This window comes from Sesamum indicum, linkage group LG9 (assembly GCF_026168435.1).
Source record: "Sesamum indicum cultivar Baizhima isolate 11 linkage group LG9, ASM2616843v1, whole genome shotgun sequence".
Classification (NCBI taxonomy): domain Eukaryota; kingdom Viridiplantae; phylum Streptophyta; class Magnoliopsida; order Lamiales; family Pedaliaceae; genus Sesamum; species Sesamum indicum.
In genome coordinates, this window is record NC_142665.1 from 5,280,026 (window position 1) to 5,385,000 (window position 104,975).

Here is a 104,975-nt window from a genome sequence, read left to right on the forward strand (position 1 = left end):
CTTTGGATCGGAGATTGGATTTAATAACATTTATTGAGTTTGGGTATGAGTATTTGAATTAGTCTGTGGGTCTAGGTAGGATCTTATTCTAGCTTATCTAATGATCAAATACACAGCTTATATACAAAGTAGTTATTTGCTACGACTTTTTATTATTAACCATGACAATTAGTCATAGTTAAATGTTATAATTATTATAGTAATACCTTTCTTTAACCACCTTATTTTCGAGTTATTTTAAGTTCTTAGTTTTACGGACTTCCTCCAACCACACTATCCGGAAATACCAACAACTTGGAATACTCGAGAATAAGGCGGTCAAAGAAATTTATGAATTTATGAAGGCTTAATTTTATTTTTAAAAGCATTGTTGAGTCTGATCATGAACATGAAAAAAAAGATAGTTGAACTATATGTTTTCTTTGAAAGGGCAAAATGGTCATTAATTAGATTTAAGGACTGAAACTGTTAATATTTTAAAAATTGACGGACTAATATAGAATTCCAATATGTTTAGGGACTGAAAATGAATCAGTGACAATATATGAGGAGTAAAAACTGTAATTATCCCAATTTTTTACTTGGTTTGTATTGTTATATTGATGATATGACTTGATTTTTGTTATTGTGGAAATAATTAGCCTCAAAAGTATATATATATACACATACATAAACAGCCCTATATGCATGTATGCATGCATACAAATAAATGCAATCTACATATATATTAGGGTAAACTACAATAATTCTTTCTTAAATTTATCATAATTATGAATACCCCTCGTTGTTTAACAAATTACAAGTACATCCCTAATATTTAAAGAAATTATGTAATCGTTGGATGAAAGTATGAAACTATCAAATTTGCACTTATTGTATTTTTTTAAGTTAAAAACTTATAAAAAAATCGAACAAGGTGAATGAAAAAAAAATTATCCACTTAATCCAAAAAAAATAAAAAAATTTAAAAAATAAATAAAATTATAATTTTTAATTCACAAGAGCATTTTGGTCAGTTCATCATAGAAAAGGAATAATACCTAACAGATTGAGCTAATTGTTAAACGGCCGTTAAAATCAAAAAGTATTAATAATTTTTCAAACAACGAATGTGTATTCGTAATTATGCGAAACCTCCGGGTAGGTCGTGTAATTTACCCTATATATCAATCATACAAGTTAAAGACATGCATGTACAACATTCAGACATGTATAAATTTAAAAAAATAAAATATAAGTACATATATTTTATCAGTAATTTATCTAGTGTTTTAATTTGTATGTACATTATATCATATATATAAAATAACCTGGTGCGTATACACAAAACAAAATACGAAATGAAATACCAATTTAGAGTAGAGTATACGACCGCAAGCAACTCTGAAGCAGCAGAAGAGAATAAAAGCTTATATGGATTTCATGGAAGGAAATGTGACTGATCATTTTCACAAATGGTAGTAAAATGCATTCTAATGGGATATAAGTTACCATCAAGCTTATAATATGTAAAATGGTTCGTCATAAACGCAATCAAGATTCCGTCACAACGACCAAACGATGCATACATCTCAGAGATAATGGGGGGAGAATGGGAGGGATGAGAACTCAACTGCTGCGAGAGTTGAGCTTCCTACAAAGAAGAAACTAAACAGTTAATTAATAACAAAGCAGAGAGTTTGTATCAGGTTATAACCGGCGCATTCGTCCTATTTCTGTGGCTTCTTCCACAGGACCCCAAACCTTCTCAGCATGTTAGCATTCTTCTTCTTCATTAAATCTTCATCAAGGTCATCTGCATAAGGCGAGCTTATCTTTCCTGTTCGAGGGCTGTAGTTGCTGTCCATTGATCCTGTTCTCTCCATGAGATGCCCGTTGTTTCCTGCTGAAAGCATAGCTGCTGCAGCCTCTGCAGCCTTCCTCCACTGGTCCGACTGCACTTTTAGCCTCCTTAACTCAGCTTCCATCTCTGCATTTGCTGCTTGTGCCGCCTCTAACTGCTCCGCCACCCTTGCTGCCTTTCTGTTACTCTTGTCGACTTCCTCCGTCATGTAACCAATCTTCATAAGAGCCTCTCGCTCTGCAGCCCTTGCTGATTCAATGTCGGACACAATTTCATCACTTACTTTGCCCTTGATCATTTCTTTTATCTCCAACTTCAGTTTTTCATTTTCCTCTGATATGTGTTGCCACTCTGTCTCTTTGTCCATCAAACGGACTTTCAGATTTTCTATCTCTGCGTTTGATTTCTGGAGCTTCTTTTCCAGTTCATGTTCCCCCTGGCCCGATAGAGTATTTTCCAGCTTCACGGTAAGGCCCTCATTCTCTTCACAGATACCTTGTAGTTCAGTTTCCTTATCCATTAGGTTTGCCTTCAACTCCTCAATTTCGTACTTAGATTTCCGTAGCTCGGACTCCAGCTCGGCCTCTCGCTGACCTGATGCAGATTTTATCTTCTCTACCATTTCAAGAGCATTTCTTATCTGTTCTGCGCTTTGAGCTTGCTCTTCATTGTATCTTATCTCAGCAGCTTCTAGAGCAGATCTTAGTTGTTCAACTTCAACTTTCACAGAATTAACCTCCATTTCTAAGGACTCCTGAGTTCTCTGCTTAAGGTCGTCACCTTCACTTAGAGAATCTTTGCTGCCACCAGTATGAATGTCAGCCTTGAGTTTGCTTACAAGCTCTTCCAGAAAGTTAACTCGAGCCCTCGACTGGTCCAGCTCAGAAGCTACTGAATTGTATGCTTCCGTGGCTTTTAATCCATCCGACCTAAGCATTTCGACCATCTTTTTCGCTGCTTCCAGTTGAACAAGTGTTTCTCCAACTAGGGCCTGGGCCTGAGTTTCTGATTCTTTGCTGTCTCTGAGCTGGTTTTTCATGTCTTCCACAAGCATAAGGGTGTTTGACAAGTTCTCTCTCAATTTATGGAGCTCGTTTTGTTCAGCTTCCGAATTCTTGGAATGGGTAGCTTCAGATTCAGCTACTATCTCAAGCTGGGTTTTGAGTTGTTTGATCTCATCTAATGCAGATGCTAATGCAGCTGAATCACTAGAGTGCTGCTTCTGGATAGCCTCAAGTTCAGATTGCAATTTCTCGTCTCGTTCTTCGGTGATCTCACAGAGGACCTCCTTCGGAGCTGACTGCTCTAGAAGTTGTTTCTGCGACTCTTGAAGCTTCAAAGAGAGGGCCAAGAGCTGTTGGTTAGATTCCTCTGCATCTTTCTGGGCTTGCTTCTTCAGTTCTTCAGTTGAGCATAGTCGATCCTTCACAATTTTCAGATCATTCTCAAGCTGAGAAACCTGAGATTCTAATTCAGAAACTCTGCTTGGACGCCTTTTCTGGAAGTTGCAACGAGAAATTTACTTAGTAAATATGCGAGAATCAGTAGCGGGCTCACCAATCAAGCAACAAATTACAAAATTTATGCTAAAAAAAGATACTTTACTGTGATGCTAACTTTAAGAGATGTAGGAGATCACAGAAGAACTTCATATTACAGTGGCAACCGATACTTTAGACGTAAACAGATCAAAATTCCATCCTGGACTAGGACAGGCAAAAGACAGAAAAAGAAGAATTTTTCTTTATTGTACCTCAGAGGCTGGGCTTCTGGGAGACCTGTGATCAGCTACTTTAGGACTTTTCTCCTTTGGTGCTCGACTTACTTGGTTGGATGAAGATGCTGTATGGTCTGAATATCGCGGGCTTGTCTTGAGCTGGCGCACCACTCGAGGAGAAAATTTTTGGGATGCTTCCGAGGAAGCAGCTTGAGGGGAGTTCTTCTGCGTTGCCTCTGAGGAAATAGATCGAGGAGAGTTCTTTTGGGGCGCACCAGAGGAACTGGTTCTGCACTCATTGAAATTAAAGAATGCTTAAACAGTTGAAAATGTAGAAAAGTTCAGAGACTATCATAACTAAAGTAGGGCAGTAACCATGTACAAATCCCATGAAGCCTCTAAAGTTATACTAAGCAATCAACTTTGTCACTCATTTGGATGGATTACAAATGAGCCAAAAATGGTTATGCTACGAACGGCAAAGCGAATGTCAGAAAAATATAAGGCTACCGTTTTTGTCTACGGAACTACGAAACAATAACAAAATATCAATTTCACAGAACCACAACCCTTTCTAAACATAATAGAAGAACCATATAACTTCTTTGACTAGCTGTAGTTCCATAACAAAGGAAATGCAAATAATATCTTGATCAAAACTCATTATCAGTATGCATCATTATTCATGTTTGCAAGTATGATAAAACTGAGATCTCAGTCCCATAGCACAAATAAGCCAAGGAAGAACAGTGCTATGTACACTGAGATACTAGGCAGCATAACTAGAAAGAAAGCTTTTCGGAACAGCAGCTCTAGCAGCTCTAATATAGAACGAAATAATAAATTCCCACAATTATTGATGGATGCTGTAAAGAGAAACTAAAATAAACCTCCAACATTAATACTAGTTCCAGGGCGTGGGGCGTAGGTACAGGCAAGCGAGATCTGATTTCAATGGAAGAAAACGAAAATGGCCAGGTTTAAACTTTGAGACACAGAGCTCAATCAGTTTCTTGGAACAATCTTTTAGAGTAACCAGGAATCCCAGAGATAATGGAGCTTTCCGGGATTTAACAGACAAAAAGATCTTCAATGCATAGCCATAAGATTCACAACATATCAACCCAATATCTGACCCTTTCTCAAGAATTTATACTGACCGGACCTGTCTAATAAAATCCATAACTTGCCTGAAAGAAATTTAAGTGAAATTTATGAACATTCCCAGAAAGCTTGAACAATTCTACAGAACTAAGAAGGTTACCTTGCTTTAGGAGTCTGCATATCTTAACTACTGTCTGGCCACAAAGTAAATTATGGGTTGTGAAGATATGAGCTACTTAAATGCGTCCTGCTCCCCAGAAGACCTGCAACACTGCAGCAAAATAACACAAGCTAAGGGCCAGTGAAAAGATAAGAGAAACATGGTGGGAATCCAATGAAATTAAATGCACAAGGAGCGTCCAACAGGTCATTCAGGACAGGCATCATGATCAACTGTACCTAGTCATACAACCGATACCAAGACATTAAATCCAATCACGCAGATATAATAAGCAAAGAACATGATATATGTATACTCCCTCGTCCTAGTGTCTAATCAAGAATGAGTAAAATAAATATCTCCTTTCTGCGGAACTAAGTATCAAGAACTCCAGGCGTGGTTGATATAGAGTATAAATGAAGTCACGAGGTACTCACAGCTATATAAAGGGAGGACCATTTGAAAAATGATAGTTATCCCCCCCACCCCCACCCCCCAAGGCATGATTTTGGTCAAGGGGAAGCAAGTGGGGACAGCAAGAAAATGGCCAATCATCAAGGGGCAGTTTTGACAACTTAAAGAACCCTCCATTCTAGCCGAGATTTGTGGTGTTCTGGGAGTTTTTGGCTTAAAAAACTAAAGTTTGCAGAAGAATAACAAGAATGCAGCTGACAACAGTCAAATGCCACTTCCACTTGTGCAAACTAAGCAAGATTGACATTATTAAGAACAAAAGAAATGTTAATATTCGTACTAACTACTAAGTGAAGAGAAAACCAAACAAGAACACGTTACAACCCTTTGAAATGCAGATTCAGATATCCAACAAGGAACTAAACTTTGTCATTTCCACTCAGAGTTACACACACTGGAGCGTTCAAGAAGAAAGCAAGCATCTTGGCAAGAAATAATTGGCACAAACAACCAAAGGAAAGAAGACATACTACCAAAAGAGAGAACACAAAAAGAAAACTAAAAAGATGAAAAGGGAAGTCAGACTTTCTGAGATGTAGAATTTGCTTTCAAACAATGCCCATAAAGCGGCTGGTGCAGCTCAAGTGGTATCAGGCTATGAAGTAGACACTGTTGTCTAATGTCTTGTACAAGAAATAAAAAGTGAAAAGAAAAGAAGAACCATACAAGAATCAGAAAAGAAGTAAAACAAGATAACTATTATCATCAAATTCTACATCCGGTGAGCAGAATCCACCACCCCCACCCCCACCCCACCAACAAAAACAAAGGAAGATTTCTTCAGAAACACAATAATACTTCAAACCCACAGAATGTAACTCAAAATGCAGCTGCATTTCCTATTTACCCTCTCTTTTCAGTTGAGGTAAGCTTGAAAACATCAGTGTTTTGAAACATTTTTCGGTAGACCAAAGGGACTGAGGATGAAACACCCAAAATGGGAAGTTGTGCACTTAAATAGTTCGCTGGTTTCAAGAAGATAAAAGGGTAAACAAAGGAGAGAGCAGAAGATTAATGCAATGTGCGTGCTTCTTACCAATAAAAACCTTAAAGAAGAAAGACAGCACTTAATGTTGGAAGGGTGTACAAGAATTTTGAACCATTAAGAGAAGAGAAAAGAAGCAGCCATTGTTGGACTGGAAAAAGCTCTGCTTTCGAGGCCCAACTGCTACTCTTGATATTCTTTGCTGTGCGCCTGGTTTTTCAAGTAGTGGGTGAGTGTTTATTGATTAGATTGGTAAAGACAAAAGCATGGGGATAGACGACCGTGGAGACTTGTCCTTATACAAGAGCGTGGAGGGTAGGGAAAGGTTAATCAAACTGTTATCCTCTGTTATTTCATTTTGTGTGATGAGAATTTTTTTACATTGAATTTTTAAAATCTAATATAATTATAAACATTCATTATTATTTAAAAAATTATCAAAAAGAAGTTCGGATGATTTTATAAAGCTTTTTTTAAATAAATCTTTTGGCTAATAAAATTTTGCTTGATTGATAAGGTTAAGATCTCACGATCAAAAGATTGTGAGTTTGAGTCTCACAAATATAAGTGTATATTTATTGTTTATTTATCTCGTTAAACATACTTGTTGATTAAAATTATTACTGATATAATAATGCCTTTAATTCGAAGATATTAAATGATATAATTACATTATATTATAAAAAAACAAAATAGATGTTTGAGAGGGTCAAATCTCTCATTACTACTTCACTTTTATTTTACATCCCGTTTTAATCCAACCTCTCTCAAATGCGCTGTCTCATCGGAGTTCACTATTTTACTTGACATTAATTTTAACGGGACCTAATTAAAATAATGAATATTCCACTAATGAAGAACCAAAATGAAAAACCTCATGTACTTAAATAAATTATCAATTATTAAAAAAAATATATCATGTACTTCAATAATATGATATTTTGTAACTAAATTAAATATTAATAAAACAATTCTACCAAAATAGAATAAAATAGCCTTATACTTTTTTTTTGTTAATATATATAATATTATGACTTAATATATAAAAGAATAAATTCAATTCACTTCTTATTATAGTTTGTATAGCATTTTGGGTCCTATAAGAATAAAATTTAATAATGCAACATAAATGTAATTAACAACATGTTATTTTCAGGTAAAATTCAACTAAGTATATAAAGGACCCCGTAAGATGTTATACTAATAAAACATTGTGCTCGTATTAGAAATAAATGTGAAATAATATTTCAATTATGAATTTTAAATAAAAAATATTTAAAATCATAAATTGAAAGAAAGCCCCTCTGTAATTTTTTTAAAAAATAAAAAAACGTCAATTTTGATTCCATACTTTGTTCAACATTAACAACGAATTATACCATATAGCGAACTACTTTATATTGTAAATTTAAACCAACATAAAAACTTAGCAACAAATTATATTAATAATTATGATACTATTTTTATTAAATTAATATAAACAAAATGAGACACTTTAAATATATAGCGTTCAGGAAGGAAATTACTTAAAAATAATTTTTTCATAAAAAAGGCCCCTTTATGAGAAAAATTTTGACTAATTTAATTCTTCTATAATTTGATTTTAGGATTTTTTTTTTTTTTTGCTTTTTTCTTTGAATTTCATTCTTAAATATTTAAGTTTATATTAAAAATGTATTTATTTATATTTATATAGGAATAAGGATATTATTGTCCAATAGGAAGTCTTTGAAGGATTTAATAATAGAAGTGGCTTCAAATAATTTGAAATATATAATTATCAAGACAAGTGCAGCGGATTTGTTATTATAAATTTGAAATCCTTAGCTTCAAATACACCAATCCAAACAGAATATGAAATAAATTGTGAACTCCCTACTTTTTTCTAATAAACGTCTTATTTTTCAATCTTATAAGCTTATATTTTAAACCTTGTACTAATATTTTATAAGCCTTCGAAGATTTTATAATTTTTTTAAAAAAAAATTTATAACTCAATCAAACAACGTTTAAATAATATTTTTTTCCCAAACAATTTTACCTTCGATAATTCCATAATATATACTATTGAAAAAGAAGGAAGTGCCAATTTTCATACAACTAGACTTTATTTTTATAATTAAAAAAATACCATTCAATGGATCAAATAATTTTTATATGCAATAAGAAATTTTAATATACAAACATAAATTACATATATTAATAAAATTATGTGCATAAATATTAGGTGCCATCATAACCAATAATTCATAATGGAAGTCCAAAAAGGTATTAAAAGGCAGTTGCCAGCCAATTGCCAATTTCACCCAAAACTATTAAAAGCTTTTCCGCATAAATAGAGAAGGGGGGAAAAAAGAAAAGGAATAATTAAATAAATTTTGAAATATTTGTTTGGGACATAATGTCCGGAAAGTGGGACCTACTGTCTGCAGGATTCTCGTATTTGGTCACATGGGAATGGACGGTGTGATTTAAGTTATGGCCAATTCCGTCGATTTTAGGTCACTGTCAATTGTTTCTGTGATGGGCCCCACACTTGTTCTATTTCTTGTTTTATTTGCTTCAATTTTGTGAATGAAAATAGAGCCTACCTTTGTAATTTTCTTTTAGGACTGAAATTATTTATATGTCTATGAAATGAATATTTTGTGATCAATTAATACATTTCTTTTTATTTTTTTAAATTTTAGTAAGGTGGGTGTTGGCACTATTTAAAAAAAATTAAATGATATTTAAATATCATCATTAATTATATGTATTTACTGATAATAATTTTTATTTTCGCAAAATAATAAGTATGGTAACTCAGAGAATTGAACATTATCTAAATGAATCTGGTTAAAATGGATTGAATTCAAATGTATGGGTAAAACATGGATCGAGTTGCTTTGATTATGGTTTATTTATGAGAAATATGTTGCTTCGGTTTTGATTTGTTTCAATACAAAGGCTTATTTATTTATTGTATAGAATTCTTAAATTACCATAATTTTTATATGCTAGTTTTTAACAAGTTTATTCGATTGGTTATGATATCAAATATAATATAGATTGTCGTTCTTTAGTAATTATTTCTTTTTAAAAATGCTGCACCGATCGAACAAAGTATTAATAAAAGTGTTTTAATAATTAATGAATCGAGTTAACGAAACCTGCACTATCGCAAAAAATTGAGTTTGTGTTTGATTTTTATTTTTATAGAAATTTGGTATTAAATTTGATTTGGATTGTAATTCTATTTGCTATACCGTATAGAACATTAAGATATTATCTATATTTTCTATTTAATTTTTATGTATATTTTTTTATAGTTTTCAAAAATTTTATATTATTTTTGTGAGTTTATTTTATAAAAATAATATAATTATGATTTATACTATTTAATTAACTAATTTTTATTTTTTAACATGGTTCCGCAACGGTCGTTAGCCATTGTTTCTGCAAATAAGACCAAAATATTAGTTATAGCTAAAATCACGACAAATGTTTTGGCAATAACTAAAAGTCATAGCAATAAATTGATCAATCATGGTAGAAATTTAAATTTTTACATTAATTTTATTTAATTATAATTAATAATATTAATATATTATAATTTTTAACTCATGATGTAGCGAAAAATTTTATTTATTTATAGTGACGTGAGTATATCTAATCAATGAATTTGAAATGTTAATGCGAGGATTAATATGTATTAAAAGAAAAAAGGAAAAGGACGATATATGGGTCCTATTATTTATTTTTCGAAAAGTTGATGACTATTAATTACCATCAATTATAAAAGTTGGTGGAGTTAGTTGTGCATTGGAAGTGAGAATCTCACCTTTCACATTAAATAACACCACAATCCCTAAATCAAACTTCTCCTTGTAAATGTGTCTGTATATTTGAAATTGTGGTCCAAAACGCCTTAGGATGTGTTTTCATAACTCTAAGTTTCAATTTTTATATTATCTGAGAAGTTCAAAACACGTTCATTTTGGTCCAATTTAAGTAGAAATGACATATTGCATGCGCACACACACATATATATAGTTCAAATAAAATTAATAAATAATCAAATCTATTATTCTCATTTTTTATCTTACTTATTCCCGTTCCTGAAAAGTGGCTTATGACTATTATATTTGTCCCACTGGATTATTTAGTTTTTATCGAACACAGATATGCGTGTAGTACTTATTTTAACTATTGTACTACAAAACTCGAATTAAATTTTTAAGAAGGAATCTTGTGATTGTGACAGCTGTGATAAGACAAATCACCGTCAAGACCTCATTGAAAAGGTTTCAGTTATAGTCATTCGATACTTACGTTAGGTAAGCCGTAAGATAATTATATATAAAATGTTAGGATGATAAAAGTTGTACCTAAAGTATGTGAAGATTATTTATAAATTTTTTCTAACTGTACAATTTCAATTAAACCACAAATACCAAAGTGATCGAATAATTACGATGAGCTCATACATATTATAAGAGTTTAGGATGCATTATGGCAGAATTTGCACTTGAATGAATGAAACGAGTCAAAAATTTATCTGAATATTATTATAGTTATAGTGTAAGAAGATTTTGATACAACCTTCGTAAAATGCACCCCATATCACTGACATCGTTTGCATAAAAAAATTCATAAATAAAAAATACTCGAGGAAATAATACCCATAAAAAAATATACTCATATTATCACGTCTTTTCGTAGGTGAAAACAAACTAAAGCAATCCATTCGAATATTTCGATACCTATAAAAAAATAAATTCAAAATATTTGGTGAACAAAATATCATGTCGATGCAGCAACAAGAACAAAACAAAACAAAAAAGATATACGCTTTAAAGAGAGGCTATATATATATATATATGTATATATATTCTGACATTATTGAAATTGAATCTATTCCAAAGGGGCAAATATGTAATTTAATAGGAACAAGGTTTTGTTTGGCTTGCTCCCATTGACATTCTTGTGCTTTTCTGAAAATGAAAAAGGATGCTGGACTGCCAATTTGCATTGGTTAGAGTTCCAAGTATAGATCCTTTTTTCCGTTGTGGATTTGCTAGTTATCCAATCACATTTAATATGTGTAAATAATTTAAAATTTTATTATACTTATTTAATTATATTAAACATAGAATAAAGATAAAATTAAAAAATGATCAGAATTAATGTTATTTTTCTTAAATGCTTTTTTATTAATTTTGAATATGCACGAATATAATATTTTATATTGATAGAAAATTTTAAAGAGACAGATCATTTTTTCTGTAAAAATAATTATGCTTAAGGGTATTTTAGTTTATATACATCCTGAACTTAAAATGTGAATTCAACAATTTGAACTACATCAGAACGTACAAGATTTTATTTTCTAAGTTATTCGATAAGTTAATCTTAGCACATTATTCTTAAAACTTAATTATCGACATGGTTAGGGTTGTGGGATGAGGTTTGGATTTGGAATTAAGACTTTGCGTCTGAATCCTAGTTTTTGGTATCAGATGGCAGGTTTCTCTTCGATTTATTTGTGCCCACAAAGGTCGTTCAGAACGATATTGGATGCGTTTTTGGTGTAGTTCTCAAATGTCTAAATCAGTGAAATCGTTACGATGTAAAATTTGATAGTATTAATAGCAATAAAATTAATACTTGAGGGCTTGCATTTATAGAAATGATCAAATTGCATAATTCATCATAAATTGTTTTTCCACTCCTCATCAGACGACAATGGAGAACTAGTACATTATATGTTCACATATCATATTCAATCAAATTCAAATCAGATTTGACCAATCCTATGATATTAAAGGGCTATTGGGTCATTTTAAAAAAGGGTGTAATTGCCACATCCAGTTGATTTAGTTTTGTACCTTTTTTTTAATTTTATAATTCATAAATTAGATTAATTACTCAGAATAAAATAAGAATCTTTTCACTTTATTTAATTAATGTTTTACATTTAGTAAAACGATTTCTTTTTTATAAATTGATTGTTTCCAACTATTTGAATGCATTATTATTAACTATAAATGGTTCATTTTAAGAAAAGTGAAAATCGCCCCGTCCTTTTTATGCATTTTTCCTGATTTTTTTTTTTTTGGTGTATTTGTTATGAAACAAATAGGTATATCGTTAGAAGTCTTATAGACATGCATTTAAATAAAAAAAATTATCTAGAGATTAATATTGTAATATAAGTTTATGCTAAATACTTAATAATCAATAATAATTAGTGATGACAAATAGGATGTGTAGATAAGTGATCCGCGTTGGATTTGTATCAGGTTTGGATCCACATTGTTGGATTCAAATTCGAGGAGAGATTTTTATTACATGGATATGTTGGGTCCAGATTGGCTCTTGATTCTTGTACAAGAATCATCCCGAACCCATCTCAAATAATATTCATAAACACACTTTATTTACTTACAGATTCTATTGTTTTTAATTTAATACATTTGTACGCAAATAAATTATTTTTTAAACGTAAGAATAATTTATTTGGCATCTACAAAAAAAGAAGGGGGAAGTAATCTAAGACTTTATGAAGCGTATTTATTTGATTCGGATCTCCATTGTTTCATGATCGGATCCGGGTTCATTTATTTCAACTTGCAATCAAACTCTCATTCATGTTCTCTGCCTCCACAATCATAAATTTATAAAAATAAACGTCCATACTGAACTGAACATGCGAAATATGGGCTTGACCCGCAAAATAACCTGTTGCTTGCTTGCATTCTGCAAATTTATTAACTGTGAAATATGGGCTTGACCCGCTTTGCTTTCGGGCATTTGACATGATCCTTATCATCTTTAATATCCTGTTTTGGTTATGAAAATATTGGGTGGCTTCCATGGCAGTGGGTTCGGGTTAGATTCTAATCCAAATTTGGATATTCCCGTTTTGAAGTCATAATTGGAACTTACGACGGCTCTTCAAGTTTGGTGTTTTGGACCCGGATTCAAGGCGAACCGAATTCTTTTAGCACTTTTTCATTTATAGTTTTAATTGTTTATATAAGTAATATATATTTTAAAAATTTTAATGATTAAAACCCTAAAATATGTATAAACAAATTTATGAAATAAACTTTAATATTTCAATAATATTATTGTTTCATATTTATAAAGTTAGAAAGTATTAGTTTTTTAAAAATATTTTTTAAATTTTGAAAAGTTTTAAACTAGGTGTAGGGAATTTAAGGGGTCAATCCGTCGAGTCTTGATTCAGGTCAAATTGAATTTCAATTTCAATAAATTCTTAATGGTCAGATCTTGATTTTTGGTAAACTCGTCACAAACTTGACTCATTGCCATCTATAATCATGGGTCAGGACATATTTTCGAGATCACAACTCGCTTACAAATGTATTTAGAATTTACGTACTAACTCAATTTTCAAGAAATTAAACATAAAATGATTGAAAGTGACATATATGAAACACTAGCAAGTTCAGTTTAGGTATCTCTTAAAGGCCCAGTAGTGAAGAGTCCACCTCTTTAATTGGTAGTATTTAGGGGATGTTAGAGTGAATTTGTAAACTTCTTTAAAATATGTAATAAAATATTTGAATGTTTATCAAACATTATAAGTTATCTGATAAATGTTATAGAAAAATACTAAAAATTTTAAAAGTAAAATATTAGGATTTATCATTTAAAAAAAGAAAAAAAACTAAGAAGAGTGCCTAATTTGTTTTCAACACCTTAACAAATTCTTTCAAATGAATTACAATATTGTCTAATTTCATCACAAACAATCTTCTAATTTTTTTTTACATAATATTATCACTATTAAGATTCTGAAAAATTATTAGCATGATAAAATTAATATTTTTATCATTTAATACATATAATCAGCGATGACAATAATATTATTATTTAAAATTTATTTTTTCTATCGCCCCATTCCTTCTTTTTTTTTTTTTACGGATTTATTTCTTTCTTCCCCTTCACACCATAATTATTTCTTTTCATAATTTTTTTCTTCAATTCACATCATTCTTTTTTATATGCCCGTAGAAATTGCGTATAACTACAACTAATAATTAAAAAGTAAGAATGCATGTCATACCCGGGATGACATCAAACATTTGTATAACACCCAAAAGTAGGATAAAAGATTATTAGTCCCAAGCAACTTACACACACATGCACATATAATTCTCTCACCGAACAAACAAACCTTAGCAAGAAAGAACACACAAAACCAAAACCATGAGAACGAGCAACCACCTGATCGGCTTCCTCAACTTCCTAACGTTCCTCCTGTCCATCCCCGTCCTCGGTGGTGGGATATGGCTGAGCAGCCGGGCCACCACCACCGACTGCATGAAGTTCCTCCAGTGGCCCCTCATCATCATCGGCGTCTCCATAATGGTGGTGTCACTGGCGGGATTCGTGGGTGCGTGCTACCGCAACACCTTCCTCATGTACGTTTACCTGTGGGTCATGTTCATCATCATCGCCACACTCGTGGGCTTCGTCATCTTCGCCTACTCAGTGACGGAGAGGGGGTCCGGGCGGGCAGTGATGAACCGGGTGTACCTGGAGTACTCGCTGCAGGACTACTCGGGGTGGCTGGCTGAGCGCGTGGCAGGTCCCAGGTATTGGAGCAAGATCAGTTCTTGCATTAGGGACTCGCATGTGTGTGGGAAGCTGGGCAGGAGTATTGCGGGCGCTCCGGAGTCCGCCGAGTCGTTTTACCTCAGGAAACTCACTCCTGTTGAGGTCAGCTAACAATTCTTATTTATTCTTTTCGACTCTATTTCAATTGATTCATTGCAAATTAAAGATTAAAATTCTTAATAATTTATTTCAATAATTTTATGTAATAAATTTTTTTAAATTCGATCCCATTTGTTCGTGTTTTCATTTATAATTTTTAATTTTTAAAATAATAATTAAAGTAAAAATATATTTATTTATATTCTTATTAAAAGTATATTGATTTAACACCATATTTCAATCTAAAGTATAATTCCTGTAACTAATTCAAACATATTCTCATTTTGTACAAAAATCTATACGAAGAGTTAAAAATAAATATTCTCTATTAAAAACGGAAAATTGAAAATAGAAATGCAAATAAATTCTTTTAAAATACTTAAATTAAGTTAATTTAAACCGAATTACAATCATCTTTCTACCAATTTTTGCAAGCAAATTATTATTAGAACAAAAAGTGTTTATGTAGCTTTTTTTGTTTTTATTTTTCCAAATGCTCGAGCTTCAATTTTTTTTGTCATTATTGTTTTCAAACACTTAAAACTTTCAGTTACTGTTTAACTTACAAAAGTAAAAAGTTGCAAACGTCCCTTAATTAGCTCATCTTACAAATGCTTTTCAATTCAGATCAAACTTGATTTTTTCCCGTTTCGGATAAAAAATATATGTAAAATTAACCCCTTAAATCTTACATTGTATCTTTCATTTAAATTCTTATATAAACATCACATATGTATAGAAAATTAATACCGAGTCTATATTTCAATATGTATGGTATGTTGCATTATTATTGTGCAACATAGATTAAATCATCAAATTAAAATATAATGATCAAGAAAATACTTCATTTGGAGCTATGTTTATTTTTTTTGGGTCTCTTTAAACTTAGATGCATATTTTTCATAAAAAGTATTTTATCGATCTGAAAATATTTTAATATACATGATTTAAAACATTAAGATATAATAATAGATACAAGCTGCTTTATCTATCGACGTGACATCTTTGTCTTGTCGTTTAATGAAGTAAAAATGCAACCACTTTACAAAATACTTTATTTTCTTTTGATCCGAATAAGTAAGAGATTTTTCCAATAAATTGACAGGAGAAAATAATGCTTCTCCCTTCATTTCTATCTGGTCGAGTTTTTTATTTCAAATTTTAATTATAAATACACATCGATTTATTAAAATTGCGTCGCTTATTTTATTTTAAAAAAAAAAGATTTTGTACACATACCATATATTTTAAATAAAACAAAAGATGTAGTAAGATTTGAAATAAAAAAAATTCAGTCCAAAATGTAGTATTTTAATTCAGACTAAATTCAATCAAGTTGAACCAATTATACAGAATGTGTAATATACTTACTGTAGAATTTGTAACAGTTAAAAAAAAATGACTAATTACACGATAAATATAATACACATATCGCATTATTGATTTGATTCAACTAAATTAGATTCGGGTTAAAACTTCCATATGTCCTTTTCTTTTTCCCTTTTGCCTTTTGGTCTCTTTTGTTAGGAATATCCTCCTTTTTGAGCTTTTACTTAGCTTTATTCCCAGGTCCACTTGGTCTCTTTCCCTTTGCTGGACTTCATCAGTTTTAGTATGCTTTCTTTTCATTTCTTGGGGCTTATCCATTATTGGACCATACTCTATAGGCATGCACAATTTAAAATTTTTTTTTATTTTACTATATAAAAGTAAAAGGTTAAAATAACTAATTGATTAAAGCGATATTTTTATAAATCTTATTTCTTAATTTTAGATGTACATGAATAGAATATTATTAATAGAAAATTTTAAACAAATAATTATTTTATCCAAAAATATATAATATACTTGAGGGTATTATAGTTAGTGCAACATTTTATTCAATCAAAAATAGTTACTTTAACCTCTCATACTTAATAAATAGTATAATATTTATATGTGTGTAATTTTGTTTAAGTTCGTCTGTGCCTGAATGGGAGTATATATATGACATGACATTATCCGTTTGAGTAAAATTTATATTAGCCTATGTAATACCCAAAATGTTCAAATAGGTTCCTATGATAAAAAAAGAAAAAGAATACCATAAAACCCCTTGAAATTTCTAATCCTTTGGTGAGTTATTTCTATTTTTTTTGCTCAAAAAATCATAACATGCACCCCCATCTTTTATTATTTTTTTCTCCGCCGTTCGATCACCTCTCACTGCAAGGATTATGTGGTATTTTTTTATCACAAAAATTTATTTAAATATTTTAAATATCACAGGGGATAATATGAATTTTACCCTTATACGGTTATTAACAACAATGAATTGAAGTAGATATGATTACGAAAACTATAAATAAGAAGTACTTATTTAGCTCTTACGATGCATGAGCTAGAGTACTCCAAAACTAGGGTTGCAAGGTTAGTTTTATAGCAATTGAATCCGCTCGAGTGTGGGGTTTAGAGTAACCAAAATATGTTAGAAGTATTAAAAACTAAATGCCTTTTATTTTTTTTTAATAATTTAAACTTTTAAATGATATAGTCATTTTATACTGTACAAGAATCAAACCAAACACGAGTTCCAGACTCGTATCTCTGCCACCCATATATGAAAAAGAAAAAGAGTTTTTTGTATAAGCCTTGATGGAAAAAAGACAAAAAAAATTAACACCGGGACATGAGAAGGCTTATCATAGGTATTAAAAATTAAATAATTTTTGCTCTAATTGTTTAAGTTTTTAAATGAGGTGGTTGTTGCTAACAAAGTAAAGCCATAATATAGTCGGGATGTTGCAAGCCCCCCACATCATGCGGCTACACTTACATCAACGAGACGGTGTGGACGTCGGGAGGGGGACTGACGGGGAGCGATCCCGACTGCACGCGATGGAGCAACGATCAGGAACAGCTCTGTTACAGCTGCGATTCATGTAAAGCGGGGGTGCTGGCGAGCCTGAAGAAGAGCTGGAGGAAGGTGTCTGTGATCAACATAGTGATATTGATCATTCTTGTTGTGCTGTATGTGGTTGCCTGCGCTGCATTTAGGCACAACAAACAGCTCGACAACGACGAAGCCTACGGTGAGACTCGAATGGAGAAGGCCAGGCCCAGCGCCCTATGGTGAGACTCAGACGACGCTCCTGGTTCAAGAATGATCATTTGTAGTTTGGATCGTGTATGCATCCTAATTTTATGTTTAAATTTTTAAGTGATGGTGTATTTCATGTTACGGATGCTTGGCTGTGTATAAATAATTAAGAGATTTGAGTACTATCCGTCCTGTTTATTTCAACTGAGGTCCGGTGGATAATTATGTTTCAGGTTTTTCATGGCCACCTTTCCCCGTTAACTTTAATATTCAATTTTAAAGATTGGATCAAAATCGTAACATTTTAAAAAAATTAGAGATCAAAATCGTGTTTCAAAATACATTTAGAGACCAAAAATGTAATTTACTCCATAAAAATTGGTAAGACCAATAATTGGTCAACGGGAGGTGGTCCAATTGTAGTCCTTCAACGCATAGTAATTAAGGTTGATATAAGAAATAATTCAAAAATGTTAGATGGGACGAGAATATACCTAATATTTGGTACTATTATTTATAAAAATAACCAAATTGTAGTCTGGAACAAGTACATCATCGTGTTGGGTTTGAATCAGATGGTGGATCGAGTAAATAGTAGGCGAATGCTGGAGTAGCAATTTTGATGATCTATGGAGGCATTCCAGTCGTTTTACGTGGTTAGTGTATAGTTCCCACATTATTATTATTTTCTCTAAGATCATTTGGAGAGAATTAGTGGTTAATAATGCCAAGTATGAGACAACGTATGAAATTGGTAAGAAGATTTGGATAATTAAGAAACATAAATGGCTTTGACTGGTGCATTACCTATGATTAAACAAGGAGTAAGATCACTCAGAATGTGTCTTTTTTGGGCGGTTTAGTTTGTTTGTTAAAGCTTACTAAAACAGTAAATAACAATTTTTCCAATAATAATACTAAAAAAAAACCACCAGATTTGGTGTAATGTAATCTACATGTCTGCATTACTTGGTCGTGACTGCAAATCAAATTTAATACCTCAACAACGAATACATCCAATAGTTGAATGATTGTTACATCCTCATTTTTCAGATAATAATTGGAGAAATGATTCATGCAACAAAACCACGTATATGAAGTTTATGCCATGAATTTACATTGGTGTTGGAATTTGGAATCTTTTAAGTAGGTTGTAGTGATGAACCCATCTTTGTCAAAATCTGCTCTCCTCAAAGAAGAGTAACTCGGAACAATCCCATAAACATGGAGATTTTCATATAAGCTTACGAGACAGTACAAAAGGTGCAAAGGAATTCAACCCTCTGCATATGTTGTTGATCTTAGCCTACAACCTCCTATGCTCTCACCCTTAGCTGTCTGTTTCTGCAAACGACGACTCCTACGCAGAAACTTTTTTAACATCAGCAACTGGGAATAGTTCTGATTTCATCCAACTCCTCATTGTCTTCTATCGCACAAGGCCGGCCAAGTTTCTGCATTGCAAAAGAGTACAAAATTCTTAGCAGTTGTCGCAATGTAAGATACAATTGTTCACGAAAAGATTTGCTTTAAATGCATTCATGGATAAATGGTGTATTGTAGGTCATCCAAGCAAGTAATGAATATCTCATGAATCATCTGTCCATAATCAACTTCATACAGGAGGAAAACTAGAAATTTGCATCGTCGGATTCCAGATGCATCATCTCAAACCACTATGTAGTTTATTTTAGGGATAATTACAGCACGCCTGCCATTATCCCATTACTTTATCACATCGAAAAGGCGAATATAAATCCCTAGTAAACTGTTGCAGAATCAAATGACATACAAGGGGACAAGATCTGTTTCAGGTCAGTTACTGTGCATTATTTTCCTGTAATGCATTAAATAGTACTACTGGGCTATATGCAAAAATCTAGTATTTTGAGTAATACTAGAGTGTGGTTTAAGTTTGAATTCCTTTTACCTTGTTTAATGACGAGTCACTTTGTTTCTCTAGCTCACGCATCTTGTCCATACTCAGTCCAAACCATTCGTCGATCCAGCCGAAACAATTTCGATGGCTTTCAAGGAAAAGTGCCCTTTCACCCTGCAATATAGTTATATCCCGATATTTAGAATAAAACCTTTTAAAATAAGTGCAAACTAATGTTAAGCATTGCATGGCTGAGGAGACGAGATTAAATCCAAAGACTATAAAAAATATTTGGTTCGAGTGCATTCAGAAAATGTGGTTGCTCAAAGTAGACGGCTACCCTTGTATTGATACCCTTCATAACTTTTTTATCCTCTGCAGCGAGAAGTGCGTACATACTTCCACTTTTACGTGTTTTGTTGAGGAAGTAATCTTTTTCTCTATATCTTACAAAATTATCTTACTTCCACTAAGAAAATGCGACCTAAAGAAAATATGAAAATGTGACAGGAAACATAGGACTAGTGAAAGCTTGTACTTTTTGTAAAAAGACAAGCACAATATTTTAGATATTTCTAGTAGATATCAAATGCGTAACAACTCAAAGCAAATTATACCGCAACTAAAGCTTGTTCAAGTCTACTGCCAAAGCCCCAGTATGGAGCATCTATTGTCACCAACTTGTAAGCCGTTGAAACTGGATCGCATTGGCCCTGCATGTACCGAAGAACACCAAGTCAACGAACCTCAACCCAATACTATGATTTAGAACATGTTGCCAATTATTCTGCAAAAGCTATAAAAATCCATATCTTCATGATACATTACAAGGCAAAAGAACTGTAATTCTGTTCCATAAAATTTGTTTCTAGTACATAGCTTCATCCTTTACACCTCATGGCCAGTTTTGAGGGAGGACAGACTCTCCAGTCTAAAAATGTTACTTCAGAAGCATTCAAAAGAATGTTTTGAGCACATCAGAAAGCTCGGCCCTGGCTCATTTTTACACAGTTGTCTTATGACCATCCCCATCTTTCTTAAATTTCTTATACTGCTACTTCCTTGATGTCCTTAAGTTAATTCTTTATCTTTTTCTTTGAACATAGTATAAAGTCCCTTTTTGTTTAGGAAAAGCCAAAAGATACAAGTACAACTAGTGTTGCTGCCACAAACATTGAAGACAACTCACTTGCAAATTTTTCCAAATGGTGAAAGACTTAATCACAAGAACAGACGTGTCATGTTTATAGTTTGTACAGTCTCGGATACCTTTCCTTTTATTCTCGATTTATTGCCAGTGGACTCATCTTTCGATTCATTCTACATAATATATAAATGACGAGACACCAACCTGCCATCCATCTGTCAATGGACCTCGGCCTGTTCTAGCTGATTGGAACTGAGACAAATCAATATTGCTACTCCCAATAATATAACTCCAATAATCATTTACAGTTGAAGCAATATCAATCGTTTCCACTTGTCTAACTGCTAACTGCTCTTCGGTGAGGCCATGTACCTAATGTTCATTGTCCAAAGAAAAAATAAAAGGAAAGAGAGATTAAAAATTCTCTTTGTCAGCAATAAGATAAAAGTTATGTCAAAAACTATCATGAGATCGTATATACTAGATGATCACATCAAATTCCATGTAAAGTTATTCGAGTAACATCTGAACTTACATTTTCAGATTGACCATTGTCATCCTTGTGAACAGTGTCAATAGTAAGAATAAACCTTGTGAAATACGGGCACTGAAAACATATTAAGAACCAAAACCTTCTATCAGAAATTTAACCTGGATGGCCAATCATCACAAGAAAATTGTAACAGCTTCAGGTAATTACCTTGACAACTGTTTGAGGTGATGCAGAATTCAGACCGGTGATTATAGAGAAAGAGAAAGAAAAACTTAGATCAAAAGAAAACCAAGCAAAAAAAACAGCTTTTTGGCAATAATCTGATTAAACAAAGAGGAAAACGAACCTGATTTACATTTTGGATATGCATTCCAAGCTTCTTCTTGCATCACAAGAGCATCGGCTGGGGCAAATTTAGTCAACCATGTTGGTGCCTTGCTGGAACCGGGATGAACAAACCAAAAATTTATTAGGACAACGATCACCATGGTACTGCCTTACTGATTGACAACAATAACGAATAACAAAGAAAGCTTATGCTTATTGCAAAAGGCTACTTCAGCAGACAAACACACAAACAGCTACCACTGGAGAAGGAAAAAGGCGCTATAAAGATGACATCAATAGTAAAGACCACTTTTTCAAAGTCAACCAAATTACCCAATCCAAACCATTTTTCAAAGTCAACCAAATTAACCAATCCAAACTCCATCAAGTATCATCTTGCTCAAAGATTACCTCTGCAACCGATATATTTTCAATGTGTATTGGCCTTTTCCATAGACATCGTCTTCGAAAGGCCTGTTCTCCACTATCTCCACCCCTTCTGTCCCTGTGGTGCTCTGTTGCTGCATTTTCATTATCATATACATCTGAGCTATTTGAAACTGCAACAAAAACAGGGAAACCACACTTTCATTGCCAAACGGCATTGCAAAAATCATTTCAACAAAACTATAAACCACATACACATCTGAGTTTTATTACCTCTTCCACCGATAACGGCATAACAATCCGACTTTAGAACCACCCCGGTTGGGCAAAGTATACAGGTCAAGGAAAAGAAAAACGTATACATCCAAAGAACATCCCATTAAGATCCCAGAATTCCTCATTTGTTTTTCCAAAAAATTCATAACTTGGTCTGTTCAGCAAATATACCATCAACCTTTACGGATTAAAAAATCGATGAAAATCACCATACATTTAAAGGGTGCAATGCAAAAATTACAATCAAGAGGAATCAAATAAATGAATATCCCATGAAATTTGGCAAGCAATCAATGGAACAGTAACACAAGACTTCTCCAAAAGAAGATCCCATTGCATGTTCGAATTGCGAATTATAATACGATGAAAGACACACAAACAGGGTCGTAAAATCGAAATACAATAAACACTAGATCAAACACAAGTACTAGAAAAGAAATTGTGGTTTCGCAAAGCAATAAAGGATACAACTCTTTCATCTGAACCATTTTTCTTGGTTCTGGGGATTCTTGCCGGTTATAGCCACAAATACGTCCAAATCAAGAAAGAAAAATCAGCAGCACCGCAAGGAGAATAAAGAATTCAAGAATTGGAAAGGGGAGGATTCTTCTTCATGTGGGCAGAAAGAACAATGCAAGAAGAGAAATGACGAATAATAAATGTAGAAATTCCTGACGTTTGAGGGGGTGGAGGAACGTGTCGCGTCTGTTGGTTCTCTATTACTTTTCCTTTTCTTGGGAAAAGTCCAAGTGTGAGGCTTCTCAACGTTGGATGGCGGTCGAACCATTTGCTTTATATTCTTCACAATTTCCATCTCTTTGTTTCCTTTGCCTTCCGACTTCCCTTCTACCATGTTTTTTTTTTAATTTTTCCTCCCCCCCCCCCCCCCAAAATTACAGCAATCTCTCCTCAAATTCAACATAATTATGTTTATTATTTAAAAATTTATAAATATACTTCTCAAATTAAAATAATTATATAGCCATTAGACGATAAAGTGGATACTACTATTTTACTCTTGTTGAAATTTAAAAAAAAAATAGTATAGGTAAAATAAATAATTCATAGAAGATATTAATACATAAGGGTATTCTAATTTTTTTAAAAATATATAAAATTTTAATTTATAATTCAAAATAACATTATGATCAATTTATCATAAAAATTGAATTGAATAAAATTCTACTAAAAAACTAATGGGTATAAAAATAAGTTGACCATTTTTCAGATTGCCATTTGGGCCAACTATAGGTAAGTCATGCATATTCATATAAGATTTAATATAAGTTCATAATCTTATTTTATTCAAAATCCCAAAAAAATAACAGTTTATAAAATGTGTGAACTTATAATATTTTTTTAGGTAAATTTTGCCAATTTTCATGTCAATATTGGAGCCCAAATTTGGCAGTGAATGTGGCCCATTTGTATCAATCTGATAACAAATTTTGTTGCCACACACACACACACGAACAAGAAGCAGCCCAAAACGAACTTTTTGGATCTTGTGACATTACAATTATAAACAAAGTGTTGATTACATTTAAATTTTCCATAAAAATACTAAATTATATTTTTTCTTAAAAAAAATTAAAATTATGCTTACATCCCCTCTAAAAATTCTCAATTTACATCTGACTTCATTTGTTAGTATTTAGACAAAAAATACTGAAAAATTTACATAGTTTTTAAATTTTGCCCTAATTTAGGATTCCTATTTATATATTTGTACTTATAAAGGAATAAATATAATATATATATATATTGAAGTTAACATCATTATTTTTTTTTATAATTACAAAATTATTATTAAAAAATATTAAATAAAGAGTAAAATTAAAATTTTGTGCATTTTTTTTAACGGTAATATTTTTCATTCAAATCTTAACAAAAGGAGGTCAAGATCATAGTGAATTTTAGAAGGGGGTTATAAGTATAATTTCAAAAATGCTCTAGGAGAACGTGTAATTTTATATTTTTAGAAGGAGTTTAAATATAATTAACTATATAAACAAATAAAAGAAATTATATCAGTGTTGTTTATGGTTACTAGAATAATAGATTCTTGTCTAAATACGTCGTGAGTACATTTAATGTAATTAAAAATTAGGGATAATTATACTTTATGTGATTTGAAAAATTACATTTAGTACTTCCGTCCAACAAATAAATCGATTGTTGGTCACACATCACAAAATTTATTAATATTAATAAAAAAAATGAATATTATTTTTCAATGCTAATTTATTACTACCAAATTAATATATCTTTTTACGTGCATTAACGCTGGTAAAAGTATATATAGATACCATTGAGTTATATTTAAGTTCTTTTAGGGCCCATTTGTCCTCTTAGTAAAAATTCTTGCTTGCTTTTGGGATTCTTCCTATCTCTTTCTATTTTCGTTAAAATCCAGTCCACCTATACGAACCCCAATTTGTTCTTTCTTTTTTGCTTTTATTATTTCCTTATTCAATTATTTTTGGTGGTTGCACCAAATAAAGTTTGATTTGAAAAATATAATGATGTGGTAAAGTACAATATAATAATATCAAAATATGATGTAGGCAAACATTTCATATTGATTACAAACGAGAAGCTTGAGTTGCTAATAAGCTCCAAGGCCTCATGTCTCAAGTAAGGCGTATTTTCAGAATAAATTTTTAAGACTATTATAAAATCAAAATAAACAACACTTTACACAACAGGACACCGATAATAATATATGATTTTACTTTTTAGATCCATTAAGTACTTGAACGACATAACACGAGCGAAAAGCATAACATTTAGTTTTTCCTGTGTAATTATGACATAAAATAAAGTATTATATTACAATGTAATTTAATTAATTAATCAGTCGTACTTGATTAATAGAGTAATTACGATATAATTATAATTATTCATATAATGATTATTTGAGATTAAAAATTCTGCGAGCTTATAAGAATTTACTAACATCATGAAGGGGTATTCTGCAATACTTAATACAAGTGCTTATCAATTTTTTATTGAAAATAAATTGAAAAATAGTGTTTGTTATAACTATTTAATATTTAAATTAAGATGATTAGGTCAAAAGTTAAAAGTTTTCCCTGCCAATTTTTAAAGTTTATTGGTAAAACTGAACATAGAGAGCTCTTTTTCCTAACATTCAAACGTTACATTCTTTTTTTCATTTTTCAATTTAAAATTTAAATATTATTAACTTTTACTATAATTAAACTTATAATTTTTTTTTACAACTTATTTTTATCATAAAAGCAGAAGCTATTACAAACAGAAGCTGAGTCTTTGTTTGCCAGCTTACATGATAATCTTGATATTAACTTAAAGAACCTAAATAATATATACCCATAATGTTAATTACACTTAAATTCCTTTTGAAAATGTGAATTGCACTCTCTCCATTTTTTTTTTTAAAGTTACATAGAAAATTCTTCGTTTACACCCTTGACCCCATTCCTTCAAGGTTTAGATAAAAAATATTGACGTCAACAATAAAAATTATGTAAATTTTCAATTTTGCCCCTCATTCATTCTCATATATATTTTTTGTGTACTTATAAAGATATAAATGTAATATATACGTATATATATGTACAGAGAATGAGGTTAACATATATTTTTTCTCTTTTAAGTGCAAAATTATTACATGAAAATGTTCAATGAGAGGTAAAATTAGAAATTTATGTAATTTTTTTTGCTAGCCCCAATATTTTTCATCCAAACCTAAACGAAAGAGGGTCGAGTGTAATCAGTGAAATTTTAAGGAGGTGTAAGTATAATTTAAAATTTATTTAAAAAAATATAATTTCACATTTTTAAAAAAGAATTTAAGTATAATTAATCGTACATATATATGCCAATTTTTATGGTAAACATTCTTACATGGTAGTATTGCAGTGGTCAGGATAAACCTAACTCAACTAGCCATCAAGACTTTGGACAAACTAATTAGAAAAGACCATTAGCTATTGATTATCAAGATATATACATATATATATATATATGCTTTGATGTTTCAAACTTAAAACTAATTGGCATATGTTGTCTACTAATATTCAATAAAAGAAAAAAAAAATAAAAAATAATAGTCATGAATTGTAATTTCTTCATATTTGTTTAATTTTTTTTCGGTAAAGGTAATTTTCATTAAGTAAAAAAAGTACAATAATACAATACAACTTGTTTAATCTAAGAGGTTTCCTCGACAGGCCAAAGAATCCACCATAAGCGGTAAAGCGTACAAGTGCTAATAGCAGTAGGTAATTCTACACTAAGAATCATCTACTGTACATCTCGAACTATCAGCGCACCCAACAATGCGTGTATTTCTATGTACTCCATCAAATCGCCTAATGTTGTACTTACGCCAGATATGGTACACACACGAGGCCAAAAGAGCACAATAGACCGTAGAAATATAGTGTTTGCCTCTTCATCTGCTAGCAACTCATAAGACGTCAGTAACCCAAGCTTGATTTGGCCAATCGAATCGAAATGTGCGTCAAATCATCCTCAAGCAACCACGCGAATAAGTGCAGTGAAAAAAAAGATGATCATGGATCTCATCAGCACCATCAAAACAAAGTACGTAGGAACTATTAAGATGAGTCAACCATGGCTTATCCATACTTCTTTAATTACTAGTACTTAAGTTGATGATAATGCAAGAAAAGGATAAGGTTAGAATGAAATTATTAATTAGGTGTTTTTTGCTACTAATTAATTCTTAATTAGCTAGGGATAATTTAATTGTATATTAAATATTTTAATATAAATTATATGAAGCAATATGTAAATATATATTATGTCACGTCAATAGAATAAAAAAAATTGTTGGGTGGGGAGCCTATAACATTATTACAAAAATAATACACAAAGATATACAAGATATTAATAAGAAATTACATCAACATAAAGCAGCGGAAATAATCGATCAAACGAAGGCTCAGAGAGCCAGATCTATTTCTTAGGCTTTACTCACGATCACTAAGATCGGCAGCCTTAAGATAAAACCCACGGTTGCACACGGTTTTGGCACAAAGCCCTTGCCACAAAGGCTATAACCTTCGATCACACAGATCTTCTTAGCACATGGTCACTAAGACCTTCAATCTCTCTATTTCACAAAGATTTACATTGAGCTTATCGAAATAGTTCAGTGTTATAAAATAGGAGAATGAGTCTCCTATTTATAGGGCCGAGAGAAGAGATGGAGATGGAAGATAGGGATCACCTTCCATAAACCATCAGCTTGGTTTTGGAAGGAGACCATCGTTGCAATAGGAAAGTGAATCACAGAGAGGGAATAGAGAGATGTGAGATATGAGAGAATATGAGGGTTAGGTAGAAAATAAGTAACCAATCCGGGTCGGGTCGGTTTGTGGGTCGGTTTGTGGGTCGTGAGCTTGGACCAAACCGTAGCCATCCAAGTGGGTGTATTGGGCCTCCCTATTTTTGGTCATGGGCTATAAATTTTCCAACAAAAATTAATAAATACTTACGAACATAAATTTCTTGAAGAGACAACAATGTGGCATCAAATAAAGGATGTACGTATAACTACATCTTAAGATATAAAAGTACTTTAATTTTACAAAAAAATAAAATATATTTGTGTAATATGACATGTCAAAAGGGCATTGATCAGCGTAAGTTTGGGAAATCTAAACGATAAAATGGCTTTTTTTTTTTAAAGCGAAAGCGATGAAATATTTTTTTTTTAATATTATATATCAAATAACTACAATTCTTCAACACCTACTATTAAAATAAAATAATATCAATTATTAAATAGAGGAACGACCCATACATGGATGGAATTCGAAATGATGATGTTAGATTAAATGGCTCCAACTTGGTTGCAACTTGCAGTAGAAGGCGTGTGGACCTGTTTGTCTCATGTCAAATTCTTGCTCACTCAATGTGGACAACTATTGTCTATAACCAACACACATCCAATAGCTGTAGTGTAGTGTAGTGTAGTGTAGTGTAGTGAGAAAAGTAAGAAACAAGTTTGTTCTGCGGAGGTGATGTTTACGTATTTATATCAGAAGTAACAATTAAATATTTTTCTTTTAATTTTTTCAGTAATAAAAAATTGCACAGAAGAACAAATAATAAATAAATAAATTCATTTAATAAGTGAAATAAATACTCATACATTTAGCTAAATTTTTATACCCAAGATTTCATTATAAATTCCTTAATCTTTAGAATAAATTACAACAAAATTCTTTGGAATTAAATATAATTACATTAATATTTCGCGTCATTTGTAAAATTAAAATGTATCCTCTAAGAGTCTAAAGGGCATCGATGCAACTTATTTTAGGAGATGTAACGTAAAAATTTTCTCTTAAATAGATAGTATACTTATAATTATATAATTAGATCTAATTTTATAAATATCCATATAATTTATCCTAAATACTAATTGTGGATAGTAACAATTGCGGGATTGTAAATTACTAATATAAATATATTGACATCATTTAATTTTACATAAAAAAATTAGAGAGAAAGAAAATTAAGTAATAATTTTAATATTGTCACTACTTATAATTTCTATCATTTTACTGTAATATGAATTTTAAATAGAATTTTAAAAGTCAAACTTTACAGTTTATTTTGTTAAAATTTTCCATAAAAAAGTAATGGTTGAAGTTAGCAGTAACACATCATTACTTCAATTCTAGTAAGTATAGCACATTTTATTTATGTAAATAATTTTTAAAAATAAATGGAAATAATATTTATATAACTTGTAATGTTAATTTTTGTATAGAAAAAAAGTATCCTAAAAATACATATTAAGATAATAAGTTAATAGATTTGATTTATAAAAAAATATTGACAAACAAAAATAATTAATAATGTTGGAGAAATAAAAAGCATGCATGAGAAAAAAAAAACTATCGAAACATCGTTACGAAAAATTATGATAGTTAGAGATGTTAAATATTAATTAATTTAAATTTTAAAATTAAGTAAAACATTAAAATGATGCTTTCACATAATAATAAAATATGAATGAGAAGATATTATGAAAAAAGGCACCCACTTTAAGAAAAAAATAAATTTATTATAAATATCTAAAAATAAATATCATAAAACTTGGAATAAAGAATACACATGTACATTATTAATTATTCTAAAAGAAATAAAGGAGTGGTGAGAATGATTTCAATTGACATATGAAGAAGTATGCATTTGCTGTTATAATTAATTACTATAATTAAAAATAAAAAATTATGACATTGCTAATAAATTATAATTATATTATGGCTACTAGTCGTCATTTTTAGGTTGGACCAAAACGATAATCACAATTAAACATTATAAAAAATATTTTTACTGCGATTAAAATCCTGAGAAATTTTGATTAATCATAGTTAAAATTTAAATTTTCATATCAATTTTTGTGGTTGAGGTGTTTGCAAATACAAAATTACACATTCTCCCAAAAAAAATTTATAATTATACTCAACCCCTCCAAAAATTCTATGTTTACACATGATCCCCTTCTGTTAGGGTTTGGATGAAAAATGCTGATGTCAATAATAAAAAATGCATAAATTTTTAATTTTATCCCATATTCAATACTTTTCTATAATATTTTTATACTTATAAGGTGATTAACACATATAAAGTAAATATTGTATAATTATAGAAAAGTATTGCTCCGAACTATAGCCACAGATGAATGAAAAGCCTAGTCATCTTGTGGTGTTTTTTTTACTTCTTACATATGAAGCGAGGTTCATTTACATCATTATTGCATCTATTTCTTGAAAATATCTTATTCAATCATTACATCTAGTGCTTCAAGAAATATATGCAATAATGATGTTCACCTCACCCCATATATAAGAAATATAAAATTACAAAAAATGACTAGTATTTCATTCATAAACAATTTTTTTATCCAATTACTATGATTCAGGAATACTATTTTATTATAATTATACCATTTTAACTTTATTTTATATATATATTACATTTACTCCCTTATAAGTATACAAATATTATATGAAAATGTTAAATAACGGATAAAATTCAAAATATATAATTTTTTGTTGAAACCAGTATTTTTCGTCAAAATTTTAATAGAATGAGATCGAGTATAAACATAGAATTTTTAAAAGGAGAAATATAATTTTATATTTTTTGAGGAGTTTAAATGCAATTAACTCTATTTTTTAACTTATGCTTTCACCCAATGAAAGAAAAGAAAGGGTAGTTACAAGGTAGGTGAAGTGATAATTAAGTTTGTGGACAAATCTATTCTTTTGCTACTATATATAAAGCCATTATAATTTGACCAATTAACTGCCGCAGATTGTCCCACTTTAATTTCTGTTTTCTGACAATTTAAAGTCCGAATATTTTTCAAGAGACCCACAACCACTATAAGAAAAAAAAAAAAAAATAGCAACAGAAAAAAAATCAAAATTGTTACTAATTATAAATATCTAGTATAAGAAATTAAAATTATTTTATCAGAATAATAATTATTATAAATTTAATAATTGTGATCATTTTGTGAATAATTAGTTATACATGAATAATGTCGACATGATGACAATAATTATATGTTGCCATTAACCTCTATTATAAATGTGTCACTAATTCTCTACAGTGATAAATTTAAAATTGTCAATTGATATTTTGTCACTACTATTATATTTTAAAATAAATTACATTTGATACCTCGTGAGGTCAGGCATAATTTCACAAACGCCCCTTACTCTTTGTAAAATTATAAATGCATTCCCTCCCATATTCTTTGCAAAATTATACGTACACCCGTTGAGGAGGTGTTAGTGTAATGTACCTCTAGGAGTGTGTATTAATTTTTGCTATCGAATAAAGAGTGTACTTATAACTATATTTACAGTTTTACAAAATATACTTATAATTTTACAAAGAACATATATACTCGTAATCTCAAAGAATATTATAGAATTTATCTAATAATTTATATTAGTGAACGTTGGGCACATGATGTTACAAAAGTGTCTCCAAGAATCATACAGCTCAGAACACAATTTATAAAGGGGGAAGGCACATGCAATACTGAATTAATTATTTATATATATATCATGAAAATTGAAATAGAGAAGGGACATTTGTGTTTGTATTTGAAGAGGTCCACACGCATGGGAATTGTCAAGCCACAAGTCAAACCACTTCGAGTATACGTACTTTTCTTTGTTCTTTATGTTAGAAATGTTTATAGATTTTTGGACTAACAAGCTATTCTATTTCCAAGTTGGGAGGTTGAATAATTGATCAAAAGTTTGGAAATAAAATTGGAGTTAGGTATGAAGAATAGTCTAAAAATGAATAATTACTATAAATAATGATATCGTGTATGTTGATGGTTAGATATAGATTTATGAATATACAACATATATATCATATGGTGCTGAATTATTAGTATTTTTTAATTAAAGAGATTATACGTTATTTCGTGACTTAAACTCATGAGTCATGATGACGATATTTTGTTTATGTTAATTTAAATGCACAAATTTAGAATTTTTGATTATTTATCCACATTTATAGATGAGAATGTGATTGAAAATAGTATCTAGATTAATTTCTCATTATCACTCAATAAAAATGTATACAATCAAAATAGCTCGTTTGAAGTGGATTATAAATCTTAAAAAAAAAAGATATAATCAAAATATATCAGAGTATGGACATTGAAAAGGACACCGATTTTCGTCTCTTGACGAACAAAAAATCCCAGAATCAAAGAGGATGTTAGATCCATGTGAAGTACAAGGTATATCAAGAGAAATACATTTGTAATTCAAACTGTACAGAGATTCATAAAGTCGGTAATCTACTGTTAATATCAATTTATTTTACGTACATATTATGTTATAATTTATCCGTAAAGAAAAAGGAAAACAAGGGATTTTTTTTTCTTTTAAGAAAGAAAACTCTTTCAATTTTATTTTAATCATAAAATCAGGACCAAACACGGCATAATTCCAGATGTAAGGTAAAAGAAAATGGGAGAAAATACATGTGGTGAACGAGGAGACCAACCCAGCTATTGTCCAAGTAATTAGGTCACTATCAAGAAACGGACACGTAATTGAATGGTCGTTAAGGAAGTAGGAAAACTGCACTTGTCTACATATTTGGCAGCACATTACCATTACCCATGCCAACATTCTCAATAAATTCTTATTAATTGCTTCAATCAATTCAACTTAATTATTATATGAATAAATCAAACCTACTATGATTAATTGGTTGTTATTGTAATAATATATATATATATATATATATGTGCACTACAAGTCCATAATTCTGCCTCAAACTCTTTTTTGAATATATGGATGCATTTAAAGCTGCATAATTTCAAATTTACGGCTGATTGTGATTCTGCACTCTTCAAAATCACCTCATTGTTCAAATTGTACGGTGAAACAGTCACAAAAATTGATGTGTTAGATAAAAACATTCTCTATATTTTATACCTATGAATGTACAGGAACAAAGATGAGAAATTAACAACTTTCACAAAATATTTTCTCACCAAATTAATAATTTCCAACGACAAATTTCATCAATGTGCCCATACTTTAAATCACTATCCCTCATCGCAAAAATAAATTTATTTCAAATTTGCTGAAAATACCACTTGGTCGTAATTAGAGGACGAAAATTGTAATTATCTCCATACGAAATGGTAAGTAGAATTGCAAATAATATAGAGTCAAATTGTCCTTATCCTTGATCATAAAACTCCACTTAGATCCAAAAGAGTTGGAGAAATTTCAGTGGTTGTGGAAAATTGAATGGGACCATAATTAAGATGAGCAGCGGAGTAGAAAATGTTGGCTTAGGTAGAAAAGCTTGTGGAAAAAATAGGGTTTATTGTGTATTTATACCTCTCATTTCTGCTTCTACTTCCCATTCTTAATTTGCTTTGTTTTTGACTTAAGTAAAGCAATACATATTAGTCTTTCTTTTTTCTATTTTTTCAAAAGTATAACGTGTCTTGACATTTACATTTCATTTTTTGTTCATTATTTAAGTAAAAGTCGTCAATTGGTATTTGGAAATTTTTTCGAATGACACGGTTGTTTCTAGAATGACGCTTTTATACTCGTACAAGCACTGATTACTGCATATAATATAATTTTTATTTTTTTATATTAATAATTTTCAAAGATTGGCAACCCGGATCTGGTACAAATTTACATCACATCAGGGTTTGATTGTCGTTGCTGCATGCTTAAGGTAAATGTTGAGTTCCGTCGAGTCAGTTTCGGCTAGAAAGTTCACACTATTTCTTAAAGGCAAATCTCACTTTAACATTCAAGATTTCTATCATTTTACTTCTTATTAATACTTAATCTGAGACCCATGTAGCAGTTTTGGGATGAAATTTCGTACGTTGCGGATGGCCGTCGCAAATTCGCCCTAACACCTCTTGCAAGTGATGACTGATTCCCTAACACCTCGACTGATACAAATTGACCCGGGCCCGAAACCCCCGGGTGGGAGAATTCAGTGTATGCCGTGCTCGAGATTAAAACTAAAATTGCAAATGTTTTAAAGTTATGAAATACAATGTGGTGAGTTCACAAATAAAATCAAAGTTGCAAAAAAATCAATTGGTGGGACGTAAAGTGCAATTTTCCCATTAAATTTTAAATAACTTAAAACAAAAAAGACAGGGCAAAAAAACTTTCAGAAACGACAAATCAAACAATATTTTGGAACTCTCTTAATAAAAAACAACATGCTTTTATTGCTAACACATTGAAATGCTCTAAAATGCCTTGTAATTTGAATGAATTGAACTTATAAAATAAAGTGAATAGTGAGATCTATTTATAGAAGTTGGAAAGGTATCATCCAATTGACATGTCCAATTAGAAAAGATGCCCTTAAAAGATTATAACCTTTCATTCGAATGAATGCATCATTTCACCCAAATTACATACCATTTCACTCAAATAAATGGGTGCATCGTTTTATCCAAAGGGTTATGCATTTAACTCAAATGGACGCATCTTTTCATCCAAAGGTTTTCAGCCAATGGACATATCATTTCAACTAAAGGACACACCTATTCGGTTGATTAGACATTGATTGGATGATGGTTGTGCGCCATCAACCATCATCTACGTATCATGAGCTTATCATGTATCGTATATTGTAACTAATAACTTGTTACGATTTAATCTAATAAAAACATATTTATTAAATAAATTTATTTTTTAATTTATCATTCACCATTTTCCAACAACTCCTACTGTACCCGAGATGACTACGCACTGAGTGATTATCAACAAATGAATTGGGATCTGAGGATGATTTATAATGCAACTGGATTGGAATATTTTTCTTCGTATGCCATGCCAAGCTTGTGCCTGATGAGGGTTCGAGCGTCTTTCCTACTAATGTAGGTGAGGTGGGCCCTAGTTCGTGCTATAGCAGGATAGTCTATGACTATGATTTGTCTCGGTTGTCAGATAAATTTTTTGATGTAATATATGCTGTTGACCAACTGTTGTAAAACGACAATAACAAATCCCAATTATCTGCTATTGCTAGGCTGGTGAATATCAAAATCGAGCAAAATATGCTCCAAAAATGCTATAATTAGGTGTCCTAGTTGGTTGATGACCTATAACCCCCACAATCACACATTTCCCGTCGATTACTACATTATGAAGAAGATGAGAAGGGAATTAGGTTTATCAGTCCAAAAAATTGAAGCATCCAAAAATAGTTGCATATTATATTGAAAAGACGATAATGAGCTAAAGTACTGTAAGTTTTGCGATGACGCGAGGTATTAATTGCCCCGGGCCCGAAACCCCCTGGGGGAGAATTCCGCATATGCTGTGCTCAAACTTAAAACTAGAATTATAAATGTTTTGAAGTTATGAGATCAATGTGGTGAGTTTAAAAATAATAAAATTAAATTTAAAAAAAAAAAGCAACTTGTGGCACGTAAAATACAATTTTTTCATTAAATTTCACATAACTTTAAACAAAAAAAAGAGGAAAAAAGAATTATATATTATATTTAATTTCTTCTAACATAACAGCTACCTGTTGTTAAATCATGCATGCTCGCAGGGCCAATACATTTTTGTCAAAGAAAGCGACTCGGCCCGCTCCTATGCCTATATATATTCTCACATTAAGCACCATGTTTGGTACAAAACCACACATCCACCCACTACTTTTTTACTTCAACAAACACTTCAAAAATTCTCTCTTATTGCTCAGAGATGGAGGGCAGTGACACAACCATAACTACTGTAACTTCACCTTCTTCCTCAGTATCTCCTCCTCCTCAGTCTCATGTGGTAATCAGCCCTTGTGCTGCTTGCAAGATTTTACGGCGACGATGCGTCGAAAAATGCGTTTTGGCTCCTTATTTTCCTCCCAATGATCCGCTCAAGTTCACTACTGCTCATCGTGTGTTTGGGGCCAGCAACATAATCAAGTTCTTGCAGGTACGTTTACTATTGTGTTCTATTCATGTGTAATTCTCCTTTCATGGTATTTGTGTTTGTCTCCCTTGTAGTCAATGTTGTCTTAATTTGTTAACATTTTTCTTTTGGACCAAGTATAGCCTTATGGAAATAGGACTAAATGTACTTTTCCCTTTATGAAAATACTAGCAGACATATAACTTCTCTAAATAAAAGAAAAGGGCACACCATTTTCTGAATTTTTATAAAAGAAGCTCACTGCTTCCCCGTGTTAGTGGTCGGGTTGCAGTTTTTCTTTTTTAAGGAGTTTTTTGTCTGTTGGTACTTCGATAGAAAAATTTGCATTTAACGCAAAATACAAGCCACCAACACATTTTTATTATTGGTATTGATAAGGGAACCTTTTTATTACTCCATTAAGTAGTAGTGTAAATGCAACCAGTCATTCAAAAATTTCACCTGTAAATGCACAGGGAGAGCGCACAAAAGTCTTGTATGACATACAATACTTTTCACATAGACAAATGATGAATTTTCGCACGCCCACAACACAAGTACACTAAAATTAATTCAAAACACGTCAATTCTATCATATAATCAATCCAATTTAAGTTAAAAGTCGTTTTCTCTCTAACAGTTTAAATTTCAAAACACATGCAAATAATTCTTGGATTATAATATCAGGAACTTCCAGAGCCACAACGAGCGGATGCAGTGAGCAGCATGGTGTACGAGGCCAACGCAAGGTTAAGAGATCCCGTGTATGGATGTGCAGGTGCAATCTGCCAACTCCAGAAGCAAGTGAGTGAGCTCCAGGAACAGCTCGCGAAAGCACGAGCTGAGCTTGTCAACGTGCAATGCCAAAATGCCAATCTTATGGCCCTAATCTGCATGGAAATGGCACAACCGAACGATCACCAGAGTTCGTTAGATGCTTTTGGTACTAGTCCGCGTACTTACCAAAGTAACGCCAACTTTCTAGACGAAAACAATACTGGACTCGTGTGGGAACAACTCCTCTGGACATGACCTAATCCAGATCACTCATCCATCGTGTGAAACGAGGATTTCAAGTCCAAGTTCTTGTGCTGATGAACTGAGAAGGATATATCGATATTTTAGGAAAAAAAATATTAATGAATTAAGACTAATTAATTAATATGCTCCTTTAATTTTCCATATTATTATTCAAATGTAATATAGGTAGTACTATATATATATATGGGACACATTAATTATAATTATAGTCCTTGGAGCATAGGTTAGTAGTTAGGTTATATGTATAATTAATTTCTAATGATTATGTTTTAAAGGAGATGAAGTTGACGAGTGTTTTCTCCTATCCATGTTATCTTATGATTTCAGAAGGAGAGATGTCATTGTCTAAATGTCTAATCTCTCTTCCCTTTCTTCAACTTTCTGGTTACCTAATTTTTTTCTTTTTTTCTCCTCTAATCAAACTTTGATATGATACCTTACGAACGAGGGCCATAATGTTTATTCTCCACCTCCAATCATGAGTTCTATTGTTATTTTTTTATAAATTATTATTTTTTCTTTATATTAATGCACACTGTTAAAAAACAAATTATTCCCTACATTATCAATGACTCTAATTAAAAAATTATATTGATTAATATTTTCTACTATACAGTAAAACAAAACCAACGTAAAAATCCAAATACTGACTATAGTTAATTATCAATATTTTATCATGATTTTAATTATGACTAAAACAACGTATAGTAATTGTTGTATAATCAATAGTTAATTATCATTGACTGCGATATTTATTTTTAAGTATAATATACAAATGTAGTTAATTAGCACTTTTAAAATATTTATGTTTTGAAATTGACAATATATTTTTTTTATAGTTAACCCCATCCCGCCGTCAACGTAAATTTTATATTTTAAATCAATATTTCATTTTTTATTTGATATATTTATACTGTACATATAATATAAATTTATTTCCTCAATTAATTTAACTAATATATATAATCAAAAAAAAAGAAAGAAAAAAGATAATTCGTACTGTTCCTAGTCCTCCCATGCGCCCTGAAGAGCAAGAAAAAGAGTTCAAAGAATCAGGTGCTCCTCACGTGGGGTCAGTCTTCTCAAACTCCATTTGTCAGCAGCTCATTGGACAGTGATTCTTTTTTCTGTATATTTTAAGAAGAATGGAAGGATCATAGACCAATGCAACAATTGTAGAATATAATATATATCGTATTATTATGTTTGGTTTGACTAAATTTACGTGGGACATCATTTCCATATATAGCTTCAAATTTCCACACTTGAGCGGGAACCAATGTATGAATATGAAACCACTTCCCTCAATACAGCGTGTTTGGATAAGGTAAGGTGTATAACATCCACACCTTCTCAATTTATATTTAAATCTATTATATATAATAAATAATTTTTTATATTTTAAAATTCATAATAAATAAAAATAAAATATATAAATTAATAAATTTCATTTCAAGAAAAAATAAAAAGCAAAAGACAAAAAAACCTCCATGTCATATCGTCACAAGGGGTACAATTGTCATATATAAAAATTGGTGTGGATTTATGAGTGTAAAAGGTCTTTCTTTTTTATATTACTATAGATAAACACTCTATATTTTTTTCCGTAAAATCATAAGTTCGTGCGTGTCAATATAAGCTAATCTCTGGGCTTTACTTGTAAGATTTTATCATATTTGTATCTATAATTATAATTTTAAAGGGTGTAATTATAGTTTTGTGAAAAGTTTGAAGTATTTGTGTAATTAGACTTAACCTGAAGGGATGCCAATGTAAATTATCTTTAAATAATTTATAAGTTCATATATAGTATTTTTAGAGGTATAAGTTCATATATTTTTAAGATGATGTTTTTAAAATTATAAAATGTTAGGTTATTTTAACAATAAAATTTTAAAATATTTGGATAAAAGTATAAAATATTACAAGTAATGAAAATTTTGTACTAAAATGACAAAAATTGAAGGAGTATATGTATTACTAAGAGGAATATGACCTTTTTTTCCCCCTAATCATGGCTAATTAATTATAAGAGCTCAAAGTGAAAAGTAATAATAATTAACATAATTGGCATCAATGTTTGGTTGAATTGGCATCACCTCTCTTAAACAAAGAAAAAATCGTAGGTTTAAACCCAATTTTGCCGACTCCTAACCCCCTTGTATAAAAATAAATAAATAAATAACATGGTTGCGCATTAGCTGTTATTTTCGCACATGAGACCAAACATTGCAATTTGCTCATTATTTGGGCTAAAATCAAATTAGATCCTATCTTTCGACTATAATATAATTTAAATTATATAAATTCAGTTTGTAAAATTTCAAGTCGAGTTTCAACAATTATCTAACTAAATTCTTTGTTAATTATTTTACAAATTATATATATATATATGTATGTATATAAGAGAGAAGTAATAAGTGTCGGCATCCAAAATTCTTTGCTAGTTATTTTCTTCACATTTGTTCAAACATGGTGAATGGCATTGGACATGAAAGAAGTTTTGGTGTGGTACGAGTAAACTATGATGGCTCGGACATTCCTCGTTCACATCCTGCTCATCATTCCGTTGGTTATGTTTCATGATTATGTCCAAATTTTTATATTTCAATCAATTATTAATTAAATATATTTTAAGCTATATATATATATATATATATATATGAACTGATAAAAATTTAGGAAATGAACTCGAATAACTTCATATCAAATGAATTAAAAATTCATCAATATTTAATAAAATATAGTTTCAACTAAGAAGAGTTAAAAAAAGATTTGAAACTTTTTGAATTTAGAATTGTTCAAGCGAATTGAAAGGATTTAATTTGTTTCTAACTCATTAGAAATTTAAAATTTATCAATTCAAATGTGATTTAACATAATTTACATCCAAATGGAATGAAAAACCTAAGATGTAATATTAGACCAAAAATAATACATGTTGAAGGATTATTGAGTTTTTAATCTGATTGTCAAGGTTGACACTTCACAAAAAATAGGTTTTAAGACGCATAGGTGCACCCGTTCCAGGTTGCAACCAAATATACACAAATTTGGTACGGATGATCATTAGGAGTAGGAAAATATCGCTATACCCATCGTAAAAGATTGATGAATTTTTGCAATAGAAAATTTGTTGGAAACAAAAGTGAATTTGGCAGGAGAAACTGTCGTAGCAATCCACCCCAAATGACATTTTATCCTAATCAATATGCAACAAAATATGCGGCGGAATGAAGTTGTCCTTAATTTGCAACGGCGTTGGACAAATTTGAGTCGAATCGTGCACATATCATGTTGAAGAGTGGATGTCATTGTGAATTCGTTGCAAAAATCTATCTCAATTCTCACAGCCCTATTTCCAGTGCTTCAAACTGTGGTACAGGATTCATTTCCGTCGCAACAAGTACTAGACTATGAGATCAATTTCATCCAGAAGCATCTATGTCTATCCTATTTTATTTGAGTTTAATATATTTTATTATTATTTATAATTTAATAATTACTAAATATGAGCATTAATTAAAAAAAAAAAAAGAATTGCAGATTATGAGTTTATTACGGCTTAGAAGAGTATTAATTATGATGATGATGTCTAGGTACGTGACGTTGACTATATAACTCTTGAGAACAGTTCATATGTGGATGCATAATTATTATATGTAGCCTACAAAGACATTATTGTTTGATAGTACTGCCTACAAACAATTATTTCTAATCATAAACATAAGGGCCCAAATATTACAAAACTTCGATTTTCATCTAAATCAATCAATAAATACAAAGGGGTTGTTGGCAAGATTTTTTACTTCTACGTCGAGAATAAGTTGTGAAGAAATTTGTAAATTAAGCAGTAATGAAAATTGTAAATATTTGAAAATAAAAGTGAAAAGGGAAAAAAAAATCAGAGTTGAAGTAGATTAAAAAATAACATAATATTTATAATTTTGTCGATATGGTAGAGAGCTGCTTATAACTTTTAGTTTGAATCAGCTCCAATTATATAGTTTAAAAAAGAAGTCGTAAATCAAAAATCTTTTTTTTTTTAAAAAAAAGAAAACTTATTTTCCTCGATAAATTGAACTCTTGAAAGTACAATATAGATATCAAAGAAGGTTTTGATTTAATTAAGTTATTGAGGTAGCGCGCTTATATAAGTAATAAAAACAACTATCGAATAATGAAAAGAATTATCACTATAAAAAAGTGTATATTCTCTAAATTATAATATAATGGCTTAAAATTCATGGAAAATTAATACTATTTGCGGGTCAAAAAAATTAATATGAAAATTTAAGCTACCACAATTAATTAATATTTGTTACGATTTTATTTATAGCCAAAATATTTGTCATAATTTTTTAGCTGCATCAAATGGAGTTGTTGCTCATCAGCAGTGGTTAATTAATATTCACCATTACTTTTAGCCATAGTAATTAATCATGACAAAAAATAAAAAATAAACAATGAAGTTACCATATAAATATACTTCATAAAAAAAAAAAATTCATCTCGTAAAATTACTCTGCGCTAGGCTCTCCATGTTCATGCTCATTAATGTTAGGATGGATAGGCTCAACATTTCTTTTTTATTATGTTCATATATATATATTTCAAAATGTCCATCCCGAGTATATAAAGAAGAATCATATATAAAAAAAAATTTCGAGTAAATCAATTATTATGATTAATTTAAACTAATACGGTTATATTAAATATGGAACTAGGTCAACGTAGGACAATACTCATATATTGGTGGATTTCGAATCTTATAGTTTTATAGTCATGTGATCTTGCTATAGAATTAAGTTTTTTTGGGTAAAAAAAGAACAACAATTGGAGGGTGGAAAAGTGCGGGATTTGAGAGAATATTAATGATAATAGCATATGTTTACTTTGGTCATTATATTTTTCTTCATTGCAAGAAAAGTGCTTAAACTTGCCAATGTAAAGTTGGACATGATACCAAAGTTTTTGTTGACTGCAGTAACTTTTCTGGTGTTGTCTACTTAATACATTGGTATGTTGCTCCATCTTTTTTGGGAAAATTTCTCAAAGAACTTATCACAAAGACTACAATTATTTTCACTTTAGTTTTGTGTCTAGTTAATTATATTTAAAATAAATTACATTTTATCATGTTCGTTTTTATGGTTTGCTAAAGTAAGAATTGATTAATATATGTGAATTGAAAAGAAAATGATTTTATTTTATCTTTTTTTTGGAAAAATTGGTGATTGGTAATTCCTCTTTAACCTATTAATTATGAAAAGTTTGGTTGTATGATTATTGGAAGTAAACTATTGGAGTTGTGTTCCATCATTTCAAATGATTTTATAAACCTGGGGTTAATATAGGGTGAATAGCAATTTATCCCTCTATGATATTAAAAATGAGCATATTATCACCCTATGAAAAAAATATAGTAATTTACACTCCTATACTTTTTAAAATGAAGCAATTTACCTCCTTCTTCATTTTAAAAATCATAGGGGGGGGGGGAGGGTAAATTGTTGTATTTTAAAAAATACAGAAAGGTAAATCACTATTTATATTTTTATAAGGCAGTAATTTACTCATTTACAATATCACAAGGGAGTTTGCTTGCATTTTTTCTAGTAAATATCCTACCACACTTCCTCCCTTATATTATGAAAATGTGGACTTGACCTCTCAATTATTGCTACTAATAGGTCCCTGTGATAATACTAATAGATAAAAGACCTTTTTGAAATAAATAAGTAAAAAAACGACAATACAACCCCCTAAATAAGAGTTATCATACTAGGACTACTTAGGAGGTTGAATAGAAGAGAAGATAAATTCTTGAAGATGCAAAGGAGGCAAACTATTTCATTGTATGCTTTGATGATGTTCTTTCTTTATTACTTTGGTTGAATAGAAGATTATGTTGCCCCTATTTTTTTTCATTTTAGGAGACTAACTATATGTTATGTAATATGTTTATTCAATGTAATGGATGAATAAGACAATATGTATGTTTGTATATAGTGTATATGTTACCAACTGATCTTGGTTCTAACATTCTTGGCCAAGGTGGGAGGATTGCAGGACATGGAGTTTTCTACCAACAACTATCAAACTAAAAGAAAATGGGACAGATGCATATATAGCTTCATACACATATTCACATATAACATAGAAAATATTAAAAGAATCGGATACTAAAAAAGTTTGGGTTTAAAATATACTGCATATAGATATATGTACAGAAAAAATACTAAGTTTAGATGGGTTCGAATCCAAAATACGAAAACATAAGACTTACTATAAACTTAGTTACGACTTCAAAATTTACCACAAAAACCTGAACTAAACCCCATAATCTTCCTGCCTCTGGTCGAGCTAATCGATAGTAGCGAGCAAATGTCATATATTGGGGAAAGACACAAATGAGAGCAACGGAAGAATAAAAAACATTTTCCTCTTTGTTTAATCTAAATTGGGTTAAATATAGACTAACGAAGTATATGGGAGATTCCAACATTAGAAATGAAAAACTTCATCTATGGTAAAGTATAATTACGCTCACACTCTCTAACAAAAATTTAAAAGTTCTCATAAAGAAATTGTCATCCAAATAGGATGAATTGCAATAGAAATTTTCCTCACAATTTTGTGGAACTCACACACTCAAAGACTTGTCAAACTTCTTTGATTCAAGGTGGATTTATTCTTTTGTGTGTTAAATACAATTATTTTTATTATTTAAAGAAATATAAATATTTTTTTTCAAATAAAAAATAAATGATGAAGTAAATATTGTTATTCTGTACTTGGTGACATTTTTTTAAAATAAAATATATGATAAAATAAGTATTCATAAAAATATTTTAAAATTTTTAAAAGTTATATAAAAATTTAATTTATAAAGTAAAAGAGTATTATGGTGAGACGAAATCTAACGAAAAAAATTCATTATTAGACGGACGTTAAAATTAATAAAAAAAATTAATTTTTAAATAATAAAAATATTATTTATAATTATGATAAATTTAAAGAAAAATTATTGTAATATAATTATTTTTTTAATGAATTTGAGAAATATTAAATTAAAGAAATAATAAATGAATAGTGGGAATGCGACGAAAGATACTCATCCCGCGAAATCTCCTCCGATTCCCAAACAGACCCCTCCACTTACTTGATCGATCGCTTACTCACAAGAATTTCAATGTCAGTCCCACCGTCGTCGCTTGACTTCGGTTCGGATTCCGATGACTTCCAAGCTATCGTCGCTCAGCAACGCCGCGAAATCATGGCCGCCAAAGCTCTCGACTCCGACCTCGACTTCGCCTTCAATCTCCAGCTCCAAGAAGCCATCTCGGCCTCTCTTACCCTCCCCCACCAACCATCTCTGTCCTCCACCGTTGTGTCTGAGTCCAAGAAGAATAAAGACGTCTCGAACTTCCCCGACCTACTTTCCTATGAAATGCTTAAACTCGAGCAGGAACTAAAAGACAAGGCCGTTTCTGAAACGGAGTTCAAGAAATTAAAGAATGATCTCCACCGTCGTATCCATGATCATAAAGTGGCACTTGAAATTTCGAGAATGCCGGAGGAAGAGTGGGAGGACTGGGGGGATAATTTTGAGCGTCCATTCGGGGAGGGTAGCTCGGAAGGGGTGAATGACGAGATTTTTAGGGTTTATTTTAAAGGTTTGGTGGAAAAGCAGTTGCCAGAGGGCACTCTTTTGAGTGGAATTGGCGTCGCGGTATGCGACTCGAGGGATGAAGTACTATTTGAGTTGCGAAAGCCATTGGTGGGCAATGGGTCGAGCCGGCAGCGCGCGGAAATGAGGGCTCTGGTCGAGGGTCTTAATGCTGCATTGGAACTTGAATTGAAGAGGGTTACCTTCTATTGCGATTACTACACTATTTTCAAATTCGTGAGTTCCATTTTCATTTTACTTCGGGCTCTATTTCTAAGTTTTCAATTGCGTTCTCGTAAGTGTTATTTCACACGAATGATTCTTTTGTCTGTGTTCTTATGTTAAAAATTGAGTTTTAAATAAAATGAAGTAGAATGTAGCATCTGTCAGTGACCTAGTTGACTGTAATCTTGAAAAAAGTTATGGCAATTGATGGAAAAAGTCGAGAATTGCAAGCTTATTTAGTGTTGACGAATACTGCTTGTGGATGAAATATCGTTCACAGATGTTTTCTTGTTATAATTTGATCTTACCTACTGTTGCTAAAGCATGTGTTTAGGTTCAACCTGTTACAGTTTGATATTACAGACATTAGAGGATTATGTTTCCATGGCATCTCCTGAATATCCCGACTTGGTTTGGCGTAAAATTGATTGCTGGGAGTGAGGATACGAACCAGAGGGTTAACTTTGAGGGATCTATTAATAGTGTTTCCACCTATCCCTAACCCCACCCGCACTCCACCAGCCCACTTTTACAAACATATGTGTGAGACTTCCCCAGAATGCATGCTCCTGTATTGGTGTGAGTTTGGATATAGTATTTGCTGTACTAGAGCAGGAAGTTTTGTGAATTCTACAATAGCATGATCTGTAACTCATCTGAAGTTATCTGTTACTGAGTTGAAAGGATTGCCTTTTGAGGAAATGTGAAAGGAGGAATACTGGATGAGAGGCTTCATCTATTGTATAATGAAATGGAAAGTGAGATTCTTGTTTAGCTGGACAGAATTTGTTGAGGATGGAAATTTGGTTGACAAGTGAATTTTGATTAGCTGTATTATGTGATATGTCGCTAGCTTCCAAAAATGTTAAAGTTTGCGAAACTCTTGGAGATGGTGTTGGTATGTGTAATTTTTGCTACTTCATTAAACAAAGTGGGACGAGAAATAGTTTTGTTCTATGAAAGGATGGAAACTTGGTGTTTTATATGTCCAAATGAATGTCCAAAAAATGTGATATTAATGACCTAGGTGATTAGGTTGTCTGAAGAGATAATTTAGTCAGTATCAAGTGAATGGGGTTAAATGGCGTCAATTGTTAATGAGACTGGACAGTGATGTGAATTTATATCTTAGTTCTCAAAAAGATTCCGAAATAATGCAGTGTTTGGATTAGCTTTTGGCTGTCTCCAAATGTTGGGTTGTCTACTCAACTCTGTATATGTCTATTTAGACCGGTATATGCCTACTGTATTGAACTAGAATTGATATCTTGCGTTGCGACACACACACAATAGAATTCCAAATTCCAAAACAAAACCACACATACAATAGAATCTCCAAAGCAAACTCCTATCCTGCATTCTCTCTTTATTTTACAAAACAATCACAAACATCCAAAAACTAGATCCCAACATACCCAAAATGTAATTATCTTTGCCTTAAAAGGTCATATATTTTTCTCATATGGCAATCAATAATGATACAGGTTGCCTCAGAAGGTTTCTTTATATATCTTTTAATGACTGTGGGTAATAGAGATCTGGACATCTGGTGACTGAGATTTCTCCCTGACTTCCTGTTTATTCTATTTCCTGTTTCCTCTTTTCTTGTTGTTGAAAGATATTTGGGTGCTTTCATTTTAGAGCATGCAAAGTGTATGAGGTTGACCTCCTTCTCCCCAAACTAAAACCTTGATCTTTGGTTATTGTGTATGGAGTTGGCAGAAGCTATTTAGGGGGCAGATTGGTATGAGAAAATGATAAATGAACATTGTATTTATGTCGGTCCTTTTTAATTTTCAAAGGATGTTCCACTTTGACTCTTGCTTGATTTATAGCACAAATAGTGCATGCGAACAACCTCCTCCTCGCCAAACCAAAATCAACGGTGGGGTTAAGAAATCATCAAAATTCACATGCACAAGCAAGAATATGGTCTAGAGTGGCTTGATTTAGATAGCCTTCTTTCTACACTGGCAGAGGATATGTTCCTTTAATGATCAATGATCATATGACAAAATAATTTTGCGGTAATATTGTTTCATAATTCTCAAAGGTGCACTTGGTCAAAAGTGTATTCTGATTGCAGGTTACTGGCCAGTGGTCAACAAGACGTAGAAAAGTATCAGCATTGATCAGTCAAGTTTCTCACCTTCAAGAAAAATTTACTTACTGTCAACCGTCTCTTGTGGCTAGAAAGGACATCAAGTTTGCATTTAAATTAGCAAGAGAAGCAATAATCTCTCAAGTTTGCAAGGCCGCAGAGTCGAGTGATTCTAGGAATTCATATGAGACATGTGTAATTTGTTTAGAGGACACAAATATCAGCCAAATCTTTCCTATTGATGATTGTATGCACCGTTACTGCTTTTCTTGCATGAAACAACATGTGGAAGTGAAGCTACTCCATGGAATGTTGCCCACTTGTCCGCATGAAGGCTGTAAAACTAAACTGAAGATTGATAGCTGTAGCAAATTCTTGACTCCTAGATTGATAGAGATTATGAGTCAGCGTATCAAGGAGGCTTCAATTCCGGTTACAGAGAAAGTTTACTGCCCTTATCCAAAATGTTCGGCTTTGATGTCTAAGAGCGAGGTTTTGGAGTATTCAAAGAGCGCACTAGAGGGAGCAGCAAGATCTGGAGCCAGAAACTGTATGAAATGCAACGGTTGCTTCTGCATTGATTGCAAAGTACCCTGGCACAACAACATGACTTGTTCTGATTATAAGAGGAGAAATCCTTATCCCCATCCAGAAGAGGCAAAGTTAAAGAATTTGGCAGCAACAAATATGTGGCGTCAATGTGTGAAGTGCAACCATATGATTGAACTTGCTGCGGGGTGCTACCACATGACTTGCAGGTACCAATCAAATATCAAGTATCTCTGTTCGTTTAATTTCAACATGCAAGAACATAATGAGTCTCAAATGGCTATTTAAGTTATGTATATTGACTATATTATCATAAATTCCCATTAACTAGGACATTCTGGTATACTTTCTTTGATTCTTATAAATTGTTTTTCCTTTGCTTGATTATTATTCTTTGAAGTGCCAATGTTCTATGGAAAGCTTATAGAATTGAAGTCAATGTGTGCTGATCTATGAACTAGTAAATCATGAAAAGAGAAATAGAAGACTACCACTTGATTATTTTCTTGGATTGAATGTAAATCCTTGTTTAATTTCATTTACATGTAAATACTTTTCGGTGTTTAGCAAGACTTGTCTGTGAAAAGCTTCTGGCTTTTTGAGAGGTATTCTCGTTCTTCTTGGCACTTTCTTGTCCGCATCCTGTTTATATGAGTAAGGAAAATTTGTTTTGGTCAATATCCTTTATTGAACTACAGATGTTAATTGTATGAGTTTCTTTCGAGGACACTCAGAACAGGAAAAAGGAAGAGAAATACATCTTTGGTCGAGAAACCTAAATGATATCCTTTTCAGAAATTGAGACTGGAGTCACCCAGGTCCCTAATATTTCACCCTAATCCGGTTTCATAGCAGAGACACAGTAGCTAACTGTTGGTGGCCTAAGTGGTCCTTCAGGCAGGAGAAATTATAGACAAAAAACTCAGAGCTACCTTTTTCTGTTGTACTATGTTAGTATGGAGAAACAATTAAATTGCTGTCATTTATCCTGTTTTGTATTGGCTCTGCTATTGACTTGATGGTTATGGTTGTATGAGAACCATGTTAAATAAAAATCTTTTCGAGCATTGACAAGGACGGTAGATAGATTGAGTGTGTTTTATGAGAGTTCATTTTCATTTTGCTCTTTCTTTGGTATATATATAATTGTGCTTGATTCTATATTTAGGCATTTGCAATGTACCCTTTTTCCTGCAGATGTGGCTATGAATTTTGCTATACTTGTGGAGCTGAGTGGAAAAACAAGAAGGCTACTTGCTACTGTCCACTTTGGGATGAGGAGAACATTGTAGATGGTGAATTTGATGAAGAGGAAGAGGAGGAAGACGATGAGGAATACTATGATTCAGATTCTGATGTATATTGGTAAATAACTACATCTTGGCAGATTACATGTTCTAATCTTAGCAACTTTTACAGTGCTGATCTGAAGGATTATTGAGAAACATCTCTTATAGTGAATGTAAATATGGTGCTAGTTCATAAGGATTGCCTTTACTCTAGTAAGTTGCTTGTAAAGTTGTATTGCTACCCATGTTTTTCACCTTAAACCTCAATGAATGGACCATTTTGAAAATACATCTTAATATTGAATTTTGAATTTTCATTCTGTTCATAAGGATATATTTGCTCCGTCGGTGGCTGTTGTTGAGAATGTGCTTGTAGCTGGCAGCTTATAATTTCATTATGGTTTGGGGCTGAAGTAGAAATGATGCCCAATTGAAGTTTAAACTGTGCCATATTGAAGATGTTAATATGAAATATCTATGAATCAAATATGATCTAGAGTGGATCATGTCTTTACCTTGACTTTTTACTTGTCATATTTATCATTGATTTGTAGAACTCATTTGAATATGTGGTGTAACTCAATATGGATGTTTGTCTTATAATTTATGGAAGTATAGTAAAATTGTACATCTATAATACCTATTTTCGTTAGGTGAATTTTTATTTGTAATTATTTATGGTAGTTTCTGGCATATAGTTGTGTATTTTCTCAATCAATGTATGCCTTTTTCTGTCATGTCGTGAGAAATAGTATCATAATGTTTATGTTTTAGGTTGTGTCTTCTTTTAACTTGATTGTATACTAGCCAGAAAAAAATTAAACCCTTTTGTTTCTATTTGCTTACTTTGCTGATAAAGATTTGCTAAAAAATGCATGTGTAGCGCAATCTCTTGGCGTCATGGAGAAATTTACTGACAAAATACGGATAGTGTTATTTTAATTTCTCATCCACTGTCTTTGTTCTGTAGCATTGTGCTCTTCACACCTGTAGAAATCTCTTATCTTGATCTGCACAACTGTTATCTCCTAGTGATCATTTATTTGCAAAGAATCTGATTCAATAGAATGGGTAGTAACTTTATGCACTCAATCTCATGTGAACTCGATTGATGTGTTCTCGAATAGGGTGTAGCAATGTGTAGGGTATATATTTTCTTGAATATTATTTCCGAATTATACTCATTGAATAGAAAAGGTGTAATTGCATCTAAAATTATTATTTTTGAATTATAACTATTGAATAGAAAGTAGTCGTTGATGGAAATAGAATACAAATAATCTTTTGTTGTTATTTTACTTCCTATATATAGAGTGAGGTTGACATTATTGATTCATTGTTGCATCTGTTTCTTAAAAATATGTCTAACAAGTACTTCATCTAGTGTGTTAAGACATTTCCAAAAAATAGATACAATAATTTTTTACACCTCATCCCATACGTAAGAAGTAAAAATTTGACATACTAATTGAAGAAGGTTAATTGTAAATGGAGAATTTTCGAAAAAGGTGTAAATATAATTTTTAAATTTTTCTTAAAGAAAATATAATTATGTATGTTTAAACGGAATCTAAATGTAATTAGTCCTATTGCCCTTAACCTCCTTTTGCGCCTCACTCGTATATTGCTATATGTATTCATTTTCACGCCAACAAAAAAAAAAAAAGACATTTATGTCCATTTACATAAATTAGTTGGGTCTTTAATCTAGATTGATAGATTCGACAGTTCACATTTCCTAACATTAATTAATAACTGTTAAAAAAGCCAACGGATATCGCTCTTAATTTAAATTCATGCTTCGTAGTTAGTTTATTCCAATAATTTGTGGCAAACTCTATGTATGTACAATTTTTATAAATATTATTTAAAATAAATTATTTATTCAATAATATATAAATAATAAGTTGATATTAAATTTATAAAAAAATAATAACAAAAAAACAAGAAAGAAATAACTATTGAAAGATAATGGGGAGGGGGAAGTTAGATGGTGGAGGAAGATTAAAAAATAAATTAATCTATTAAATTAAATATTAAAATTGACATACCAAAGAATATCAATTCACCCCTTTTTAATTATATATAGTACTAATATTTGTGAACACATATTATATATGTGCAAATTTTACAAATACTATTTAAAATAAAATATTTTTAAAAGTATTTATTGTTTAATATTTAATATTAAATTTATTATAATATAGTGTCAAAAAAAGATGCATGTAAATAAAAAGAAGTAAGTAAATATCAAAAGATAATGGGGGAAATGGAAAGTTATAAGATGAATAAAAGAAATAGATTAAATGTTAAAAAATATGCAGACCAAAAAAGGGAGAAGAGACACCAAAAAAGTTGTCTCTCTTAATAATAGGGTACGGATAGATATACTTATATAATAAACATTTTTAAAATATATATTTACATTTTTTATATACTTAAATATATAAAATACAAATATATACATTTAATATGTTTTTATCTGATACAAATAATAAAAAAATATGTAGATGGTTGGATTAAAAAGAAGATCAGGACTATTGATTTGAAAAGGTGTAAAATTAATTTAATGAGTAAGGGAGTTTAAGATATTTCCTATCGAATCTCTTGATAAACACATGCAAGGAATCTATGAGCATTTTTGGTCAAAAATAAAGGAGTCTTTTGTTTTTATTTTAGGGTTAAATACACCTTACACTATTGAATTATGCATAAAGTTCATTTATACCTCTAAACTATAAAACATAACAAAATGACCCCTCATGATATACATTAACTTTTTTATGACAAAAATGCCCTTATTATTTGCACTCCTAAAATATCTCTATTACTATCTTCTCCTAAATATAATCTGAATTATTATAATTTTTTTGTAAAAAATAAGTACTACTCAAGGTTTATAATTTTTGTACTAAATGTAGAATTTATATAAACTTTATAAATTTACAAATCTTATATTTTTACACAATTGGTAAAATATTTACATAATTTTTCATATGTTGTTAAATGTATTGAACTTTTTTTTAAAAAAAATTATCAATAGAAATTTAATATATTACATCAAACATATATTTACTGTAAAATATGCAAATTTATAATATAGTTAATTTATAATATTTTATATTTTTAAGTCATGATATGATATATTTTAATTATGTGGACATGTAATTGAATAAAATATTCTTAAGTTATATAGCATACTTTCCTTTATATTATATGCATTATGTATTTACGCATATTTATATGTAGTTTTTAACATAATTTATTTACTTTGTAAAGTATACTTGCATATATTGAGCTTATTATTTTTTCTGTCTCATAATTTATAAAAAAATTATAAATTATAAATATTATTTTTAAAATTAAATGTGAGTAAATTTTTAAATCACTAAAAATAGTTTGGACAAGATATTTTAATAAAATATATTTTAGAAAGTAGAATAAAAATATATAATGATAAGTGAGAAGGCATTTTTATCTTATCAATTACCTTTCATATTTTAAAAATGTAAATAAAATGAAATACATAGTTCAAAGTGCAAAGTATATTTCACCCTATTTTTTATTTCAAAGGGAATTAATCGCATTTAACCCATTTCCACCTTTTTAGTCCAAAAATGCCCCTTTTTTAAGTGTTTCAAAGATAAAGATTATTTCTTCAACACTCAAGAATAGATCGCTCATTTGAATCCAAAAAGTGAGAAAGCAATTTTTCTAAGCAGTTGCAAACGCCAAGTCCCATTATTTAATAACGAGCATTGCCATGACAATTGTATCACTAACCCGCTGATGCCGACAGCAAGGCCTGTCACTGTATTCGTTGCATGTGTTTATCGAGAGAGAGAGAGAGTTGATCGGGCCAAAAAATCATCCTGATAAACTCCAGTAATTCTTTCCCTCGCCATTGATCCTGTTTCAGTCTGAATAACCCAGCAATAAGCACAACTATTGCCACACACCAGCATCTAGAAAATGATTATAGCAGTGAATGGTTTTTCTCCATCCGCAGACGCCTTGATTTACACTCATGTTTCCCGCCTCAGTTTTGCTCATCATCAACGTGATTCTCTTCATCCTGGGTACAATCGCAGGTTTCCTGCTGTGCTCCCAATTCTGTTCCACAGGCATAGCAAAACTGATATCCACATCTGCAGAGTCATTTTATGTGAAATTAGATAAGGTAAAAACATGGAGCGAAAATTAACGGCCAGAAGGACAGGAAGGAGGAGAAAAGAAGGTAAAATCCTTTTGAATCCACTATTCCGAATATGAGGACAATATTGAACTGAGAAGGACAATCCATGACACACTAAACTCCAATAAAGGAGAACATAATATCGCTATTCAGACAACTGAAGGAAGCTAATGAAGTAATCACCGAGCTTCATAACTACATAAGAACATCACAAGTAACATATTAATAGGTGTGCGGATCAAAAATTACTGAAATGAAACAGGAATGCAGCACTTGAAGGTATAAGTTCCTCTCGTCTTCTCCATAATCACATCAGTAAAGGAACACAGCAAAACTACTTGAAGTAATTGTCCTTGCAGAAGTGCAATCCTTAATGAGATATCTGAAATACATTTTCAACTCCAATATCAATCTACCACAACTTACACGTTGCTGGTCCGCAGATTTAGGTTCATTTTACGCATGCAAGGCCAAGCCTATCACTGAATGTGTTCTTGCCCAAACTCTCGCTAATTCTGTAAAACCTGTATTCTTCATTACTGAATGATACATCCATTCATGGATGAAAACGACTTATGTTTAAAAGTCATCAAAGAAAGAAAATTTTGTAACTAATAAGAAATCATTATAACATCAATTGCCGAACCCTGAATTGTTCATGCCCTCAAAGATTTGAATTTTTCAAGTGTGACAAATCAGTTGCCAATTGCAACAAAAAACCCAACAATTGTTCCAGGACAGATCAATTCAGATCCATTGCACCTGATAAATCCATCAGACTGCAAACTAAAAGCACTATATAAGCAACTGAAATAGTAAGCAGCGAGCCATTTGGCCTTTTTCCCTAAAATGAGAAAAGAATTGAAAAGAGAAAATGGCTAAGTGCCACTTCAACTTGGCAAGTGAATTAGACATAACTTTGAGACTTAAGTGAACTTCCAACTTTCAGTGATTAATCTTGGTCATATTTCATTGTTGTTATTTCATGCAATCGAGGTAGTCTGATTTAAGTTCCTAATTAACAGTCAAATTCAAATTCTCCTTATGGGTTCAGTAGGATATAACCCGAAAAATTGAAGATCTAAAATATTTGTCATGTTAATAAATAAATATATATCCACATTGCCAACATGGTTTTGGATGCATAAACGGAAGATCAATAGGTCCACTTTAGAAAGACCCAGGGATGTGTATTCAAGCCATCTCTACTGAGCCATATTAGAAGTTTAGGCAGACAAAAAAGTATCAAATGTTAAGGAGCAAGCCTGTTCAATATTAAGGGGCATGTTTGTCCAGCCCCTACCGTCTATGGTTCCTCAACAAGTCAAACAAATCAAAATTTCAAGTAGAATAATACCTGCAATAAATGTGGTTGCATCCTTCAGCAAGTGAAACCATATGATTGCAGTTTGAACACTGACGCCAGAGATTCTGAGCAGCCAAAGACTTTAGTTTGTTGTATTCATCGAATGGGTAGGGATTTAGCCTTTTAAAATCATCACAACTCATATTACTATGCCAGGGGACTTTACAATTGATGCAAAACATGCCATTGCATCTGGGGCACTTTTTCTCAATTTCAAGCTCATCATTTGTATTATCCATTGATCCTTGAAGCTCAGTTATAGAAAACAAAGTAGAACACCTTGGATATGGGCAATAAATCCTCTCTGCTGGGGGAATAGATGCTTCCTTCACGCGTAGGCTCATTATGTCAAATAATTCAGGAGTCAAAAACTTTTGGCAGCTGTCAGGTTTCAGATCGGAATTGCATTTATCATACGGGCATTTGGGTAGAATCCCCTGAAGCAACTTAATCTGGACGTGTTTTGACATACATGAAAAGCAGTAGCAATGTTGACAACCGCTAATTAGGTACATTTGATCCACATATGTATCTTCCAAGCAAATAGTACAGCACTCAGTCGTATTCTCTGCATTGCTATTTCCTGCCGAACGATTGACCTGTAAAGCAATTGCCTTCCTCGAGAGTTCAAAAGCAAACTTAATCTCCCCACTGGGCGCAAGATATACATGAGGTTGATTAAGTTTTCTCTGGAGAAGATTTATCTGGCCAAGTAATGCAGCAACATTTGTCGCAACTGGTGGATTTAGGCCAACAATCTGCACCTAGAATAACCAATTATATCACAACGAAATTCAGTCTCCATGCCTGAAGAAGTACATCAAGATTGAGTGCACAAAGAGGCAGGAACATTTTGCTATATAATAATCATGCGTGAACCCCTCACTTTAACAACTTATCTATTTATAATTTGCTCGAGGAAGCTCCTCTAGTAGTTCAACCCAACAAAGTAGGAAATCTGAACGAGAGGGAAAGAAATCAACAGACAACAAAAGCATCTCTACTCTTGTCACTCAACATCTCAATTGCAATTTAACTTGCTTTCAAGCTGTACAACTACCCAAGAAAGCTCCTTACAAGAACAGAGAAAACATTGACCAATTTAGTTTCGCTCATAAGTCACTCATTTGTTCAATAGCCTATTTACATGTCAACTTCTGTCTATTAAACTCCAAATCTTCTTGGCCCTTTTTCTATATAGAGCACATCCGATAATAAGGGGATAAAACTTAAAACAAGAAGCTAATACCAATAGGCATGTATGAGGAATTTCAACCTATAACTATAAGCAAACAGAAAATGAAGCCTATTAATGATACAAAAAAGCAAGAAAAATATAATGCTTTCTGGAAATATATGGATTAGTTTTACACGAAATCCCTGCTTCCCTTCTACTTTTAGCTGCTATGTAATACATATGTTGTTTTTCTACTTTGCTGTTGATAGGTAGTACATGTGTTGTTTTCCCCAGGCGTTTCGAAAATGAAACCTAAATCTCAAGCTTTATCCAGCACAAAAAGATAGTACAAACAGCATGCATAAATTAACGACGCAGCCAAGAAACAAGACCAGCTACTCAAACAAAATATACTCCTTGGTGTCATTATCGTGACTGACATATTCATAGAGTATAGGATTATCTGTAACAATAACAGTCTTCCCCAAATCCAGCGTTACGGCAACATCAAGCCCTTCAGTCAGAGCTTTCAACTCAATTAAATCTTCATTCATTTCGTGCTCTCTCCCACTGAAACCCTTACTCAGCTCAAACACCAACCCATCATTCCCATCGACTACGGCGACGCCAATAGCACCCACCATCCCCTCCACCAAACCCTTGACATAAAGCCTAAACCAGCCTCGGTCCTTGAGCGAGGCGCCCTTCCTGTACGGCCTGTTACAACAATCCCCCATCTCGACCCAATCCTCCTCCGAGAGTTTCAGAATCTCACAGGCGAGCGTCCGATCATGGATCTGACGGCTGATATCAAGCCGCCAACGCTTCATCTCCACCTCGGCGTTGTACTCGTCCAGGACCTCCTTCTCGTACTTGTAGAGATGGTCGTTCTGAAGGAGATTCGAGAGAGCGGCGCCGAAGACGGCATCGTAGGGGAGAGAACTGGCGGTTGGCGACGTAACGGCGTCGACGTTGTCGAGAAGGGACGCCGTGAGGGCTTCCTCCACCTGGAGCTCGAAGGCTACGTCGAAGTCTTCTTCCATCAGTTTTCAGTTTTCACCTTCCGTTTTGGCGCCAAAGCAAAATGCCTCCGTTTTAAACCGATATTTTCTATTTTCTACTGATGCGGCGGTTGCGGAAGGAATTTAAGAACGGTTGCGTGAAGTCTTTGCAGTTTCCTACGCCAACAAATTGCGTTTACCTCCCCTGAACTTTCGATAATTACGGTATTCTCCCCTAACGTTTTATTAATTGTGTAGTATGACATAGTTTAAGGGAAAATTGCATAACAGCCTCCTGTATACCCAGAAACTTGCTAAAAACCTACTTATATTATTAAATAGCTCAGAAAAAATTCTCCATAATAAAAAACTCTGCAAAAAAAAAAAAAAATGGAAAAATCAATGTGAATGGAATAACTTTTGACTTGTTTGAATAGACATAAGCGTTTTGTCCCGTCCAATCCAATTATATCTTTTTTTCATAATTATTTACCTATTAAACAAGAAAAATAAATACAATAACTGTTCATCTTCCCCAACCCACCCACCCAACCTCTCTCCAACTGCCCTCCACGCTTCCCTAATCTTCCGCCCATCGCCGCCTGAAAGTCACCGTTCGTCAGTCGCTCGCCAGTTAGCCTTCTGCTCCGCCGCAATTTCCCTTTTCCCTCCCTTCTCCGCCCATGCCCTGATAACTAATTACAAAGTAATTAAAAAACATAACAAAAATAGAAATGATGTCATAACCTTTTTGTAATCTTCATATTTAAAAAATGATAATTCGCAACGAGTTTCTTAAAATTTAGTATGATTTTAGCGATCTTCTAATAATTAACACGAACTATTAATTTTTATTATTTTTTATAGTAAATTTATTAAAATATTTTTATGTGTTATGAATTATAATTTTATTTATTTTTAAAATTTGTTGAACAATAAAATTAATGAATATTTTTTTTACAAATTTTTGAATGTTTTCGTCAATTGCATTTGATTTTTTATAAAATTTAAATTTTTCAGAAAATCATAATAAAAGCAAAGTCGATAATTTATACCTTATCCAAAAATTATATAATTTGTCGAATATAAAAAAAATATTTATAATTTTTAAATAATAAAAAAATATTTATAATTATGTCAAATTTAAAAAAATAATTATAATTTATGGTTAAATAAAACATATATAAATGACTAAAATATAAAAGAAAAAGAATACTTAAATATTTAATAAAACATATATATATACTATATATACACACACATAGCAACAGACTCGCAACCCTCCGGCTGATAAGACTATTCTGCTGTCACTCACAAATTCGCAGTCGCCTTTCAGATCGGTTCATTCATCCATCAATCCAATTGGAGAGTAAAGAGATAAAAATGAGCGGAGCGGGGAAGAAGGTAGTTGACGTCGCATTCAAGGCGGGGAGGACCATCGACTGGGAAGGTATGGCGAAGCTGTTGGTCTCCGACGAGGCTCGCAAGGAGTTCGCGACCCTCCGCCGCGCCTTCGACGAAGTCAACACTCAGCTGCAGACCAAGTTCAGCCAGGTCAAAACTTTTATGTTTGGTTCTTTGTATTTATCATTAAATGGTTCTTTTGTGTCTTGCATTTTACACGCTTTGTGATTTATCTGGGTTTTGTTTTCTGATGGGAGTACCAGACCAGATCTGTTGATTTTTGCTGTTCCTTTTTGTTTTTTGTGGTTGATCTTGCTTGGTGATTTGAGTGATTTTAGTTTTTGTTATTTTTCGATTTTTAGATTAGGTTGAACCAAAGAAAAAGAAGGGGAAAATAAAGAAAAAAGATTTGAGTAGAAACCTTTGAAAAGTTTCATCCATTTCTACAGATCGGACCAAACGGTGTCCAAACATTAATGTTTGGGATTTGAATCGGAAAATGTGCAATAAGTAAGGAGAGAAAGATAAACAGAGCGTTACAATTTGATAGGACATGGAGAGGGGGGTGGGGTGGAGTTAAACCAGGCATTGGAAGAAACCAATGGTAGCAATCAAATTATAAATGTAAAAAGTTGGGAAATAGAGTTGTGTATCTGCCTTTTGAGAAGAAAATGAAAATTGTATTAATTGCTTCACAAGATTCTGCTGATGGGCTAGGGATGCACATGACTAATGATTTGTATGTCTGCTTGAGTCGTGAACTGACGACAAATGCCGTCCTTCTCGTTGAAGTGAAAATAACCTTTTCTATCTCCTGCTAGGTCATGCATTCCATTGTCTTATTTTTACTTAGTCACCTTCTCCATCAGGGTGGTCAATGTTTCGATCAGTTGAAATAACATATCTTTGATATTAGTTGTATAATTTTCCATTGAAGCTGAGATTTTGTTTCTTGCAATTCTTAGCCCCTGATTCTGCTGGTCAGTAGTTATCAATATAATTTTATTTGGTTGATATATTTTGCAAGTTTGTGGTCTGTCTTTCCTAAAACTGTTAAAGAGAATTGTAGTGTATTCATCCTATCTTATGAAGTTCTTTGGCATGTAAAGGGTTTTAGAAAAAGACAAACTTTTTATGTGTTGCATCTTGTAGTAGTACGTTGTAACCTTATTGTAGTGATTCAACCAAGTATATAATATAATTCCCATGTCTACCTTAATTCTTGTATAGGTTCTTCTGCATAAATTGATTAATGTAATTTTTGCTTAAAGACCATTAACTTTGAATCTGGTCTCTCATTTAAAATTCCACAATATTTTGTCTAAGACTCTAATCAATTTTCTATTGCCAATTTACTACTTAATGTGCCTCCAGCTGTCTTTTCATCCATCATGAGTATTAAATAGAATGGGTTGGAGAAATATTTGCTCAAATGCTTTGATGGCAGAGATGATGTGGGAATTAATGGAAGTGTAAGGATACAAAACCTCATTGCTTAGGTTTGGGAAACCCTGTTTGCATTTGTAAGCTTGACCAAATGTGAATGATAGTAAGTGGAGCTTCCAACCAAAGGTGGATGAAACAAACACATCTGTGGACTTTCACATAGTAGAAAATGAAAGGTGGGCTGTGGAAACCACAGTTATTAAAGGTGCTCCGCATGGCGCAAGGAGCGCGAGGCACAAGCCCAGCACCATTTTCTGAAAATGGCTCTGGGCTTTGCCATGGCGGCTACAGGGGTGGGGTATGCTCATGAAGGCGGCGTCGCGCAAGGGTTCTGGTGACGAAACCAATCTGAGACTTCAGCGGTGGCGGCTGCTGCGCAAAATTTTCACTCAAGGAGAAAAGAAAAAAAAAAGAAAAAGAAAAGAAAAAGTGAATAAAAATTTAAAAGAGAGTAACAGAAAAATGTAGGGTTTGTTTAAACCTTTTAACTTTTTTTTTTTAAGAAAATGGTTATAGAATAATGTAAAAGAAAAATATTTAAAAAACAAAAGAAGAAAAAATCTCTTACTAGTTGTTTTTACACAATTATTTTATGATATAATGATTAATATAATTTCTAGTATTTATATTTAATTGTTTATGTAATATTGAAGTTAAAAGATATTAATTTATGGATGCATAATTTATTTATGCAAATCTGCGCCATACTCTAAAAAGGTGCGCGCCATGGCTCCAGGGTACCTTTGTGCCGTGACACGCTGTGCACCTTGAGCAACTATGGTGGAAACATAAAAAAACATGATCCGAGGGCATTTATAATGCAACACAATTGTCTATTTTTGTTCCATTATAAACAAAGAAAAGCAGGAGCTTGTTGTCTTCAAAATGTGGCCTCTAGTGGTCCTCATTCCCATACAATCTGCCAGCACTAGTTTAACAAAATCTAAGTACCCGTAGAAGGAAAGAAAATTCATAAAGATAGTTGCAAGGGAGTGGGATGTTGTGGTTTGCTGTGTGTACGTCATGCTTGGCAGAAGATGTTTCACCCTCTTTGTTGCTTGAAATGTCTGTAAATCCTCTATGTTATCTTATCCTTGGGACTATCAGTACCAATGAGAACATGTGGTTCCTTGATATTAAAACTAAGTTAAAAAACATTTACAGGAGTTTGAATTATTCCTCTCATTATCTATATGCAGGAACCAGAACCCATAGACTGGGAGTATTACAGAAAAGGGATTGGATCTCGTTTAGTTGATATGTACAAGCAAGCTTATGATGGTATGTATAGGTGCTACTTTTTGTTTATGTTCTATCTTTCTCGGCCTTCTGTTTATCCTATTTACATTTCTCTTTAACATTTAAGGCTATATTGATGTTTAGCGTCCTAGTTGGATGCTTTGTTTCTCCTGCTTCTGTATTCTTCATGTAATATCCTTGCTTGAGTGTTAGAAAAAATATTCGAACCCATGTGCAGTGCAGAAGTGGGAAACTTAGATAGCAAGCACATATATAGTTCTGTCATTTAATGACATTTCCAACTGTTGTTTTGCTGCTCAGAACAGGTGATCTTGGGGTTTTGAAGTATCTTAGATGTATATTTCTTATATTGATGTGTAAAGAAGATTTTAAGCTTGATATATGATGTAATTCATAGGTCAATCTCTTCTTTAACTAAACTTAAAACAGTCAATATGTCCAAGGCCAAAGCCAATGCAAACAAGGATGTAACTTTACTTTGCAGACTTATGGGTAACAAAGGAGAGGGAAGGGAAGAGAAGAGAAGAAATAAGCTATGTTCATGTTCGAATGACTAGGAGCAAAGTAAGTTAGTGCTAGACTGAGTAGATGCTCGTGTGTAGGAGTGAAGTAAGTTGATGATCTCTAAATTGAAAGATGCTACATAAAACACTATTACCCTCTCTTTCATGTCCATTATCAAAGATCCCATGCAAGTTTCTGAACTTGTTACTCTTTTACTTTGAGTTGCAATGCAATTATCTGAGTTCATTATCTATTTAATTTTGTGCAGAAGTTAAAATCCCAAAGTATGTTGACAATGTCACTCCTCAATACAAACCCAAGTTCGATGCCCTGGTGAGATAATGATGAATCTGCCTATGTTTACCTTACCTTTTCCTAGAATTTGTAAATTTGTATTTCTTTCTTGTTTATAAAGCTTAAGAGAGCTTTTCTTTGGTGATCTAGCTTTGGCAGCTGATTAGTTCGAGATGTGTAATTATACATGCAGGAATGCGTATTTAATTAAATTAAAACCAGATATCATTTGATTGAGTAGAAAGAAAGGTTAGAGGTATCTGTTTATGTGAATCAGCATCTCAGAAATCGAAATACACTATAATTCTTCTTTGAAGTAACCTATTACTTGAGTAAATATTAGTATGAGATTATCCTGAGTATGCAAATGATGTTCTTTAAAACAGTTTTTTAAGAAAGTATAGCATATTGAAAGGGTAGTGGAAGCGCATATCAACTCAACTGAACATAATTTGTTGCACTGATATTCCATCTAATAATAGGCTATGATTGGCACACAAGAAACGAATTTTGCCTACTCAGTGACAAATCACAAGTCAATGTATCCTGGGATAGATCCAAGGAGTAGCTATTGCGAATCCTCCCTGTGCAGCTGATATTTTAAATTAACAATACCTGAGAATCTTATATTGAAATTCTTTTGTTGCAGCTGGTAGAGCTCAAAGAGGCTGAGGTGAAGTCATTGAAGGAGTCAGAAAGATTAGAAAAAGAAATTGCAGAAGTCCAAGAGTTGAAGGTGGTCAAAATTTAAATTTTTGCATTCTGAATCTGTATTTTTTTCCCCTCTTTCTCTCTCAGCCACACACACACTTTGTGTGGATAACTCATACCTTGTTTTGGTTAGCAGAAGAAGCTTAGTACCATGACAGCTGATGAATACTTCGAGAAGCATCCCGAGCTCAAGAAGAAGTTCGATGATGAAATTAGAAATGACTATTGGGGCTACTAGTTTGACTTTGCATGACTGTCGCTTTCAGGTGGACCTTTTGAGTTCGACTGCAATGTGGAAATAAAGAGAACAAGTTTATTTTATTTAATTTCTTGGGTATTCTGAAGATTATGGAAAAGAATACAGTCCTTGAGGTGTACCTTTCTTGCAGCTTCCAATGGACAATTAATTTGTGTTCAATATGGAGCTGTTATCGAATCATGAGAACATTTTCAGGCTATGTGAATAATGTGGTCATGAGAGTTGTTGTCTTTCAATCCTTCCTGCACCTTATGCCATGCCCAACCAGTTTGGACATAACGCGGTCATGCTGTTATACATATGCTGTTATACATGTCTTTGAACAGGTTAGGATCTACAGAGATTGGCCCAAGATTCAGAAACACCATGTTTGTCCAATTTTCTGATGTCAGATTCTTGATCAAAATGGCTCTCTGAAAATAAGTGCAAGATTAGGAGTATGTTACATGGACACAATCCACCACCTCCTAGATTAATCACTCTATTCTGAATTCTTTGGTTGCGACCAATGAGCATTTCTGGCACCTACTTTTCCCTCTACCAAGCAAGAAAACCCCCCTACAGCTGTTTTGTTTCTGTAAAGTGCATCTTTCAGAGTAGAACCTGTAGCACCAATGTCAATGGGTTATGATTGTGCTCATGCAGAGTCACTTCTCCTGTGGTGTGTGCATGCGTATTCTGGCGGATATTGGGAAGAAAGTGTGACTAATTACATACTATATAACGCTTGAAGAGTTGGAAGACAGGTTGAAATTTTTATTTCATTTAATATATGTACGTTGTGTGTATAATTTTTTTTCAAATAAAATAATTGATGTAATCTTTATACACAGAGTGTATATATTAAAATGAAATAGAAGATGAAACGTTACTTGAAATACAAAATAATTTAGGACCAAAAACCAAACAACATTATCTTGCTTGCTTCTGATTATTGTTCGGCAAATTTTCTTGAAATCTGCCTTTCCATTGTGTTCTCAAGTACAATAATAATTTCAAAGATGTAATATCATAAACAGGAATAATAATTTCTAGTAATATGTCCAGAGGTGATGTGCTTCACAAGGAGTTGGAGAATCAGACGGGCAGATGATGCTTACAGTCTTTTATATTTCATAATTGATGGTGAGTGGTGGAATGGCCCACTCCACAATTAGATGATTCCAACCACATGATGGGAATTAAGTCCACCACATGATTAGGGGGGCTTGAGAGAATCCTTGGCAACCTTTTCCTCTTTATAGTTTGATTCTACTTTTGAGAACTCTTGTAGTTTGGAAGTATTTGAAGAAGTGGTATACTAGTAAAAGTTCCGAGTATTTGAAAATTAATGTTATGTGTTTGTTTTGAGCGTGTGGTGGTGACGGTATATGGAAATAAGTTGGAGAAAGATGGGGTTTTCCTCAATAAATCTTAAGTTGGGGTGTCTAAAAATAAAATGGGTAAAATTGGCGTCCTTGAATTTTAATATAATTATGAAATATAGCATAAGTGTCTGAAAAATAATTTTATGATTGTTTCAGGTTTACTTTTGCTTCTTATTTTTTGGGAGTTGATTTACGTTTACTTAAACAGTGTTGAGAACTACCAATATTTTGATTGAAAATTTTGAGTTAATAACAACTAGTAGACAGAACACATATGATGTGTGTGTATAGTTTGATTTTTTATTATATTTATTTATTCAAATAAGAAAAAAGAAGATAAAATGAACAGCTTATTAAAGCTACTAAAATATTTTAACTTCAAATGTGTATCAATAGAACAATTGGTAAAATCAAGTTGTTAAAAAGAGGTGGTTTATTTCATGCAAAAATTGTTGTTAAAGGCCAAAACTAGTTATTTTAAGATGTCGCAGTTACACAATTCGTAACATTCTCATTCGTTTATGTTTGCTCAAGATCTATTTTACTAGAATAAGTTTTGTGAATTATAATTGTAGCATCCTCCATTGATACTACGACTAAATCTCCCTTGATATCATACTTAAACTAAATCCTATTTATATATACGTAATCCCAACATCATAAGAAGCAAAATCAACCCACAAGATTATATATATATTTATTTATTTATATGTGGGTGCACATATCAAACCCCACACAATGAAACTATTGTAATTAGTTCTTACGTCATCCACATTTCATCTTTATATCTTCTCAAAATATGACCTCTATTTTTACTCAAAAATAAGGAGAAAACTACATACTAGCCTATCTGATCGAAATGCACAACTTGGATCTAGTTCTCATGAGTAGACACAAAAAATTTACACCTGAAAAATATTAGCAGATGAATGAGCCTGCAACTCAGTAAGCAAATAACTGGCACTATCTATACATATACATCAAATGTCATCCAGATAAAACAAGATGAGCAACATACGTAAAGTATAATTAATTTAGTTTCAACACAAATGAACTTTATCTAATACGCAGTCAACTCATAACAAAACAATCAATTAAACTCATTATTTCCTTGTTTGTTTACCAGAACGTGATACAGTGCCTTTCTCCATCAACTCAACATCACCATTTATTACATAAGTGAATTCCCTTGATACGCCACACGGGCTCATTAATCTCACTCTGCATCATAACTTTTTTCATATCCCATTATAGCTCTTTTTTTTTCTTTTTTTTTTTACCACATAAGCTATTCAACAATTCAATGAGTATTCATATCACAGTTATATTCAATTTTCATTATTTTCTAGTTTCCACATATCACTATTCTTGTAACAGCTAGTACCATAAAACCATATATTAATCCATTTTCATTTACAAGCATTAACGACATACTATTCAATAAATATAATACTTCAATGTATTTTTTCTATGTATGATGGAATCAAAGTGATTCCTACTTCAATTGAAGCATCGGATCCCGTCTCATCTCAATTAAGAGGGGTCATGGAAAGAGCAGGTTCAAAATCATGATCAATTCCTTTTCCAAATCCTGTTGCAGCTGCACGAGCCCTTCCCCTATGCCACAAATGATCTATGAAAAAGAAGAATCCTAGAACAAAATGAGAGGTAGCTGACCAACTTCACTTTCACAACATAGTTATTCAAGTTAAATCATCCACCACCCATAAAACTTCGTATAAGTCAGTTTCATCACGAGTCACAGATATATATAAAACTAATACCACAAAGAAAGGAAATATATTATTTAATTGATACTTGTTACACTTATTATAGTTTAATAAGTATTCGTATAATTAAAAACAAAATTAATTCCTTAAAATAATTAATTAAATATACTTATAATTTAATATTGTAAAAATTGAACGCATAGATCGAGTGTGCAAATAGTGTTAATTCTGCCTTGTTGATCTCTAGCTCAGAGAACATGGGATATAAGTAATTCTTTTTAATTTCGTTTTTGATTTATCCTTATATATATATATATATATATATATATGTGTGTGTGTGTGTGTGTGTGTGATTTGTGGCCCTAATTTTTCTCGACTTTTCCATCCTTGAAACCTAAATCAATCTCCCATCACACACGTTCATGGATAGAAAATAAAAATTGGAAATGTTAAATATGAAATTTAAATATATGTGGCATATAAATCTCATGCTTCTGTGGAAAATTTCGAATTAAATTTTCTAATTCAGAATTCGAGATCATATGAATAATACCTGTGTAATATATACATGCAGATGTTAAAAAAATGAGTTGTTTATTTTATTTGAACAAAATTTATACATATTACGTGTGTTAAATAAAATAAAAGATATTATGAATTTTGTTATAAAAAATCCAATCTATGAAATTTTGGGTTTAATTTGAATACTTTTCTTTTCATTTGCTTCTTGGGTAAAAAATGTAGAAAATAAATGTTAGATAACGAAATTTTAGTCTTGATTATATTGGGTTAGATTTGAACCAATTAAATGACAAGTATAATATATTTGTTTGGTATTTAATTAAAAAGTGTGACCAATCACATGATAAGTGTATTACACTTATTATATAATTGATTCGATTCGATTAAATTCTTACATGAATAATTTTTTTTCGAACAATAAACATATCTTAACTTAAAGTCAAATTTTGGATTTTGTTTCTCTTTTAGTCGATTGATCAAATATGTGAATATTGATTCACTACCACAAATATAATATTAATGACAGTTCTAAAATTATCATTAAAAATATATTTTAAGTGACAATAATTGTAATATGGTGAAAGTATAATTATTTGTAAGAAGAATCATGCACTAAATTATTATTATTATAGATAATTAATGATATATTTTTAATAATAAATATATTTTATACTATATTTATATCACTAATTATTTATAGCAATAATTTTATGTACATTTTAATTTTGTCGCTAATTATTCCTAGCAACAATGTTTACTTAAATTTACATTGTAAAAATCACTATAGTCGCAAAATAAAAATTCATTTCATCACATTGATACATATAATTAGTGATAATTTAATATCATCATATACCTTTTTTATTGTTAATATTCTCTTTTTTGCAGTGATTACCAACAAAGTAATAATATATATTTTACCCTAAGAGAAAAATGTTGAAAACAACTAAATGGATATCTATCTATTCAATTCACATTTACATCTTACCTTAAAGCTTGAACTTCTATTTTTTTTAAATAAAAACGAATAATATATTGAATACTAATTAACAATGAATTAGTAATTATAAATCAATAATATACTATAATCCCATGTTAATAAGCAAATTTATATGATGTGATTTGTGATAAGATTGGTGTCCCATTACGTGAGATATTATTGACTGTTTTGATTCTGCATGAGCTCACGATTTTGTTTTAAAAATGCGTCTGGTTAGGAAGAGGAGGTCTTGGGGCTTATAAGCCACTCAAGTTCCTTATCTGCAACCAATATGGTACGTGCGCTTGCCTGCATCATCAGCCACAGACGAGGGGCTTCAGATGTACATATGGCCACGTTCCTGCAGATGGCGCAAAATGATGTGGCCTGTGATTTGATCGGTGTCGCATTGTACGAGATATTATTCGTTTTGATTATATATTAACCTCACAGTTTTATCCTAAAAATGTGCCTCACTACGGAGAGGAGACCTTGTAACTTATAAATTGTTCAAACATTTTGTTTGTAATCAATATGAGATGCTCGTCTATGTAATCATAAAAATTGATAAATATTTACACTTTTGATGGAATTAAAAAGCTCAAAAGTCATGGACAACCCAAAATTTTCTTGGCTGAATTGGACTTTGTGAATTGAAGTACAGAAAAACACAAGGTAATGATCTCATTGTGACAGGACACGGTCAAGCACCTCAATATTGACACCAAGGCCAATTTTTTGTCTACCAAATTTAGGCTATTTATTAAGTGCGACCAGTTAAACTAATCATATTCGGTTGTTAAATGTTATTAATTAAATTACCCTCAATCATAATTATTGTTATAAAAGTTACTTTATCTTCAAATTTTTCTATTAATAATATTCTAAATTAATACAAAATTTAAAAATAATAAAAATATTTAAGAAATTAGTTCGGATCCGTTTCAAATTTTATTCTATACTCTTTCAAATAACTAAATAAGTATAGGGAAAATTGAGATGTGTGCATCGAATGTATTCTGATAACTATTTATTATTGTGCATGAGCCATTAATGTCATTGGAATTTTTATTAGGTTCATATTGTTAATTTCAAATACATTAGTTGATGTTATTGTATTTTAATTTTTTTTCGGGTAGAGGGAACATATTATAAATTGTAAGGTAAAAGGTTTCTAGATTATTTCTTAATTTATTATGACACGTCGCTGAAATTCTTAAATTTTTAATGAAAAAAGGAAAAAAAAGGGGGGGAGGGGGGAGGGGGGGAAGGGACAAATACATTTCTGAAGCTACCATGCCAAAAGTATATTGGAGATTCATTTATTTGAATTGTTGATAGTATATACTGCCACAAGATCCTCTACTATTATCTACCATAAATACAAATAGATATATCTTAGTATTATGTAATATTATTAGTTTAAAAAACTATGTATAATATATTTCGCAATATAAAATTTTAATAACTAAATTAGAATGCAAAATATTGTTTTATTTGTAACTCAATCCTTTTTAATTGTATTTTGATGTTCAGAGTCAAGTATTATTTATGTTTTTCTTTTTTATAACACTTATTTTGAAACCTACGACTAATGTAAAATACGCAAAGTGGGTATAGTACGCATGACTCAGAACTATGAAAATATTCCAATTGAATGAATAAAAGATTAACTCAAAAGCACCATTACCAGATAAAAAGTATTTTAATAATAAAACTATTGCATATATATGATCTCTTCCTCTTATTATTGTGTATATATATATATATATATATTAAAATACGGATGTTGATGTCTATTGAATTTTCAACACCATAAGATATATAGATGTGTCAAGTTGTAGATCTTGATATAACGATGAATAAATCTATAAAAAGAACACGTCAACGCTTTGATATTTAAATTAGTAATAATTTTAGATGCAATTAATAAAATATTAGTATAGAAGAATATTTGGAAAAGTCTCAAGAATGCTTAACCTTAACTTTTTAGCTACTTGACCCCTTTCTATAGGAGAGTGGTAGAGGAGTTAGGGGTTAGCTGGTGAGGCTCCCACCTCTCCCTAGTGATATGTACAAAGCTCCCCAAAATGGGAAGTGCCCTTAATTAGCAAGGTCAATTTAGGAGGGAGTAGGTGCTTATTCATTTGGATAGGTGTTACACAGAAAATATTTTTTTTATACAATACTTATGTTTTGTAAGATTTGATGTATTTACGATTAATTAGTCAATTTTCCTTGATCATTCAACTTGTGTTTGATCATTTTAGTGAGTTAATTTAGCAAACCAAGCACTCATGCATAAACTTAGAACACAATGATTATAAGCAAATTCTAACCTTCCATTATTTCCCATAGATCAATATAGGAAACCTCACTTGGGCTTACACACATCAAGAAAAATTGCAACTTAGAGCATAAACATATTAAAAAGACAACAAATAATTTTCTCAATGGACATCCTCCATTGCTAGGAACTTTAATATAGTGATAACAAGTGTTAATAGTTTCTAGTCAATCAAGATTGAATAACAACAGTTGTCTTGGGTAAGGACAACCATAATAGTTGTCCAAATAAATGTTTTTCCAATCGTTTGTGAATGACCGTCGATCCTGTCTCCACCGTGCCTGTTTGCCTGTCTTGTACATGTGCACATTGTTTGCCCTGCATGCTCGTGCTTGCCATCTGTGGGCTAATTTCCCATACGACATGCCAAGCCTAACCATAATGTCAGCATCATGCACCACCATCTGGTTTCCATCACATATGTCCAACAATGTGCTATGGGTAAGCCAATCAGCCTGTGTCATGGCACCAACATAACACATTTGTACAAGTGACACAATACGAGGGGATCGTCTGCACACTGGCATGCAGACTTGTCGTTTCAAGCTACTAAGGGCCTAACAATATGTAACTACCCACTTTCTCCATTTTTCTTGAATGAGTATCGATCTATTGATTTGTACTTTTGGCGTCACGCTGGGTCGAGTTGGATTTTGCGTCAATCTTTTAAAGCCCAATGAAATTATTTAACTCATTCAATGCATAATCAATGGACCAAAGATTCGTAAAACACCTAACAAGCAAAATAAAATCTCCAACTCAGTTGAAACGTTGAAGAGCCCAAGGCAACACGAGCTCATTTGCAACTTATCGGTGATCCAACCAACTCAGCTAACACGTCAACAACACTTTTCACCTTATTAGATGACTTATCAACCTAAGAGCATATCAATAGGGATAATCGGTACTTAGGATAAGGCCAAGCTCGCCCCAAGAGAATTTTTAATAAAGTTATTTTAGGAAAAAAAAATTTAATAAACCTAAAATATTCCAAGTGATTACTCATACTTTTACAATAATAAATAATAAATCTAATTTAGATATATTGTTATGTCTAAATAGATACAGGTTTAATTGTTTAGATTTGTAAAAATGATATCATCAACAATTATTTTGTACATGATTAATATTTAATAAACAATAAGTATAAATTATTATTAATATACAGAATCACTAATTTCTATTTTATCATAAATGTTAATAAAATATTACACAAAATTTTTAAAAATGTACTTATACTTTGCTACACAAAAAATGCAACAACATAATTGCTGTAATGAACAACATTATTGCCATATTATTGACACATTCATTGATTAGAATTGTTACAAATATTATTGCAGTAACTTCTTCTCAACTCCATTACCGTTACAAAATGAAATAATGACTACTTTTCGTATATTAATATTACAAAACAACAATATTAGATTCTAGAAATAATATTTTGATAATGGTAAGTACAAAAGGATTGGATTCTAAAGTACATTATTCATAATCCCAAAGAGAAGAATATGTTAATTTTTTCGGAGATTATCATAAAAGTTATTTTTTTTTTAAAAAAAAAAAGAACTTTTTTAATTGAAGAGTGGAGAAGTTGGTGTTTTGGTCTGTCATTTTCCTTTTCAACTTTAATTTACTATGTGTCTAATATTAATGTTTTTTTTCCTCTTCATTCTGAATTTCTTAATAGTTTTCTTTTAAAAATATTTATGTTTATTTCAGTTTTATTATCTTATTCTCTTTTATGCTTTCCTTTTATTTATATTTCATAAATTAGATTCACTTTGCTTTATTTATATAAATGAACTGATATTTAATCATTTTAATTTTTTAAATATTTTTGCAAACACACCGTCTAATACCTAGTTTGCAATTTATGTGCTTAATTCCTCGTTTTTATATTTATGCATTATGTAAATGTTACGAAAATACCCTTATCCTTCTTTAATTAAATATATTTCAAAAGGTTATAAATGTAATTTTTTTATGTTATTATAATAAAATAGTATTGTGTTAATAATTTTTTCACAAATATATATATATATATATATTATTTTGAAAAAAGAAAAAAACTGTACACGCATTGTGTATACTGTATAATGGGCTGCATAAAAGATTATAAAAGAAGACCGGGAATGGCCGTTACTACCCGTCCACGACCAGAACACGGCGGGGCCCGCCACGATGCAACCACCTCTGTCGGCTCCTGAGACCCCCACCCCCACTCCACGCTACTCCTGCTGACGTGGCCTTTGTTCCGCGCCCACCACCTTGTCTCTCTCACCTACCGCCCCTAGATTCCTGAAAATTGCAGTTCGGCCCCCACCTCCAAAAAGCCACCCGTATCCATTAATGGCAAACAGGAACAACTCATGCAAATACTCACAAGTCACAACCAACCCATTATTTCAAAAAACAAATACCAACACAATAATTACTGTATTATAATCTTGTACACCGCATTTCTATATCCACTCCACAGCGTCTTTGCCTATCCTTTTCGTTTACATATGTAGCAAAAGAATACTTATATTCATGTATATGTATAAATATTTGGAGAGAAAAGCTTGGGATTGACGCCATTGTAGATTTTGGGTTTCAGCCCACTTGTTAAATCTTGTTGATGTCTGAGGTCAACGAGTCAGCTGCCTGGAAGGGGGAGTTTGCGGGTCTTCTCGATGAGGACGTTGGGAAAGTCAATGGGTACAGTTACAGTTACTCCGCCGCGGATGGAGGAACTCCGGTGGCGGGGGAGGGTGGGGATTGGAGGTTTCAGGTGGCGGAGTTTGCCAAGGGGGCGGCGGAGATGAGTGTGGAGTTTGGGAAGGGAGTGAGGGATGTCGTGAAGCAGAGTGTATTGAGGGAGGATTCGGTAATTGTGAGGAAGTTTAAGGGCCCTTGCCTGAAGATTATGGGAAAATTGAGATTCTTGAATGAGTATCTGCCGGAGGATCGCGATCCGGTCCATTCTTGGACCGTGATTGCCTGTGTCTGGGTTGTTGCTCTTGCAGGTGATTCTTTTGTAGTTCTTTTTCCCTTTCTTTCTCTCCTGTTTCTGTGATGGTTGTTTGATGTGATATTGAAGTTCGAAGAAGAATGGTAAGAAAAGAACTGTAGTGAATGTGAAACTGAGAATCATCTTTCAACTGTTTTGCCAATAATTTTAAGATTCAGGCTTTTGTTTGGCTTTAACAAGGTAATATACTTCGGATGAGTGAACCATTTGGGAGGAATTGTTCTGAATTATATTACTGCTGCTTTTCGTCTTTAAAGATTTCGCTGCAGTGCCCTGTATATTCCAGATAAATATTATACATCTAGCCATAACACAGTCTTGGTTTCGAATGTATTTCAATCAATCACCTGAATTTAGCAGTGTATCTCTCTGCTGAGATACTTAGGAAAACCCTTTGGAAGTTTTCTTGAAATGCTTTGACTTTTTCGATTTTCAAAGTTGATCACTCACTCTCAATGTGTTGGTTATTTCCATAAGTTGACCTGTGAAAACTTGTCCATAAGGAATACCAGTTGATCAGTGGTGTTGTCTGGTTATACTCATGGGGATTGTTCTCATTGAGTAAGTAAAGCATCCGTTTTAGTAGTTTTAGCAGATCAGAGATAAATTAGTTTTTGAGCATGAAGAGATCTTTTTTTTTTGTTCCAATCTGTGCGTCCTTTGTTCTTTATAATTTTCGTCATTTATGATTATTTGAAAGATAAAAAACTAGAGCATTTGGATTATAGTTGGTTTCACATTAGCAATTTGATGAAGAAGATGATTTCTCTGTGTTATATTATCGTTCCTGTTTCCCCAGCCAATTCCCACTGACTGGGCAATTAAATTGTGCAGCTTTAATTGTAAATATTACTGAAACTACAACTCCGTTGGTTAAAAAGATGAAGGTCCATCCTGCTAGTGCTAGCCTTATATTGCTTCCAGATGGAAGACGCTTAGCTTATCAAGAGCAAGGTGTTCCAGCTGACCAAGCGAGATATTCAATGATCGTCCCCCATTCATTTCTTTCATCCCGGCTTGCAGGTATGCTGTTTAAGCACTTCATCTTATCAAACAAACTGAGATATTGGTTCGTGAAAAGCTCATAAAGCTAAAATCTGGACTCTGCCAATTCTGAAACTAGGGATTCCTGGCCTCAAGGGTTCCTTACTGCAACAGTTTGGAGTTCGATTGGTGACATATGATCTACCTGGATTTGGGGAAAGTGATCCTCATCCAGATAGAGACCTTGAGACTTCGGCTCTGGATATGTTACACTTGTCATATTCTGTGAATATTACCGACAAGTTCTGGGTAGTGGGATATTCTGATGGAAGCAAGCATGCTTGGGCTGCGGTTCGTTACATTCCTGATAGGCTTGCGGGTAAGTTCTCATTACTTCTTTTGAACCAGTCACCAGTGTTATTTTGTCCAAGAAACTTTAATAACCTTAATATTAGCATATATGGAGCACATAAGTGAATGAAACTTGTGGAGAAGTAAATAGACATGCTCGTTATGTTTGTGTGCTGAAGTATTAGTATGACATTGGAGTTCTTTGCCAGAGCTCCCTATCTACTTTAACTGCAGGAAGTCCAGCTGATGGGATTGTTAACATCACTCTGGTTATTTTACTTTTTGCCCGGATTTAAAAAAATCACTAAACATGTGTAGTCTGGCTGGCTTGAGTATATGTCCATCACTTGCTTAACTTTTGCACTAACTCTTACGGAAGAATTTCTGATGGTACTTGTGACTGTGTCTATCAGCAGTTTGCAAAGAAACATCTTCCTCCTGCTTATCCTGTTCTGGATCATTCTTTTCAGGTGCTATAATGATTGCTCCAATGATTAATCCATATGAACCGAAATTGACCAAAGAAGAGAGACGAAGAATCTGGGGAACGTGGACAGTAAAGAAAAAACTGATGTACTTTTTAGCTCGGAAATTTCCTGTATTACTTCCATACTTTTATCGAGGAACATTCCTTTCTGGAAACCATGGCCAGATTAATACATGGCATTACCTCTCACTCGGAAAGAGGGTGAGTCATCTCAACTGAAAACCATGACTTTGCAATTCTAAGTTGAACTCCTGCTTAGGCTGTAACGGCTGTCTGCAAACTACAAAGAACGAAGCATAGATAAAATTTGAAGGGTCATTCTCTACATAAGTTTATTTTATCTGCCAATGTTGTTTCAGCAGAAAGAATATTGATCATGACTCTGAAAATTTCTCACTGAACACTGAATTGTATAGGACAGGGCTCTGGTAAAGGACAGAGTTTTCGAGGACTTCTGGCAGAGGGATGTCGAAGAATCAGTTCGACAGGGAAATGCAAAGCCATTTGTTGAGGAAGCTGCTTTGCAGGTCTCAAATTGGGGTTTCGGCATTGGAGACCTCAAAGTACAGAACAAGCATAACGGTAAAGGCATTCTTGCATTGCTTAAATCAATGTACAGTCCTTCAGAGAAAAGGATGAGTGGATTTCTCGGCCCGATACACATATGGCAGGTTAGTGAATTGTCTGGTAGCCTTCCTATCTTCTCTTCAGTCCTCATTTCTAAATTTCCAGTGTTGGAAGAATACCACAGTTATGCAGTTTAAAAGTTAGCCACAATTATCTTAAATGTGAAGACTTTTAGGGGCAAATATACTTTAATTTGATTACACGGTATAAAATAGTTTCTATTAAAGTTAATTTCATTTAGATCCCACTCTGGTTAGATTACTGACTATACCGCTTGCTGCCCTTTTGAAATTACAAAAACTCACCAAGTTCAGCGAGGTTTGCAACACCTAAAAATGAGTGTCTGCCAGTTTTTTGCCAAAAATAAATTGAAAAGATTGTTTTTTATTTATAATTTCTATTTTTTGAATAGTTTAAACTAAGCTGATTTAAAGTTAAAATATATAAACAGGTTTCTACCAACTTTTTGCGGTTTATTGGCATAATTCCAAATACCAAACTATTTTCCCAAAGTTTCCAACTACATTTTTTTCTATTTTTTTCCACTTTTCACTTTTGTTTTTAAGCACTCACTACTTTCTCTTTAACGTAATTCCAACAATTACTGGAAACACTCTCTTAGAACATTTGCACAACACCCCCATTCCATTTGAACATGTCGTAATGTATAGAAAAATTGATCGGATGTTAATGTTAAAGTATAGGAGTGTAATTAATTTTTGTTTAATGGGTGTTTGCAATACTTTACTTTAAGTGCTTATCATTTTTTTGGTGAAATCAGTTGAGAAGAGTACTCTTGGTACACAATGTGTGCTTTTGAACTGCTTATATTGAGCTCATTTTTTCTTCCGCTTCTCCATTTTTCATGTCAAATAGGGAGCTGAGGATACAGTGGTCCCTCCAGCAATGAGCGACTTTGTGCATCGAGTTCTACCAGATGTCATGCTGCATAAGCTTCCATATGAGGGCCATTTCACCTACTTCTACTTCTGCAATGAATGCCATCGTCAGATGTTCAGCATTGTTTATGGAGATCCTCAAGGCCCTCTTCTCCCAAAAGAGGATCAAACTCCGGTTGAAGACGACGAAGGAGAAGCAGAAAACAATGAAGTAATTTTCAGTGATACAGCAGTAGACAAAGAAAACGTCTCTACTTTAGCCTGAGAACATGATCTGAGTTCCAGAAACCATAAATTGCATAGGAGTCAGAGCAAAGTTATAATTGTCTTCTGTGTCGTAGTTTTCTGGTTAGTAGTAGAGGCATGCTAAAGACCAGTATACGGTATCATACTAATAGGCATTCACAGGAGAAAGTATGTTAAAGCAGCATCATATTCACTGAAATGAGAATTTTTGTTACACGGAAAAGTCTTACCTAAATGATCGTTTCACATCGACAGTGAGAATCATGTTTCATTAGTACTGGCATCCATCTTGTATAGACAACGCATGATTCTCGTTGTTTGATGTGAAATCCTGTTTAAGTAAGTGTCACCTCATTGTAAAGACTTAAAGCAATGATACGAAAGAAATTGCAGGGACATGACGTCTAAGGGAGTATCAAGCAATTAGTTACAATATCTAGCAAAATTTGTGTGCGGTCGACAGACTTTGAATTGATATGCAGAGAGGATGCTGTTCGAGCCAAAAAAGGTTTGCTGCTTCGTTGATCTCCCTACTGAAGCTCCATGTCTGAACCTAATCAAGATCATCCGATTGTAGTGAAAGAGATGCACAAACATGCTTAATGAGGGTTGTTTTGCTTGTGCATGATAGAGAATTATAGTAACACCAGGAGATCTCATTATGGACTTTGGAGATGACGTAAAGATTTGAAACAAAACCTATGGAGGAAAGCTCTATATTGCGCTTAAGAGACGATTCTAGAGAGATCTAACTTACAATCGAGTCATGACCAAACCTATGCAAATCTTGGGGCTTGAAGATCCCAAATGCGCAACTTGTCCAGAAGAAAATGGAATTGAGGCCGTCCAATTGCCTCTGTGACGATGTCCACCAACTGCAACTTGGATGGCACATGGCGCATGGTGATTTTACCTTCTTGTAATGTGTTATCGGCAAAGTGGCAGTAAATCTCAATGTATTTTGTTCGCTTCTGAAACATGGGATTTGCAACAATGTGCAAGGCCGCTTGGTTGTGACAATACAATATGGTTGGTTCAGCATAGGTGACTCTGATTGTTGCAAGAAAAGACTAGAATCATGTGAATTCATTGGTCGTGAAGGCCATAGACCCATATTCAACTTCAGTAGAGGACTGCGATCCCTGCCTTTTTTTCTTCCATAAAGAGATATACGCAGTCTGCATGCTTTTCTTGTGGTTGACGACCTAAAATTGGGTGGAAATTTCATATAAACTTCCACTTCCAAGAAAAGCATTATGAGCATCCATTTGGTGCAAGTGCCAACCCTTGACCGCCATTGTCGCAAGAAAGCACCTCTACCGGGTAAAGGTCGCATAAAAATTGGTTCTTTCCACCCGCCCCTGAATCCTTTTGCGACCAATCTTGCTTTGTACCTTTCTTTCCATGCAATTTCATTGTGGTGAATCGGCAACATGCAGTTCAACCTCTTTGCCGTGTATACTACATAATCGCACAACTAATCTAGAGTTGTTTGCAGCTCGATCGTTGTCTCATTCGCTCAGTAACTTTTATGCCATTATATGATTGAGAATTATAATACTTAATCCAAAATGTATACACAAAATGAGAATATATATTCCACTATTCCTATGTATGGGCATTATATGTAAATCATACGCATTTTTAAAAACTTTTTAGGAAATTTGTAATTTTACATTTCTAAAAGGGTTTAAGTGTAGTTACCCTTTTAAATTATAAATATAGAACTTTATATTCCAAAAAGAAAAAAGAAAAGAAAAGAGACCAAATAACTAGAAACCAAAGGGCTGCATCTTATTACAGACTACCCCTGGTGCGCGTCCATAAGTAATTTTTTATAATTTATAAATAAAAATAAAATATATATATCAATTCATTATATTTTTTGTTGTATTATTGACACAACAAAAAATTTAACGTGCTGGTATCACAAATCTCTATTTATAAATAAAAGAGTAAATTACAATGACTTCCTTTAAGATTTTTCATAATTATGAATACTCTCTCGTTGTTTGAAATTTACAAATACCCTCATGATATTTGATAAAATTAATAATTATGGACAAATACCATCATGTACTTAAAAAAAATAAAAACTTACAAAAAAAATCAAACGGGATGGATGAAAAAATTTTAATAATTATAAAAAAACTATCCACTTAATCCATAAAAAAATAAAAAATTTTAAAAAATAAATAAAATTATAATTTTTAATAAATATGGGCATTTTGGTGTATTCACCACAAAAATGGATGAAAACCTAATGGATTGGGCTAATTGTTAGACGGCCGTTAAAATTAGGAGGGTATTAGTAATATTTTCAATAATGAGGGGATATTTATAATTATGTTATATCGCATGGGCGGTTTATATAATTTATCATAAATAAAAAGTATTTTTTTATATATATTAGTATGGATGCGGACAATAAAGAAATAGGATTGATATTCTCAATTGTTATCAAAAGTCATGAGACGCACAACTGAAATTACAAGGTTGTCTTTTCTCTAATTTGCCTCTTTTTATGAAATATGTTATGGAACTTTCGAAACTTACAATTCCTCCGGCAGTGGACGTTCAATAACGTCGTATATATATATATATGAGATTTAACACTATACAATAATACTTATCCACCTTTAATTAATTAATCTTATTATAAATCAAGTTTTCAAATTTTTAATATATATATATATTAATTTCCTTGATGGTATTTATTAACCTTTTTTAAATCAAATTTACTGTTATGTGCTTCGGCATAAAATAATATTAATAATAAACTATCTAATCGTGATAATTTAAAATTGTTATTTTGAATATATATCAAGTAGAATATTTTTCTGATCTTGTCGCAATATAATTATTAATGAAAAATATTGTATTTATAGTTATTATAAAGGGATAGTTTCATTTTTTGTACTCAAAGTATACTTCTTTTTCAGTTTAATACCCCAGGTTTTCAAGTCTCAACTTGGAATCTAAAGTTTTTAATTTTCCTCCGCATGAATATCTTTTGTTATGTAAACGTTAAAACTAATGGTCAACTCAATTCTGGAAAAAAAAATTAGGCAGGATCTTGTCTATATAAAGGGCATGTTTGGCTGCTATTTTATTCAATGCACAAAAAAAATCCTATTTTGATTTTAATTTTATAATTAAAGACAATAATGAAAAATATATATATTTAACCCAATTTCTATAAAAAAAAAAAAAGACTAATTCAAATCGTTATGAAAATACCAATTCAAATATTTCCTCCCAATTCAAATCATTATGAAAATTGGATTAAATATGTATTTTTTTTAAAATTATTATCCTCAATTATGAAATTGAAATCAAAATGAATCAAATAGAATTTTTTTGTGTGTTGAATAAAATAAAAGTCAAACATGTTCTTACATAAAGAAATTATTCTCTAATTTTTCCTCCAAAATTGGGTAAAGGGGTATTCAGGCGAATGACAACTAAAAACTTTGAGTAGCAAGTTTGATGACTTGGAAACTTGAGATATTAAAATTAATATATATATATATATATATATATATATATTGAGTATAAAAACTAAAATTATTCCTTATTATAAATAACCGGTGACAACAATTGTTTATTGTCACTCAATGTTATTATGTCTCACTAATTATTTATAAGTACCAATTTATAATACTTATAATTAATGACAATATAAAATTAAATTTTGAACTTTTTTTTCTCTTTTTTAGTGATTTCTTTGAAAAAAAAAATAATTACTTATTCTTAAGCTTCTAATTCAACTAAATTATTTAACGTTAATTTTTACCTCAATCAATCAGATCATATAGTTATTTTGCTATTTGATGTGTGACTAGAAATGGGATAACTCACGACTAATTTTTTTTAAAGTTAATCATAATTATAAATATTTTTTATTATTTAAAAAATAATAAATAAATTTTTAAAATTATTGATTATTGACAAATATTTTTATAATAATTTATAAAAAATATTCATAATTTTTTAAATAATAAGAAAGTCATTATAATTACAATAAAATTCAGAAGGATCGGCTGCAATTTTTCCGCTAAAATAAGAAAAGTAAAAATATGAAAAAGTAAAGAGCACTGCAACGTAGAAAGAAATCCGTAGGAAATAGCTTGTCTTAAGGTGAGACCGATTACTTGTAATTTACACCACACATCTCCCCCTCAACTGAACTGTCTTTACCAGAAACCGCCAGCAATGCCAACATTTCATGCATGACGGACACCTGTTTCCCCTCTTCTGCTCTACATATACACCTCGACCCTCCACTCTACTTCACACAAATCTTGATCTACCTTCTGCCGAGGAAAAAGCAACCAACTACACATAATCAATGGGAAAGAGATGGGCATTGATCGCGGCGGCGCTGGTGGCGCTGGTGGTGGCTGTTAGCTGTTACGACGAAGAAGGAGGGAGGTGGGAGGGGGGCGGCGAAGAGGGCGGAACGGGGTGGAGGGAAGGGGAGGATTGGTTCTTGTTGCAGGATTCAAAGCATGTGGTGAGGACTGATGCAGGAGATATGAGGGTGGTGAGCGGGTTTGGAGGCAGATTCGTGAAGAGCCCTATGCATATTGGCTTCATTACTATGGAGCCCAAAACCCTCTTCATCCCTCAGTATCTTGATTCTAGCCTCATCCTCTTCGTTCGCAGAGGTATCTCCTACCTACTCCATCACTATCTGTGTCTGTGTAAATCACACACTCACACACAGACATTATCTTTGATTCATAGTTGATAGTAGTAGTAGCTGATCTTTGGATATTCAACTGCATTTGGTGGAAAGTGGTTCTTTTTTATGATGGGATTGCAATGATTCCTTGAATTTTATGCAATAATGGAGAAACTCGTTAGTTCTTGAAGTATGACAGTGCACTCAACACATGCAGTTACGTTTTTAGATTGCAATTTTTTTCCTTTAAAAGTTGGAACTTAATGGGCAGGGACAATATGTTCAAATTTAGGGGGGTGTATATGTAGATATCATAATTTTCATTTATACGCACTTTTTTTTCTTGATTTTGGGTGGCTGAAGATGAGCATTTAACCTGGATGAACTGAGGGTTCTTGAAATATCACATTGCACTTAATGCATGCAGTTGTGTTTTATGTTGCAAATTTTGGTGTAAAAGTTAGGACTCGGTGGGCAGCCTTAATGGGGCAGAGGGATAAGTGTTCAAAATAGGGGGTGTTGATAGATATCAATAATTTTCAGAGATACACACACCAGAAGTGTAGTGTGTTTTTCTTGATTTTGGGGTGGCTGAACACGAGCATTTAACCTGGAGAAAATGGGTGCAGGGGAAGCAAGAGTTGGACATATATACAAAGATGAACTGGTGGAAAGGAGGTTGAGGATGGGAGATATATACAGAATTGAGGCGGGTTCGGCTTTCTATTTGATGAACACAGGAGAGGGGCAGAGGCTTCACATAGTCTGCAGCATTGATACATCGCAGAGCTTGGGATTCCAGACATTCCAGGTCTTTTAACTCAGTAGTCATTCTCTCTTGAAGTATAATTTTGCAAGTAATTCCATACAATTTATGTTGATTTCTGTCGGTGTTGGCAGTCTTTCTACATTGCTGGTGGAACATATCCATCGTCAGTGCTTGCTGGATTCGATCACCTAACATTGGCTACTGCATTCAACGTAAGCAAATAACAACTCCTAAAGTTTCTGTTTTGATTGAATGGTGAAGTTTAATCAAGTATGGCAATTCGACAGGTGACGGAAGCAGAATTGGGGGAGATGTTGACGAGGCAAATGAACGGCCCAATCGTGTACTTGTCTGATACTCATTCGCCTAGCGTTTGGTCTAAGTTCTTGGACATGGAGCAGAATCAAAAACTGGCGCATATGAGGAGAATTGTGCGTATTAGAGAAGAAGACCTCGAGGCCGATGAGGAGCAACCAACATGGTCTTTCAGGAAGTTCTTACCCTCCATATTTAAGAAGAAGGAGGGTAAGGGAGGCAAGACAGGGAAAGGACCAGACGCTTACAACATCTACGACAGGAAGCCAGACTTTCAGAATAACTATGGGTGGAGCACTGCTTTGGACGAGTCCGACTATTCGCCCCTTAAGCACGATGACATTGGCGTCTATCTTGTCAATCTCACTGCGGTAAGTCCTTTATAAGATCAGTTATTTGGTTGGTTGACTTGGAATCAGTTGGATACAAGTGAATTTAAATTTAGTTGACTGATATGTCAAGATTCTATCAAGCGATATTTGTACTTGTTGAGTGCAGGGATCAATGATGGCACCTCATATCAATCCAAGAGCAATTGAGTACGGAATAGTACTAAGAGGAGCTGGAACTATCCAAATCGTGTACCCTAATGGTAGCTTAGCCATGAATGCCAAAGTGACCGAGGGCAACGTCTTTTGGATACCACGCTACTTCCCGTTCTGCCAAATTGCCTCACGAACAGGCCCGTTTGAGTTCTTCGGGTTCACCACCTCCGCTCGGAACAACAGGCCTCAATTCTTGGTTGGAGCAAACTCTCTGCTCCACACTTTGAGAGGTCCTGAATTTGCAGCTGCATTCGGGCTGAGTGAGGACAGGCTGAACGAGATCATCAATGCGCAGCGGGAGTCAACCATCTTGCCATCAGCCACAGTTGCGCCTCCGGAGGAGGCTGCGTTGGTGAAGCTGCATAGAGAAGAGGTGGCAAAGGTTGTGAGCAGTTTTGGGAATGAGATGGTGATGGGGTTTGATTAGAGGGACTAGTACAGTTTGGTGCCATTCTCCATTTTCGAATTGGTGTTTTTAAATTGTTGTGTGTTCTTTTTGGAAGTTGGGTTGATTTTGTCTTAGCTGGTGTTGTGCACCTTTCGGAAGTTGTGAATAAAACTGGGCTGCTGCTTCTCTCTTAATGCTGAATCTTTCTTCAAAACTGACTCGAACTGAATTTCGCCTACGAATATAGAAGGCAAACTAATTTGGAAGGGAATTTCAAATAATTTCATATCAAAGTAATATAAAATTTATTAATATTTAACGAATTATAACTTGAATTTAACGTTGAGGTACATAAATTTTCGAATTTTAGATTGTCAAATAAATAAAAAAAATTATTATTAAGAATTTAAAATTCGTAATGTCAGATTCGTTAGCCCGATCAGGCAGCGGGATAATCAAATTTGTGACATGCTGGATTTCATAGGGGCTCACTTAAAAATTGGGGACCAATCAAACATCGAACGAACTATGACCTTAGCTGCCAATTTTCAGTGTCCAAGTTTCTTGAATTCAGAGAGAATTCTCACTTTTTTCCTAAACGTCTATACGTGGGTTTTATTCTTTTTGCTTGAAAACTAGAACAGTGATGGAACAAGGCCTTAATTATCCAAAAAAAGAGGTAACTAGCTCTCCCTATTTAACCATTTAGATGCCCAAGTAAACATTGATTTCCACAAAAATCAAATGAAAAATCATGATCAAGACAGAACGAAAAACTAAAGCTACCGTGAGGATTTCTTCCCAAGGTTGGTTTGAAAAATCAAATTCGGAATCTGGAAATGCACAAAGTTCTAGTACACTTTTCAGGTAATATAAGGGGAATTAGCTCAGATAAATTAAAACCACGGAAAAGGGAAAGAATTGAAGTCCAAACCAAATGGTATAAATTAAAGTAGGACCGAAGTCTACATCTCAGCTAAACCTCTAAAACAGAAATGATGGTCTCCAGGAGCTTTCACCACTGCCCGTCAAGCAACAAGGTCCAAAACCAAGTTGCTTCACAACTCCACTATCCTCATCAAGGAGGATAGAGATCGCGGCGAAAACATCTCTTCTCCAACATCAAAACTCAAAAATCGTCCAAAAAAACAAAATTGGAAACTAAAACATTTAAATAAAATGGATACAAAGCAATCCACCGGGAACTGCCTTCACTTGGCACCCTTCTTGGCAGCAGCCTTGGTCACCTTGGCACCAGATGGGTCTTTCTTCTCAACGTTCTTGATAACACCAACAGCAACAGTTTGGCGCATGTCACGGACGGCAAAACGACCAAGAGGTGGATACTCAGAGAAAGTCTCCACAACCATGGGCTTGGTGGGAACCATCTTAACAAGTCCAGCATCACCATTCTTCAAGAACTTGGGCTCCTTCTCAAGCTCCTTACCCGAACGCCTGTCAATCTTTGTCACAAGCTCAGCAAATTTAACAGCAATGTGAGAGGTGTGACAGTCGAGCACGGGGGCATATCCATTTCCAATCTGGCCAGGGTGGTTCATGATGATGACCTGGGAGGTGAAGTTTGCTGCTTCCTTGGCAGGGTCATCCTTTGAGTTGGAGGCAACATAACCACGCTTGAGATCCTTGACAGCAACATTCTTCACGTTGAACCCAACATTGTCACCAGGAAGAGCCTCCTGCATTGCTTCATGGTGCATCTCAACAGACTTAACTTCAGTGGTCAAGCCAGATGGGCCGAAGGTGACAACCATACCAGGCTTCAAGATACCAGTCTCCACACGACCAACGGGGACAGTACCAATACCACCAATCTTGTAAACATCCTGAAGTGGGAGACGGAGGGGCTTGTCTGAGGGCCTCTTTGGCTCCTGAATCATGTCAAGAGCCTCAAGGAGGGTCGGGCCCTTGTACCAATCCAGGTTGGTGGACCTCTCAATCATGTTGTCTCCCTCAAAACCAGAAATGGGAACAAATGGGATCTTGTCAGGGTTGTATCCGACCTTCTTGAGGTAGGAAGAAACTTCTTTCACAATTTCATCATACCTAGCCTTGGAGTACTTCGGTGTCGTAGCATCCATCTGCATAGCATTGTTCTCATATGTTAGACATTGTATCAATTAAACAAGAATCATAAAAGATAGTATCAGCATAACCAAGGTCAAATTTCTAACCTTGTTGCAGCAACAGATCATTTGCTTGACACCAAGAGTGAAAGCGAGCAATGCATGCTCACGGGTCTGACCATCCTTGGAAATACCAGCTTCAAAACCACCAGTGGTGGAGTCAATAATGAGGACGGCACAGTCAGCCTGTGAGGTACCAGTAATCATGTTCTTGATAAAGTCACGGTGTCCAGGTGCATCAATGACAGTGCAGTAGTACTTGGTGGTCTCAAACTTCCACAAGGCAATATCAATGGTGATACCACGCTCACGCTCAGCCTTGAGTTTGTCGAGCACCCAGGCATACTTGAAGGACCTCTTGTTCATCTCAGCAGCCTCCTTCTCGAACCTTTCAATGACACGCTTGTCAATACCACCAAGCTTGTAAATCAAGTGACCAGTGGTGGTCGACTTTCCAGAGTCGACATGTCCAATAACCACAATGTTGATGTGAACCTTCTCTTTACCCATGTTGAACTTTTAAAAAGAAACTGCAACAAAAAAATAAACATATTAGGAAAATGTAAATGCAGGTGTGACAAAAATTGTGCCTTGATGCGGTAGTTCAGTTTCAATCAAACAAGTGGCGAGAAGCAACATAAAGGAATCATATTCAAGTAAAGCACTACTTCGAAAAAACTGTTACTAATCGTGGATAGTCAGGGTTTAATCAACTTTTTCAACTACCATAGTAAATAAAAAAACAATGGACCATCGAAATACAGGAACAAATATCTCATACGAATGATAGATGAACGATATGCACTGAAGCATCACATAGAAAGGCATCCTTGCACCCAGTGTAGTTATCTTTCACATAGAATTTATATTTACCCAAAATAATAATAATAATAATCATTCAACCTAAACAAGAAAAACATATGATATACTTCTATGTCCGCATTGATATATGAAAATCCGCCAAATATAACATTTATGCCTGTAACATTTACGGTTCGGTCAGTTAAACGCATATGGAACTCAGATCTAATAACAAATATGCACACGATAGATCCGAAAGATGCACAGTAATCATGTCTTTATTCAATTTCACATGCAGCCAAAATTTATCAAAGATCTCATCAATCTATACAGATCTAGCACCAGCTCTATGCAGAAATCGCCAATAAATATTGAACACATGAACATTCAAGTACATAAACGCAGAAATTTATACATATAAACAGAGAAAGAGACAGGAGACTTACCTTGAAGAATACGGTAAGAACGCTAAGAGCTCTCTCGCCCGCTGACTGCAGACAGAGTTTGTGATTTGTTAGTGAACGAGAGAGAGAGTGTTAGAAGTAGAATATGAGGTTATATATATGCGGAGCTGAAGGACTGAGGGTGTTTAGGGTTTTTGGTGGACCGTTGGATCAAATGATCGGACGGATAGGAGTAGCGGATGTCTTTTAAGAGCCGCGGATTTAAGCTGGATGAGACCGTTTGCCCTAATGTGCATCGCTTCGTGTCTTTTATGGCTGCTTCTTGTGTAATTACAGTCCTGTCCCTGGGTCTTTTATCAAATTACCAATCCTTTTACATTGATATTCCAATTTTGCCCTTATCTTCCTTTTTTTCTCCTCTTCGTTGCAAGTTGCAAACTTTGAGTAGGAAAAATAGGAATTTCTAAAATTTTTAATTAATCTATATGTACTATTTGTGCAGTCTTTTTAATTTTGTGATTTGGCGATTTATGTGCCTACTTAAATAGCTTCTGTCCGTTCTATTTGGCCACACAAGATATTATGGTCTTTTATTAGTTTAATTTTGGATAAAATTTTATAATTATTTATCTTTATTCAAAAGATTCACAATAATTTTATTATTGTGGGAATATCTATTACGATATATTAGAGACTTGCATGACGCAAAAAGACCTTCACATACAGAAAAGACATTGTGTAAGACTCGTTAGGAGACCTCAAAAAACAATCCTTATGTTTGTTTTCGGTTTTGGGCCATCTCAGAGATGGCCCAAAACAGAAGCAATGTTTGTCATTGCTTGTTTTGCCATGTTTTTGTTTTATTTCTAAGTATTTTGTCTTGTTTCTAAGTATTTGATTTTTAAATACAAATATATTTTATTTTAACCACTTAATATTTTATACGTAATATTTTCTACATTATTGAAATAATTAAAAATTTTAAAAAATATAATATAATATAATTATTCTACGCGGTTAATTCATATATTACATTATTTGAATAATGTATTTAAATTTATCACCTCGAATAGAACAACTAACAAAAAATATTGTTAATCCATTATTAGAGTGCATTTAATTATTTTTAAAAGTGTATTTACATAAATTATTTTTTTTCATTTCCATACATACATAATTAGGAAATAATATTTATTTTAATCCACTCACAAGTAAATAAATTATATATATTTTTATACATATATATATAAATATATATAAAAGAGATATGATTTGACAATGAACAGTATTTTTTGTCTCCCCACTACCCAACATCAAACATAACATACTTATTTTATATTATCTCCAAAAACAAATCCAAACATACACACTATCTCTAACTTATTTTTATTTATCTTTGTTTTTCTCTCTCTATCTCCACAAAATACCCAAAAACAAGTTAAAAACAAAACCAACATAATGAATAACTTTTAAAGATTTTATTGATGACTTTGTATTTATGTTTATTTTGTTTAAATACCCAAGATATTTCGATGATCTTTGTACTTTATGAAAATGACTGCAGTTCTTCCCTCATAAAAGCACCACCCTGTCGCTAGAACCACAGGTTGTCACTGTTTGATTTTGGTACATAGTCAAGAGTACACGTGAAATCATGCAACCTACGGGCATATATAAATATTGGCTATCTTGCATCAGGTATATTTTTTGCTACTTCAATTCTTTACATTTGTTCTCTCAGAGACCTTAATCTCCAAGGTGACTTGGGCATCGAAGAGTCATCGTTAGAACTCCTTCCCCCCTGGCTTTAACACTGTATCATTTCGCAAGATTTACCACACCTCTAAGAGCATATTGGGAGCACTAGAAGTAGTAGAGACCTTAAACACTCATTATATACTTTATTCTATTTTTTAGATACATCATTTATGATAAATTATTTTTTATTTTTATTTAAATTTAGGTAAGTGTATACTTATTTATCTTATCTGAAAAAGTTCATAGCCTCTTTTTTTAAGTGAAAATTAGTTAGTAATATAATTTAAATTTATTTCATATCTAACTATTTTTATATAGATATTTTGAATTGTTTATCCATGACTGTTTTTGTATTATAAGATTTAAATTATTTATTAACTTTAAAAAAAGAGCATAATGGATGCATGCCTCGGCACGGTACTAAGTAGTTAAAGAAAATAATTACATATCACTACAAAATATTAAATACTTCAGTGCAAAAATACTTGTTTTCTATAAGCACAACGACGCCTTACACTCACCAGCAAAGACACCCAATTACTCCTTTTGAAAGATTGGCTAACATACGGTCCATTTTGGCCGGCCCAAGAAGGAATGCAAACTGCTGTTACGTTAAAACTGAAAGGGAATGCAATAGTCGTAAAAATAAGGTTAATTATACTTATACTCTCTCTAAAAATAATGCAGAATTATATTTTTCTTAAAAAAATTTAAAAACATACTTACATTCCTTCTAAATAATTTTTTTACAAATAACTCCATTTCGTTAGAATTTGAATAAAAGTACTGACGTCAACAGAAAAAATTATATAATATATTGAGATTGTATCAGTTCATTGTGATAAGGAGAAATTACTAAAAAAATGTTATAGATTGTATTAATTTTTATTTATACTATTAAATTTTGGGAGATAGATCTATAATTAACAACCATTTTTTGCCAATATATATGTGAATTAAAACTCCCTCTAGTATACTTATTTTTCCACCATCCTCGATCTTTAAAATTATTTTTTCATCAATAAACACGTATTCATGTATATTTGAGATTAATTTATCTAAAGAGTTTTAACTAATTATTAAAAAAATTAAAATTAATAATTTAAATAAAATAAATGAAGCAACTCGTATGTGTTTCCGTTATGATATTTCAAAAACATGTTACTAAATTAATTTATTATTAGCATTTCATGAGATCCCTCATCTTTTCCTATAAGAATGGCACCATATAAGTAGAGGTAAAACAAGCATAAAGGACATGTTTGAGCAGAAAATAGTTATTTGACATGCAATAAGTGAATAAGTCAATTAGGGATAAATATAAATTTTATTAAACTTTTTTTTAAATATTAGCAAACTCGGTGATTTTAACTAACAGATGAATCTATTTGTTAGATAGAGACAAACATAAGGGATATTAGATATAATTTTTTAAATTATAGGCCTACAGGAGATCTAATGTAGTTACATCAAACATCATGAAAGAGCGGTATAATTATCTCTTATTTTTATTTTTTGGGTTACTTACATTTACACCCCTTCTGAAAATGTGAAATTACACTTTAAATTTAGTGGTGTTGTACATAAATGGAGTGCACACCGACCCCGATTCATGCGTGCAGAAGTGACACATGAAGGCGCGTAATATTGTCGACAAGCAATTGCAATCATTATTTGGAATTAAAAATTTCAATGTAGATCATTTATTTTAAATTTGTGCTTTATTTCTATGATTGCATGTGTAAACAATCTCTTAAGGCCTTGTTTACTAAACGTCGTTGGGCTGGATTAGTCCTTTGTTATTTTTTCCTCGACTCTCTAATAACATTAGGCCTCGGTATTGGCCTACATTCTGCTCATCTTGGTGGGATTATCATTTTACTAGTCCATTGCCTGCTTTTCAGATGTCAAACTCCCGATCTTGACCTAAATTTTTTATTCACAAAAAGTCCAATATGTGCAATTCCCACCAAGAACGCGTCTTACTAATATGGCATGCTAATAGAGATGCCTCGTTAGATGAACATATCACCAGAGCATTGGAGAAACCAATAAGAAGTTTTTAAAATAATAATCTACTTGACCGAAGAACCAATTACCTTCCTCTCTCCCCTACTGGCTTAAAGACATTTTCTACTCGCACGGAGCAGGGCCTGGTGCAGTGTGTAGTTGGACCAATTGGTCCGAAATTCGTCCTATACTCGTTCCTTATACAGATCAGGCATACTAAAATTCGAAATATCTCATGATTCTCATTCATCTATACAAATAGACTGGTATGTAAACGTACGACAAGTTCACCACTCCTTATCTAATTCTTCATACTTTGGCTCACGTCTACTAGTTTTCTACCATCTTTAATTCAATTTTGCTTAATTTCTATTTAAAAATATTACTAATTTAAACATCAATGACGTCAGTACATTTTTTTTTTCTAACTTTATTCTTCAAATTTTCAAAATTTTTTAACTCGATTCTTCGATTTTATGGTATTGAAACTACAGTGGGCATCAAAATCAATAATAAAGATGCCCATGAAAAATCAAAATAAAGAGGGGTGGATGTATATTGACTAATCTAAAGGAGATATAGGTAACTTATTCCAATATTTATCCTTTTTCTTTCGAATTATCCAAGAAAAAAAAATTAAAACTAAAGAAAAAGAAAAATATTTTTTCTGAGTTATTTAATTATACTTATATTATGAGTTTTAATAATAAATAATTATATAAAAAAATATATAATTAATAAAAAACTACTATTATAATAAAATAATAATTATTTAAAGAGATGATTATTTATATTTTGATGGGATTCGAATTTATAATATATTGATGGTAGTTTGAGCGAAAAAGAATCTTGGACCACAACAATTATTTTACATTAAATAATGCAAAAGAAAGAGGTGAGAAAGTGGACGAGTGATGGCTGAAGCAGTAGGACATAAAATTAATAAAGAAAAACCAGATACACTTTTAGTTTTAGTACAATTCTATCCATATAAAACCTTATTTAACTCGAGATATTCGGAAAAGATCCAATGGCATTTGTGTAAATTACTACTGCAACAAGTCTCCGCATAAGCCCTAGGAACGCTTTATAAACCCTCAGATCCGCTTCTCCTTTCACTTCTCTGAATCATTCTCTGCGACTAGGGTTTCAATTCGAGTCTCAATATCTGCTCATATCTGAAACAAAGGTTAGATCATATCCAATTTTATTCAGTTGCATTTGATTTGGGTGTTTAATATTTTCATCGTTTCTTGCGTTTGTAGTTTGGTTTGTTAATTGTTGATCATTTGTTCGTTTTGGATCGTTTGAAATTTTATTTCAATTGCATGGATTTTTCGCTGTTCAAAATTTTGCAAGCCTATGTGGTTTGCGATGCTAAGTATTCATCGTTCATCTGATTGAAAATCTTAGATTGAATTTTTCTTGCTTGTTTGTTGCGGTTTAAATCGATTTTCTCTCAGTATATGTAAAACGTATGATCGCCGTCCTGTCTTGGAGTAGATCATTACATTTCCTGATCTATGAAGCTGATCTGACTAAATCGTGTCCTTCGTATGTTGTCGTGTCTTATTACTTACTTTCCATTGCGCATGGTTTGTTGCGTAAGAGACTTTGGTATCGCCTTATGAATTGTTTTCGAGGATTGATTTGTTGATGAAAAGTAACAGTCTTGTGATAACCTTGTAGGTCTCTGTTTGATCTGCGCTTGTACTGTAGTGTTATATTTTTGAAGAAGCATTTTTCCTAGTAATGTGGTGTGTTTGTGGTTTGATCGTCACTTTAGTGGGCTTGTTTACGGAGGGATAGGATGTGATGTATTCTGTCCCTCTGAGAGTCATCGATGTATGAAATTCTGGTTCTTGTATGTGATCTTCTTTTGATTACTTTCTTGTTTTCTAACTGGAAAAACCATTCGTTAGTTCTTAGCACCCAATGTATACTATATAACTGCATCTTTTTCTTTGTTTCTAATGAGACCGTTTACTTGTCTGGATGCAGTTCTCAAACATTTTACCATGGGTAAGGAGAAGGTTCACATTAACATTGTGGTCATTGGCCATGTCGACTCCGGAAAGTCGACCACCACTGGTCACTTGATTTATAAGCTTGGTGGTATTGACAAGCGTGTCATTGAAAGGTTCGAGAAGGAGGCTGCTGAGATGAACAAGAGGTCCTTCAAGTATGCCTGGGTGCTCGACAAACTCAAGGCTGAGCGTGAGCGTGGTATCACCATTGATATTGCCTTGTGGAAGTTTGAGACCACCAAGTACTACTGCACTGTCATTGATGCACCTGGACACCGTGACTTTATCAAGAACATGATTACTGGTACCTCACAGGCTGACTGTGCCGTCCTCATTATCGATTCCACCACTGGTGGTTTTGAAGCTGGTATTTCTAAGGATGGTCAGACCCGTGAGCATGCGTTGCTTGCTTTCACTCTTGGTGTCAAGCAAATGATCTGTTGCTGCAACAAGGTTGGATAATTTGTACTTAGTCACGTGAAAGCTATTTTGTATTATCTCTTGTTTAATTGATGCAATATTTAACATATGAGAACAATGCTTTGTAGATGGATGCCACCACACCAAAATACTCCAAGGCTAGGTATGATGAAATTGTGAAAGAAGTTTCCTCCTACCTCAAGAAGGTTGGATACAACCCTGACAAGATCCCATTCGTCCCAATTTCTGGTTTTGAGGGAGACAACATGATTGAGAGGTCCACCAACCTGGACTGGTACAAGGGCCCGACCCTCCTTGAGGCTCTTGACCTGATTCAGGAGCCCAAGAGGCCCTCAGACAAGCCCCTCCGTCTCCCACTTCAGGATGTTTACAAGATTGGTGGTATTGGTACTGTCCCTGTTGGTCGTGTGGAGACTGGTATCTTGAAGCCTGGTATGGTTGTCACCTTCGGCCCATCTGGCCTGACCACTGAAGTTAAGTCTGTTGAGATGCACCACGAATCAATGCAGGAAGCTCTTCCTGGTGACAATGTCGGGTTCAACGTGAAGAATGTTGCTGTCAAGGATCTCAAGCGTGGTTATGTTGCCTCCAACTCAAAGGATGACCCTGCTAAGGAAGCCGCAAACTTCACCTCCCAGGTCATCATCATGAACCACCCTGGCCAGATTGGAAACGGATACGCCCCAGTGCTTGACTGTCACACCTCTCACATTGCTGTTAAATTTGCGGAGCTTGTGACCAAGATTGACAGGCGTTCCGGTAAGGAACTTGAGAAGGAGCCCAAATTCTTGAAGAATGGTGATGCTGGATTTGTTAAGATGATTCCCACCAAGCCCATGGTTGTGGAGACTTTCTCAGAGTACCCACCACTTGGTCGTTTTGCTGTCCGCGACATGCGTCAAACGGTTGCTGTTGGTGTCATCAAGAGTGTTGAGAAGAAAGACCCAAGCGGTGCCAAGGTGACCAAGGCTGCTGCTAAGAAGGGTGCCAAGTGAACCTTGCTGGTTCCTGGGTCTGCCTTTAGTGCCAGTAAACTTTATATTACTAGTTTACTTCCAAAAAACATTTTCCGTACTTCCTTATTAGGTCCATTTTATTGCACGTTGTGTTGTAATTTTCCGCCTTGTATGCTGGGCAGCCATTCCCAGAATTGGGTGCTTGACAGGCGGTGGCGGAACGTCTTGCATTATTTTTGGTTTGTCTTTTTTGTTCTGAGATGCTGTCTTTACCTGTCAGCTTGGAGATATGTGATTTATTTTCGCGGATAATTATAATTAAACTTTTTCATTATTGTCCCAACGCCTCATTCTCTTCATCTCTGAAATGTTGTTGCTTGAATTGATTGCTTGTAGGTTTTGTTGCATTCCAGTTAGTAAACTGAGTCTTGGGAGTAGAGTATTGGAACTGTTCAGTTGTAGAAAAAGCTAAGGTTTCAGTATCGTGTCTTACCGTGTTGTTCTTATTTTGCTTCAAAGCGTATATATCCATTGCCACCTTTGAAAGGAAATGTTGAAAGATTGTTTGTGCAGTCAGTGTGAATTATTAATCACTTCTGATATTATATTTTAACTGACATTTTGATAAAATTATAAGTTTTAATCCCACAGTAATTGTTCTTTATTCAATTATTTTGTTATATTTATTAAATATATTTTTTAGTTTCTTCGTTGATTTCAAAATCCAATGCAAAAATGTCACACATGTCAATATGGATTTGAGCATAATAATAATGATAATTAAAAAAATGGAATGACCACAAATTGTGTTTGAGACGAGTTTATTTAATGATTTATATTTTCACGAAAACCTGATTCTCTTAAAAAGCAAAAAACTATTGACAACTTAAGTAGTGTTGATTACATTTCATACAATGTTGCCTGAATTACTTATAGTTACAGCACAAGAAAGAACTCCCCTGTTACGTGAAGATCAAGAAGTTTTAGCCCTATTATACAAGGAATACGCATCTTCTCCACATATATATATCATAAATTAACTCCTCATCACTAGAAACTCTCTTACTCAACAACACACACACATACACACACATATCCCCCTTGATAACTCAGACAACTCACAATGGATAACCTGATATTTGATCAAAAAGCATACTCTGAATACATGGACGACTTGAACTACAGCCAGGTTTGTTTTACATATTTTTTCAACTATTTCTTTGCTGTTCTTGTAGTTCTTCTTGCTTAAATTTTTCGTATATGATTTCAGGGATTCTATGTGACGCCCGGCAGAGATGGTTCTGTATTGGTGGGGCGCATCAGGAGAGTCGGGGAATATTCAGGCGACCTCTACCGTAAGGCGGAGCAAGCCGCCAGGTTCGCGGTGGAGGAGCACAATAAGGAGGAGGGAGAAAAGGGGTTGTTGAAATTCCTCAGAATTGTCAATCTGAACGTCGAACCCGCCGCAGCAGCAGTGTACTACATAACCATGGCGGCGGCGGATTCCGCCGGCGAGACATGCCACTATCAGGCCAAAGTCTGGGAGAAAATCAACACTGGGTACAAGCTGCAGATATTCAGGCTGGCTCCATACTGGCTAAAATTTTCAGGTAAGACCGCGTTTGGCTAAATTTATTTAAAATATTTTATAATACTTTTAAAAATAAGTTATATATTGAGATATTTGAATAAAAATAAAATTATAAAATTTATAAATAGTAATTTTACAATTAACATATTAAAATAAATAAAGCTTGTTGTTATTTTTAAAAGGTAAGTTATGAACTCTTTCCTCAAAAAAAATTATTAGACACGTACTAAAATTTTATTATAGGGTAAACATATTGACGCCTCTTATATAACTAAACCAACACAATTATCCTTTACAAAATTACAAGTACACATCTCGAAATTGTAGTTGTAATTATAATTATACCCTTATTTCAGTTGCGAAATTTCACACAAATACCCAGATTAAATAATACTACCAACCCTCGAGGTGTGTAGTTACAATTCTAAATGGCGTGCTGCTTATTAAGCAGCTGTTTGAATTGATTAATTTAAGCCATAATTTATGATAATCACATATATACTATAAATTGTGGGTTGGTATCGCAGATAAGCTTGCAAACAACTTCTGCTGTATTAGGATTGATAAGTTGATGCCGTGGATGAATGAGAGCTATATTTACTACAAGTGCTTCTACAGAGCTCACAAAGAGGTAATTTTTCCAAGTATTTTTATGATTTGGAGGACTTCAAATTATTTTATAAGATTTTGTATAAAAATTTTAATAGTAGACTTATCAAAATCAGAGGGTAAGATGTATAATCCAACATATAAAGAAAATATAGAAATTTTCAACTTACGAATATATGTAAATAAGCTTTTTTCCTCCCGAAACTGGCCTCATAAGTAGGATTTATTACTGGTGCGTATATATTATATCGAAAAATTCTAATTCAAATCGGGTCTAATTAAATTTGAACTAATCACACGATAAGTCTATAATTTTGTTCTGTGAATGGTTCGATTTAATCAAACTTAGTTTGCACTGGATTTTTTTTCATATTATACAATATTAGTCTTCTTCTTTATTTGCTATTTTGGAATATTTACAACTGTTCAAAATAATTGTTTACCAGTTTATTGCTAAATGTTGAAAACAAACTTGAAGATTGCAACTTATGCTTTCAAACTTTTTAAATTAAATATATTTAACCCAAAAAATTATAATTTAGTAGCTTCCTACCAACTTCTATAATTTATTATTACAATTATAAAAATATTAACCTTCCCCCCCCTCCCCCCAAACACTTTAAATATTAAGTTATTTTTTCAGGTAAAGTTGTTGCAAAAACACCCCATTTAATTTATTTATTGGAGACTAAATTAAGTGCTTTCATGGTTGATTTCAGCTTTTGGGTGTTGAGGTTGTTCACAATGAGCAAAGAGGGTCTGGCAGAGGTGTTCTGTGGTTCAAAACTTGGGCAGAAGCAGAGAGTGTGGTGAATAAGTATGCAGGAAAAATGATGCCATCTACCAATATGTTCTATGAGTTTGATCTCAATATTTCTCCTTGATTTTTTATTTATGATATAGTCAACATTTAGCAGTGCACATTAATTTTGTTATAATGAAGGTTCCATAAAGTCCAGGACATATAATCCCTATGCTTTATTATGTTAATATATACTATTGTTTGACATAAGTACAAATACATTCTCGTTGTTTGAAAAACTATAAGAACCTCTGGAGTTTACTGACATCTAATAAATACACTCTCGTAACAGTCCATTATAGGTCAATATTTGTAAGACGATCGTTAATGCTAGAAAAGTATTTGTAATTTTTCAAATAAGAGAAGGTATTTATAATTATAATAAATTTTATAGGATCTCGTTGGAATTTACATATATATATATATATATAATTTCTTTTTTATCAACTTATAGGGTGCATTAAGTCTTAGTTTGCTTGGGTCGATTGGTCTGAATATTTCGTCTAATCTGATTATAATTGAAAAATACCCTATTGATATCTTTCATTTTATGATCTGTCAATATGTAGATCACACAGGATTGGACTTCACATAAAATCTAAGCACGAGTGTTAAAAGATTAAGCAATGCGATAATTCCATAGCTTTACAAGCCATTTTCTTTTATTTTAATTATGTCAAATCAATGGTGATGAGTTAGGTTAAAAAAGGAAAGGGAAAAATTATGAAATACCATCAACAAGTTTGAGGTTATGAATTCAAAATTTATTAGATGTATGGATATTTATCTTTTCTTATATGAGATATGGTAATTTATTTGTTCTTCATATGATTTACTTACTGATGTTATGTATTCATTTAATCAATGTATTATTGAAAAACAATAACTTTTTTTTGACGTCTTGATTTGTTAATTTGTGTGAAAAGATGTTAAAAAAAGAAGCAGAAACAATGGAGGGTTGGTTATAGTTACCATCACTCTTTCTATGGATTTTATATTATTAAATAAATAAGGTAAATTATATTGACATTTTTTCATATTAGATTTAATTACATAAATATTTTTTGACATTTATAAAATTATATCAAAATTTTATTTGTAATTACAAGTACACTTTCCATTCAATAGAGAAATTCTACATAAACATTCTCAATGTAAAATACACCGACGCCCCTTCAAAAAGTGTATCTGTTAATGCTATTAAAATATACATTTGTATGTTGCTACTGGATACACTAAAATTTATTTCTCAATGCCACAAAACATTGGTCTATAGTTAATAAACTATAATGAATTTAGATTTCAAAAACTTTGAAGTATGAGATGCAAAAAATGGTTACCATTTGGACGTTCAAATCAACAAAAAAAAGTATAAAATAAATAAAATTCTTACATAAGAAAAAAAAATGTGTGAAAAATAATAAGCTCGTATAAAAAAGTTTGAAGTAGAGTGAAGAAAATGGACTAAAGTTATATCTTCCAAAATTTCTAATTTTGTCCAAAAAGTTAATAGGCTGAGATCTCAAAGAACAAAGCTTCTGGATTCTCTTCAGATTGGTTGGGCAGATTCTATGAACAATTTTCTGATGCTCTATTTGGATTGATGAATTTAGATTCGAGGAAAAGATTTTGAAATTTATCAATATTTGATAAAAATATAAATGGGGTTTAGCTGGTTGGCCCAATCATATTATTAGGCTATGTGGTCCGGTTCTTCAAGTGTACTGGGCTAACGGGCCTTCTTGGGCTTCTAGAAGAGGCCAGAGGTATCAGTGTCCATATATCAAATTGAAATAGTAAAGAGATAGCCCAGAGCCCATTCTTCCTGGGCCTCTGGGAAGATGGAAGCCCGTTATCAACTGTAATTCCCAGATTCGCTCATTAGCTCTTTGCTTTGCAATTCTATTCCAGCAAGGACTTCAAACACATCTCCGTCTTTTCTCTTTGATTTCTACTAGAAAGGGCAAAAGGGAATAAGCGTCATCAAATTTCTCGTTAGAGCTTACAGGTGTTTTAGTTTTCCATCATATTTGGTGTTTTTGCTCTTTACTTAATGTAATTTTTGGTGTCATTCTTGATTAGTTTGAATTTCATGTTTGGCGTTTTTTTTAACTTTATAATCTGGGAAACGATCATCTGAGTTTGATCAATTCGATGAAAGAAAGAGGGCAAGAGGGTGGGTGTTATGTACTTAACGTTCGTTTGAGTTTGAACTCCTGTGACATTTTATCAAGCAGGTTGCCGTCTTTGTTATCATGGAAGAGTAGAAGACCGAGTTTCGGAATAAGCTGAACTTGTTAAGCCCATATAAGTTGTGTAAAAAGAGATTGTGTGTTTCCTTTTGAGCCTAATCTGAACAGAAAGAAATATAGGAAATTCGGTTACTTAAACTGAGTTCGAATAGTAAAGGTGTATTTGCGTATATTTCATTTTTGTTTGTACTGTATAGACTATGTTTAGCTTTTAGAAAATACCCACAAGTGATATAATGTTGGACAGGTTCTCTGAGTTTAGCTGTAGCTTTGTATGTAAACTGATGATTGAGTAACTAGTATGATGAGCTCAGAGCTCTCAACATGAATATTTATTCACATTCTTATGCCCCTTCCATTGGTTCGAGGAGTTTTATGAGAAAAGAAAATGTTGGGGTAAAGGAAGAAAAAAGGTAAAAAATGAAAACTGGAGAAAACAATAGGGAGAGGGTGGTGATGGGTGGGTTGGAGGAGAGATGACCAAATAGGCTTTTATCGCATTTTCCTCACCTTTTTCATGAGTAAATGTAGTTGTACCCCCCTGATGACAGGATTCTTTTCCATTTAAGTATGCTTCTCCTTATCAACAATCAACCAGAATTGTTTTTCTTAGTGGCTTTTGTTGGTACTTGGTGGTCTTGCCCCAGTTTAGTAACTTGTTTGATGCTTAGTTCATGTTGCCTCTTTCTCAAAGAAAAGTTAGTAAAGGTTGCGGAGGTTATGTATTTAATGAATTCATCTATTTTCTATTTTCCCACCTAGTTGTCAAATGGTACTTGATGTCTTCATTAGTCCTTAGTGTGTGTTTATTTTTTCGTATTTTCCCTCTTTTCACTATATTCTTCTTTGAACAGCTTTACATGTCACTGAAAGGTGCTAAATGTTTTATAGCTACTGTATAACCATCAATGGCGACTGAGAAGAGCCCAAATGAGAAGCCATCATCTGCAACTCCAACTCCAACCATGGCTTCATGCCGGAAGAAGAAGAATGAAAATGCAACTTTCCTGGAAGATGTAAAGGATCACATCGATGAATTCATCCATGCTTCTATGGACGAACACAAAAGTTGCTTTCAGAAGACAATCAAGAAGGTTATGCAGACTCTTAGTTTTAACATTCAGCAGCAGTAGATTTGTGCTCTCTTCGTATCTGATAGATTAGAGCTGATGGTCACCCTCGATGTTGTTTCCTTAGATGTTCGGCATGTCAAAAGTTGTTGCAGAAAGGAGTTTAGAGACTAAGGAAGTGGAAAGTTATTTGCCTCTCCAAACGACGGTGGCTGAGTAAGGTGTCTCTAGTCTTTCTTGCCTTGACCTTACATCAACTCTGTGCTACGAGCTTGGCACCAGATTTAGATATGTGTGGCTCTCTTAACTTCCTACGATCATGCATATGTTAATTATAGGATTTGGAGTATCATTTTGTCTTTGCATAAACCCATGGCACTATATGAAACTGGAATTGTATGAAGTAATATGATTTTTGTAAGACTTTCCTTTTATTTGTCCTAATTAGTGACCGGATTGCTAGCTAGCATGTTATAAACTCCCAAGCCTAACACAATGGTGTACAATAAAGCTGTTACTACTCTGAAGATAAAATCACATAGCTCTTGCATTTACGTATAAATTTTTATACAAATTTCACAATATCATCGATGAGTGGCACCTTTGTAAGGCCCATTTGTATGCAATAATCTGGTACTTAAGCTCCATATGAATGACTAATACCACATGGAATGATGTGCTTTTATGAAGTAATCAATATTTGCCTCATGAGGATCATGCAGCTGATTAGGTATAGCCGTCTCTAACATTTGGAGCTCATAGACATGACCTAAACGGTCTATTCAGAGGTTGAATTAATCAGTTAGATGATTGTAGTCGATAGAAGTGTTCCCTGTCATAATTGTCAATTATGATGATAATTAGATCCTTGATGTGCGTGTAATAACTGGCAATGGATTGGGTCAAACACGTATGTGTTCTTGGACAACTCAATTGCAGAGCCAAACAAGAGATAAGCTTGAATATTGCCAGAATGAGGTCCCAAACAGCCCTTCAGGTTATGGGGGGCAAAAATCTCTATGCAAAAAATTTGATCTGGAGACAACAATAATTGGTTTTGCAATATGTGGCGTTCTGTTTAACACAAATAAGAATGACCTTTATATCTATCTCTTCTCCGGACCCACTAAAGTGTATTATCTGTGATCTTCATACACATTGAACAAACTAGAGTCACTGCACCAACTGTTACATAGAATTCCCCAATATCAACCACAGATACAGAAAAAATTATACAAACGGAAAAAAACAAGAGAAAGAAGATAGAATTGGGAGAATCCATATCAAATAAAGTAAGCCTGGAAACTAATAATACTAATCAAATCCTAAGTTATAGCACTCATGCAGCCTTGGCAGTGCAAGCCAGAGAAATGCATGAAAACTCATGTATTATAACAGTACCGTCCTCAGCATCATTTTCATCAGTATCAGCTCCGTCGCCTAATGCCTCTCTCTCATGAGCTCTGCTCATATCCTCATATCTCTCCATATTCTCTTGAAACCACATCTTCTTAATCTCCTCTCTTCTTCTTTCATGATCTGCTATCCTACACACACGCACACACGTATATCAACCATGAAAATTTATCAAATCATGAGCATGCATTAGGGTGTATGTGTGCGAAGTGATAAAATAAGATGGGGAAGAGAAATATTACTCTTTGGAACGAGCAGGAGGATGATAGATCCCAGAAAGGCAGACTGGAAGCCCACAATTGTTCATGATTGATAGCATTTCTTTCTTCCTGGATACAATATTTAGATGAAGTGAGTGGGAGAACTTGGAATCTTTTTACTCTTTTAGCGGCTCTTCTGCAATTTGGATGTGAAGTTTTGGGGTTCAAAAGGGATATGATAAATTCATTAGTCGAAATGAAGGATGGACTGCAAGAGACATTAAAGGCACTCTGATGAGTAGGGGACATAATAAAGACTGAAGAGGAAAAAGGTGCCATGCTTCCCCAGTCCCTTTCACTTCATAAAGATGAAGGCGTGATGTGTGAATAGTTTTCCTTAGGCTTTTGATGTTGGTGAGTTTGCTCCTTTCTCGCCAAATAATGAGTTTTTTTGATGTAAAATTTATGTATCTTCTTTGGTATATTCTATGCGTAGTTATATGATATAGAATAAAGTGAAAGATTTGTAATTGTATGGTTTTGTGGGAAAATTGCATTTTAGTCCTATAATTTAGCTCGTTTCAACGTAGTGTTATTTGTTCCCATTTTCTCATATTGTGCCCTATAATTTGGAATTTTTCTCGTTTTTCAGTGCTCATGTGACTTTTTTGTCACAGGGCCGTTACTCCTGCACGTGTTTGAACTAACGACCCATGTCTTTTCCGTTAATTATTTGATGGAAAAGTCCGTAAGGACCAAAAATGATAAACTCTAACTTACGGGATGTAATGTGAGAAAATCATAATAAATGAGATTAAATTGGAAAAGGCCATAACATATGGGATCAAAATTGTGATTTTCCTGGCATTTGGTTTTATTTTATTTTACAAAAAAGGGACATGTATGGATGGCAACAGGACGAGTTTGGGGTGGGTTTGTCCGAATTTGAGGCTTGCCCCGGCAAGGATCACTCGACCCGCCCCTCAAATTCACTAAACTGCCCCCAGCTTGCCCCGCATTACTTTTTTGTTTTTTTTTTTTAAATTTCGTATCTTATATAAGTGTCTCAAGTTGTATAATAAAAAATTTATAAATAAACTTTGATGTAGGTAATTACATATTAAAAAGTTAAATTGAATAATACAAGAATACATTTAACTAACTTTTTTCATCTTTTCAATAAATAATATCATTTAAGTATTTAAACATAGTTTTTAATCTAAAATAAATTGTATAATACAAAGAGTATATTCAACTAATTTTTTAGTTTTCAATAAATAATATCATCTTAGATGTAGGTAATTTAACATAATTTTTTATCTACAATTAATTATATAATAAAAATAATACATTCATCTAAGTTTTTTATTTTTCAATAAGTAAAATTTAGATACTTTAACAGAGTTTTTGATCTAAATGAATTAATATAATACAAAGAATACATTCAACTCATTTTTTATTTTTTCCAATAAGTAACATCATTTTAAATTTTTAGGTACCTTGACATAGTTTCTATTACCTAAAATGAATAATAAAATACAAAGATTATTTTTTCGATAAATACTATCATTTTAGATTTAGGTAAATTCATGTAGTTTTTGATTTGAAATAAATTATTTAATACAAATAATATATTTAATTAACTTTTTTATTTTATCTATTTTTTATATAGAGTTGGATATATACAAATTTGTTTAAAAGTTTATATTTAAACTAAAATTTCCTAATAACTATTATCATATATGTATAATAAATAATAAAAAGTTATTAAAAAATCAACGTACTCCAAACCCATTCCAAACCCAACAGGGTTCTAATTTGTTGGATCCCGTCCCGTCAAGAAGTATATCAAACTCATCTTATTTCGGACGAGTTGGGGACATGATAAAGTAGTTTTTGAATAAATGGAAATAATTTTTTTAAGATATATTTAAATGCGAGATGAAATTGCGATGATTATGGATAATTCAATATGTAAAAAGTGTTGGATAAGAGATAAATGTGTAATAATGATAACTAACATAACACATTTTGAGAGAAAAAAGGTGAAGCGAATGTTTTGGGATACTTTTTTTTTTTAAATAAAAAATGTAAAAAAAAAATATTCAAGGGCCAACATGCAAATATAACCACATGTCATTATCTCAGGATGGGTCCTGCGAAGACCCGGCAAAGAGTCGATTGAGATCCATGACCTTGGAACTTCAACTCTACTAATTGAATTAGGCTTTATTAGCACATTATTTGATTTTTGGATATAATATTTATAAAAGGATAGACGATCTTGATTTGGGCTGGCCATCTTTTGCCACATTCCATATCATCATGACCCTTAACTCCTCCTGTCACAGTTTCATTTGGGTCAGATCGGGTTCGGTTTGATTTGGCCCAACAAAAAAAAGTATAGAAACCGTGGGTCTGTTTAGGCATTTTCCTTATGTTTGGGGGACCTTCTTGGAATTATGCTGATATTACCCTCATTCGATATTTTGATGTGGTGGCTTCAAGAAAAACTTCAACCTTCATAATAAAAAGATGATCACATTAACACCTCCTAAACATAAATTTAATTATATATCATTTGTAAAATTATAAATATACCTTTTTAAGTTGTAAATGTAATTATACGTATACTCTTCATCCGATAATAAAATAGTAGATCAACAATCCATGAAGTACATTATATTGACAACACATTAATGGTGTATTCTTAATTTTACAAAAAGACAAGAGAGTATTCGTGTACTTAGACTTAATTATAAAAAATGTCGACGTAATTTACTTTAAATATATTAGTTTCGACGAATTATAGATCAATGATACGTATGAAGACCTGCATTGCAATCAACCATCTTAGATCTTCATTTACACACTCACTTCTATATTTTTTTTTCCCATCGCAAAAAATGTAAAAATATTGGCAATTTTTTGTTGTCGCATTTGTTGTATCTACACCATAGATTTTTATCAAAATAGAACGGGTAAATTATATTGGTGCATTTTAGATTAGAACTAATTATACAAACACTCATAGTCTTTTACAAAATTATAAATACAACCCCTATTTGGGGGCCAAATTTTAAAGTACATCCACTATGGTAAATTCAATCAACACCCATTTTGGAGGTGTACTTGTAATTTTTTGAAAAGTAAGAATATTTTTATGTAATTTGATATAATTTAAGAAAATATAAATGTACTTTACCCAAATAGATAATAATTGAAATAATTGACATCAAACAATTGATGATACCTTAATCTTAATTAAAGAAGGACATCATTGATATTGCGGTGGTTGTTGCAGATACCTATCAGCCATTCATTACTAGACCATGACATTTCGAAAACCAACAAACCAAATTGTGAACCATAAAAATTTCTGGTGGCGCTTCTACAATTAATTGCAAGTGTCAATGTCTTCTAATACTAGTTGCTGGCGTTTGTCGGGTTTGGTTTAATTATTAATAGATATCCTATTATATTTACAATTAGGGGAAAATGCAATTCACCTTTTATATTAAGAGAAATGAGTTATTTATCCTTTATAAAATATAAAACAATAATTTATATTCTTATGTTATGAGAAATAGAGTAAAATACCCCTATAGGTCTAGCGGTGCATTATACACGACCTATGTGCATCTGATTGTAAA

At 32.7% G+C, this 104,975-nt stretch overlaps 13 protein-coding genes and 1 non-coding gene across 20 annotated transcripts; 9 read left to right on the forward strand and 5 right to left on the reverse strand.

The window, feature by feature from the left end:
* Nucleotides 1-1,398: 1,398 nt before the first annotated feature.
* Nucleotides 1,399-6,541, reverse strand: RIP5 (ROP interactive partner 5). Of its 4 annotated transcripts, none has more exons than XM_011091559.3 (4): nt 6,335-6,541; nt 4,825-4,935; nt 3,597-3,849; nt 1,399-3,341 (listed from the first exon to the last, which is right to left on the reverse strand). In XM_011091559.3, exons 2-4 carry the CDS (start codon nt 4,842-4,844, stop codon nt 1,710-1,712), a joined length of 1,905 nt encoding a protein of 634 aa, XP_011089861.2. In that variant the 5' UTR covers nt 4,845-4,935; nt 6,335-6,541; the 3' UTR covers nt 1,399-1,709. The 4 variants fall into 4 exon arrangements, with proteins under 4 accessions (XP_011089861.2, XP_020552498.1, XP_020552497.1 ...); XM_020696839.2 differs by having other exon boundaries at nt 6,399-6,531; XM_020696838.2 differs by lacking the exon at nt 6,335-6,541 and adding an exon at nt 6,146-6,307.
* Nucleotides 6,542-14,388: 7,847 nt separating this feature from the next.
* LOC105170687 (tetraspanin-3) lies at nt 14,389-18,296 on the forward strand. Its single transcript, XM_011091560.3, has 2 exons — nt 14,389-15,016; nt 17,787-18,296. The coding sequence occupies exons 1-2, from the start codon at nt 14,504-14,506 to the stop codon at nt 18,126-18,128; spliced, it is 855 nt and encodes a 284-aa protein (XP_011089862.1). The 5' UTR covers nt 14,389-14,503; the 3' UTR covers nt 18,129-18,296.
* Nucleotides 18,297-19,293: 997 nt separating this feature from the next.
* LOC105170688 (uncharacterized) lies at nt 19,294-23,365 on the reverse strand. The gene is made up of 10 exons (XM_011091561.3): nt 23,070-23,365; nt 22,599-22,629; nt 22,350-22,498; nt 21,958-22,049; nt 21,819-21,826; nt 21,654-21,725; nt 21,323-21,490; nt 20,589-20,684; nt 20,023-20,145; nt 19,294-19,546 (listed from the first exon to the last, which is right to left on the reverse strand). The coding sequence occupies exons 1-10, from the start codon at nt 23,087-23,089 to the stop codon at nt 19,475-19,477; spliced, it is 831 nt and encodes a 276-aa protein (XP_011089863.1). The 5' UTR covers nt 23,090-23,365; the 3' UTR covers nt 19,294-19,474.
* A 12,456-nt stretch (nt 23,366-35,821) lies between these two features.
* LOC105170870 (LOB domain-containing protein 1) lies at nt 35,822-37,550 on the forward strand. Its single transcript, XM_011091792.3, has 2 exons — nt 35,822-36,112; nt 36,776-37,550. The coding sequence occupies exons 1-2, from the start codon at nt 35,885-35,887 to the stop codon at nt 37,118-37,120; spliced, it is 573 nt and encodes a 190-aa protein (XP_011090094.1). The 5' UTR covers nt 35,822-35,884; the 3' UTR covers nt 37,121-37,550.
* Nucleotides 37,551-44,238: 6,688 nt separating this feature from the next.
* LOC105170690 (E3 ubiquitin-protein ligase RSL1) lies at nt 44,239-49,252 on the forward strand. The gene is made up of 3 exons (XM_011091565.3): nt 44,239-45,038; nt 47,113-47,885; nt 48,874-49,252. Exons 1-3 carry the CDS (start codon nt 44,325-44,327, stop codon nt 49,043-49,045), a joined length of 1,659 nt encoding a protein of 552 aa, XP_011089867.1. The 5' UTR covers nt 44,239-44,324; the 3' UTR covers nt 49,046-49,252.
* Nucleotides 49,253-52,674: 3,422 nt separating this feature from the next.
* LOC105170691 (E3 ubiquitin-protein ligase RSL1) lies at nt 52,675-56,937 on the reverse strand. Of its 2 annotated transcripts, none has more exons than XM_011091567.3 (3): nt 56,144-56,937; nt 54,518-55,284; nt 52,675-53,113 (listed from the first exon to the last, which is right to left on the reverse strand). In XM_011091567.3, the coding sequence occupies exons 1-3, from the start codon at nt 56,744-56,746 to the stop codon at nt 53,005-53,007; spliced, it is 1,479 nt and encodes a 492-aa protein (XP_011089869.1). In that variant the 5' UTR covers nt 56,747-56,937; the 3' UTR covers nt 52,675-53,004. The 2 variants fall into 2 exon arrangements, with proteins under 2 accessions (XP_011089869.1, XP_011089868.1); XM_011091566.3 differs by having other exon boundaries at nt 54,518-55,290; nt 56,144-56,935.
* Nucleotides 56,938-57,959: 1,022 nt separating this feature from the next.
* On the forward strand, nt 57,960-62,818 carry LOC105170692 (ATP synthase subunit d, mitochondrial). Its single transcript, XM_011091569.3, has 5 exons — nt 57,960-58,258; nt 60,754-60,835; nt 61,587-61,651; nt 62,262-62,348; nt 62,460-62,818. The coding sequence occupies exons 1-5, from the start codon at nt 58,088-58,090 to the stop codon at nt 62,559-62,561; spliced, it is 507 nt and encodes a 168-aa protein (XP_011089871.1). The 5' UTR covers nt 57,960-58,087; the 3' UTR covers nt 62,562-62,818.
* A 9,075-nt stretch (nt 62,819-71,893) lies between these two features.
* LOC105170693 (uncharacterized) lies at nt 71,894-76,533 on the forward strand. Its single transcript, XM_011091570.3, has 6 exons — nt 71,894-72,538; nt 73,378-73,566; nt 73,667-73,906; nt 74,349-74,566; nt 74,782-75,036; nt 75,869-76,533. Exons 1-6 carry the CDS (start codon nt 72,151-72,153, stop codon nt 76,154-76,156), a joined length of 1,578 nt encoding a protein of 525 aa, XP_011089872.1. The 5' UTR covers nt 71,894-72,150; the 3' UTR covers nt 76,157-76,533.
* A 3,894-nt stretch (nt 76,534-80,427) lies between these two features.
* On the forward strand, nt 80,428-83,035 carry LOC105170694 (RmlC-like cupins superfamily protein). The gene is made up of 5 exons (XM_011091571.3): nt 80,428-80,807; nt 81,454-81,635; nt 81,725-81,805; nt 81,881-82,279; nt 82,407-83,035. The coding sequence occupies exons 1-5, from the start codon at nt 80,489-80,491 to the stop codon at nt 82,878-82,880; spliced, it is 1,455 nt and encodes a 484-aa protein (XP_011089873.1). The 5' UTR covers nt 80,428-80,488; the 3' UTR covers nt 82,881-83,035.
* Nucleotides 83,036-83,980: 945 nt separating this feature from the next.
* Nucleotides 83,981-86,371, reverse strand: LOC105170695 (elongation factor 1-alpha). Its single transcript, XM_011091572.3, has 3 exons — nt 86,233-86,371; nt 85,034-85,515; nt 83,981-84,940 (listed from the first exon to the last, which is right to left on the reverse strand). Exons 2-3 carry the CDS (start codon nt 85,493-85,495, stop codon nt 84,053-84,055), a joined length of 1,350 nt encoding a protein of 449 aa, XP_011089874.1. The 5' UTR covers nt 85,496-85,515; nt 86,233-86,371; the 3' UTR covers nt 83,981-84,052.
* Nucleotides 86,372-90,987: 4,616 nt separating this feature from the next.
* Nucleotides 90,988-93,725, forward strand: LOC105170696 (elongation factor 1-alpha). The gene is made up of 3 exons (XM_011091573.3): nt 90,988-91,147; nt 91,960-92,438; nt 92,534-93,725. The coding sequence occupies exons 2-3, from the start codon at nt 91,977-91,979 to the stop codon at nt 93,419-93,421; spliced, it is 1,350 nt and encodes a 449-aa protein (XP_011089875.1). The 5' UTR covers nt 90,988-91,147; nt 91,960-91,976; the 3' UTR covers nt 93,422-93,725.
* Nucleotides 93,726-94,291: 566 nt separating this feature from the next.
* LOC105170697 (uncharacterized) lies at nt 94,292-96,543 on the forward strand. The gene is made up of 4 exons (XM_011091574.3): nt 94,292-94,571; nt 94,653-94,992; nt 95,501-95,604; nt 96,302-96,543. The coding sequence occupies exons 1-4, from the start codon at nt 94,506-94,508 to the stop codon at nt 96,464-96,466; spliced, it is 675 nt and encodes a 224-aa protein (XP_011089876.1). The 5' UTR covers nt 94,292-94,505; the 3' UTR covers nt 96,467-96,543.
* A 1,697-nt stretch (nt 96,544-98,240) lies between these two features.
* On the forward strand, nt 98,241-100,127 carry LOC105170698 (uncharacterized). 3 transcript variants are annotated; one of them, XM_011091575.3, is made up of 3 exons: nt 98,241-98,392; nt 99,528-99,730; nt 99,834-100,127. In XM_011091575.3, the coding sequence occupies exons 2-3, from the start codon at nt 99,545-99,547 to the stop codon at nt 99,924-99,926; spliced, it is 279 nt and encodes a 92-aa protein (XP_011089877.1). In that variant the 5' UTR covers nt 98,241-98,392; nt 99,528-99,544; the 3' UTR covers nt 99,927-100,127. The 3 variants fall into 3 exon arrangements, with proteins under 3 accessions (XP_011089877.1, XP_011089878.1, XP_011089879.1); XM_011091576.3 differs by having other exon boundaries at nt 98,244-98,392; nt 99,491-99,730; XM_011091577.3 differs by lacking the exon at nt 98,241-98,392 and adding an exon at nt 98,421-98,560.
* A 711-nt stretch (nt 100,128-100,838) lies between these two features.
* On the reverse strand, nt 100,839-101,768 carry LOC105170700 (uncharacterized). The gene is made up of 2 exons (XR_016067195.1): nt 101,365-101,768; nt 100,839-101,253 (listed from the first exon to the last, which is right to left on the reverse strand). It is a non-coding gene; the product is annotated as an uncharacterized LOC105170700 (transcript).
* Nucleotides 101,769-104,975: the final 3,207 nt, after the last annotated feature.

Excerpts from the sequence above, each read along its gene's own strand:
- RIP5 (XM_011091559.3), bottom strand. The coding sequence starts at position 4,844 with ATGCAGACTCCTAAAGCAAG. Across the intron at positions 3,850-4,824 it reads ATGCAGACTCCTAAAGCAAG|AACCAGTTCCTCTGGTGCGC; the intron begins GTAACCTTCTTA and ends CAATGAGTGCAG. Across the intron at positions 3,342-3,596 it reads CCAGAAGCCCAGCCTCTGAG|AAAAGGCGTCCAAGCAGAGT; the intron begins GTACAATAAAGA and ends TGCAACTTCCAG.
- LOC105170687 (XM_011091560.3), top strand. The coding sequence starts at position 14,504 with ATGAGAACGAGCAACCACCTGATCGGCTTCCTCAACTTCCTAACGTTC. Across the intron at positions 15,017-17,786 it reads GGAAACTCACTCCTGTTGAG|TCGGGATGTTGCAAGCCCCC; the intron begins GTCAGCTAACAA and ends GCCATAATATAG.
- LOC105170688 (XM_011091561.3), bottom strand. The coding sequence starts at position 23,089 with ATGGTTCAGATGAAAGAGTT. Across the intron at positions 22,499-22,598 it reads TGCCGTTATCGGTGGAAGAG|TTTCAAATAGCTCAGATGTA; the intron begins GTAATAAAACTC and ends TTTTTGTTGCAG. Across the intron at positions 22,050-22,349 it reads AAAATATATCGGTTGCAGAG|CAAGGCACCAACATGGTTGA; the intron begins GTAATCTTTGAG and ends TCCCGGTTCCAG.
- LOC105170870 (XM_011091792.3), top strand. The coding sequence starts at position 35,885 with ATGGAGGGCAGTGACACAACCATAACTACTGTAACTTCACCTTCTTCC. Across the intron at positions 36,113-36,775 it reads ACATAATCAAGTTCTTGCAG|GAACTTCCAGAGCCACAACG; the intron begins GTACGTTTACTA and ends TTATAATATCAG.
- LOC105170690 (XM_011091565.3), top strand. The coding sequence starts at position 44,325 with ATGTCAGTCCCACCGTCGTCGCTTGACTTCGGTTCGGATTCCGATGAC. Across the intron at positions 45,039-47,112 it reads ACTACACTATTTTCAAATTC|GTTACTGGCCAGTGGTCAAC; the intron begins GTGAGTTCCATT and ends TTCTGATTGCAG. Across the intron at positions 47,886-48,873 it reads TGCTACCACATGACTTGCAG|ATGTGGCTATGAATTTTGCT; the intron begins GTACCAATCAAA and ends TTTTTCCTGCAG.
- LOC105170691 (XM_011091566.3), bottom strand. The coding sequence starts at position 56,746 with ATGGAAGAAGACTTCGACGTAGCCTTCGAGCTCCAGGTGGAGGAAGCC. Across the intron at positions 55,291-56,143 it reads ATCCTATACTCTATGAATAT|GTGCAGATTGTTGGCCTAAA; the intron begins GTCAGTCACGAT and ends TGGTTATTCTAG. Across the intron at positions 53,114-54,517 it reads TGCAACCACATTTATTGCAG|ATGTGGATATCAGTTTTGCT; the intron begins GTATTATTCTAC and ends ATGACTCTGCAG.
- LOC105170692 (XM_011091569.3), top strand. The coding sequence starts at position 58,088 with ATGAGCGGAGCGGGGAAGAAGGTAGTTGACGTCGCATTCAAGGCGGGG. Across the intron at positions 58,259-60,753 it reads TGCAGACCAAGTTCAGCCAG|GAACCAGAACCCATAGACTG; the intron begins GTCAAAACTTTT and ends ATCTATATGCAG. Across the intron at positions 60,836-61,586 it reads GTACAAGCAAGCTTATGATG|AAGTTAAAATCCCAAAGTAT; the intron begins GTATGTATAGGT and ends AATTTTGTGCAG.
- LOC105170693 (XM_011091570.3), top strand. The coding sequence starts at position 72,151 with ATGTCTGAGGTCAACGAGTCAGCTGCCTGGAAGGGGGAGTTTGCGGGT. Across the intron at positions 72,539-73,377 it reads CTGGGTTGTTGCTCTTGCAG|CTTTAATTGTAAATATTACT; the intron begins GTGATTCTTTTG and ends TAAATTGTGCAG. Across the intron at positions 75,037-75,868 it reads GCCCGATACACATATGGCAG|GGAGCTGAGGATACAGTGGT; the intron begins GTTAGTGAATTG and ends CATGTCAAATAG.
- LOC105170694 (XM_011091571.3), top strand. The coding sequence starts at position 80,489 with ATGGGAAAGAGATGGGCATTGATCGCGGCGGCGCTGGTGGCGCTGGTG. Across the intron at positions 81,636-81,724 it reads TGGGATTCCAGACATTCCAG|TCTTTCTACATTGCTGGTGG; the intron begins GTCTTTTAACTC and ends CGGTGTTGGCAG. Across the intron at positions 82,280-82,406 it reads ATCTTGTCAATCTCACTGCG|GGATCAATGATGGCACCTCA; the intron begins GTAAGTCCTTTA and ends TGTTGAGTGCAG.
- LOC105170695 (XM_011091572.3), bottom strand. The coding sequence starts at position 85,495 with ATGGGTAAAGAGAAGGTTCACATCAACATTGTGGTTATTGGACATGTC. Across the intron at positions 84,941-85,033 it reads TGATCTGTTGCTGCAACAAG|ATGGATGCTACGACACCGAA; the intron begins GTTAGAAATTTG and ends AATGCTATGCAG.
- LOC105170696 (XM_011091573.3), top strand. The coding sequence starts at position 91,977 with ATGGGTAAGGAGAAGGTTCACATTAACATTGTGGTCATTGGCCATGTC. Across the intron at positions 92,439-92,533 it reads TGATCTGTTGCTGCAACAAG|ATGGATGCCACCACACCAAA; the intron begins GTTGGATAATTT and ends AATGCTTTGTAG.
- LOC105170697 (XM_011091574.3), top strand. The coding sequence starts at position 94,506 with ATGGATAACCTGATATTTGATCAAAAAGCATACTCTGAATACATGGAC. Across the intron at positions 94,993-95,500 it reads ATACTGGCTAAAATTTTCAG|ATAAGCTTGCAAACAACTTC; the intron begins GTAAGACCGCGT and ends TTGGTATCGCAG. Across the intron at positions 95,605-96,301 it reads TCTACAGAGCTCACAAAGAG|CTTTTGGGTGTTGAGGTTGT; the intron begins GTAATTTTTCCA and ends GGTTGATTTCAG.
- LOC105170698 (XM_011091575.3), top strand. The coding sequence starts at position 99,545 with ATGGCGACTGAGAAGAGCCCAAATGAGAAGCCATCATCTGCAACTCCA. Across the intron at positions 99,731-99,833 it reads TTCAGAAGACAATCAAGAAG|ATGTTCGGCATGTCAAAAGT; the intron begins GTTATGCAGACT and ends TTGTTTCCTTAG.